This window comes from Sorex fumeus, unplaced genomic scaffold, assembly GCF_029834395.1.
Source record: "Sorex fumeus unplaced genomic scaffold, SorFum_2.1 ptg000063l, whole genome shotgun sequence".
In the NCBI taxonomy this organism is placed as follows: Eukaryota; Metazoa; Chordata; class Mammalia; order Eulipotyphla; family Soricidae; genus Sorex; species Sorex fumeus.
The window spans coordinates 47564676-47708854 of record NW_026606120.1 but is presented as its reverse complement, the minus strand read 5'-3'; the positions used below and the strand labels follow the sequence as shown (position 1 = coordinate 47708854).

At 40.8% G+C, this 144179-nt stretch overlaps 1 protein-coding gene across 1 annotated transcript; it reads left to right on the top strand.

Moving 5' to 3' along the window:
* Positions 1–43515: 43515 nt before the first annotated feature.
* EFCAB5 (EF-hand calcium binding domain 5) lies at positions 43516–138432 on the top strand. The gene is made up of 20 exons (XM_056126507.1): positions 43516–44057; positions 53418–53574; positions 55982–56030; positions 62292–62362; positions 79590–79745; positions 83689–83788; positions 86286–86933; positions 89218–89289; positions 89387–89479; positions 91453–91667; positions 93255–93411; positions 104651–104940; positions 107125–107294; positions 107971–108199; positions 111671–111823; positions 113383–113486; positions 115819–116072; positions 120074–120309; positions 120709–120805; positions 138119–138432. Exons 1-20 carry the CDS (start codon positions 43516–43518, stop codon positions 138430–138432), a joined length of 4107 nt encoding a protein of 1368 aa, XP_055982482.1.
* Positions 138433–144179: the final 5747 nt, after the last annotated feature.

The window sequence follows — 144179 nt, the reverse complement described above, 5'->3', positions numbered from 1 at the left end:
TAATATCTCTGTGGAGAGAGTGTGAGAATTGATTTAACCTTGAGGCAAGATGTGAAGTTACCTTGTTAGCCTTGCCAGGTAAAAGCAATTTGCTTCTGGTGTTCCTTGCAATTATGGAGAAATAGCATTTCCCAGGTCAACAGCTGTACTCCTATTTCAGATACCAATTGCTATGCTTATTTGCTTCAGTAAAGAAACTATATGTGGAAGAACAACTGCAATTGGAGGTATCCCTGACTAATAATCCACAGTCATTCTCCAAGACCTGTGTTCCTTCTTTGTAAGCAAGTTAAATTGGCTTAGTATAGGTTTCATCAACCTCTGCTTCCTTTTAACTTTTTACTGGGGTCATTAATCTTTGCAATCTCACCTTCCACCATCTCAGAAAAGCAACAATTTTGCTTCACCCCCTGTTTTATTTATATGCCAGGGAGGGAAGTTCTCAAAGCTTTATTTTGATTCCCTATGTATAAGTGTTCTTATTCCATGATCAGAGAGCCAATATGTTAGATTCAATTACCAGGTAGCTATCTGTTCTAATTAAACACCTAGAAATAGATGAAGTCAACAAAATGATTCAATGAACCTTCAGATTTCACGTAGATTCAAGTGAGTTAGGACTCCATCTCTCTAGCTCAATGGGCTGGAGCACATAAAGGAGACCCAAGTTTAGTTCCCAAGATTATATGAGCCCTGAGCACCAAGAGTGACTTCTGAGCAATTAGCTGGGAGTATCTCATGAGCGCTGACTGGTGTGGTCTAATAATAAAACAAAAACACCAAAGGGAAAAAAATAGAGTACTCAATCTCTCATCTGTTTACCACAAGCCTCTACTTAAACTGGTGAATTGCAGTGGCATTTTAAGTTCCCAGGAATTAACTTCAATTTAGTTCCATTGTTGGGCTGGAGCGGAGCGATAGCACAGCAGGTAGGGCGTTTGCCTGGCACACAGCTGATCCAGGCAACCCAGATTCGATTCCTCCGCCCCTCTCAGAGAGCCTGGAAAGCTTACCTAGAGTATCTTGCCCGCAGGGCAAACTACCTGTGATGTATTTGATATGCCAAACATAGTAACAAGTCTCACAATGGAGACATTACTGGGCCCACACAAGCAAATCGATGAACAATGGGTGGACAGTGACAGTGACAGTTCCATTGTTTAGAAATCCCCGAGGAACCTGAATTCTTCTTATTCCCTAGAACAGTCTTTTCAAGAAATAAGAAAGGTCTGGAAGACTTAGAGGAGGAAAAATTTCAGTGTACTAATGGTGTACTTCAGAATCCTTAAGGGAGTTAGCCTTTTAATCAAGGAATTTAAGTCTGTAAACTGGACAAGAGATCAAAATTTTGCACGATGGTGACTAAAGTCCTATCTTTGACAACAAAATAGGGATTTTAAAATATTATGTGTAGATGATCAACATTTTAGAAGATTGGCCGTCTATTTTATTCATAGGACCACTAAAATAATTTGTCCATATAGATCCTTCAAAGTTCACTTGATCACTTGATCACTTGATTTCCCGTTAATCGTTGATTTGCTCGAGCAGGTGCCAGTAATGTCTCCATTTGTCCCTGTCATGTGCTAGTGTAGCCCAATGGTGTCTGTTCATTCTAGGAACACGAAGAGCCTCAAACCGATCATTCAGGATCTTGATGAAGAAGTCTCACCATCTGGTAGGTGGCGGCCACGCGGTCTTTTGATGTTCCATGGAATTCAGTTGGTAACGGCTCTAGTCCAGCGGTCATCTCCAAATCTCATTATGTGTCCAGCCCATCTGATTTTTGATGCCTTGGCAAACAAGACAGCGTCCCTGATTCTTGATCGTCAACGGAGGTCGGAACTCTGGATTCTTTCTCTCATTTGAGTGAAACGTGATACTCCAAGCATAGCTCTTTCAATTCCTCTTTGGGAGACCCGAATAGTGTTCTCATCCTTCAAAGTTAAAACAAACAAACATAATATTTCCATAATATCTCCAATTCTTAAAAAAAAAAAGAGGTAAGTGTGAGTAAATTTGAGTTCTTGTCTTTGGTGCTTGGTTATACTGACATTTGGGCTCATGTACTCTGAAATGAATCATAACATTATGTATTACCTAGATTACATCAGAAAGCCACCATAGGGGCCAGAGACATAGCACAGGGATTAAGTACTTATTTTATATACAGCCAACCTTGGCTGGATCCTCAGTACCGCGTATTGGTTCCTTGAGCATCACCAGAAGGGACTCCTGAGCATGGAGTCAGAAAGAGCCCCTCATGAGCAATACTCAGTGTGGTTCAAATAACCTCTCTTAAAAAAAAAAAAGAAGAAATAAAAAGAGGGGCTGGAGTGATAGCACAGCGCGTAGGGCGTTTGCCTTGCACGTGATCCAACCCAGGTTCGATCCCCAGCATCCCATATGGTCCCCTGAGCACAGCCAGGAGTAGTTCCTGAGTTCATGAACCAGGAGTAACCCCTGAGAATCTCCAGGTGTGACCTAAAAAGCAAAAAGAAAAAAAAAAAGAAAAGAAAAGAAAAAAAAAAGAAATAGAAGCAAGCAAGCCAATCACATAGAGCTTTTCAAGGATCTAAGTATTTACACTCATTAATGTGTGGGATAAATATATACATTGGGTCAAATGGAATCCCAAAAAGTCTTTCTTCTTGGAGGAAGGAAGGAAAAGTTACTTTGAGAGTGGAATCATCGAGATAATTCCCACTAAATGGACAATTTTAAACTCTCGTTGAAGTCATTCTGGTAAATAGGCGAGACTAGTTACTACTCAACCCTGGCTTGACTAAACCCTGGCTTGACATTCTTTTAGTATATTTGATGAATATAAATTCTTATCTCAAGGATTATCTTTTGTTCATGCCTAGAATATTTCCTATCTCAGATCTTCAAAACATAAATTCAATCTTTTGAACAGCTGGGATATTGAAAATTTCCAGAAGCTGGCCAAGAGATAAATGCTTTGTTTCTTCTTAACTCACTTCAAAAGTAAATTTTGCCTTTATTGAAGATGTTCTGCTGGTCAAAATGTATATAAACCTGAAGTCTGGGTTTAAGACAGCTGAGCAGTGCAAAATATACTCTGACTTCTATCACGCACACCAAGCCGCAATGCTCACCGGGGATCGCCCACACTGGTGTTATGCACCAGAAATCACACATTTTCTTGTGGTGCCAAGCATAAGAAATGGCAGCACCACTGCAATCCTGCTCAGTGTCTCTCTCAGCTCATGCCTTCAAGGCAGATGCTGTACACTTTGTACATGCCAGTCCCCTGGACTATTTTTTTTAATTGGGGGACCACACACAGCTATGATGAGGGCTTACTCCTGGCTCTGTATTCAGGGCTCACTCCTGTCAGGACTCAAAGGATCATATGGAGTTCCAGGCATCCAACCCAGGGTAGCCACATGCAAGGAAAGCGCTCTTGCCCTCTGCTTTCTCTCCCCGCACCCTCTGAGCTGACTTTCAGTGGGTGGAATCTCCAGTAGGAATATATTTTCTCTCCTGCTACCAGTAGCAGGAGGCCTCTGCTTTCTACCTATGTAGGATATCGACCCAAGCTGTATTCCTGCTTTTTCCTCCCAGTGATGACTTTCATTTTTTACATTTTTTACATATTCCACTGTGCTCTGTTACTAGCTGCTCTTCGCATCACACTGAATAAGGAGGCATAGACCAATATATAGCAAGAGTTTTTACCCATCCCCTAGAAGCAGCTTTCACATGAGAAAACCAGTGAGGTTCTCATGTCTGTGAGCCTCTGAAGAGTGAAGGGTGGGGGGGGGTCTCTATCAAATTTCCCTTTTTGCTCCCATTTTTTCTTGTGAGCCCCCAGTAAAGGCCCATGTGAAATGGGGGTATTCTTGTCTTTTTGGCTTCCAGGATCTCTAAACTATCATACTAGTCTACTCAGGTATTACATAGATTAATACATAGGTAGTTGTCTCTACTCTCCCACTTTATGTTTTTCTTCTCTCTCATTTTCTGCCAAACGTGAAACAGTTCAGTTGTCCTGTCAGTCATTTGAGAGACTTGTTGCCCTTTAAATTCAGTTCACTTGGTTAGAAATTTCTAGTGGTATTTTTATGTTTGTTTTTAGTAAAGCAAAGTAGGTTTTATTGAAACTTGCTTAGAAAGATGTGAGAAGAGAGAAATATGTCTTCAAGAGAGAACACAGTTACTCCAGAGTGGAAAAAACAAGCAAAGAAACAGTGACAAGCCAGCCAGATAGATACTCAAGGGAGAACATGGGCTTGAAGAGCATAACTCTAATGAGTTCTTGAATGCTTTTCTACTCCTCCTTGTTGATATAATTAGGATATTGTTTTATTGTTTATTGTTTTATTGTGATGTCTTCTTGTCTTTACCCCAACTGAAAGCCCAACCAAAAGAGAGAGAATTTCATATTAAGAGTTTTAAAATTAGGGACTAGAGGGACAGTGCTTGACAGATAAGGTGCTTTCCTTACAAGCAGGTGAGCTGGGTTTGAGTCTTGGTATCACATAAGGTCCCCCAAGTCCTGTCAAGAGTACAGAGCCAAGAGTAAATCATGAGTACCACTAAGTGTGGCAGTGAGAGAGAGAAAAATTAATTTAAAACTTAGATATAAAGCTTTTATTTAGGTAAATGAAAGGGTAAAAAGAGAACTCTAAGTCAGAAGTTTACAAACTTTTTCTATAAAAGGGCAAGACAGGTAATATTCTAGAAATTAACTCACATGATCTCTGGGATTATTTAACTTCCTCTTGTGAGCAGCTATAGGAAATATGTAAATAAATGAGTATGTTTTCCAATAAAAGCTTATTTACAGGGCCAGGGAAGTATCTCAAAGTGATATAGTGCATGCTTTGTGTGTAGGATCCCCAGGATCTATAGTCCCCGAACACTGCTAGGTGTGATTACACATGTATGTGTGTGCATGTGTGTGTATGTGTGTATACATATATATATATATATTTCCATGATTGCTGGTGCCAAGGAGATAACAGAGGCAGGAGTGCATGCTTTGGATGCATAAGATGCCAATTCAATCTCCATACACATACCACTTTTCCCCCAGCACTATCAGGTGGAGCCAGAGAAGCACACAACCACCACTGGGGTGTCCCTAATAGTCCCCAGAACTACAGGATCAGAGTGGCACTATATCCTTGGACCTTGATATTGAAGTATTTATGATGGTTGGATGAGAGTTCCTGGGGGTTTTGCTCAGATCTCCTCAGCACTGCTGTGGGTCATCCCCTTTAAAAATTATTCCAGAAAGGTGTTGATTTTTTTAAATATAGATTTACCAAGTCACATAAATTAGTGTCTATGTGGTCTAATAAGCAAATAAGTAAACTAATATTGGGAAGAACTCCTCAAAAATCCTTTTAAAGGTTGTTCAATCATTGTTATTTACAATACTGCTAATAATAATATTTCAAGTGTACAATGTTGCTATGCACACACTGTATGAATGTCTTAAAGTATTCCGCTACTCTTTCATGCTTTGTAAACTTGATTTATAAAGGACAGATAATGCATTTGCTTTTGTTCCTGGTTAGTATTTATGTTTATATATATCTTTATAATAACTATCATGGTAAATGTTTTCGCATCAGCAAAGCGGAGGTGGTGTAGTTGCCAACCATCTATCTTCACTCCCATTCCTTCCCATTCCAGTCGTCGCATGACATTCTCGAGGGTGGCACTGAAGAGTTTCGATGAAGTGGTATCACCCTGCCGAACCCCTCTCTTGACATAAATGATCACCTCCCTATAGAATGGTGAGATCTTGGTAGTGAATCTGCATACAGCTCATGAGGATCCTGATGTATTGACATTGAACGCCCTTATTGGCTAGGGTCTCGATGACCGCTTCAATCTCAACAGAATCAAAGGCCTTCTTTAAATCAATGGACATTAGACAGAGCGGCATCTTGAACTCCCGAGAAACCTCAGTGAGCTTGGTTATTGTGTGGATATGGTCAATTGTGCTAAATCCTTTTCAGAAACTGGCTTGCTTGCATGGTTGTCCTTCATCTAGTGTTCTGCCAATCCTATTCAGGATGACTTGAGTGAACAGCTTGTAGACGACAGACAACAGGCAGATGGGGCGATAGTTGCCAATGTCGTGAATATTCGGGTCTGACCTTGTCTGGGCCAGGTGCTGTTTGCTTCTTTACCGACAAAATGGCGTGTCAGATTTCAGAAGGGAGAACTTGGGGAATGACATATCCATCCTGCGGAATTTGGTATGGGGGCAGGTGGATGTGGCTATCGAAGAGATCCAAGTAGAAGTCATGGATAATCTTCTCCATTGCCCTTCTGGAAGATGTGATAGATCCATCAGGACATCGTAGGGCAGTCATCTTAGTCTTATAGTTGGCGAAGGACAGCCAAGTGGCACAAATGCTGAGTGTGGAAAGATTGGACTATAGCTGAATCTCACAAAGACAATGTTTATGAGAAACGGTCTCGTTCCTGATGTTCCATTCACTCTCAACAGGATGAACATCTCCGAATGCAACAGTTATGTGTACCTAGGTCGAGAAGTCAACATGACAAATGACTGGCACCTGAGTTGCACAGGAGGAAGAGAGCGGCTACATCAAATAGCTAAGAGATTGAAGAACCTCCAGCTCCAGGCATATCTCTTCAATTCCACTGTTCTTCCTGCATTAACATACACCTCAGAGACCTGGGCCCTATGAAAACAGGATGAGAATGCTTTTTGAGTCTCCCAAAGAGAAATTAAAAGAGCTATGCTTGGAGTATCATGCTTCACTCAAATGAGAGAAAGAATCTGGAGTTCTGACCTCCGTCTACAGTCAAGAATCAGGAACAGTGTCTCGTTTGCCAAGATATCGAAAATCAGATGGGCTGGACACATAATGAGATTTGGAGACAACCACTGGACTAGAGCCATTACCGACTGGATTCCACAGGACATCAAAAGATCACATGGCCACCCACCTATGAGATGGTCAGACTTCTTCGTCAAGACCCTGAATGATTGATTTGAAGCTCTTTGTGTTCCCAAAATGAGCAGACGCCATTGGGCTACATTAGCACGCAACAGGGATGAATGGAGACATTACTGGCACCTGCTCAAGCAAATCGATGAGTAATAGATGTCAAGTGATTAAATGATAAATGTTTTCTAATTTGTGAAGTTTTCAAAGACAGCTAAAGACTTACGTATATTTATGTGATTCTGTAAATACCTGATACAATTTTTTTTAATGTAGGAGTACTGCTATTTATCCAGCCATTGATTAAGTTGATTGAATTGGGCATGAACTCCACATTACTTGTTTTATTGAACCACTGTGAAATATTTACAAAACTTTCATGTTCAAGAGTCAGCCGTTCAATGATCAAAAACCCATCCCTCCACCAACGCACTCTTTCCACCACCATGTCCTCAGAATATGGCTCCCCCCCCCTCACCTCCAGTCTAAGTCCTCAACCTGCATCCATGGCAGGTAATTTCCCCAATACTTTCTACTTTGGGGCATTATGTTTTGCTTGAATTTTCCCACCACCATTCAAGCCTGCATGCCAGGGGCAGATGCTGGATCATTTATTGTCTATTGCTCATTTTGAATATCTTGGGTGCCGCAGCCACGTGCTTCTGGAATCCTAGATTGAAAATGGTTGGGTTCCAGAGACATTTTCGTAGGGCAGTAATCCATTTTGGGATTTAATTGGGCATCTCTGGACCAGAGCTGTTGGTGCGCTTTGATGGTTCCTGGAAGCACATTGTGGGCATGACAGCCAGGCTGATGAGCAGGCAGGGAGCCTGGGAGGGATACAGTAACTCTGTAGTCATGCGGCATGGAGATTTAGTCCTGGAACCTGCATACCTGGGCCTTGCTTGTGGAAGCTGTTGGTTGCCAGGATTCCATCTGGAGTAGACGCTGATACCAATTTTTGTTAAGTGAACTGAGAGAATCATAAAAATATTGGGAAAATGTAGAATATTTAAAGGAGTTTTCATGCTAAGTTGATGGTGACACTATTCGTCAAATCTCATAAATAAGTACACAGCATTCCTGTGTTCCAGAAACTTCTTCAAAATATATAGTCTATCCTCCAATCCCCACAATTTAACTTTTCTTTCATTCTTCAACACCTGCCTTCAGCAATCTATTGAATGTTGTAGTTGAAAAAGAATGTCACAAAAAAAAATATGGGGACTGTAACCAGTCATCTGTTCTTGGGCACTCAGGTTTGGAGAATGGGCACCGGTGGAGGGATGGGTACTCGATCATTGTATAACTGAAACCCAAGCACAAAAATTTGTAAGTCTCCAACTGTACCTCATGGTGTTTCACTAATAAAATTTTTTTTTAAAAAAAGGGGGGGGGGACTAACTCACATAGATCCTTTGAGCATATCTAACATCATACACTAGGTGATTTTTCACATGATGTTGTCAAATAAACATCTCATAGCAGTAGTTACTGCTAAAATTTCAAAAAAAAAAAGAAAGAAAAAGAATGTCACAGAAAATTTACCTCAGTTCTAACCAGTTACTAGATGTCTCATGAAGTTAGACAAATTCCTCCAACCTTCCATGTTTTATTGCATTGAAATAGAGTTATTAATACTTTTAATTTAAAAACCTGAGGGGATCTTTGATAAGTCATGCATTTAGTGCTTTGTGCCCTTAAAGATGTTATTGGTGATTTCGCAATAAACTGTTTAAACCGAATCCTCCTAGATTTGCCTTTTCATATATACTACTGACTTTACTTTCTGAACCCTACTCTCTAATAGTTCTATCATTTGTCTATGTGCTTAAATACTTCTTACCTGTATCACAGAAAGGATAGCACATCTATTCAGAGATACAACACTGTTCACAATGGAGCGCATATGGATCACGCTATTTCCCTGGTCTTACAAAGATGTAATAGATTGACAACACTATTAAGTTTAAGGTGTACAGCATGATAACTTTGCAAATTTGTATATTGTTAAATGATTACCACAATAAGATTAGTTAGCAAATCCTTCTCCTCCCTTAATTATCATTTTTGTTATTGCTGTGGTGGTGGTGGAACATTTAAAATTTACTCTCATAGCAACTTTAAAGCATAGAATATAGTATTGCTTTGTACTGCCACATCCTATACCTTGGACTACCTTGGACCCCCAGAATGCAATCATCTTCTACCTGGAGGTCTCTACACTTTGACCAACATTTCCTTCTTTCCCACCCTCAGTATCTGGCATCCATGTATCTGCTCTTATTTCCTTGAATTCAGCTTGTTTAGCAAAAGAGTAAGTGACACACAGTATTTAACTTTCTCTAACTATTTAACTTAGCATAATGCTCTCAAATTCTATCCATATTGTCACAAGTAGGAGGCTTTTTCTCCTCCTCTGTAAAATTGAACAATATCAATTTTCTATGATATTTAAAATTCATTCATCAATTGAAGGGTTATTATCATCTGCTTTGAGAATAATATCACGATGACCATGGGGAAGTTCAGATATCTCTTCAAGATAATGATTTCATTTACTACAAAGCAATAATAATTAAAGCAGCATGGTACTGGAACAGAGCTGCAGACCAATGGAACAGGGTTGAATAAACTGACATATCTCCCCAAGCATATGATCATCTAATCTTTGATAAGGGAGCAAGAAAAGCCTCTTCAACAAATTGTGCTGGAAAAACTGGACAGCTACATGCAAAAAAAATGGGCTCAGATTTCTGCCTAACACTATGTACAAAAGTAAGATCGAAATGGATTAAAGACCTCAACATCAGACCGGAATCCATAAAGTACAATGAAGACAAAGTTGGCAAAACCCTCCATGACATCGAAGCTAATGGTATTTTTAAAGATGTCACACCACTAGCCAAGCAAGTGAAAACAGAGAAAGACAAATGGGAATACCTTAAACTAAGAGTTCTATTTTGTCTACATCCTCATCAACACTTTGTCTCTTGTCTTTGTTTGTTTGTTTGTTTTTGGTTGTGTTTGTTTTTTATTTTATTTTTTATAATTTATAATTTTTTATAATTTTATTTATTGTATCACCATGAGAGCAGTTACAAAGCTTTCAGGTTTAAGTCTCAGTCATACAGTGAAACACCCGTACCTTCACCAGTGCCCATTCTCCACTCCCCAAAACCCCAGTATACCCCCATTTCACACCCTCCCCCTACCTGTGGGGCAGATGATTTCCACATTACTCTCTCTCTACTTTGATTACATTCAATAATTTGACATTAGACCCACCATTATTATTTGGAATTTTACCCCAACACTCAGATCTGCTGAAAAGGCAACAGTAGATTATTTGTTTTCTATTGCTGGTTAAGAATAACATATGATGTCGCATGGTTGCAGTAGTGGCTGTGTATTTTGAAATTCCGAAATTTTAGCACTTAAATCTGGAGGGATTTCTGCCCAAACCTGCTGGGTTCTGAGATTTGTTCCTGAGTCTCTGGGATCATGGCTGTTAAGCAGCTTGATCCAGAGCCAGAAAGGCCGTTCATGGGCAGCAACTCAGGACCTCATTGGGACCGGGAGGAAAGGGCCAGCTCCACCCCCATCCCGTGTCTTGTCACTGAAGGCCGAAACCTGACTGTCCAGTGTCCTCTGGAGGATGGCAGCCACCAAGCCGCCTAGGGGGGAACAGGCAGAGGGACAACACCCTTTCCCCTCTGGGGTGGTCCGGTGACAGTAACCAACTGCGGGTTCCGGACACATTTCTGTCAAAAGCCACTGGGTTCTGAGTCTCTTGGATCATGGCCGTTAAGCAGCTTGATCAGGAATTATAGAGGCCGTTAGTGGGCAGTGACTCGGGGTCTCGTTGGGTTGGGGTGGATAGGGCCAGCTCCACCCCTATCCCGTGAGGCCCTGAGTGTCTCGTCACTGCGGGCCCAAACCTGATTGTCCAGTGGCCTATGGTGGATGGCAGCCACTGGGCTGCCAGTGGGGACAGGCCAAGGCACTAAACCTATTCCCACCTGGGGTGGCCCAGTGCCGGTAACCTACTGCAGGGACCGGACGGATTTCTGCCAAAAGCCACTTGGTTTCAAGATTTGTTTCTGAGTCCCTGGGATCATGGCCATTAAACGGCTTGATCAGGAGTCAGAGAGGCCATTTGTGGGTGGCGACTCGGGGTCTCATTGGGATGGGGAGGAAAGGGCTGGCTCCACCTCCATCCCGTGAGGCCCCGTGTGTGTTTAGTCACTGTGGGCCCAAACCTGACTGTCCAATGGCCTCTGGCGGATGGCATCCACTGAGCCACCAAGGGGGAGCAGGCGGAGGGACAACACCCTTTCCCCCTGGGGTGACCTGGCGACAGTAACCTACTGTGGGGTCCAGACACATTTCTGCCATAAGTCTCTGGGTTTCAAGATTTGTTTCTGAGTCTCTGGGATCATGGCCGTTAAGCAGCTTGATTAGGAGTCAGAGATCCATTCGTGGGCAGCGACTTGGGGTCTCTTTGGGTTGGGGAGGAAAGGGCCAGCTCCACCCCCATCCCATGAGGCCCCACATGTCTCGTCACTGCGGGCCCAAACCTGATTGTCCAGTGGCCTATGGTGGATGGTGGCCACTGGGCTGCCAGGGGGAACAGGCCAAGGCATGAAACCTATTCCCACCTGGAGTGGCCCAGTGCCGGTAACCTACTGCAGGGACCAGACGCATTTCTGCCAATAGCCACTTGGTTTCAAGATTTGTTTCTGAGTCTCTGTAATCATGGCCATTAAGCAGCTTGATCAAGAGCCATAAAGGCTGTTCGTGGGCGACAACTCAGGGTCTTGTTGGGACAGGAAGGAAAGAGCCGGCTCTACCCCCATCCCGTGAGGCCCCGCGTGTCTCATCACTATGGGCCCAAACCTGATTGTTCAATCAGAAACCAGAGAGGCCATGCCTCCAATTATATAGCTGAGCCAAAGGTGGTTTGTGGGTGTGTCTCACACATACCTAACTTTTGGCTGTTTACTTTCTTGGTAAGCGTTGCCCCAAGTTTTTGGGGTCTGGCCAAAGGCAAGCAGCGATTTTGGGGTATCTAGAAGTCTGAAGGTGCCATCAGGCTGCTGATGCATTCGCCTCACAGGTACAGATAGACCTGCTGGCGGCACCATACCCCCTCTTGTCTTTTTTTATAATAGCCATTCTAACAGGTGTACTATATATCATTGCAGTTTGATTTGCATTTACCTGACGATTCATGATGTTAGACAACAAATCAATATGAGTATTAGAGTGTTTTGAGTGAACAATATACTAGCCTTAAGTAGTAGGCTTTTATATATTTTAAAAAGATTTAGAACTGTGTATACATATGTACATATATATATATATTTCTCTTCCCCTTTTTCCCTTCATTATTCCTACTATTCCTGGGGGTCACACACATCCTTGATTGTGGAGCTCACAGTTATGTTCTCCAGAGATCTCATTTTTTTATTTGTGGTGCTTGCACACCTGTTGGTAGTCCTTGGGAGTTACTGCGATGTTTCACATGGATGCTAACCAGGGGTCACACTTCCTGGATTTAGTGCTTCCACATACCTGACTGTGGCATGAAATTGTTTTGGTCACTTTAGATCATGGGCAGAGCTTCCAGGTACAAATAGCAGAGCCACTGGGACCACTCCAACTCTTCAGGGATTAAAAACAGCTATGGATTGAACTCAGCCTTATGCTAGCAGGGCAGGCACACTAAGTTATGGATCCATTCGTTATGTCCTGACAGTTTCCAGCATAGTATATGGTCACACCTGAACCCAGAGCCAGGAATAACACCTGAGCACTGCTGAGTGTGGTCCAAATACTCCCACTCCCCAAAAACAAAATACACAGTGATATCTACCAAAGAAATCTATTTATGAACTGCTTTAAAAATGTTTTAAAATGAAAAACAATCAAAAAACAAAAAAAACCCAGATAAACAAAAATTTCTTCAATGAAATGAACACCTCACCAAGAATATTCTCTTCAATATTTACATGACTGAGACCTAAACCTGAAAGCTCTGTAACTTTTCCCACAGTGATTCAATAAATAAATAAATTATATAAAAAAAGAATATTCTCTTCAGCTAAATCATCATTTCATATTTGAAGTTATCATTGTTTATACCTTCATGGACAAGTAACAAGGAAATTTATAGCCTTGAAACCAGTTTTGCATGAATTAAAGGAGTTTCTTTAGAAGACAAAATAAATAAGCATATCTTTCACAAAATGATGGCAGTAAATTCATTCATCTGATTAATTTCACTGCAATATCAATGGACTGAACCCACCGACCAAGAGACACAGATGGCAGGATAGACCAGAAAACTGGACTCAGCTTTCTGCTCCCTTACAAAAGAATATGAATACTCAGACTAAATCTGAGGCTAGAAAACAATTTTGCAAGCAAACAAGTTCCTTAAAAAGGCTTGGGTGCCAAACTTATATCAGACAACATAGACTTCAGACATTAAAAGGCTTTAAGTGCAGAAATGCCATCTGTCCTTTGTTCATTTCAGCAAAATTCATAGTAACCAGAATCTGGAAACAGCTCAATTGCCCAAGAACAGACAACTGGACAAAGAAACTATGGTACATCTACACTGTGGAATATTATACAGACACCAGAAAAAAATGAAGTCATCAAATTTGCTATAAATGGATGAACATGGAACTATCATGCTGAGTGAAATGAGTTAGAGCGAGAGGGACAGACATTGATCACACTGATTTGTGGGATAAAAAAGAACATAATATGAGACTAATACCCAAGGACAGTAGAAATGAGGGCAAGGAAAACTGGTCCACTGTTGGAAGATTGCCACAAGTGGTCGTGGTGGGGCAGTTAAGATAGAGAAGGGACCAGTATGACAATGAGAGATGGAAATGATCACTCTGGACAAGAACTGAATGCTGAAAGCAGGTATAGGGATATACATGATAATCTTTCAGTACCTGTGTTACAAACCATAATGCCCAAAAGAAGAGAGAGAGAGAGAGAGACAGACAGACAGACAGACAAAGAAAGAAGTGCCTGCCATAGAGGCAGGGTATGGTGGTGGGTGTTGGTATGTTGTGGGGAGGGAAACTGGGGACATTGTTGATGGGAAATGTGTACTAGGATGGTTGTTAGAACATTATATGACTGTAACCAAATCATCATGAACTTTGTAACTGCATCTCTCATGGTGATTCAATAAACAAATATATAAAATAAATAAAAGGTTGTATGAGTAAGAAATGGCCTTTTCTTAGTGATCAAGGAATCAGTACAGATGCTGGAGAGATAGTAAGGCAGATAAGGTGCCTGGCCTTGCACACAAAACCTGACCTGATTTTGATCCCTGGCAACCCATATTGTCATCCAAGGCTTACCAAGCAATAAGCTTGTACTACTTGGTTCTGAGAGCAGAAAACAAGTAGTAAGCCCTCAGAACAGCTGTCCGTGGCCCAAAACCCAAAAAAGAAAGAAAGGAGATCAATATATTAAGAACCACTTGAAATCATAAATATATATGTACTAATGATGATAGACCATCAAAATATTTTTAAAATCTGCTAATAGACACTGAGGAAGATATTGACAGCAACACAGAAGTACTGGGGAGACTTTAACACTTCTCTATCTCAGCTGGATTGGTCAACTATGCAAATACTCAACAATGAAACCCTATCCTTGAAGGATGAAAGAAAAGAGATGACATCAGACATATCTAGGGAATCAATTTCCTCAAAGTTGAGTACATGTTCATCAGTGCACACTAGACATTCTCCAAGATACAACACATGCTGGCTCACAAAACATGTCTACATAAAATCAAGAAGACAGGAGGATATCAACTATCCTCTTGGACCAAACTACTCTGAAATGGAAATTAATCACAAACAAATGGGGTCAAACACTTAACAATTAAACAAAGAAAAAAATAAATGAGGATTTTCTGAGTCAAAACAACCAACACACACATACACACACAACACATAACACAAACAGAGCTTCCAACTAAGACTGACTTTGTAGAAATGATTCTATGCTTAATATATACATACACACATATATGTTAATATGTGTGTATATATATTTTGCAAAGTCACTTTAGTCTATTAGTAGCCTCTGAAAGTCTGAAAAACGGTTTTTAATCACTTTTGTGTCCATCCTGAATCTTAATAATAGTAGATGGTTAATAAATATTTTGGAAGCCTTGAAAAACAAACACTCCTCCAAGGGGAAAGAAGATCATATTAGAGGTGACACAGGGACAGTGGTCAGAGCTGTGCATACTTTGGTACCTTTGGAGGTGGCCGGGAGGGGGTGAGTGTTGCTGGCATAAATTTTATACATTGATACATACTCATTAACACTGTTATAACTACCTAAACTATAATAAATAATTCATTTTAAAGGATAAAAAAATTGTTTGGAACAGTTGTTTTTAAAAGGTTGAAATCTGTTGTCTCCAGAGGCAATAGTTTCGGTTTATTCATTTAGAACATGTTGGTAAAAAAGGAAAATGAAGTTGTTATAAAATGCCACTTCAAACTAGAGAGTTCTTTGGCTGTAATTTTCCCTAACTAGCAGAAGCCATGTTTATAAAATTTACTTTTTACTTATATCTAGCCTAAATATACACAAGCTCTTAAATGATTTTTTTTTTGCATTCCAGTGGCTTTGATGATCTCTGATCCTACCTATAGTCATTTGCAATGAAGTGGTGATCTGGTAATTATTTAATTCCTTAATTTGAATAGATAAATCAGATAAATCACATTCTTCTTAGAATACCTCCTCCATGCAATGTTTGTTAGTGATATTACTCTGTCTTTCTCTCTTTAGTAAATTAGCCATCAAAGTTTCATTCACCTCAACTTGATATTTTGAAATTTAATGAGTTTGTTAATGATGAATGGAAAAATTCAGTTACATTACTCTTGCCAGTTGCCACTAAAACTTACCATATTCATCCTACCAAAATGATGATGATTAATGTGGTAAGTTTTTGTGTGTCTCCTCAGGTCTAGCACTAATCTAGTTTTGGTCAGTAATAACAGTTATAACAGTCATACTGTTTGAAAAGATTAGCAGTTGAGAACTTATTACCATTCAATAGAATGGTAGGATGTAGTGGGGGTGGCAGCGAAAGGAGTTTGTTCTCTTTCAAAGTACTTTTTGTTGTGTACCAGATTTTTTTCTCTTTCTCTTTGTTATTAGTACTTACAATACCTTTTTCTATAGTTTGGTGATATGTTTTATTGGTTCATATGAGTGAATCACCGGCTCAAGAGGCAGCCAAACCTGCTCAGGTACCTGACCTACATCAGTTTTCTACCATTAATGGAAAGACCTGAGATTCTGTAATTTAATAATTTCTCTCTTTAGTTAAGTATTCTGCATCAGGTGTAAACAAAAATGCAGGAAGAACAGGGTCGACAAGTAGTAGGGTCATAGTAGCCTACTTCTAGTTGGTTAACATTCTTTATATAAAATAATTTCTTAGTATGATTTTATTTCATATGATGTTTACTCACTATGTGAAATATTTATAAGTAATAAAAATTTGCTATACTAGTGAAGACAATGTCAGCTTAATCTTAAGTCCCTTTTGGATACCACCTACTAATAAAGTTTTCATTTCAGGAAGATGGAGAAGACAAGGAAGGAAAACCAGAAGCAACTGAAATGGGACAAGCAATTGAGGTAGAGTTGCCATCTATAAGCAGATGCTAATGTTGGAGAGTAAACTTGACAAATTTATTTCCTTATTATGAAGGAAAATAGACCAGAGAGGGCACAGAGGCTAAGACACATGCTTTGCAAGTGGCAACCTTCTTTAGATCCCTATCCATGGCACCACATGGCCCATAACATTGTTAGGCTCTTTGGAGGGATTCCTTGGTCTATTGAGCACTGTTTAGGAGTCCCTCACCATAGAAAAGAAAGGAAAAATGTGGGTATTAAAAAAGAAGAGCGGGTAGGGTGTTTGACTTGCACGCTGCTGACCGGGGTTCAATTCCCAGCACCCCATATGGTTCCCCGAGCACTCCCAGGAGTAATTCCTGAGTGCATGAGCCAGGAATAACCCCTCTGCATCACTGGGTGTAACCCCAAAAAGCAAAAAATAAATAACTAAATGAAATAAAATAAGAAATATGAAATGGCACATGGAAAAGGGCAAATGTATGTTGATTGTTATGTTGACTCATTGATTCTGTTGAAGAAAGTGTCCATTTATATGTAAATTACTTTTAAAGCCCTATTATGAATTATAGACAAATATTGTTTTGAAAATTACAAATGTTATCCTAAATACAATAAGCACTAGGGTTTATTTATTTATTGTTTTTTTCTAGTCCATTATTTTATTTAATTTATTTTTTAAAAAATTTTATTAATGAAACACCATGAGGTACAGTTGTGGATTTACTCATTTTTGTACTTGGGTTTCAATTACACAATAATCAAACACCCATCCCTCCACCAGTGCCCATTCTCCACCACCAGTGATCCCAGTATCCCTCCCACCCCCAATACCCCCCATCCCACCCTACCTCTGTGGCAGGGCATTCCCTTTGGTTCTCTCTCTCCTTTTGGGTGCTGTGGTTTGCAAAAGAGGCATTGAGTGGCAATCATGTTTGATCTATAGTCTACTTTCAGCATTCATCTCCCATCCTGGGTGGATCCTCCCAACACCCTTTATTTGGCGCTCCCTTCTCTATCTGAGCTGTCTTTTCCCCCAGCATGTGTGGCCGGCTTCCAAGCCATGGAGTAAACCTGGTACTTATCTCAGCTATTCTTGGGTGTTAATCTCCTATTTTGTTACTTTATGTTCCCCAGATGTATGCAATCTTTCTATGTCTGTCCCTCTCTTTCTGACTCATTTCTCTTAGCATGATACTTTCCATGTAGTACCACTTGTATGTAAACTTCATGACTTCATCTTTTCTAACAGCTACATAGGACTCCATTGTGTAAATGTACCAAAGTTTCTTTAACCAGTCATCTGTTCTTAGGCACTCAGGTGTTTTCCAGATTCTAGCTATTGTAAACAGTGCTGCAATGAACAAACAAGTGCAGATGTCACATCGACTATACTTTTTTGCCTCTCTGGGATATATTCCCAGGAGTGGTATTGCTGGGTCAAATGGGAGCTCAATTTCTAATTTTTTGAGAATCGTCCATACTGTTTTCCAAAAGGGCTGAACCAGTCGGCATTCCCACCAGCAATGAAGGAGAGTCCCTTTCTCACCACATCAGCGCCAACACTGGTTGCTTTTGGTTTTTAGGATGTGGGCCAGTCTCTGTGGTGTGAAATGATCTCTCATTTTTGTTTTGATATGCATCTCCCCTATGAATAATGATGGAGAGCATTTTCTCATGTGCCTTTTAGCCATTCGAATTTCTTTGGGAAAGTTTCTGTTCATTTCGTCACCCCATTTTTTGATGGGGTTGGATGTTTTCTTCTTGTGGAGCTCAACCAGTACTTTGTATATCCTTGATATCAACCCCCTGTCGGATGTGTATTCGGCGAATATTCTTTTCCATTCTGTAGACTGTCTTTGTATTTTGGTCACTGTTTCTTTTGAGGTGCAGAAGCTTCTTAGTTTAAGAAGTATAATAAACTTCATGGGCTGGAGCGATAGCACAGCTGTAGGGCGTTCGCCTTGCGTGCAGCCAGCCTGATCGAGCCGGGTTCGATTCCTCCGCCCCTCTCGGAGAGCCTGGCAAGCTACCAAGAGTATCTCGTCCGCATGGGAAAGCCTGGCAAGCTACCCGTGACATATTCAATATGCCAAACACAGTAACAACAAGTCTCATGATGGAGATGTTACTGGGCCTGCTCGAGCAATAAACTTCACAGCAAGCAGAATATTCCATAGGAACCTTTCTTGTAAAGTCATTTATATAGTTATGCCTGATCAACATTTTCATGCTGAGGCAAAAATTTAGTGTGGTGTATCAGAAAAGGCAATCTATAACTATTATTTTTGAGAGATAGGGTAACTTCATAACATTTTAAGAGCGCAAATAACTTTACATTTATTTTTAATTTTTCTTTTTAAATGTAGATGAAAGCCACATCGGTTGAAACAATTCTAGAGTTAAAATTGGTTAGATAACAAAGCTCCAAAATTAAAATCAATAAATAGGTGCCTCCCAGGACGGCGTGCCCAAAACACCAACCCAGGGAACTGCAAGACTGCCCTACTCTTGGCCAAGGTGCCTCCTGAGCACCCAGGTCAGAGGGCATCCCCAGCAGGTTTTAGGATTGCATCAAAGTGGGACTTTAATCCTGCTCAGGCACCAACGTGGCTGACTCCCCCACCCACCGGTACAGCAGCGACTTTGGGCGTGGCCTCCAGGGTGGTGGCTGCAGTTATTTTCCCCTTTCCCAGCACTTGAACTCACATCTCAATCTCCATTACCTAATTCTGAGGAGGACAGCCTGGCTGTCACAAACACACTAGGCAAATAGTCCACTAGCCTATTCCAGTCTCACCAAAATAAATGTGAACACACACACACAAAAAAAACTGAACAAGCCTAATTTAAAAGAACACACCCTCTGAAGCTGTACTAGAGGACTCACATAAGTCACAGAGGAGCACCAAAGGGGAAGTTAGTATTCTAGAAGGGGGAAACGGTGATAATCATCAACCGAGCTCATCCAGAATTCTTTTTTGCAGTGAGAGGGGGGCTCTGATAGTGAACTGGAGGTCCCACCTCCATTCGACTACAGCAACATGAAGAAACAGCGCAAATCCCCACAACAAGGAGTAGGTGAAAAAAAGAGCCCAGAAGCCTCAACAGGGAATACCCACAAACGCAATTTTTTTGATAAAGAATTCAGAGATGAAATGTGAAGGATGTTTAATGAACTCAGAGAAACACGGAACAGGCATCCAGTAAGTTAAGGGAGGATATGAAAGAAGTAATGGAACAGACAGCAAATAAAATACAGGAAGAAATGAGAGCAAAAATAAGAAAGATACAAAGAAAAGTGTCACTAATAAAGGATTTGGTAGATGAAATTAAAAACTCAGTGGGCACCCTCAATAGTAGAATGACAATAGCCAAAGAGAAGCAGTGAGCTTGAAGATGAGTACAGAAAGCATACAGGAAACTACATACAATGGGAAAAGACCTCAAAATAACCTTAGGGCGAATCAGAGACCTGGAGGATGAACACAAGAATCATCAGAGTACTAGAAGGACAAGGAGGTTACAATGAAGTAACAACAGTTAAAAGATATCATTGCTGAGAATTTCCCAGAGCTGGAGAATGCAGGCATCCAGATTCAAGAAGACCAAAGGGTACCAACTAAAAGAGACACTAATAAAAAGACTCCAAGACATATCATAATCAGAATGACAAATACCACAAATAGAGATACATTACTGCAAGCAGCAAGATCAAAGGAGGAAATCACATGCAAAGGAGCACCCCTTAGATTTACAGCAGACTTATCAGAGGAAACCGTTTGAGCCCAAAGACAATGGTGGGATATAGTGAAAAAACTCAATGAAATGAACACCTCACCAATGGGAAAAGACCTCAAAATAACTCTAGGCTATTTTATCTGGCTAAACTCTCACTCAAACTTGAAAGAACAATGTACTATTTTCATGGATAAATAGCTCAGAAACTTCATAGACTCAAAACCAACCTTAAAAGAAGGAGTAAAGGAGCTACTGTAAGACAAGACAAGCCCCTACAAATACAGACCTCTACAGAAAAATGGCACAAAACCCCATGACAATAATCTCTGTGAATGTCAATGGTCTAAATGCACTGATTAAGAGATATAGAGTGGCAAAATGAATTTAAAAAATTGAACCCAACATTCTGCTGCCTGCAAGAAACACATCTGAACAGTCAGAATAAACACAGACTCAAAGTCAAAGGATGGAAAACAATACTTCAAGCAAAGGAAGCTCAGATAGAGAAGAGAGCACCAAATAAAGGGTGTTGGGAGGATCCTCCCAGGGTGGGAGAAGCATGCTGAAAGTAGATTATAGACCAAACACGATTGCCACTCAATGCCTCTCTTGCAAATCACAAGACCCAAAAGGAGAGAGAGAGAGAGAACAAAAGGGAATGCTCTTCCACAGAGGCAGGGTGGGTTGGGGGGGTGTATGGGGGGTGGGAGGGATACTGGGACCCATGGTGGTGGAGGATGGGCGCTGGTGGAGGGATGGGTACTTGATCATTGTATAACTGAAACCCAAGCACAAAAATTTGTAAGTCTATAACTGTACCTAATGGTGTTTCACTAATAAAAAAGAAATTTTAAAAAAGCCTCCCTCAAAAAAGCCAGGGTGACCATGCTAGTATCCAACAACATAGATTTCAGGCTGAAAAATATTAGAAGGGACAGCAAAGGCCATTTTTTAATAATCAAGGGATATGTAGAGCAGAAAGAAATCACACTCCTAAACATATATGCATCCAATGAGGGACCAGAAAAATACTTAAAACAACAGCTAATAGACTTCAAATAGGACATTGGTAGCAACACAATAGTAGTTGGAGACTTCAACACTGCCTTATCACCTCTGGATAGATCAACAAGATTAAAACTCAGCAAGAAAGTACTAGCTTCGAAGGAAGAAATTGAAGAGAGAGGGCTAATTGATGTATTCTGGGCTTTTCATGCCCCCAAAACCGAATACACATTTTTTTCCAGTGCACACAGAACATTTTCCAAGATAGACCACGTGCTAGGCCACAACACATACTTCAATAGAATCAGGAAGATTGGAATTGTATCAACTATCTTTTCAGATCACAATGCACTGAAGATAGAAGTTAATCACATGCAGGGAATTAAATAAACACCTGGAAATTAAACAACTCAATGTTGGGTCAGGAAGGAAATCAAGGAAGAAATCCAAAGATACCTGAAAACAAATGAGAATGAAGACACGAGATACCAGAACTTGCCGGACACAGCTAAAGCAGGGGTTAGGGGAAAATTTATAGTTCTGCAAGTATTTCTCAGGTAGAAAGAAAAGGCCCACATAAATAACTTTACTTCACAGCTCAAGATCTTAGAAAAGGACCAGCAAAAAGAGCCCAGGTGAGGCAGGAGGAAAGAAATAAAAGTTTGAGCAGATATTAATGACATGGAAACCCAAAAAACAATCCTAAAGAGCAATGAAACCAAGGGCTGGTTCTTTGAGAAAATAAACAAGATAGATAAACCACTAGCAAGAGTCACAAAGAAAGAGAGAGAACCCTAATAAACCGAATCAGAAATAAAAAGGGGGATATCACAACAGAAACCAAAGAAATTCAAAAGATCATCAGAGATGATCCAGGGTACCCTGGAGTTTTCAGTCACTGAGACTAGTGTTTCCATGAATTTTAGCTGCTTTGCATGCAACTCCTGGGAAATTTAGTTGGGAATTAGTAGAGCAGTGTCAGTGGGTGAGTCGACATGGTGGTGGCTATAGGAAGTGGGCCTGACTTTACAATTAAACATGAATTCAATAAGGAATAACATTTTATAGAAAAAAGGGGAGACAATTTAAAATAGTTACATGAATTTATTTTGTTGTCTAAATGTGAGTTCAGAAGATATTCTATTATCATTATTCACAAAGTACAGCAATGCGAGTCCCCAAGCTATTTGCCATTATTCATAAAACTAACCTTACAGTTTAGGGTTTTATCTATGGAGTAGAGGTGACAAAATATATCTGAATATATGTAAACCATTAGGCCCAACACTACTGAAATCATGGGACCCAATAATTGCATTTTATTTTTTTAATTTTTTTTTAATTTTTATTTTTTTTATTAGTGAGATATATGAGGTACAGTTGTAGACTTACAAATTTTTGTGCTTGGGTTTCAATTATACAATGATCAAATGCCCATCCCTCCACCAGTGCCCATTTCCCACCACCACGGATCCCAGTATTCCTCCCACCCCCCATTACCCCCATCATTGCAGCACTCTTTACAATAGCCAGAATCTGGAAAAAACCTGAGTGCCCGAGAACCGATGACTGGTTAAAGAAACTTTGGTACATCTACACAGGGGAGTACTATGTAGCTGTTAGAAAAGACGAAATCATGAAATTTACATACAAGTGGTACTACATGGAAAGTATCATGTTAGACATAGAAATAATTGCATTTTAAACAAGCTACAATCACTGCATTTTAAAATGTAGTTGTCGGGGATGAAACGTTAGGACAGCCAGTAGAGTGCTTGCCTTGCATGTGGCAGCCAACCCTGGCATGACATATGGTTCCCTGAACCGTTTTAGCAGTAATTCCTGAGTGCAAAGCCATGAGTAACCTCTGAAATATGGCCAGATATGACCAAAAATACAAATAAAAATGTTTTAAAATAATAAATAAAATAAAATGTAGCTGTCAAAGGGCTGGAGCAATAGTACAGCGGGTAGACATTTGCCTTGTACGTGGCCATCCATGATTCAACCCTTGGCACCCTATATGCTCCCCTGAGCTTGGCCAGCGATGGTCCTTGAGCACTGATATGTATGGCACAAACAAAAAAGTAGCTTTCAAGTATTTTGGTTGGGAGGCAGAAGGGAACTTGGGGTCATAGTGGAGAGATGGGGTCACAGGGTGGTGGAATTGGATGTGGCAGCATTATATGCTTGAAACAACTTCGTAAATCATGGTGTCTAAATAAAAAGTACATTTTAAAAAGCTAACCTTAAATTTCTCTAGTTAAAATTACAATTAATGTCTGCCCTTCCTTCCTTCCTTCCTCCCTCCCTCCCTCCCTCCCTTCCTCCCTCCCTCCCTCCCTCCCCCTCCATTCCTCCCTCCCTCCCTCCCTCCCACCCTTCCTTCCTTCCTTCCTTATTTCCTTCCTTCCTTCCTTCCTTCCTTCCTTCCTTCCTTCCTTCCTTCCTTCCTATTGGGCTGCAACTGCCTAGGCTCAGTTCTTTCTTCTAGTGGGTTTGGAGGAACATATGCCAGAGATTGAACCTGGGTTACCAATGTATAAGGCATGCACCCTACCAGCTGTACTATTACTCTGACCCCAAACCTGTTTTTCTTTCCAACCACAAACACAGAAGGTGATTCTAATATAATTCTAATAATAAAAGAGATCAGTACCATTTACAAAGATTTAATTTCACTAAGCTGAAATCTCAAATTAGATTTTGTTAAAGTATTATATAATTTAAGGATTAACATGCACAAGAATGATATTCTTAGCACATTACTGTTAGCAATTAGAATATGTGATGACATGGGAACCCAAAGCACTTGATCTTGAGACTGTTATTACTGCTTTGCACCAAATGCACAGAATTAAATGATAGCAAAATTAAGAAGAAATGTTTGGTTACTTCTATAAGGCACTTATTTGCATTCATTGAGAGAGTACACATAACCTTGAGGAAAGGAAACTCATTTTGAAGTTGATGTTTCTTTTCTCCTTTCAGAGTTCACAGAGAAGTCTAGATATGAATGGTATCACCACTGATGTCGGAAAAAAGGAAAGAAAGGAAACCCTGTCCCAAGGTAAAAAACAAGTCTATTTTTCCACACAAAAAAATTTAGCACTATTATTAAATTTTCATTTGGAATGCATTCTGAAAGATTTTTCTTTCTAAAAATATAACCCTAAGCAGCTAAATACAGAATTAAAATAAATTATAATATCAAGGACAAGTATATATAGCATTTTCTTACCTTTATTATCATCTGCATACTTTCTATGGGTAAATTCAAATGTACCGTGTAATATCTTTTTATAGCCACATAATAAGAAAACAGACAAAGAATATGATTAAATTTATTCAAAAGAATCTACAGGCATCAATTTTTAAAGTTGTCTGTATTCACAAGACTAGTGGGTCTCAGGTTTGGGAACAGGGATATTTTTGTTTGTTTATTTTTGGGCCATACTTGGTGGTGCTTACTCATTGCTCTGCAGTTAGAAATTACTCCTGGAACTGCTTGGAGGACCATATGGGATGCCGGAATCAAACCCAGATTGGCCGTGTGCAAGGTAAATGCCTTACCTGCTGTACTACGGCTCCAACCTTTCAGGATATTTTAAGTATGATTTAAGATTTAGTTTTAAATGTATCCCCTTCAATATTGATTAATACTTTTAAAACTCAATACTTATTAGCATTTCTATTATTGCTACTTAACTTGTACAGAGATAAATTTTAGCTAATAGACCTGACACACAGGGCTTGAAAAAGATATCTTAAAGGGCTTTGATGCAAGAGTCCCAGGTTCTGTCTTGGCACCATATGGTTCCCAGAGCTGTACCCAGTGATGTTTGGGGGAGCATGGGGTGCCAGGGCTCAAATTGAGGTTGGACACCTGCAAGAAATGTGCTTTTATCCCTGTATTATCTCTCTTAATCCTAATCTCCCTTTTTAAATGAGTGTGAATGTGTGTATAAAAGTGTGAGGAAGATCTGTTGCGTTTCAACATGTCAAAGGAAGTGTCTTTATCTCTGTTACAAACCTTTCAAAATTAAATCATGTAACCTTGTATTAAATGTCGTAGGCAGCAACCTGAATGCTCTCACATTTCTTTGCATAGAAAATGTATCCATAGTTAGCGTTGGAAAGGTAGTACAGCAGGTAGGGTGTTTGCCTTGCATGCAGCTGACCTGGGTTTGCCAGGGATCATGTAATCCTAGGGACAGAAGCCAGGCCTTCTGCATACAAAGCATGTCTCAGTTCATATCCTACTACTACCTGCAACCCATATGGTCCCTTGAGTCTGCCAGGATTAATCCCTAAGCACTGCCATGTGGCTCCAAAACAAAAGAGAAAATATTGTGGTTAAAGGAACTATGTGAATGCTTTATTTCTTTATCACTTAATCTACTTCCCTTTTTGAGAAATCTTTGTTTAAACAATTACTTTATTTAGAAAGACAATATGACAGATCTGAAAAGAAATTCCAGGGCTTGGCATAGTGCCCGCAATAAAGTGGACATCAGTAATTATTTAATGAGTACATAAAGAACTGAACTAATCTTTCTACAAAAGATTTAGGAATAGTCAAGCACAGACCTTGAAAACCCAGTACCTGTTTGAACCTCTGAATTAGTTTGCCCTTGAAATTGTGCTATAATTTATGATCCTTAAACACAGAGATCACTTAGTCAAAAAAATGACTTCAGAGTGGCTTGTTCAGAATTTTGATTTATTGACCCTGCCATGGCTCTCTCCTTTTCTTTTCTTGGTTTTATGGCTCCACCAGAGAAGTGTTTGACTGGAGTTGTAATCAAATACATGTCTAGTTCCATTCCGCATTATCAGTGGAGACAGTACAAGCATTAGAATTACTGCTTAGCAACCCACAATAGCCAAGCATATTAGAGAAGTACTAGGAAGCTGAAATAAAGATAGAGAACACCCTTGTTCATGTGCATGTTTATTAATGAGAGGTGGCAGATGGGTAGATATTTAGTTACCAAACAGTTATAGCAGTACCCCTTAAAGCAAGAGGAGTAGTATTGATCCTGGGTTATGCTGGAGAAGTTAAAAATGAGAGAATATCTGCAGGCTTAAGAAAAATATCTCTGACATTTATTTAAAACAAAAGAATTTTATATTAATGAAACCTTGGGGTATTTAGAGTTTAGTTTCCACTCTGTGTTAGGGGCACTGGGTATTGAGCCAGGCCTTTTACACACAAAGCGTGTGCTCAGTCCATATTCTACTACTACTTCTATTGAGCTATTGGTGAGCTTTATAGAAAGTTTATATTATAAGAGTGTTAACTGCCATCTTCCTCCACCACCTTTCCCTACCCCCTGCCCCACTTTATGTAAACATCATGGTTTGCAAAGTTGTTCATAATGATTTGTTAGAGGCATTCAATATTCCTATAACACCACCACCACTGTCACTTTCTCTCCACTATTCTCTCCATTTTTCCAACCACCTTTCAAATCTGCCCCCGAAGCAGGCCCAAAATAATTTATTTTATATTGCTCGTTACCACTGAATGGCTAATGGATTGATCAAAAAAGTATTCAGTAAGAGAAAGTTTGTGGATAAGAGAAGGAACACATGGAGGGTGCGGGATCCCGGAGGAAAAGAAAAAAGAAAAAACAGGTTCCAAAAAGAGCCGAGAGCACCGGGAAGTTCCAGATGGAGTAGGCGCCGCATCCCGCCTCCCCCAGATGGAACCCTGGTGACCAGAAGCCTCTACAAACACAGCTCGAGTATGCGGGAACGAGGACTTTTTCTCAAATCTGCCGGACTACACCTCCCAGGTAACCTCTGATCCCGGAAGTCATGCCCACAGCCCGCCCCCCAGCGCCATCTTTGAAACGTTCAGAATAAGAGAAGGAACACATGGAGGGTGCGGGATCCCGGAGGAAAAGAAAAAAGAAAAAACAGGTTCCAAAAAGAGCCGAGAGCACCGGGAAGTTCCAGATGGAGTAGGCGCCGCATCCCGCCTCCCCCAGATGGAACCCTGGTGACCAGAAGCCTCTACAAACACAGCTCGAGTATGCGGGAACGAGGACTTTTTCTCAAATCTGCCGGACTACACCTCCCAGGTAACCTCTGATCCCGGAAGTCATGCCCACAGCCCGCCCCCCAGCGCCATCTTTGAAACGTTCAGAATAAGAGAAGGAACACATGGAGGGTGCGGGATCCCGGAGGAAAAGAAAAAAGAAAAAACAGGTTCCAAAAAGAGCCGAGAGCACCGGGAAGTTCCAGATGGAGTAGGCGCCGCATCCCGCCTCCCCCAGATGGAACCCTGGTGACCAGAAGCCTCTACAAACACAGCTCGAGTATGCGGGAACGAGGACTTTTTCTCAAATCTGCCGGACTACACCTCCCAGGTAACCTCTGATCCCGGAAGTCATGCCCACAGCCCGCCCCCCAGCGCCATCTTTGAAACGTTCAGAATAAGAGAAGGAACACATGGAGGGTGCGGGATCCCGGAGGAAAAGAAAAAAGAAAAAACAGGTTCCAAAAAGAGCCGAGAGCACCGGGAAGTTCCAGATGGAGTAGGCGCCGCATCCCGCCTCCCCCAGATGGAACCCTGGTGACCAGAAGCCTCTACAAACACAGCTCGAGTATGCGGGAACGAGGACTTTTTCTCAAATCTGCCGGACTACACCTCCCAGGTAACCTCTGATCCCGGAAGTCATGCCCACAGCCCGCCCCCCAGCGCCATCTTTGAAACGTTCAGAATAAGAGAAGGAACACATGGAGGGTGCGGGATCCCGGAGGAAAAGAAAAAAGAAAAAACAGGTTCCAAAAAGAGCCGAGAGCACCGGGAAGTTCCAGATGGAGTAGGCGCCGCATCCCGCCTCCCCCAGATGGAACCCTGGTGACCAGAAGCCTCTACAAACACAGCTCGAGTATGCGGGAACGAGGACTTTTTCTCAAAACCGCGCGGCCGCTTATGCGGCCGCGCGACATCTCTCTATATACAAAGTGATCAATGAGAAGTAAACCACCCAATCTTTCTCCCTGAAAATCAGAGTTAAGTTTGGAGCATGGCCACAGCCCCAGAAACACAAGGACTTAATGCAGAAACCAGCAGCGTGGAGCAGAAAAGTGAACGGACGATGCGTTAACCCAGGCCATCATTTCTGCCCAGAGGGGAAAAGGGTGTTGCCCCATTCGCCCTCTCTTCTCTGGAAAGAAGGATGGCGGCCGCATGGGAGCCTTGTGGACAGCAGGTATGAGCCGGGGGTGTGGGGGCGACTAAAACCTCATGGGAAGGGGGGCGTTCCGGTCCGTCCTTCACGCCCTACCGAGGTCACCAGTTGCCCCCCACGAGCGGCTCTCCAGCACGGCCACAGCCCCAGAAGCACAAGGGCTTAATGCAGAACCCAGCAGCTTGGAGCAGAAAAGTGAAAGGACTATGCGTTAATCCAGGCAATCATTTCTGCCCAGAGGGGAAAGGGTGTTGCTCCCTTCCGCCCTCCTCCCTCTGGAAAGAAAGATGGCGGCCACATGGGAGCCTTGTGGACAGCAGGTATGAGCCGGGGGTGTGGGGGCGACTAAAACCTCATGGGAAGAGGGGCGTTCTGGTCCGTCCTTCACGCCCTACTGAGGTCACCAGTTGCCCCCCACGAGCGGCTCCCCAGCACGGCCACAGTCCCAGAAGCACAAGGACTTAATGCAGAACCCAGCAGCTTGGAGCAGAAAAGTGAAAGGACTATGCGTTAATCCAGGCCATCAAGTCTGCCGGAGGGGAAAGGGTGTTGCCCCATTCGCCCTCTCTTCTCTGGAAAGAAGGATGGCGGCCGCATGGGAGCCTTGTGGACAGCAGGTATGAGCCGGGGGTGTGGGGGCGACTAAAACCTCATGGGAAGGGGGGCGTTCCAGTCCGTCCTTCACGCCCTACCGAGGTCACCAGTCACCCCTCACGAGCGGCTCTCCAGCACGGCCACGGCCCCAGAAGCACAAGGACTTAATGCAGAACCCAGCAGCTTGGAGCAGAAAAGTGAACGGACGATGCGTTGATCCAACCCATCAAGTCTGCTGGAGGGGAAAGGGTGTTGCCCCATTCGCCCTCTCCTCTCTGGAAAGAAAGATGGCGGCCACATGGGAGCCTTGTGGACAGCAGGTATGAGCCAGGAGTGTGGGGGCGACTAAAACCTCATGGGAAGGGGGGCGTTCCGGTCCGTCCTTCACGCCCTACCAAGGTCACCAGTTGCCCCCCACGAACGGCTCTCCAGCACGGCCACAGCCCCAGAAGCACAAGGGCTTAATGCAGAACCCAGCAGCTTGGAGCAGAAAAGTGAAAGGACTATGCGTTAATCCAGGCAATCATTTCTGCCCAGAGGGGAAAGGGTGTTGCTCCCTTCCGCCCTCCTCCCTCTGGAAAGAAAGATGGCGGCCACATGGGGGCCTTGTGGACAGCAGATATGAGCCGGGGGTGTGGGGGCGACTAAAACCTCATGGGAAGAGGGGCGTTCTGGTCCATCCTTCACGCCCTACCGAGGTCACCAGTTGCCCCCCGCGAGCGGCTCTCCGGCACGGCCACGGCCCCAGAAGCACAAGGACTTAATGCAGAACCCAGCAGCTTGGAGCAGAAAAGTGAACGGACTCTGCATTGATCCAGGCCATCAAGTCTGCCGGAGGGGAAAGGGTGTTGCCCCATTCGCCCTCTCCTCTTTGGAAAGAAAGATGGCGGCCACATGGGAGCCTTGTGGACAGCAGGTATGAGCCGGGAGTGTGGGGGCGACTAAAACCTCATGGGAAGGGGGGCGTTTCGGTCCGCCCTTCACGCCCTACCGAGGCCACCGGTTGCCCCCCGCGAGCGGCTCTCCAGCACGGCCAGGACTCCAGAACACAGAAACCAATTTCTTAACTATCTGACTTTCAGTAGAAATACTTCCAGGGTCAATAGGTAAAAGAGCAGAAATCCAAAACCAACATTTAATTCTTGAACCCAGCCGTAGAAAGCAAATCACTTCACAATGCTTTTTCAGCATGTCTGATTTGGGGGGGGGGGGTAAACTCTAAATAATAGTGGTGAATCTTTTATTGAAACAATGAATCTAATCAAAGCAGATAGAGTGTTAACTAGAATTCATCTGCTTCACAGGGACGGGGAGGGGTGGGGGGTGGGGTTTTATTGGGGTTTTTCATGGTAAAAAATAAGTATTGGTAAAGGGAAATGTGTTTGATATTTGCATGACTGAGACATAAACCTGAAAGCTTTGTAACCTTTCCCACAGTGATTCAATAAATAAATTAAAAAAAAAAAAAAAAAAAGAGAAAGTTTGTGAAAACTGTTGTAGCTCACCATGGGGACATCAAGTCCTTGTCAGGAGGGTTGCTAAGCTGTTGTTGCTAGCTGAAACTTCTGTGTTAAATTTGTTAATTGAGCTTAGTTGGCTTTTACATTATATTCACATCCAATCTGGTGTGCTCCTACTGGAATGTTAGTATTGTAGAGCTTAGAGATAGCATGGCTGCATGCTCCAGAAAAATCCACCTTTATGGGCGTAACTGGGTGTAACCGCCACCTTTATGTGAACATATTTCACTTTACAATTCATGACAGTTGCATGTAATTACGATTTAAGTTGGAGGAGAACACATTTCAACTATCTACACATACAATTCAGTTAGCAGTAATGAGGGTGGAGTGGGGTGGAAAACACGTGAAACAGAGATTCCTGAGCAGGACTCTGACAGCAAGCAGGAGGTTTGCATTTCCTCCTCAGCAGTCCATTTGAAGGGAGAGAGGGGCTTCTTCCTTCTCTCCTGAGTTAGGGCCGTGGAAGGTTCTTACTGGAAAAGGCTTCAGGATTGCTGTTGAACCAAGAAGATGTCTCAAATCTAACCCAGTTTTTTTTGCCCAAAGTTATACCCTATTTCAGTGGTGTGTTATCAGGACTACTTATTAACTTTCACATAGATAAGGCTGCCTCCTGCCCACCACCTCCCTGCCCCCCACCACCACTTTTCACGTCTGCATCTATCAGTAACACAAGACACTCTATTGCCTCCACTTATTACATCAGTGGGATAACATTCCATCTCAATGACACCCACTTTTTCATCAGCTGGGACCATTACATTGTCAGTGTACATAAGAATTTGATCTGTCAGGACCATTACAATGCAATGTGAGTGTTTCAACAAAACCAAAATCAATGAAGTGGTTAATATGTCTGAAAATCCACTGAGAGGTGAGGGAGAGCATTATACTAACTCTCTCACTCTCCATATCTGAATAATTATTAGTCAGAAGGAGATCAAAACCTGGTACAAAGGTTTAGATATGTTATTTAATACCAAATTTAAGACATTCTTTAAATTCAGAGTTAGTTTCTTAAATACTTTCTTTACAAACAATTTAATATTTTTACATGGTCAGAAATTTGATTACAGCTAGGTAAGATTTTAAGTTATCTTTACCGTATTCTCAATAAACTTTTGGGAAATTTTTCAAATAAAAATTTTTTTAAACGTTTGTTTGCTTTTGGGCTACCTGCAGCATTGCTCAAGGGGTTACTGCTGGCTCTGTGCTCAGAAATCACTCCTGGTGATGCTCAGGGAACCATATGAAGTCCCTGGGATCGAAGCTGTTTGGCCTCATGCAGGCCAAGCACCTTACCTGCTCTGCTGTCCTATATCTCTGGCCCCCAATAAAAGATATTATGGATACTACCCAATTAACAGTGAAGTATGTGTGTGTATAAAAAATATATATGCATGTGTGTGAATATATGCATCTATATGTATACAAACACATATATATGTATATATATATGTTTTTTCTCCATGGGACACTATAAGGGGTGCTGGGGATTGAACCTGTGTTAGTTGCATGCAAGGCATGCATCTTACCTGCCGTACTATCTCTCCAGCACTGAAAATGGATATATTTTGCTGAATAGTCATATAACAAAATATTGTGAAGCAATGAAAAATAAATGAACTAGAGCCTCATTTATCAATATATATGAGTTTTATAAGTTTTTATTAAATACCAAAAAATCACAGTGTATAAAATATGAATAACTTTTATACATTTTAACACAAGAGCTTAAATATAAGCTCTTTACTTAAATATAAAAATGCAGATTAATGATAAACATATAATTCAGAATAGTGTTTCCATCAACATGAGTGTATGGGAGGCTTTAGTATAGTACATTTTTTCTTAAACTACGAGTTTAGAGCTACTTACATATTCATACTTACAAATCTTGAATGTTTCCCATTGAATAAAATTTTAAAAAACACTATTCTTAGTACAAGGTTTTCATTTTCTCTTTTTAAAATTCTGTATTATTTAAATTTATTTTTAATTAATTTTATTAGAGTTTAGGCTGTTACCATAGTATTAAATATTGTGGTATTGCTCTACAAACTTACTCTCCCTCACCAGCACCGAAGTGCCCACAACCTTTCACCACAGTCTGTTTTGTTTTGTTGCTGGACCCATATGGTGATGCTCAGGACTTACTCCTGGCTCTGAGCTCAGGGATTACTGAGCTGGCGGCCTCAGGAACTGTATACAGGGGATTGAATACGGGTTGGCCGTGTGCAAGACAAGTGCCTTACCTGCTGTACTATCTTTCTGGCCCTTCTACCATAGTCTTTACATCTCTTCTAGTCCTGTTTTCTTTTTCCCTTCCCCTCTCCTCTCTGTTTAGAGTTGACTTTGTTGCTCGGAGGGCCTCACCCACAGATGATCTATTCCTGGACATCTCATACTTTACACCACTGATATACCAAGAATTATATATGGGGTTTCAAGTAGAAGGCAACCAATCTTAGGGGCAAATATATATATATATATGTATATATACACACACACATATATATATGTATATAAGCACACAAGGTTCAACTTCTAACAATATGTTGCTAATCTCTTACATAAAGGATTAATGACTCCTGGGTGAAATATAACAATCCTCATACGCTTTACTCTAAGAAAACTTTTTGGATCATTTTTAGCAGATTATTGCTTGTATAACAAGAATACAAAATGAATTACTCCAGTTCTGCTTTGGAGGTGGGGTTTGGTGTTTGGGATTGAAACATTAGATATATGGTGGTGAGAAGTGTAATGGTGGTGGGATTGATGTTCGAATATTAACTGTTATCAGTTAGTGTGAACAACTTTATAAAACTGAAATAAATTAGAGTTGGTTTTATATTTCAATGTCAAGGATCTGTCATTGTGCTGTAGTGTCTATGTTCTTATTTTGGTTTTTCCACAGGCGAGTGAGATCATTCTGTATTGATCTTTTTTTCTCTGACTTATATTGATATTTGGAGATTATATTTTTTTACCATTTAATTGCACTGATATTGAGAGTTATTAAATCAAGGCATGACTGAATAACTCCTTTCTAGTATGTTAAAAATAATGAGTATAAAATCATTTCAGTATTACTTCTTGTGTGCCCACAAAGTAATAGAAGCATCAACATTCAACCCTGATCCTACTGTTCAATTGGACACTGATAGTCTTTTTCAGTGCACAAAAGCAAATTGACCGATGAAGAGGGAACATTTTTTAATTTATTTTTTTCTGAAGAAATTATAGTACTTTATTGAATAGATATAATACATATACCTGTCACTCCAAAGATATTGACAATTCAATTAACCTTGTAGATTCTGCATACAATTCTGCTGAGCCTATATGACAACCTAAAACTACTTCTCCTTGGCCAAATCAGAACAAAAAATCTTAAGCTTCATGTTGTTTTTCATTCCTATCACCTCAACATTCGTGGGTGTAAAAAAAATCCCATAGCTTATTTTAAGCCTGAGCTAGCTAGCCTGTTCTGTTGGCAAAAGTTATACAATTCTATGTGCCAATAAAAATAGTATTCGGGGATCCAAACAATATTACAGCTGATAATGTGCTTGCCTTGCACACAGCCTACCTGAGTTTAATCCCCAGCTGAACCCTCCCAGAAGTGATCCCTGCGCACAGAGCCAGAACTATGCCCTGAGCACTGCAGGGTGTTGCCCCCAAATAAAGAAAAACAAAACAAAGTCTTTAATGTCCAGGAAGATAGCTCAGTAATCAGGTTTGAACACCACAACTACATAGACATCAACCAGAGCACTGGTGAGGTGACCCTGCAGGCTCCTGGCCCCTCAGCTGTATATCCTCAGGCCCTCATAGTGAAATGTCCAAATGAATTGGCTAAGTATCACTGAGAGTGACCTCTGCTTGGGAGAACAGTCCAAAAAGATTTATTTCAGATGGACTTTGCATATTGCTTAGAACCTCAGTTGGTATCATGCAAGTACCTGCTGAACTATCTCTCTAGCCCTACTTACAACTTTATTTTAGAATACTTTTTGGTTTGGGCCACATCTGCCTGTGTTCAGGGCTTATTTTGTCCTGTCTCTGTATTCATAGATCACTCATGGTGGTTATTGGGAGGTCATATGTGGTACTGGTGTAGAACCCCGGTAAACTAGTTGAGTGCAAAACAAGTTGATTATCTTATCAACTGTACTCTTTCTCCAGGCCTTCTCATTTCTAAAATACAGTCAAATTTGTTGTCCACTCTTACAAGCTCTTTTTATAGGCAACCACACTTCTTGAAATATTGTTCACTTATCCAATTTATCTTTAATTTATCTTTATTTCCATATCCCTCCTTAGCCCCATGCATTCTAGGTTCTATTCTTATCACAGAAATTGCTCATCTTTAAGGTAGCAAAGAAAATAAAAAAAATATTAGCTTTAATGTCCAATGTGTACTGTATACTACTTATGTCACTCGATTTTCTCTGAAGCCTTTTACATTGGATAACTTCCTCTGTAGTGACACGTGTTTTTATTTTTCTAACATCTCATTGGGGAACCAACCTTCTCTCCTTAATCCATTTGATTTAGAAGGGAATAACAGGGCCAGGGAGATAAATTACTTGTGGTACATGCACAGACCCATTTTGATCCTCGGCACCACAGATGGTTTGCCCATACTTGGTCAGGAGTGATCTCTGAGTTTAGAGCCAGGAGTTAGCCTTGAGCACAGCCAGGTATGCCCACCACCCTCCTCCAAAAAAAAAATTAAAAAATTAAAAAAAGAGAGGGAGAATGACCTGAACACTTAATATACAGGAATGAGTGATTATCCAAACCTAACCAACCACAATACTGGCCTCCCCTTCAGTGTTGTGGATGGTTCAGGCATATGGGCAGGTAAATTATGCCAAGTTAATGAAAACCTTTTCCAGATTTTAAAAACTGGAAAATTTTTAGAAAGTCAATGACTTTAAGAATATGTAAATGAATCTCAAGGTAACCATTCTAACCAATACTGAGTACAGCCTTTCTAAAATTAGTATTAATAGGCCAAAGTAGAAACTCAAAGTGGATTTTAACTCTGCCTAAAAATAGGTATATCTCTGGACATTATAGCTATATAGGGTAATATATTTTTTCTTTAATTAGCTATGTAGGGTAATACATTTTTTCTTTATGGGGGTAGGGTTTTACACACAGGGATTACACACAGAAGACCCACCCTACCGGTTCCAGATAAATACCTCACTGACAGACCTCCACTACCTCCACTACCTCCACTACCCAGGTGCTGCCATGCTCCAGGGCGCTTTCTGGACCATGAGGGTTGCTTCAAGTACAATATAAGACACATCATAAGACACTTAATACCCATCTTCCAGGATTGCTGCACCATATTTGATAGGGTTCAAATATGGTTTGAACCATGGGAACACCTGCAAGGGCGATTAGAGTCCACCCTAAAAGCCTCTATCCCTCTTGGAGAGCCTGGCAAGCTACCAAGAGTATCCCATCCACATGGCAGAGCCTGGCAAACTATTCATGGTGTATTTGATATGCCAAAACCAGTAAATACAATGGGTCTCATTCCCGACCCTGAAAGAGCCATCAGTATGTCAGCATTAAGAAGGATTAGGAAGGAGAGACTGATAAAATCTCAAGGCCGAACTAGGCTGCCAAAACAGAGAAATGACTGTCTGTACTTTCAATGCACATACGCTAGAATCGGATGCATCAATCAAGAACCTGATGGTACAAGCGTGAAAGATCAAGCACGACATCACTGGTCTGACTGAGACAAGAAGGCATCAAAAACATCATGCCATTTTCGACACTGGAGAAGAACTGTTCCTCAGAACATACGACAGACTTGGCATCAGAGGTGTCAGTGTCCTTGTCAACATGAACTTGGCCATGAGCATTGATACATTAGAATGCCTAACAATCCGAATTGGATGATTACACTTGAATAGATGTGGCTCAGTTTCTATCTTCGTTGTCTACGCACCAACATCCAATTATGATGAAGGAGAAATTGAGAAGTTCTACGTGGAGCTGGAGAAGTTCTATAAAGAAGACCACACCTTCTACAAGATCATTGTCGGTGATTTAATGCCAAGATAGGACCGAGATCAGCCGAAGAACTCCACATCGGGACCCATGGCCTAGAACAGAACAAACAGGGTGAGAGACTGTCTGAGTTCATCATGTTGACCAAGACCATCCATGGTAACTCACAGTTTCAGAAGACTGAATCTAAATGTTAAAATTGGGAGTCTCCTGGTGGACAGTTCCATAACAAAATTGACCACATCACATTCAATTGATGGTTTTGCCTGACCGATGTTGCTGTTGTTCCAAAATTCCAAACGGGATCAGATCACTGTCTCCTTCGAGCAAAATTCTACTTCACAGAGTGGGGAGAAAGGGCTGCAAAGTTTAAGAAGAGAACTCCCAGAATGACCACAAACTGGGAGCTCTTTGGCACTATTGTGGCAACATGGGAAGATGCCGTCATTGACAACATTGACGAGGAATGTGATCAACTGGTTCAGCACCTCCATGATTGTGCAAGGAATGCCAAGAGAGAGATAGCCACACAAAAAAACGCCTGTCTTCGAAAACTCTTGAGCTTATTTGACAACATGGCTTGGTGCAAGCCTCAGGCAATTGCAAACAAACGTCCAAGCTCGCAAAGCAGTTCCTCAAAGAGAGAAGAGCAGCAGTGCTGGCAGATGAGGCAGAAGCTGGGAAAAACATTTGTAATGCCTGCCTGTCCTTCGCCAACTATAAGACCAAGATGACTGCCCTCTGACATCCTGATGGAACTATTACATCTTGCAGAAGGGCAATGGAGAAAATTATCCATGAATTCTATTCGGATCTCTTCGATAGCCATGGCCACCTGCCCATATACCAAATTCCGCAGGATGGATATGTCATTCCCAACATTCTCCCTTCCGAAATCCAACTTGCCGTTTTGTCGGTAAAGAAGTGAACAACACCTGGCCCAGACAAGGTCAGACCCGAACACCTGAAGAATCTGCCATCAGTATTCATCAATACGCTGGCTCGGCTCTTCACACGCTACCTGTCCGAATGCAAGTTCCGTCCCAATGGAAAACCAGCAGGACTGTACTACTGTACAAAAAGGGACATATCCATGACATTGGCAACTATCGCCAATCTGCCTGTTGTCTGTCATCTACAAGCTGTTCACTCGACTCATCCTGAATAGGATTGGCAGAACACTAGATGAAGGACAACCATGCGAAAAAGCCGAAAAAGATTCAGCATGATCAACAATATCCACACGATAACCAAGCTCATTGGGGTTTCTCAGGAGTTCAAGATGTCGCTCTGTATAACGTTCATTGATTTAAAGAAGGCCTTTGATTCTGTTGAGACTGAAGCAGTCATCGAAGCTCTAGCCAATAAGGGCATTCAATGTCAATACATCAGGATCCTCATGAGCTGTATTACTGATTCACTACCAGGATCTCACCATTCTACAAAGAAGTTATCATCCATGTCAAGAGAAGGGTTCGGCAGGGTGATACCATTTCACTGAAACTCTTCAGTTCCATCCTCGAGAATGTCATGCGACGACTGGAATGGAAAGGAATAGGAGTGAAGATAGACAGTCAGCAACTACACCACCTCCGCTTTGCTGATAACATCGTTCTAATAACACCAAACATTAGCCAAGTGGCACAAATGCTGGCCGACTTCAACTGTGAGTGTGGAAAGGTTGGACTACAGCTGAATCTCACGAAGATAATGTTTATGAGAAACCGTCTTGTTCTTGACATTCCATTCACTCTCAATGGAACGAACATCTCCGAATGCAACAGTCATGTGCACCTAGGTCGAGAAGTCAACATGACAAATGACCTGGCACCTGATTTGTGCAGGAGGAAGAGAGCGACTTAGAACGCCTTCAAGAGCGTCAAAGAAATAGCTAAGAGGATGAAGAACCTCTGGTTCCGGGCACATCTCTTCGATTCCACTGTTGTTCCTTCATTAACATATGCCTCAGAGACCTGGGCTCTACAAAAAACAGGATGAGAACGCTATTCGGGTCTCCCAAAGAGGAATTTCAGGGTGGGATGGGGGGGGAGAAGTGGGGGGAAGGTATACTGGGATTCGTGGTGGTGGGAAATGGGCACTGGTGGAGGGATGGGTATTTGATCACTGTATAATTGAAACCCAAGCACAAAAATTTGTAAGTCTACAACTGTACCCCATGATGTCTCACTAATAAAAATTAAAAAAGAAAGAAAGAAAGGAAGAAGAAAGAAAGAAAGAAAGAAAGAAAGAAAGAAAGAAAGAAAGAGCTATGCTTGGAGTATCACGTTTCACTCAAATGAGAGAAAGAATCCAGAGTTCCAACCTCCATCGATGGTCAAGAATCAGGTACAAGGCCTTGAAAATCAGATGGGCTGGACACATAATGAGATTTAGAGACGACCACTGGACTAGAGCCATTACCGACTGGACTCCACGGGGCGTCAAAAGATCGCAAGGCTGCCCACCTACAATATGGTCAGACTTCTTCGTCAAGACCCTGAAGGATCGGTTTGAGGCTCTTCTTGTTCCTAGAACAAGCAGATTTGGGCTACACTAGTACATGACAAGGACAAATGGAGATGTTACTGGTGCCCGCTCAAGCAAATTGATGAGTAACGGGATGTCAAGTGATCAAGTGATCAAGGGTAATACATTTTTTCTTTATGGGGGAGGGTTAGCACACCCAGTAGTGCTCAGGGATTACTCCTGGCTCTGTGCTCAGGGATCACTCCAAGGTAACGAGGATAGAACCTGGGCTGGTCATATGCAAGACAAATGCCCTTTCCACTGTACTCTCAAACCCAATGCATTTTATTTTCAGTTTTAGGCTCTTTGAGATGATTTTCTATTTATAAATAGTGAAGTTTTCTTTAATAATAATCCTTCTTGACTCCTTTGCTATAACCTTTTAAAATAAAAAATCTAATCTATCCTATTTTTCTTTCACTTCCTGATCATTCTCAGATTCTGGTATAAATTTTCTTTTTCTGCCCATTTCTTAAAAATGTTGCATAATATTCCTCCCTTGACTTTCCTCTTATTGAAGAAACTCTGAATGGGATGATCCAATAATAATAACTGTTAGTTAATAATAAATTAGTAAGTATATAATTTTATCACTAATATATTGAGATTTAAATATATATTAATATTCATATAGCTTATGTATTGATATTAAATGGCAATATATTAAAATATTTTATCATTATGACTATCATGTAAATTAAAATTATTGTTTTTAAAAATAGTATCTCTTACCTGTGGAATATAAAGGGAACAACAAACAGCCAAAAGCATGGAACCAGGAGATTTTGTCCACAGATCTGAGGTTACTCGGGGCAGGGGTATGTCTGGGAGAGGGTACTGGGACACTGGTGGTGAGATGCAGGCTTTCTAGTGATGTGTGATGTTGGAGAGCAAATGTGAAAAGTATAAGTAACAATATTGTAAACGATGGCACCTCAATGAAAATGGCAAAGGAAAAAAATTACTGTTTTCACTTTACAGGAGTAGAAACTTAGTTTGAGATATTGAGCAACTCGTTCTAAGTCATACAGTTAGTGCTGGAACTTGAACCCTAGTATTCTGATCTCAATGTCCAATTCTGCACCCTGCATCCTCTTTTTTTTTTTTTTTGGTTTTGTTTTTTGTTTTTGTCAATTTGGACTTGTCACTGAGCATCCAGTGATGCTCAGGAGTTACTGGCTCTGCACTCAGGAATTACTTCTGGAGTAATTCAGGAGTTGTTCAGGGGATCATATGGTATACAGAGGATCAAACTCAGGTTGACCGTGTACAAGGCAAACACTCTACCCTTTGTACTATTTCTCCAACCCAATCCAATGTCCAGTTTCTTTTGAATAGCAGGGGACAGCTATAACACACACACACACACACACACACACACACACACACACACACACACACCACCTGATTTCAGTTTACTATCTTGGTCTATGGTTTTGTTTTTTTTTTGTGGGAGCTTCTTAGCAGTGCTCGAGGAGTCTGGGAGGATATTTCCAATGACACTTTGCCTAGCTGTTGGACCCGACTACTCAGTGCTGGGGTGACCAGAGATTTGGGGGGTCATGCAGTGATGGTGGTGAAATTTGGACTTGGCACAGACTTGCACTTCAGTCCTTTAGCTATTTTCTACCTCTAATTCCCACTTTTGCCCCAAAAAAACTCCCATTAAAAAAAAGAAAACCTGAAAAAGACTGAAACTATGAGTGGAAAGAAGTGGAACATATTTTTTTAATATGTTAATGTGGTAGACTTTCTTCAACTGCCTATTCAGCAGGTATTTCCCACCTTAATTGTCATCCACCTGGAACCGTAATTTTGTAGCAGATAGAAACCATTTGATTTAATATCAGAGCTTTATCTAAACCTTGGCCTTAAGAATAAATTGTGATTCATGAAAACTATTTAGAGCAATCATTTGTCCCTTTACCAACTATTGATCTGGAGATGGCCATGTACCCTAATTAGGTCCAAGAAAACATAAAGGAAAGCCTTGAATCAAGGCTTCTTTTCTTGGAGGATAACAAACTTAAGACTTTCTCCATTCTTTTCTCATGTGAGAAATGATGTGCTATAACTCTCTTTTGGATGTGATGTGTAAGCACAAAACCTGAATAAATGGGTGGGGCTCCTGGAATGGCTCAATGGCTGCAAGGACTTTCCTTAAAGGCAGGACTTGATTCATGCCCTGGTGCAGCCGAGCATGAACCCTGGGGCTCTGCAGTCTATGACCCCCAGAACCATAATTGAGTATTAGATCTGAGCACAGCCAGATGGCAAGCACAGCAACTCAAGGGTGAAACCCCTGGAAGTACATGAGTTCCCTGCAGAAACCCCAGCAAGCACCACAACTAGCAACATTAGACCTGCAGACAACAGCAACACAGGGAAGGGGAAAGGGAAATGAATAAAAAGCAATAGGAGTACTATGTAGCTGTTAGAAAAGACGAAGTCACGAAATTCACATACAAGTGATACTACATGGAAAATATCATGTTAAGCGAAAAGACTCAGAAAGAAAGAGATAGACATAGAAAGATTGCATTCATCTGGGGAACATAAAGTAACAAAATAGGAAACTAACACCCAAGAATGGCTGAGATTAGTACCAGGAATTCTACTCCTGGTACTAATGTGAAGGCCAACCACACATACTAAGGAAAAGGGAGCTCAGATAAAGAGGGGAACACCAAATAAAGGTGTTGGGAGGACCCTCCCAGGATGGGAGAAGCATGCTGAAAGTAGACTATAGACCAAACATGATTGACACTCAATGTTTCTTTTGCAAACCACAACACCCAAAAGGAGAGAGAGAACAGAGGGGAATGCCCTGCCACAGAGCTAGGGTGGGATGGGGGGGGATGGGGGTGGGAGGGATACTGGGATGCATGGTGGTGGGAAGTGGGCACTGGTGGAGGGATGGTATTTGATCATTATATAATTGAAACCCAAGCACAAAAATGTGTAAGTCTGCAACTGTACCTCATGATGTCTCACTATTAAAAAAAATTTTTAATAAAAAAATAAAGAATAACAGATTATCATGCAAAAAAACAATAAGAACCCATGAGGTAATTAAATGTAAAACAGAGCTACTGAATGACTGCCTACTAAATCAACAGTAAATGTCTTTGCCGTTAAAGTCACTGTGGTGGGGACCCAGGAATGGCTCAGATTAGTACCAGGAATTTTGCTCCATGACTTGAAGGCCAGCCACATGTGCTAGGTGAGAAGGAAGCTCAGATAGAGAAGAGAGCACCAAATAAAGGGTGTTGTGAAGACCCTCCCAGGGTGGGAGAGACATGCTAAAAGTAGTCTATAGACCAAGCATGATTGCCACTCAATGCCTCTCTGGCAAAACACAGTACCCAAAAGAAGAGAGAGAGAAAAAGGGGGAATGCCCTGCCACAGAGGCAGGGTGGGACGGGGGGGGGGGGGGGGGAGGATGGGGGGTGGGAGGGATGCTAGGACCCGTGGTGGGGGAGGATGGGCACTGGTGGAGGGATGGGTACTTGATCATTGTATAACTGAAACCCAAGCACAAAAATTTATAAGTCTATAAGTGTACTTCTGGATTTCATAGTCTCTGAGTCTTGGCCGCTGATGGGATTACACGGCGCCAGGGGGCCAGGTGGTGGGTGTGACCCCCGCCCACTGGAATTTGGAGGATCTGGGTGGAAGATGCTGTTAAGAAGATCTGTTAAGAAGACATCTTAACAGAACTTTTTTTTTATGACATCTTATTGTCTTATTTCTACTTTGGACAAACTTGCAGGCTATTGAATGTAGCCTGCCCACAGGGCAGAGTCTGGCAAACTCCCCGTGGCGTACCAAATATGCCAAATACCAGTAACAATGATGGGTCTCACTCTCCTAAATAGCCTTGAATATAATCTCAGGGCTAGGATGAAAGAGACGTTATTGGGGCCTGCTCGAGGCAATCGACGAATAACAGGATGATGAAATGAAAATGAAAAAAATAAGTATACTTCATGGTGTTTCACTAATAAAAAAAAGATTTAAAAAAAATAAAGTCACTGTGGTCTGGTTTTCTGTAACGCCAGCTGTGTTCCCATACAGGTAAATGAACGTAAATCCCTTTTATTTTTCTAATAGTATTCTAGAGTAACAGTTTGAATCTGCTTCTATCTAATGTTCCTTACATTTTGCTCCCTGCCCTGTCCTGCAGAATCAGATCTGAGGATGTCTGAGTCTTCAATTAGTTCTATAGAGGACTCTTATTATGGCATTAAAAAACCTGCAAAAGTGATTTTTAATTTAGAGGAAAATGCCACGACATCACAGCAGGAGCAACCATGGAAGAAAATTGTTTTCGAAAAAGTGGAGTCACGAGCCCAGGCAATGCAACAGATGAAAATCAAAGAGGACAATCTCAAGAAGGAGCTAGAGCAAAAGAGCACCAAAAATCTCCAGAGGGATGAGTTGGCCAAAGAATGGTTTGATATAGAACACATGACCCTGGATACTCGTACCTATTTGCTTGACAAACTTCTCCCCACCTTAGTTCCTGGAGTGGAAAAAATGTTAATGCAAGTAGAAAAGAAGCAGCTTCAGAAAGAAAGTGATATTCCCATCAAGTTTGATCCAATTACTTATTTGGGGGAATACTTGATGAGAAACAATCCTTATCATGTCAAAGACATGGGGATGTCTGCCTATCAGAGGGTAATGAAAGAAGTCACAGAGAAAATGAAGGTGCATGTTCCTGACACAGTTGGCCACAGGTACAGTTTGTTACTTTTTCAGTTGATGGTCTAGCTCTTTACACTGAAAAACAGGACAATAACATAACCACACAAACAGCACTGAAGTAATTTGATGACTATTTTACAAATATTTCCTGAGTCATGAAATCATTAGAGTCATATATATACATATATATATATATACATATCATATATATCTCAAATATAAACACAGATGCAGATTTGTCAGTCTACATTGAAAGTAAGTAATGTGAGATCAGGGACTTATATATATATATATATATATATATATATATTTAACTTTTCAGATAGATAATGTGTTCACCTAGTTCAAAAGCCAAAATGTACAGTTTTCTATAGTGAACATATTTTCCCTCCTTTTTTACCCTCTATCTACCCTGTACTCGATTTCTGCCATGAAATTATTCTTCTTAGTTTTCAATAGATTCTTTGGGCAATTCTTTACACATACATCAGAAACACAGATACAGATTCATTTTATTCATTTTATACAAAAACATGTGAATAAATCACAAACTAGATGTCCTGTATACAAAGCAATCAAACAGTTGTAGTTGTTTCTCCAACCCGTTTCTTTCCTTCCTTCCTTCCTTCCTTCCTTCCTTCCTTCCTTCCTTCCTTCCTTCCTTCCTTCCTCCTATCTCTCCCTCCCTCCCTCCCTCCCTCCCTCCCTCCCTCCCTCCCTCCCTCCCTCCTTTCTTTCTTTCTTTCTTTCTTTCTTTCTTTCTTTCTTTCTTTCTTTCTTTCATTTTTTGGGCCACACTGGGCAGTTCTCAGGGGCTACTCCTGGCTCTGAACTCAGGAATTACTCCTGGCAGTGTTTGGGGGACCACATGGGGTGCTGGGCATTGAAGCTGGGTTGGCTGCCTGCAAGGCAAATGCCCTTCCAGCTGTACTATTGTTTCTTCCCCAACAGACTTCTTTTAATATCTTTTCCCTCTGACTCCTGATTCCTTCAGTGCTTGGGAATGTTTATTTTATAAATTGCTACTATCTTACCGTGAACTGATAATGACAAAGATTTGCTCTTAAAATAGGATTACAAACTTTCAAAAGTCTGATTATGTGATAGTTACACATTCCAGAAAAAGCAAGATTTATTAATCTATAAATACCTTCTTTTCTCCACAGTCTCATAAATAGTCCCAATATTTGAATGGGGCTTCAAATGAACCATGAAGTAGATTCAAGAGACCCAAAGCAAAACCTCAAGGCCTGTCTTTTTGTGTGTAGCAGTTGTAGTGATGTATATCCAGTTGTGATTTGCCTACATCTGTTGTTCGTTTCTTTTCTTTTTGGTGGGTGGTAGAGCTGATTGCAGAACCATACCCAGAGGTGTTCAAGACATGCAATGCCAGTATCACATCTGGGCCCCTGCATGCAGAACATGGTTCCAATCCTTTGAACCATCTCACTGGCCTATGTTGCTGATTTCTTTAACAGTCTGGCATCTGTGCTGCACCAGAAGATCTCTTTGGTGCATATTATCTGTGATTCCTCTCTATTAGTACTATGGACTCATAATGCAACAACAATTAACCCATTTCTGAAAAAGTATTTTATATTAATATAATTTGAGAACTACTTTACAGTGGTACTCAGCGAGTACCAGGGCTAAACCTGGGGTTACACTAAGGGCCATACAGAACCACAAATCTTTTAAATCTAGGGGCTTGCATGTGCAAGGAATGAGTTATATCTCTTAAATTAAAATCCAAACCCACAGTTATTTTCTTTACCACAGTTATGTACTGAAGAAAAACAAGTCAGTGTAAATACTCAAGCAGTAAGGATGCACAAACCAATTAAAAACTGAAAGGGAAAGACACGCGGGTTTTATATAAAGTCCCTGAAAATTCACTTATTATACAGTTTTCAGGCAGCTTACACCGACATGTATGTTACTCTTTGAATGAGGTATCTATTTGCAAAGGCTTTGAAGATTTACTTCAAAGTACTTTTTGTATTTCAAAAAGGAAAAAAATCAACCTCAAAATGTCTAAACCAACCATCTTTATAAGTTTCCAGTGTGAGGATTTGGCAACATTGAGGGGCTGTTTCCTCCTTGATACTGGTCTTCCTCAGTTGCCTGGAGACAGTGCTTGCTACACAGATGGCTGTCTGCTCCTACCCCACACCGGCTGCCACCTCTTTATGAGCCAAATCCTTGTGCTTATATGACGCTAGGAAGTTCCACAGGTAACTTTCTCAGATAATATTAATGCCAATCTTCCTGTCAATCTGTACTGGACATGTCATTTTATCAATCCAGTAAGAGAGATTATGCCAAAATTGAGTGGAGACAGAGAATGTTTAATAGAAGTTTATGAATGACTGTCATCCCCTTATGATATCTGGTTATCCCCTTATGACTTTATACTAACGCTATGTACTTTTCTTCAAACTTCTGAAGTAAAACAGTAATGTATGTACACTATTTTCTTACCCACCTCTAAATCACACTCTGTTGTTAATCCCTACTAGGTACTTGAAACTTGAATTGCTTATGGATTATCAAATTATGATCTTGCTGGATGTTATTCAAATAGCCTACACATACACCTTGAAAGTTGTTAAATGAGTCTTTGGTTCTGCTTCAGTGGCATATAATACTCTTAATGTTAAAAAGACTTGAGACAAACTCACTTCAGCTAGGGCTGATTAGATGACTAATGCCTGATGGGGATGGTAATTCTGAGTCTAAACACCTTCAACTATCCAGGATGTCTGGAAAATCCTAAAGTCTGACACATAGTCATGTTATTCACTAAATACTCACAATATTTTATTGTCTTTTGTTTGGTTTTTGGAAGGGGCACACCCACAGGACAGTGCTTGAGAGCTTACTCATAACTCTGTGCCCAGGGATCACTCCCGGCAGGGCTCAGGGGATTATATAAGATGCCAGGAATTGAACCTGGGATGGCCACATGCAAGGCAAATGCCTTACCCACTGTACTATCTCTCTGACCCTAACAGCTCTTGTATCTGTAGCCCCCAAACCCTTTTTGAACTGAAGATTTGTTTGTGCAACTATATATTCAAGATAGATTGTTGAGGGGCTGGAGAGATAGCACAGCGGGTAGGGCATTTGCCTTGCACGTGGCCGACCTGGGTTCGATTCTCAGCATCCCATATGGTACCCTGAGCACCGCCAGGAGTAATTTCTTTCTTTTTTTTTTTCATTAATGAAACACCATGAGGTACTGAGTTCAGAGCCAGGAGGAACCCCCGGCCATTGTTGAGTGTGACCCAAAAAGAAAAAAAAAAGATAGGTACTTGAATGTACCTATCTTAAGCACCTGAACTTCAATAAGTCATTCTTCTTTGGTTATCTATCCAGTTTTAATCCAAAACCATGCCATCAGCCTTGACACTTTCTCATTCCTCACTGCTCACTTCCAGTAAATTATTATTCCTATTGATATTATTGCTTCTATCAAGTGTTATTTCTGAGCTTCTCCAACTGCTGCCACCCAATAACCATCAGCTCTCACCTGCACCATTGTAGAATCTCCTAATACATACACATTCAGTTTTTTTCATTTTGGGGCCCTACTTGACAGTGCTTAGGGCATTCCTGATGGGGCTCAGGGGACCATATGTGACTCCAGGACTTGAACCTGGGCTAGCCACATGTAAGGCAAGCATTTTACTGTACTATCTCTCCAACTCCTTTTTTATATCTATTATTTATTTATTTTATTTATGTATTTATTTATTGTTTTTTGGATCACACCTGGCGATGCTCAGGAGTTATTCCTGGTTCTGCACTCAGGAATCACTCCTGGAAGTGCTCAGGTCAGGGAACCATATGGGATACTCGGAATCGAACCCAGGTCGGCCGGGCATGTGCAAGGCAAACGCCCTACCCACACTGCTATTGCTCCAGCCCCTCCATTATTATGATCATTTTTTTTACATTTTTTTGGTTTTTTTGGGGGGTCATATCCAGCAGTGCTCAGGGCTTGCTTATTTCAGGCTTAAACCTAGGTCTGCTGCATGCAAGACAAGAGCCCTACTCTCTGTATCATAACTCTGGCACTTTATATTCATTCATGACCTCTTCTCTCCCTTTTATAATTGCCCTTTTTAATGTGTAACTAAAGGGATTTTTAAAAATATTAATCTTATCATGTTGTTTCCACAGTGTAAGTTTTCAATGATATCCATTTACTCTTAGTATAAAGACCAATTTTTTTTGGGGGGGGGGTTACCCTTGGCAGTGCTCAAGGGTTACTCCTGGCAGAGCTTGGGGGAGGGGAATCATAGGGGACCTTGGGAACTGGGTTGGCCATGTGCAGGGCAGGAACCTTTCCTGCTATACTATCTCTCTGGCCCCTTAAAGATCAATATTCTTTTTTTTTTTTCCCTTTTTGGGTCACACCTGGTGATGCACAAGGGTTATTCCTGAATTTGCACTCAGGAATTACTCCTGGCGATGCTCAGGTGACCATATGAGATGCTGAGATTCCAACCTGGGTTGGCCACATGCAAGGCAGATGCCTTACCTGCTGTGCTATCGCTCCAGCCCCAACGATCAATATTCTTAAATAGGCTCTAAGACCTTCTTCACATGACTTGGTGCTTAATATTCTTTCTAACCTTGCTTTTCCCTCTTTCATTTTTAAGTTTTATTCTGTAGCCACAAGATGATTTGTATAATGATACCATGCCTTTTCCCCTTTGCTATTCTCTCTCTTTGCCATATCCAACCAATCCTTCAGTGCTCAACTCAAATAATACTTCATCATGAAGTTGCGTAGGGACTTGCTTTTATATGTTCTCATTTTTACACCTAGTGTTTCTCCTTATTGTAATTTATAACAATTATAACAGCTATTCTCCTGTCTGTGGTATAAGAAGAAACTATTTCATTCTTACCCTTGAATCTCCTGAATCTACCACAGTCTGTCACATGATTAATGCTCATTAAATATTTGTTAAATATGAAGTCAAGATGAGCAATCTATTTTAATCTGGATTTTGTCTTCATGATGAAATTTTTCTTATGTTTGTCAATTTCTTTTACTTTTTTGTTTTTAATTTAAATTTTAGATTGTTAATAATTTATGTATTACTATGAGATACATCTTGATTTAGGGTAATTGAATAATTTTGAAGTCTCTGAATTAATCATCAATACATAATGGGAAGCTATGAAAAATGTCTGTTTTAATTTTATAAAATTACAAATAGGCCTAATTTATCTGATCAAATATCACTGTTTAGTCAGTTACAGATTTCTCTTAAATCATTTTATCTTGTCAGGAACTTTATTTCACAATAATTACTCCTGGCAGTGCTTGAAGGACCATGCAGGATGCCAGAGATCAGACCTGGGTCAGTCTCATGCAAGGAAAACACCCTATCTGCTGTACTATCTCTCCAGCTTTTATTCTTGAATAGATATATACTATGTCTTTCTTTAAAAGATCTAAAAACATTTGTTAAGATGGGGAAAATTATTGGTTAGCTGTATAACAAAATACCTCAAAATGCAAGGAAGTAAAGTTATAATAATTTTGTGTTAGTAGCTTTGTGCTGGGTCCGTGACTCATCTCTGCTTCAGATGGTATCAATTGAACTCATTCATGCATTACAGTAAGATGGCAATTGATGGCATAACATCTTGTCTACTGTTGGTTGCTTGCAAAAGCAATGAAGAGGTAACTGGATCATCCAACTGACAAACCTAGGTTCATTTCTAAGGTGGTGGGTGGTGAAAGGATTCCTAAGTTCAATAAAAGAGGACAACTGTCAATGTAGAGATACTTTTCTTCATAATCTTATTGTGATATAATTGATACTATCTTTTAACTTTTTTGCAGGCATTATATTTTCCAATGGCCTTTGGCCAAAGCAAATTATGTGTCCATTGTCAGAAATAAGAGATGTATTTGATAAGAGATGCTTGATTTAGGAGCTGCAAAGTTACATTGTATAACAAACAGATATACATATAGGATCAGGAAGAAAATGTGACCAGCTTGGCATGTTACCACACTATATATTTTTCTCCTTTCCAGTCTTCTTAAATGTGAATTTATATTTAGAATCCTATACTACACAAAATTAAGAGTTTTGGCTGCTACAAAATTCTGTTGATACAGATATTTTTAAGATCAAATGCAGCTCATGGAAGAGAAATTTTATTCATTTTCCAAGTGAGTTACATAATCAATCTAAAATCCATTTGAGTTATATTTGGAGTCTCATGTACAGCAGCCCTAGAGCAAAAACTAGGTTTTGTTTCTAAATGTTGGCATTAATAAGGGGCAAGAGATGATGTTTGAGTTGAGAGCTAAAGAAAGTGGAGCATATAGTCATGCAAAGAAAGGATGGAAAGTATTTCAGGCAGATGGAAATAAACTCAATTTTGTGAATCCATTTTTGTGCGTTAGTGATCAATACACATATGAAAATGGAGATACCCAGTTCTTAATATGCATTATTGTTTTTGTGAGCTCATTTTTATGTATCAGTGATTAATAAACATGGGAATCTGGAGACACCCAGTGCTTCACATGCCATATTGTTTGTTTATTTGTTCTGCATTGAACAATAAGGCTGATAGTGAAGAATCCATATAGGCATCCAATAAATGCAGATGCAATGACTAAGGTACTAATGTAGTGAATAAATGGATGAACAAAAGTGAATATATGAATAATGAGAAAGAGCTAGACACAAAAAGGTGCAGACAGAAATTGGGGCGAATGCTGTGTAGGGAAAGGGAGGGAGGGAAAGAGAAAGAATTGAGAGAGGGAGAAGGAGAGGAAGTGGGGGAAGACTGACTAAACAGAAGGGGGGAAAGAGCTGGGGAAGAGCGCAGGAAAGGAAGCAGAGGAAAAAAAGAATTAGAGACAAATGGAAGTGGAGTTTGGTTGCTTAGCAGTTGCATCAGAGAAATTTAGCACTTCCTTTAAATACTAATTACTCTTTTTGCAATTCAGGAACAGGCCCTTCTGCACTATTAACTTGCCTGTTTTATTTTCAAACTTCAAATTTTTATTTTTGGAGGCGTATTTTTCTTTAAAAGAGAAATATGAAAGCCATATATGGACATGCAACTTAGATTTTAGTTGTTTCTTTTGGATTATTAGAGGTATTCTAAATTTATCAATTGTAACTGAAAGTTACTTTGCATTTCAAAATCTGCCAGGTGGTCTTAGTTTTCCTCTTTGAAAAATGAAGACCTGTTTCAAACATTGTTGGGAAATTTTTTTTAGGTGGGGTGAGTGGATGTTCATTCATTGTGCTCGTGGTCACTCCTGGCAGTGTTCAGGGGACCATATGGGGTGCTGGTGTTCAAATCTGGATCAACTCAGTTGAAGGCAAATGCTCTGCACTGTGTTCTCTCTGGTCCTAAGAATAACTGTTTTGCTCAGACATTGTGAAACTATTACTCTGGATGTATGTAGGAAATATATATATTCTGAGACAGAAAGCTAAAGTCTAGTTCAGAACCTGAGGTGCTTATTATGGATGCAGCTTCTAGATTCCCTCTTGAAAGCTGGGATCAAGTTCCTCCTGATGATTTTCTATGTCTAGAGAAGAGAGAGGATCACTACTAAGGCAGTGCATTCTTGCTTTTAGCATATACGTGATAGCTTCTAGACTATGCTTTTTCAGGAAGGAGATTGGACACACCCAGCAGTGTTTAAAGTTACTCCTAGCTCTGTTCTCAGAGATCACCCTGGCTCAGGGTAATATGCAGTTCCAGGGATAAACTGGGGAAGCCACATGCAAGGCAAGAACCTTAACCCTGTACTATTTCTCCAGCCTCATTTTTACTTCTGAAAGTATATTATTTAGTTTGAAAATAAGGTTTATTCAGTAAAAAGTCATATAATAGTTGAGGGCAATCTATGATGAAAATTTAGTTCAATAAGTGCTCAGGTGTGAGGATAAGAAGTTAAATCAAGTAAGATTTCATGGAGAAAAGATAGGTTTAAAGTGAAATAACCTAGGCTATGTCCAATGACCTGGATTATAATGCTGCAGAAATCTGATCAAGAAACAGGAGCAAACACTTGAGAGATTTGAGGGAAAGACAACTTCGAGTTAAGCATTCAGATTAGATCTGGCTAATGCCAAAGTGGGCTAAGCCATGAATACAGTTAACACAGAGTTTATACTTGTTAGATACAGGAAACACTGTTTCTAAGGAAAGGATTTTTCTATTTGACATACAAAAGGATTGCTAACGTATGTAATACTTGGTACAATCAGAGATTAATGCATTCTGCTTTAAGTTCCATATAGACATTTTCTAATTGTTTCTATGGCCCCGTTTCATTTCTGCTCAAGCAAACGGATGCATCTGGCTCTTCTGTGCTCATTTCTGGTCAGAACTTTATGACATAGTTATCTAGAATGGGTCATTCAGAGGTCCTGCATCTAGATTCCTGCTTCTGCTCCGAAATTTTGTGCTACAACAGAACAACCAGGACATAATCATATCAATATCCTACTCTGTTTTATCAGCCCACCTACTTTAAAATTTAAAAATGCTCACTCACCTGCCCATTCGTTAAAATGGGAAAAGATTTCTGCCTTTCTCTGAATCCTTCTTGAAGAGACCCCTCCCATAATCTCAGTTTCCCTGCTTTCTTTTCCCTTCCTTTTTCCTCCTTTAACTAAAATTGCTTATGAGTTTTAAAAGGGCTGGAGCGATAGCACAGCGGTAGGGCATTTGCCTTACAAGCGGCCAACATGGCTGACCCGAGTTCGATTCCTCTGCCCCTCTCGGAGAGCCCGGCAAGCTACCGAGAGTATCTCGCCCGCACAGCAGAGCCTGGCAAGCAACCCGTGACATATTCGATATGCTAAACACAGTAACAACAAGTCTCCACCCGTTACGTACTCGATATGCCAAACACAGTAACAACAAGTCTCATGATGGAGACATTACTGGGCCCGCTTGAGCAAATCGATGAACAAGGGGAGGACCCTGAGCGTGACCGTGAGTTTTAAAAAGAAAATAATAATGTAAAATAAAGACATGACGGTGGAGGAGATGGCTCGAAGGATTAAAGTAATTATGTCTTGCATATGCTCAGTCCCAAATTTAATTCCTGGTAGCCTGAGCACTGTCAATTGTAACCCTTGTGTTCCCCAATATTGCTGAGGACCCCAGCCTGAACAGCACAACATTGTCAGACCAAATACTGAACTATCAGGTCTCCAGAGTATCAGGTCAGGTATTGCTGGGAGCTGCTCAATTACGTCAAATAAATGAAGACATGAAATAAAGTCAAAGTTGAAATGAGGAGCTGAACTCTTGTATTCTGCTGTCTGAAACAAATCTGGATCTAATTCAATGGTCTTAACTTGTCTTTCTGTATTCTTCAGAGTGAAAAAACTGAAGGAGAGTGTTAAAGAGAAACGGGAACAAAGAGAAAGGGTAGACAAAGTTAAATTCAAGGTGATCAGCATACGGAAGCAGGCCCTGGAGGAACAGTTTGAAGAATGGATTGTAGACCCCAATGGAATGATTCCTATATTAGTGGTAATAAAATCATTTAACTGTGAAGGGAAGGTAGGGTGGATAAGAGCGTGACTGCCAGACTAATGAGTCAAATGCTAGAAACTTCCTTGAATTTTCAGTTCTGCTGCGGTAGATTTTTGATCCATGTGTCCATGGAGTCAATTTCTTCATGTTTTTCTTGAGCACTAAAAAAAATGGGCTGGAGAGACAATACAGGACTTAAGGTGCTTGCCTTGCACCCAGTCAAGGCTGATTCAATCCTTGGCACCACATATGGCCCCCCAAGCACTGTCAGGAGTTATCCCTAAGCACAGAGCCTGGAATAAGTCCTGGACATTGCTTGGTGAAGCCCAACAAAACCTGTCAGATCCTGGTTAAACTTCTGAACTATTGACACCGGCTAGTGTTCTAAAAATGTTAATTATAAACAGACACAGATTCCATTTGTTCTTGTGTGAGTCTTTGTGTGTGTGTGAGACAGAGACAGAAACAGAGGAAGGAAAGGAGAGAGGGAGGGAGGGTGAAAGTGGGAGAGAGCGAAACTAATCACTTGTGTGTACTAATAGATCATATCTTTTATTTCCAGAAAACAACTAGATTCCAAGAATTAAATGTTTTCTCTTAGTTATATATAGATATCAGAATACTTATTGGTGAGGTACAAGTCAAGGGAAAGGGAGATGATTCAAATAATAAAGTACAAACCTAGTATGAATGAGGCACTAAGTTCAGACCCTGCTTTGCATAGGTGTAGCCCTATTTAAAAAAGTAATAATGAAAGAGAAACCAAGGACAAGTTCATAGAACAAGTGCAGAGGGCCTGAACTGGAGGGCCTGGGTTCAATCATCTGAGCAATGCCTGGGAGGCCTGCAATCACCAAGCTCCTGAACACTACCAGGCGTGGCTTCAAAACCAGCCAAACAAAAATAATAATAAAAGAAAGAAGATAGATACAAGTCAAGTATAGTTTATGTTTAAAATTAATTATTAAAAGGAGAATAAGGCAGACAGGCCATAGATTGTGAGAAAATATTTGCAAAGACATCTGATAAACAACTATTCTACAAAGTATATTAAGAACTCTTAAACCTCCATAGTAAATGAGCAACTGATTACAAAATGAACAAAAGACCTGAACAACACTTCACCAAATAAGCACATGGAAAACTGCTTCAAGGCACATGTCTGTGGGAAAAGCAGTCCTAGTTTACAAAGCAACCAAGTTAGATCTCTGGAAGTGCTAAGAAGGTTTTGGAAGCGACATTTTCAGCATCCCCTTACACACAGAAAGGCTAGACTATCAAGGACATCTATGGGGAACCCTTTTTTTTTTCCTTTTTTTAATTTTAGTGAGACACCATGAGGCACAGTTATAGACTTAAAATTTTTGTACTTGGATTTCAATTATACAGTGACCAAATACCCATCCCTCCACCAGTGCCCATTTTCCACCACCACAGGTCCCAGTGGTCCCCTCCCACCCTCCATCCACCCATCCCACCCTGCCTCTGTGGCAGGGCATTCGCTTTTGTTCTCTCTCCTTTTGGGTGTTGAGGTTTGCAAAAGAGGCATTGAGTGGCAGTCGTGTTTGGTCTATAGTCTACTTTCAGCATGCTTCTCCCGTCCTGGGAGGATCCTCCCAACACCCTTTATTTGGTGCTCCCTTCTCTATCTGAACTGTCTTTTCCCCCAGCATGTGTGGCTGGCCTCCAAGCCATGGAGCAAACCTCCTGGTACTAATCTCAGCCACTCTTGGGTGTTAGTCTCCTGTTTTGGTACTTTATGTTCCCCAGATGAATGCAATCTTTCTATATCTATCCCTCTCCTTCTGACTCATTTCGCTTAACATGATACTTTCCATGTAGTACCACTTGTATGTAAATTTCATGACTTTATCTTTTCTAACAGCTACATAATACTCCATTGTGTAGATGTACCAAAGTTTCTTTAACCAGTGATCTGTTCTTGAGCACTCAGATTCTGGCTATTGTGAAGAGTGCTGCAATGAACAAACAAGTGCAGATGTCACTTCGACTATACTTTTTTGCCTCTCTGGTATATATGGGAAACCATTTTTTATTCCTTTGAGCACCTTATAAACTAAATGTTAATTATCACTAATTGTTTCAAGGGAGCACACCTGGCAGTGCATAAGGACTATTGCAAGCTCTGTGCTGGGGTTAGCTCCCAGCATGCTGGGGGAACAGCTGGTCCTGGGATTGAACCTGGGCTTCAAGGATGTAAAGCATTCCAGCGCATTGAATTAGGTCTCTAGCCCCTGTTATTACTATTTTTATGCTGGGCTAGATGGATTACCCAGTACCTAAATTGAAATAGGCCTTTAGATCTAAGATATTTTAGATTTTTAGTCTAAAATATTAAATATGTGGTAGTTGATGAGTAATATATAGTTTCTTTGATTTGCAGATTCAAAATGTTCTTCATGACTTTTTTAAAAATCCAGATTTCCAGCTTGGTAAGTCTATTGTTGCAATCTTCCTCCCTCCCTCCCTCCCTCCCTCCCTCCTTCCCTCCCTTCCTTCCTCCCTCTCTCCCTCCCTCTTTCCCTCCCTCCTTCCCTCCCTCCCTCCCTCTTTCCTTCCTTCCTTCCTTCCTTCCTTCCTTCCTCTCCGCCTTCTTCCTTCTCTTCTTCTTTCCTTCCTCCCTTTCTCCCTTCCTCCTTTGCTCCTTCCTTCTTTTCTCTCTTCCTTCCATCCTTCTTTCCTTCCTCCCTCCCTTCCTTCCTTCTTTCCTCCCTCCCTCCCTTCCTTCCTTCTGAATTAAGATGAAAAGTCAATGTTGAGAGAGATGTTACTCAAAGTTCTTGTAGATGTAGGATTTCCTACTCTTTCTAGATGAAGAGTGTGGAAAAGTAGAAGCATAAGTTATTTTTAATCTTTTTAGTCAAATTCCTCATTTAATAATAAATATCCTATAATATCCATTTATTCCCCATCTGTAGAAAATATTACTTAAATATACAAAAATTAAAAAATGAAATTGTCATAACTTGGCTTTAAAGGAGAAATATAAGGAAGAAAAACATGTATCATATTTTAATATATAAAGACTATTGCAACTTCACTAGAAAACAACGGAATGGTCAGACATTTGAATCTACCTATAATGAATGTTTAGAGATAATAAAGGCGCATTTTGGGCAGGAAAGATAGTTCAAGCATAAAGCACTTGCCTTGCATGTGCCCAATCCCAGTTCACTTCCCAGTGATATGTATGGTTTTCTGAGCATCACCAAGCATGTCCTCAAATATTTTTTTAAGTAAATTTGTGTTGAATTGACTGTAAGTTTGAAATTTTGAAATATAATGGCCAATGGATAGATCTGCTTGTATATGTAAAGTTTTCAAGAAAAGAAGAGCTGTGAACATGAGCAGATGCAGGTGTTGTGGATTGGAGCTCAGATTCAATGGGTGGGATCATCTCCCATTAAACAATTTTCTGAAATGGGACAAGTTCTTGGTCAGATTCCACAATGAAGCAAAGCACAATCATCTCACATCTTCATAGTAGCTACATTCTTGGAAGACTCAACAGCAAAATATAGCCTGTGTTTACCTGAAAATAGAGTTAGATTCTAGTGGCAAAATTATCATTCTAAGTGAATTTTTTTTTACCCTCCATATCTGGCTAGAGTAGCAGAGAGTGTTGGGCAGGAGCTCCCCATCATTGCAGCAAGAAAACTCCTCAAACTTCTACCATGCTCCTTGTGGGGAGAGGGAATCTATTTTCACATTTTTGAAAAAAAGAGATCGGAATGGGAAAGAGAGTCTAAGGAGAAGAACAGAGCCCTGAGTTCCATATTCAGCACCTTCTGACCACCACCCACACCCCAACACACATACAAACGCATGTAGTCCTGGCCCTGAAGCACCTCCAGGCCAAGGACAGAATCTACCAGGGCCTCAATGCTGGAGTGAGCATCACTGGGAGTGGCCCCAAGGGCTCCAAACAACACTGGGCCTGGTTCTTATAAAGATACACTAAAAAAAAAAATACATTCCCCATCATCCTTATTACTGGTCCCCAAAGAGTGATTTGTGCCTTTTTGACAACCTTTTAAATTTCTGCCTGTTTTCATACAAACCAAAAATGATTTTTTTCATAGTCAATTCCACCTCAATTTCCTTTTTAGAAAAAAAAATGCAGGGAAGCCTTCTTCATGATGCTTAGGGGCCTCAGATCCACTATTGGCTGCCTTCAAGCAGAGATGTCCTGATGGTTCTGTGCTAGGACCTGGATGAGGCCAGTGGTGCTGGGGACTCCCAAGTTTGGGTGATTGAGGGGTACAAGGGTCATACTCAGCAGTGCCCAGAGGTGAAGGTGGGGTACACAGTCAGTGCTGGGCATCGAACTTATGTCCTCATACCTTCCAGTTTGATCTATAACCCTATAAGAACTGTCCCAGCTTCAGGAAAAAAAAGATTGAAATAACTACTTTTATTCATTTATTCTTTGATAAGCTATAACCAGAGCTAGTTAAGAGAGCTATTAACTAGCTTGGCCATTGTTTGAAATGGTGATTAATTAATTAATTAATTATTTTTTTGGATTTTTATTAGTGAAACACCATGAGGTACAGTTGTAGACTTACAAATTTTTTTAAATTTATTTATTTATTGAATCACTGTGGGAAAAGTTACAGAGCTTTCAGGTTTAGGTCTCAGTCATGTAAATATCAAACACATTTCCCTTTACCAATACTTATTTTTAACCGCGAACCCCAATAGAACCCCACCTCCCACCCCTCCCAATTCCTGTGAGGCAGATGAGTTCTAGTTAACACTCTATCTACTTTGACTAGATTCATTGTTTCGATAAAGGATGCACCATTATTATTTAGAGTTTATGACCCCCACCCCCCAAATCAGACATGCTGAAAAAGCATTGTGAAATGATTTGCTTTCTACAGCTGGGTTTAAGAGTTAAATGATGTTGCGCGGCCGCAATAGCGGCCGTGCAGTTTTGGATTTCTGCTATTTTACTTATTAACCCTGGAAGTATTTCTATTAAAAGTTAGATAGTTAAGAGATTAGTTTCTGTGCTCTGGAGTCGTGGCCGTGCCGGAGAGCCGCTCGTGGGGGGCAACTGGTGACTTCGGCAGGGCGCGAAGGACGGACCGGAATGCCCCCCTTCCCATGAGGTCCCTGCCGCCCCCGACCCCCGGCTCAAACCTGCTGTCCACAAGGCTCCCGTGCGGCCGCCATCTTTCTTTCCAGAGAGGAGAGGGCGAATGGGGCAACACCCTTTCCCCTCCGGGCAGGCATGATGGCGCGGTTCAACACATAGTCCATTCGCTTTTCTGCTCCAAGCGGCTGGTTTTCTGCATTAAGTCCTTGTGCTTCTGGGGCCGTGGCCGTGCCGGAGAGCCGCCTATGGGGGGCAACTGGTGACCTCGGTCCGGCGTGAAGGATGGACCGGAACGCCCCCCTTCCCAAGACTTACAAATTTTTGTGCTTGGATTTCAGTTATACAATGATCAAGTACCCATCCCTCCACCAGTGCCCATTTTCCACTACCACATGTCCCAGTATCCCTCCCTCCCCATCCCCCCCCATCCCACCCTGCCTCTGTGGCAGGGCATTCCCTTTTGTTCTCTCCTTTTGGGTGTTGTGGTGAAATGGTGATTAATTTAGAGCAATTAGTTGGTAATGCCAGTTTCTTCTATTACCTCCAATACTGTATAGTACTTGTTTTCTCTACCAGTATTTCATTCAATAGCCCTTACAAAGTTCTGGATACTGTGTGATATGAGAAGAGGACTAAGCTTCCTGTCCTTAGGTTGCTCAAAGTCAAACCAAAGAGCAGATACTCCTCACTTTTACTGTTAGAAACCAGCTAATATGTGACCCAGGGACCAGTATAAGACTCATGCCTCGCTTTTGGCCAGTCCTAATTTGAACTGATCTGGCCACTCATCCCTCAGCACTGCAGTCCAAGGCCCTTGCATTGCTCTGCCAGCCCTCTTAGCTCAAAATAAAAGTAGCTAATATATAAGTTTATATAATATGAATATAGTTCTCTTGTGACCACAATGACTGATAATAACTTGCAGTTACAAAAAGTCAAAAGTGACCAAAGAATTTTGTTTTGAGGGGCTGGAAGTGATACTTGGCATAAACAGGAGAAGGCTAATCCCAGTGATGCGTAAACACAGGAACTCCACATGTAATCAGTGCTTTGCACTTTCTCCCCAGGCCCCTAAAGAATATTTTAAATACTCACCCTAATAGGCAGGAGATGGTGTTGTAGTAGAAGAAATCACAGTATTGGGTCTTTTGTCATGAGCTTTCGTACAATTTACATATTTGTCTCATGATAAGGTCAAATAAGTTTTAATTTAAAAATTTAAACTAACTGCCTCTTTCATAATTATTCATCATACTGTTAGACATAAACCTTTCATTATTCCAATTTATTATTTTGATTATATTATAATTTTATACACTGTATATATTTCCTGGACTTTTTTATATTTAATGTAGGAGTACTGCTATTTATTAAGTCATTGATTCAACTGATTGAATTGGGCATGAACTCCACATTACGTTTAAAATATTTTTAATTGAATATTCATGAGATAGACCATTACAAAGCTGTTCATAATTGGGTTTCAGTCGTACAATGATCCAGCACCCATCCCTCCACCAGTGTACATTTCCCACCACCAATGTCCCCTGTTTCCCTCCCACCATCCCTCAACACCTCATCCCCCCACCCTCAGCCTCCCTCTATGGGAGACTCTTTCCTTCTTGTTCTCTCTCTTCTTTTCCTTTTGTGCAATATGGCTTGCAATACAGGTGCTAAGAGGTCATGGCGTTTGTTCAGGACATTCAATAATTTTATTGGGATAGTAAAGCTGGAGTAGCTTTTCAATTGGGTGGCCGCTTTGGGGTGTGGGTATGACTGCCGTGGCTTCTAAAAGTGCAGGGAGGTGGGGGGAGGTAGCCCATCCCAACCCTGAGAAATCCTGGAGAGTTCAGTCACAAAATTTGCATATCTGAATTTTCAGCAGATTATACCTTGGTGAGGTCCTGAGATGGTGGAGTGGGCTGGGGTTATGGTGGTGATTTTGGATTGTGGAAGCAAGTGACTGCCAGGGGCTCTGCTTGGGCAGGCACCAGGTCAACCCGCCCCCTGCAATTTACCCCAGTGTGTTCAGCCATGTGCTGGTTCGAGATTAACTGTGGCTTTTGACCTCTTTTTAGATTTATTTATGGGTCTCTGAAATAAGGCATATATATATATATATATATATATATATATATATATGTTGGAGATGGTTTGTGGGCATGGCTCCCACATACCTAACTTTTGACTGTTTAATTTCTTGATAAACTTGGCCCAAGTTGTTGGGGTCTGGTCAAAGGCACAGCGCCAATTTGAGGGTGTCATGAAGCTTGAAGTCACCATCAGGCTGTTGATGCACTCGCCCTGAGGTACAGGTTGACCTATTGGAGGCACCATATTCCCCTTCCTGAACTTTTCTTATTCAAACCTATGAGTATAGTTGCAGATTCTTATCTATACTAACATCTCTGAAACTTCCCCATAAGCTCCAAATCTTATATGAAACTACTATAAGAAGAGTAGTTAAATGGAAAGAGAGAGAGAACAAAAGGGAATGCCCTGCCACAGAGGCAGGGTGGGATGCGGGGATGGGGGGGTGGGAGGGATGCTGGGACCTGTGGTGGTGGAGGATGGGCGCTAGTGGAGGGATAGGTACTTGATCATTGTAGAACTGAAACCCAAGCACAAAAATTTGTAAGTCTATAACTGCACCTCATGGTGTCTCACTAATAAAAAAAATGGAAAAGGCAAGTTACAGGTCAATAGAATTATGTTTGTGTATAGAAAACAAAGGATATATGCACATATATTTATACATGCATTTAGACATGCATAGAAATGTTGGGAGGATGACAGCAAGCTATTGGCAGTAGTGACTTATAGGGCAGGAGGACGTGCTAGCAGGAGGAAAAAAAGGTAGGTTTTCATACTTTACTGCTTATATTTTTGTGTTGAGTCTTTTGCTAAAAGAACATATTCATATACCATTTAATTAAAGGCAAGAGAATTATCCAAGAAGAAAGCTTACAAAGGTGCTACATTTTAGGACTTAGTAGAAAAATTCTAGCCTGAACCAACACAAATGGTTTTTACAGTCTTTTATATTATTGGTGTGCCTATTTCAACTTTATGCTGACCTGGACATTAAAAATGTAAACATGTTGCAGTTGGAGAGATAGTATAAGGGTTTGGATGCATGCACTGAATGAAGCTGATCTTAGTTCTATCTCTGGCACCATGTGGTTCCCAGATCAGCTCCAGATGTAACCCTGGAGACCACTGGACATAGCCAGGGGTGTCCAAGTAATTCCCTCAGGGCTTGAGCAATATTGCACTCTTGAGCCCTTGTAATATCACCAGTCCTGTTGTCCAAGAATTGCTAGTCTTGTCCAAGAATTCTCACTTGGGAGCTACCTCACCCCAGATGCAGGCATGTAGCTTTCAGTATTTTGCTTGGAAATAAGAGTGAAGAAGAATAAAAATTTTGGTAGGAATTAAAATGTAATGCAATTATATGTCAGTTACTTTAATCATAAACATTGGTTGATATTAGCTAAGACATAAAATTCTTTTTGGAATAGCTATTTTATTATATGAATATAAAATATAAATGATTAAAACTAAACTAACAACCCTTTTGCATAAATAGAAGAACAGTACCCGAAAATGACCATTGATTACTCAACGGAACCAAGATTGAACAAAAAGGAATTTGCAGAAGTAAGAATTTATGTTATTCAATATTTGAATCAAATTACTTTGTTATCAGTTATCTTTGGTGAAAATCACATAGATATTACTTAAAATTAAATTAGGTGAACACATAGTAATTTATTTTATTGACTGCAATATGTATACTTTGAAATATCTTAATTCCCCTTGAATTAGGCTTCATTATATATCAAATATTCTTTCAATTTCTTTTTAAATTTAGGTATAATTGATACATAAAATTATATTAGCTTCAAGCGTGTAATTTAGTGATTTGATATTTGTTTATATACAAAATGATTACTACAAATTAATCTAGTTAACATTCACTACCACAGAGAATTATGATTTTTTTCTTGAGATGAATACTTTTTTTTGTTATGGGATCAAAATAGTAGGGGTCAGGTGACCAATATGCAGTGCTGGGGAATCAAACCCAGTCTACCTTCATGCAATCGCTCTTTTTACCTATTGTATTATTTCTTCAGACCCAAGAGATGAGAACTTGTTTGTTTTAGGCCCACATCCAGCTGTTCTCAGGGTTTACTCCAAGCTCTGTACTCACTGATCACTCTAGGCAGTCCTCAGGGCACTATATGGCATTGAACCCTGGTTGATTGTGTGCAAGTCAAGTGCTTTGTCACTGTACTAGCTCTACAGCTTCAAGAGATAAGAAATTTTTTAAATCGACTATCTTAGCAACTTTTAAATATGTAATACAGTAATTATAAATTATAATCACTAGATTTTACATTTTATCCCAGCATTTCTTTCTATACTTAATGTGAAAGTAAGAAAATTTTCCATTGACAGTTTTTGGTAAGAGAAAAACTTAGATTTTTATGTCTAATGAAATGTACTTATAGAAATAATACTGAGATCTATAGCTGACAGAACAATTCTTTAGGATAAGACACTGTCCTATGATTATTGAATAATTGTTTGTCTGGAAATCATCTTTGAACTCTTTTTTCTGGCTTTTACAGATGAAAACAATGAGACTCAGAAAGATAAAATAACTTGAATATGTGCTCATAATTAGTGGAGCTGGGAAATTTGTATTCAGGCAGCTTGTTTTTAAAGTCTCCAGTCACATGTGAAGGGGTATGATTCACTTGCAATGAAATAAGCAAAATAGGCAATGATTTGGTGCCAGAGTCCTGAGTCTTCAGAGCCTGATTTTATATTTTTATATATTTTCCTTAAATCCTATTCGTTTTTTGCAATGAATTTCAGAACCAACACAACTTTCTCCTTTTCTTCTCCTGTCCTTACCTCTGACTCCATTAGTGGTAATGACTACATTATTAAAAGATTATTGGCAATAATTTCTGGAACTGCTTTTGAAATAATGACTAGACAGAAAATAACTAAGCAATATTATTCTTCATTTTCCTAGATCCTATATTTGTCTATTAGTCATAGGGTCAAACTAATGTGGGGGGGTAATTTAAACAACTTTAAATTAGTTTGGCCATTAAATTACTCCCACAATTCATTACTTGAAACATCTTATCTAAATCTTTCTTATGAGGCTAATATTTCCTCTGCTCTAAATCAACCCAAAGGCCAGCTACCACACAATGAGGAACAGTTCCTATGCTCCGGAGACCAGAATAATTCAAACTAGCCAATTTGGAACTGTTTACCCTATCCCGTCTTTTTTTCCTGAGGAAAATGCAATTAAGGCTTTCCCTTTCTGCTTTGCCTCTGTTTCCTCTATGGTTTGATGCAGAGCTGTGTTATCTCCTAAAAACCATGCATACTAAGGATTTCCTTTCAATGGTGTCTTCAAGTTGTCATTCAGTCAACTAAATTAAACACAAAAAAATACAAAAGAAACAAGTTATTCAGGGGATGATATGCAAAAGAACAAGCTATAATATTAAAATAGTTCAAAAAAGTCAAGGCTTACTTTAATATAGTAGCACTGTATGTTCATCAATTAGCTCGAGCGGACACCGGTAATGTCTCACAAAAAATTGTGAAACTTGTTGTTACTGTTTTTGGCATATTGAATATGTCATGGGGTGTAAAATCTTAGCACGCCGAAGGTTGTGTGTTCGCGGACTCTCTGGACGGCTCTATCTCACCGCCCGCATTCAGTGCTCTTGAGCTGCTGTGTGTGGCCTAGATCAGGACGGCTGTTGGCCAAGGGCATACGAAGGAAGAAATGAGGGCCAGGCTGGTCGATATCAATTGTAGCTTATTCCAATCTTCACTCCTGTCTCTCCTCTGCCTCCTTCTCTCCTGGGCCCCAATCTGGAACCCTTTCTCCTGACTCCGATTCTGGATCTCTGGAGCGAGCTCTCTCACTTCTGACTCTCTCCAAGCTTACATTCTTAGTTTACATAGCAGTCATGTAGGGTGGTGACACAAAGGTGGGTTGAACATTAACAAATCAACAAAGAGAGGTAAGACCACTCATCCTGGAGATTAACTCAAGGATAAAATCTCATCTAAAGAGATTACTCCAGATTACTAGGAGATCCGCTCAAGGGTGGGATCCTAATAAGGGTGTATTCTTTCCTCAGCCAGTAATCTACTTAAATAGTTGTAGTAAATCTACTTCTAATATTTCTAGCATGTCATTCTATGTGAGTACAGTAAGAGATATAAACATCTCACTATGCAGTCCTCAGGCCAGGTTAGCCTTCCTAGCCCCAGCAGGGTCCTAGTCCCATCGTTACTTACTTTTGGATCATGACAGCATTTGTCCATGATCATGCCTTCAACTTATAGTTGAGTATTGTGGCGCTTTGGCCTGGCCCATTTCGATGCCAGGGTAGCTCACAGCTTGTCCTGGGTCCATTCAATCCCTCGTCGGGACCCTGCTTTTGGGGTGCTAGGAACTAAGGACAACTGAGTCAAGAAAGCAGATGCCCAGGAGTAAATATTACTCAGAGTCAATCAACTCCCAAGTTACAAAGTATAAAATTAACTGTCTTCCTGTGTCCATACAGAAAGGACATTGCTTACAATACAAGTTCAGTGTCCTTAGAATGATCTGATTTTACAAGCTAACAGAATCTGATTAGGGAGAAAAGGTGATTAACTGGCTGAGGAGGAGAGCACAGAGAAGAGTTTACAGATAAACAGAGGAATGGTAGTGACTCAGGAGCACTGGGTTGGGTGTGACCTAAGCTACCTGAGGAAGGACAAAACAGTGTTATCCTACAATGGGGAGCTTGCCAGGCCTTGCCATGTGGGCAAGATACTCTCGGTAGATTTAATATAGTAATAAACATAATTTATATTTCTTTTACAAGGCCATGATTCTAGGTATCATTTGATTTTTTTAAATTATAGTTAAAGTAATATGTTTACAAGGTCTTGACATTTATGGTCTTGGTGCATGTACTTGATGCTTCTGTCTTACACTAGTTTTCCTAAAATTTGACAATTTAGTAAATTTTCTTATTTTTAAAATATAAAAGTGATACATAAATTTTATTATTTATATACCTAAATAAGAAAGGATTAGATTCACTTTATGAAATTTAAAATAGAAAGTACAAGGCAGAGAAATTTTGGGCCACATCAGGCTGTGCTCAAAATTTGTTAGTTCTGCACTCTGATAATTCCTGGCAGTGCTCAGGGCACCATATGAGGTACTGGGGTTGGAACCCGGGTCAGCCACATGCAAGGTAAGTGCCCTACCATCTGGCATATGACTCTGGCCTCAGGAAGAGACATTTTTTAATTCACAATTAGTTTTAATGACTACATGATATCCTATTACATAATTATAATTTAAAAAATAATTTATTATTGGACTCTTGGTTTCTTATTATTCACCATAAATATAGTATAATATCTACATGTAAATCTTGTTTACAGCTTGATTTGGACTCCATTATATCCCCCATTCACATATTGAGGCTCTTATTTCTAACATGATTTTATTAGGAAATAAGATATACAGGGCCAGAGTGATAGTACAAAAAGTGGGGCACTCATCCTACATGCAGCCAACCCAGATTCTACCCCTATATGGGGGGCCGTATATGGTCCCCCAAGCCCACCAGGAGTGATCTTTGAATACAGAATCAGGAGGAAGCCCTGAATACTGGTGGGTGTGGCCCCCAGACCAAAAACAAACAATTAAACAAACAAATAAGATCTATAGAAGGTAATTAAGGTTAAATGAATTAGTAAATGTAGAGTCCCAAATTTAATTTACCAAAGGGTGTAGGAGAAAATTCCTCTTTCACTTTTGGTTGCTGTTGATATTCTTTGAGCTGCAACACCAGTCTCTGAGTCTGTGATCACTCTGCCCCCTCCTCTTCTGAGAACTTTCTTCTAAGGAATGTGATTACATTTAGATAATCCTGGATAATCTAGGATAATCTCACCTCACCTTAATTTAATCTCTTTTCTCCATATATATCAATATTTACAGGACTGGAGCATAGCACAGCAGGTAAGGTAAGGTGTTTGCCTTGTAGCAGCTGCCTCGGTTGGCCCAGATTCGATTCCTCTGCCCTTCTCGGAGAGCCTGGCAAGCTACCGAGAGTATCTCGCCCGCTCGGCAAAGCCTGGCAAGCTCTCCATAGCGAATTCTATATGCCAAACACAGTAACAACAAGTCTCACAATGGAGATGTTACTGGGCCCGCTCAAGCAAATCGATGAACAGCGGGAGAACAGTGCTACAGTGCTACAGTCAATATGTGCAGGTTCCAATACAGGATGTGGTATTTTTGGAGGGCATTATTTAGCCTCCTACACAAACCTTTCAATTCAATTATTTAAAACGTACAAATTGGGGTGATAGTGTAAAGAGCTGGAACACCTGTTTTGTCTGTAGGAGCCCCAGGTTTGATCACTGGCACTACATGGTCCCCAAAGCACTGCAGTAGGAGCAATGTTTAAGAACCACTGGGTATGTCCCAAAATAAAATAAAAAAAAATAAAATGTACTATTCTGAAAGTTCTACCTAAATAACATTACCAAAAAAATTGAACAAGGAAATAAATGGAAATAACCAGAATACAAGAGCGATAGCACAGCGGTAGGGCGTTTGCCTTGCACGCAGCCAACATGGCCGACCCGAGTTCGATTCCTCCGCCCCTCTCGGAGAGCCCGGCAAGCTACCGAGAGTATCTCGCCCGCACAGCAGAGCCTGGCAAGCTCCCCGTGACGTATTTGATATGCCAGACACAGTAACAACAAAGTCTCCAGTGGAGATGTTACTGGGCCCGCTCGAGCAAATCGACGAACAACGGGAGGGCCTTTACCTTTACCTTTACCTTTACCTTACAAGACAAAATGGTAGCAAACGCTCATGTATCAATAACTACCCTAAATGTAAATGAACTAAACTTACCAATCAAACCACAGAGTAAAAGATAAATAGGGCTGGAGAGATAGTATGGAAGTTAAAGTTGCCTGCTTTGTATCCTGACTACCCCCCATTTGAATACCTGGGACCATTTATGCCCCCAAGTAGTTAGTTACTCCTGAGCATAGAACCAGGATGAGCCTCTGAGCACCACAGAAACTGGTCCATATCCCTGTCCCCCCCCTCAAAAGGCACAAAGTGGCAAATAGATTAAAAACAAAATCGGGGATCAGAGTGCTAGTACAGAAGGTAGGGCCTTGTACCTAGTCAACTATGATTCGGTTTGATCCCTGGCATCCCATATGGTTCCCTGAGCACTGCCAGGAGTGATCCCTGAGCACAGAGTCAGGAGTAAGCTTTGTGCACAGCTAGGTGTGGCACCAAAAATAGAAATCTAACTCTATGCTGCTTACAAGGGACTCAGTTTAGTTATAAGGACACATTGTATTCCAAGCTTGTGAAAATATTTTAAAGAAAGGAACTCTATTATTTTGATATAATAAACTTTTCGTAAGAAAAGGAAGCAAGAAACCTAGGGATAAGGATAGACATCATCTAATGATAAATGGGATCAATACAGAAGGAACACACAATAATTAAGAATAAATATATGACCAGTATAGTAGCATTGAAATCGAGAAATTAAATATTAACACACCTAAAAGGAGACATTGACAGCAGCACAATAATAAGGAACTTTAACGCCCACTCACAGTGTTGGACAGATCAGACAGACAGAAAATCAACATGGAGACAGTGATAAATTAGGTCAATGAACTTGACAGATATTTACAGAGCATTCCATGCACAAACAACAGAATACACATTCTTCTCAAGTGCTTGGCTGATATTCTCAAAGACAGGAAATATGTTAGAATACAGTTTCAATAAAATTACAAAGATTGAAACCATATCAAGCATCTTATCAGCTCATATTATGTGAAACAAAAATCAGTTTAAAGAAGAAAGATTGCAAATTTGCCAAGAATAAACAACATGCTATTTGGGTCAGTGAGGAAAAGTTAAAAAAGAAATTCTTGGGTTTCAGTTAGTACAGCGGGTAGGACACTTGCCTTGCACACATCTATGATCCCCTAAATCCTGCCAGGAGTAATTTCTGAGCTCAGAACCAGTAATAAATCCTGAGCACATGCTGGTGTTTCCCAAAAATCAACATGAAAAGGAAATAAGAAATAGCTTGAGGGCTGGATTTATGGGTCAAATGGTGGAGGCTGTGAATTCAGTCCCTGGCACTGCATGGACCCCCCAAACACTTCTTGGGATTCCTGATAGCCCCCAGCACCATCAGGTCCAGAGCTCAATAGTGTGGGGGCCCAGGCTGTGGACTGTCAGACACTGAGCTGAACCGTTTCCAGGAATGGTCCCTGCCCCTCCCCCCCACACACACACCACCTCAGCATCATTGGGTGTGACCTCGCTTCTAAAAAAAGATGCAAAATGAGAAAGAAAAGTGCCTGCCATAGCTGTTGGCTATGAGGAGGTGAGAAGGAGGGAAACTGGGGGCACTGGTGGTGGTAAATGTACACTGGTGAAGGGACAGGTGGTAGAACATTGTGTGACTGAAACCCAATCATGAACAACTTTGTAACTCTATATATCATGCTGATTAAATTTAAAAAAAAGAAGGAAAACAACATGGAAATAAAAGAAATTGAAGACACAATTTATTAGAACCCCCAAAATCAGTACACTAAGAGGAAAGTTTATAACAATCAAGATCTACTTCAGGGAATTGGGGATGTAATATTGTATGTCAAAAGCTCAACTATGAATAACTTTATAATTCATGGTGTTTTAATAAAATAAAAATCTGAAATTTAAAAAAATATGCTTCAGGAAACAAGAAAAATTACAAATAAAATATATGCCATAGTCTGCATCTAAATAAACCAGAGGGGGGAAAATAGAAAACACCCAAATTGGTAGAAGAAAGGAAATAATAGAAGTCAGCAGAAACAAAGTTAAAAACACAAATTTAAAATGTCAAAAAATAATGGAATAATGAATGTCCAAAGGCAACAGAAACAAAAACTGGCATTCAGTAGGAAGCCTTCCACAGGAGGAGGGGAGAATTAAGATGAGGTGGGGGACACTGGTTAGTACCAGATGAATTCATTAGTAAAGTCTACCCAACTTTGAAAGAAAAATTAATACCAATCCTCAAACTCTTCTGAATAACTAAAAAGGAGGGAAAGTGTTCAAACACACTCTATAAAGCTAATAGTATACTGATACTGAAACCTGATAAAGATGACAGTATCTCTAACTAATCAAGGTGCAAGAATCCTCAACAAAATATTAAATTTCAACAATACATTAAGAGAACCAATTACTGTGATCAAGTTGGATTGATTACAGTGATGTAAGTATGGTTCAATACACACAAATCAATAAACTTGATGCACCAGTATACCACATGGTCACCTGAACACTGCCAGGAGTCATTATTGAGTGCAGAGCTAGGAGTTACCCCTGAGCATCGCCAGGTGTTGGCCTAAGAACAAAAATTAAAACTACAAAGACCAAAAATAATCATATGATTAGACACATTATAATAGACACACTAAAAAGCCTTAGACAAGATTGTCTATTGCAGTATTATGTACAGTTGCCAAGAACTGAAAACAACCTAAACACCCATCTACTGATCGCTGGATACAAAACCATATTATAAACACAGTGGAATGCTAGTCAGTTCTGTACTGTTTTTTAAAGATGAGGTTCTGCTATTTGCTACAACATGAGTAGACATAGAGAGTATTGTGCTTAGTGAAATAACTCAGAGACTGTACAATTTCACTCATGCAGTATATTAAGGAAATGAATGAATAAAAAATACCTTTAGACTATAAAACCAATTAGGGAAGGGGACTCTGGGTAAATAGGCAAAACGAACCAATTATATGGTTATGAAAGAATTACATTTAGAGTGGACTTACACGTGGGTTTATATTTAATGTAATATATCTACATCTTGATTTGTAATGATGCATACCTGAGACATAGAAATATAATGAAAGTTGCTTCAATTTTTATAAAATAAAATGTATAATTCAATGGGCCAGAATGATAGTACAGCATCTAGGGTGCTTGCCTTGCATGTGGTGATCTGGGTTCGGTCCCTGGCATCCCATATGGTCACTCCAGGCACCTCCAGGAGTGATCCTGAGTGCAGAGCTCAGGAGTAACCCCTGAGCATCGTTGGGTGTGACCCCAAAACAAACCATAAAAGAAAATGCAATTCAGCATTTTAGCATATTTGCAAAATGAAGAGAAAGTGAGGGAAAGTATGGAATTATTGAAATTGAATATATCATGAAAGTTATTCTAAAAATCACGCAAAGCTGGATAAAATCGGAATAGGGTCAGGAAGTGGAAGGATTAAAATATATGCAAATTAAGGGCAACACACATCACAAAAAGACAAATAGCAATGAACAAGTGCAAAACATTTTGTACTATATTCATCACCATTGAGGGATAAATAAAGGAAAAGAACATATGGGGGCACATTTCATGGAGGAAACTCATCTGGTGCTCATGAGTTTTTTATTTCTTCCACCTGCCATGCCTTGTGCTGCCTTCCTTTTAAAACAATCTTAATAACAATGCTTCAGACACTTTTATATTAACAGAAACTATTTAAAATGTAGAGTGTACTGGTTTATTTTAGATTATTTTTGTTTTGTAAGCATTTAGACATAGAAAAACGTTTGGGAATATGCCAAGCTCATTTAAAATTTTCAGAATACTATTGTTTTTAAAAGACATCCCAGGAACTATGCATCATTAAAGTTGGGTCCAGAGAGACCCAGCACAACTGGCGAGGTGTTTATATTGCACACAGCCACCTGGGCTTCGATTCCAGGCATCCCATACGGTCCCCTGAGCTCCCACAGGAATAATCCCTGAGCACAGAGAGAAGAATAAGCACTGAGAATTGCTGGGTGTGATTCCTCCACCTCTTCCCAAAAAGACATTTTAACACTGGTGCTAAGAAGTTCAAATAGATACTATGTTTCCCACACAATTATTACTATTTTGGTTTTTGCACCATACCTGGAAGTTTTCAGGGGTTACTCCTGGCTCTGCACTCAGGAATCACTCCTGGTGGTGGTCAGTGATCTGTATATGATGCTGAGGATTGAGCCCAGGTTGACTGCATGCAAGGTAGGTGCCTTATCTGCTGTACTGTATCTCCAACCCTTCACCTCCCACCCACCAGCCCTGCTCTAAAGAAACTTTTAAGACACAGAAGACTTAATCCTTTGACTTAACTGGACTTCCTTTGGCAAAACGAACTCCGTTATCTTGTGTAATTCTTGCAAGGAGTAAACCAGTGCTAATAGGTGTATTGTTACTAAAATCTCCAGGTTTCAGTCTTACAGAGGATCTGTCTTTTTATTTCACTACTTGGTTGGTCAAATTGTCAGCAGAATAAAACCACTTCAGGTATATTCATTTATCTAAACATAATTTAAGGGCTGGAGCACTTGTTCAGGTAGGCTGCTCACCTTGAACCCAGCTGACCGGGGTTCAATCCCCAGCACCCCATATAGTTCCCCAAGCCTGCCAAGAGTAATCCCTGAGCACAGAGCCAAGAGTAAGTATGGAGCACCACTAGGTGTGGTCCAAAATCAAATAAACATCATTTATGTGGTAGTAGAAAATTTAATTGAATTTTTAGATTATAGTCTTTTTAAATTTCCTGGAATTGTCAGTCTCTATAAATTTCCTTAGTTTTGATAAACAACTTCCTAGTAATCTACTTTAAGAGATATTCAAAATAAATATAAACATATCTAAATGATTCGTGGTACAACTTAAGGCAAAGTTTATCTTTAGCTGTTAAAGTGCTGATGACAGTCTCATAAATGGCTGTGTGCTCCTCTCAAAAAAAAAAGTTTCTCTAAGTAGATTGAAACTTGAAACTCATTTTCCAAACAGAAACAATATTTAATATAGTAGCTAGAGTCCTTAGTTTCAACCTATCTAAAAGAGGGTTCTTAATAAGAGAGGTTATTTCTGGGGTGTGGATGAGGCAATGCTCCCTGAGGAAGGTCATAGTGATACACCACAGAAAGAGAAACTTTATGTCCAAATTCTTAGTGATGACTCCATATAAGAAATTTACTGTGAGAGGGAGGGAGTTCAAGGAGTGAGAAGGAAGGGCATCTTGATATAAAGGGGAGGAGAGCCTATCATGGTCTCCCAGAGCTGCAAACTCATGCTCAGATGAGTCAATGGGAATTAGAACTCATGACAATACACTTGCAAGATTGCAATACAAACATTAGCGTACTACACCAATTAAGAGCGTGCGCGCGCGCGCGCGCGCGCGCGTGTGTGTGTGTGTGTGTGTGTGTGTGTGTGTGAGAGAGAGAGAGAGAGAGAGAGAAATAGGCCTCTTACCCTCAAAGTAAAAGTTTAGATTCTACTTCTTTAGAATTGAACTGATACTTTGGAACATACATGTCTATTCATTTTTTTGTATTATTCACTCATACTCCTTAATTATTTAAAAAGGAAAATGCAAACTCTATATTTGAACATTTTGTTTATTTTTTGGCCACACCCAGCAGTGCTCATGGATCACTCCTGGCTCTATACTACCTGGGTGACTCCTAGTAGTGCTTAGGAAACCATGTACATAGTGCCAGGGATTCAACCAGCATTGGCTGTATGCGTGGTAAGTGCCGTAACCCCTGATCTATCTCTCTAGCTCAAACATTTTGTTTTCTTATCTTTTAAAAGAACCACATTAACTTGGTCTTTCACTTAGGTTCCAGCAACCTCTATGACAAACTTCTGACGTGTCCACAGGCCCACATCTACATCCAAACTGCATTCATATCCCTTCCCATCCATATCTCAGTGCTCACTCAACTTTCCAAGAGAGGTTGACCTCCCACCGATATCTCTTGGAATTGGGGGACTCTCAGAACTGAAAGAGGATTCGCCTCTCTTCCACTTAATTCATGGCCACCTCCCAGAGCCTCTGCTTCTTCATTCAACTTTCTAGGCCCACATCCATCCCCTATGCTTATAACTTTGCTTACCACTGCTTGTACCCTGAATCATGGGTCACAGCTCATACTGTGCATACTCATACCTCTTATTACTGGGTGAGGACTAGTAGGGAAGGAAAAGACCTCAGTTCAATCAATCTCTTGCAGGGGAATTCAGGGGAAAATTACAAAAATTCATTCTCAGAACACAGCATACACAACCAGGAAGCCCTAAAGGAGCCTACCAAATTGAGTGAAGATGATATTATGGAAGGCTATTGCTGCTAATAACCAGCTCTGTTACCTCTCAATGACTGTATGACTATACAGACACCATGATGAGGTTATTTAATGAGCTGCAATAACCAATGGGACAGGTAGTCAGGAAAGCACAGAAAAATATGAGACTGGAAATGAGAAACTACAATTAGAAGTGACAGAGAAACAGAAATGAAGAGCATCATAGATGAAATTTAAAAACTCAGTAGACGGCATCAACAACAGAGTAATATCTGCTGAGGGAAAAACCTATGAGCTCCAAAATGAGATTCAGTAACCCTCTAGAAAATAACAAAAAATTGGGGGTGGGGATCTGAAAAAGAAATGAACAGCACACTAGAGACTGTGGATGAATTCAAGGGGAATAATAATAATAATATAATAATAATAATAATAATAATAAGAAGAAGAAGAAGAAGAAGAAGAAGAAGAATCATGAGAGTCCTTGAGGAACAAGAAGTGAATTTGACAAAGGAAAAACACTATTCAAAGAAATCATAGAAAAGAATCCCCAGTATTGAGAAGTGTTCGCAATCAAATCCAAGAGTCCTGAAGGGTTTCAGTGAAAATAGACCATTAATGATGATAATAATAAAAACTCCAAGATACAGTATAGTCATAATGCTGAAAGTCAAAGACAGAGATAGAATATTGAGAGCAGCAAGATCAAATTAAATAACTCTCATACAAAGGAATACCCATATGAATCACAGTAGATTTCCAGCATTAGAACAGGGATTAGGGTGCTTGCCTTGGATGTGTTCAACCCTGGTTTGATCTCCAGCACCACATATGGTTCCGTGAACACAGCCAGGAATGAATCCTGAGGACAGAGCCAGGAGTAAGCTGGGTGCTCATATCAGATCTATTGAATGAGACTCTACAGGCAGAAGAGAATGACAGGATAGAGTAAAAAAAAAAAAGTCAAGGAACTCCGCAACAAGAATACTCTATCCAGCTAGATTGATCACTTGTTCACTTGGCATCCTGTTACTCATCAATTTGCTTGAGCTCGCACCAGTAACGTCTCCATTCATCCCTGCTGCATGCTAGTGTAGCCCAATGGTGTCTCCTTGCTCCAGGAACATAAAGAGCCTCAAATCAATCGTTTAGGGTCTTGACGAAGTCTGACCATCTCATAGGTGGGCAGCCACACGATCTTTTGACGTCCCATGGAATCCAGTTGGTAACAGCTCTAGTCCAGTGTTCGTCTCCAAATCGCATTACGTGTCCAGCCCATCTGATTTTTGACCACTTGGCAAATGAGACAGTGTCCCTGATTCTTGATTGTCGATGGAGGTTGGAACTCTGGATTCTTTCTCTCACTTGAGTGAAGTGTATTACTCCAAGCATAGCTCTTTCAATTCCTCTCTGGGAGACCTGAATAGCATTCTAATCCTGTTTTCGTAGGGCCCAGGTCTCTGAGGCGTATGTTAATGCAGGAAGAGAAGTGGAATCGAAGAGATGTGCCTGGAGCCAGAGGTTCTTCGTCCTTTTAGCTATTTCTTCGACGTTCTTGAAGGCATTCCAAGCCGCTCTCTTCCTCCTGCACAACTCAGGTGCCAGGTCATTCGTCATGTTGACTTCTCGACCTAGGTGCACATAATTGTTGCATTTGGAGATGTTAGTCCCATTGAGAGTGAATGAATATCAGGAATGCGACCGTTTCACATAAACATTGTCTCTGTGAGATTCAGCTGTAGTCCGATCTTTCCACACTCACGGTCGAAGTCGGCCAGCATTTGTGCCACTTGGCTAATGTTTGGTGTTATTAGAACAATGTCATCAGCAAAGCGGAGGTGGTGTAGTTGCTGACCACCTATCTTCACTCCCATTCCTTTCCATTCCAGTTGTCGCATTATGTTCTTGAGGGTGGCACTGAAGAGTTTCGGTGAAATGGTTATCACCCTGCCGAACCCCTCTCTTGACATGGATGATCACTTCCTTGTAGAATGGTGAGATCCTGGTAGTGAATTCGTAATATAGCTCATGGAGGATCCTGATGTATTGAGTTTGAACGCCCAGTTTGGGTAGGGCTTCAATGACTGCTTCAGTCTCAATAGAATCAAAGGCCTTCTTTAAATCAATGAACGTTAGACAGAGCAGCATCTTGAACTCCCGAGAAACCTCAAAGAGCTTGGTTACCGTGTGGATATGGTCAATCGTGCTGAATCCTTTTCAGAACACTGTTTGCTTGCGTGGTTATCCTTCATCTAGTGTTCTGCCAATCCTATTCAGGATGACTTGAGTGAACGGCTTATAGACGACAGACAACAGGGAGATTGGGGAACAGTTGCCAATGTCGTGGATGTCTCCCTTCTTGTACAGTAGTATAGTCCTGCTGGTTTTCCATTGGGACAGAACCTTACATTCAGACAGGTAGCGTGTGAAGAGCCAAGCCAGTGTATTGATGAGTACTGACGGCAGGTTCTTCAGGTGTTCAGGTCTGACCTTGTCTGGGCCGGGTGCTGTTTGTTTCTTTACCGACTAAATGACATGTCAGATTTCATAAGAGAGAACATTGGGAACGACATATCCATCCTGCAGAATCTGGATTGTGGGCAGGTGGACGTGGCTATAGAAGAGATCTGAGTAGAAGTCATGGATAATCTTCTCCATTGCCCTTCTGGTTGGTTTTTTTTGTTTTTGTTTTTTGCGTCACACCCAGCAATGTGCAGCGGTTACTACTGGCTCTTTACTCAGGAATGATTCCTGGCAGTACTCGGAGGACCATATGGGATGCTGGAAATCGAACCCAGGTCGGCCGTGTGCAAGGCAAATGCCCTACCTGCTGTGCTATCTCTCCATACCACTGCCCTTCTGGAAGATGTGATAGATCCATCAAGATGTCGGAGGGCAGTCATCTTGGTCTCTTAGTTGGCGAAGGACAGGCGGGCTTTGTGAATGCTTTTCCCGGCTTCTGCTGCATCTGCCAGCACTGCTGCTCTTCTCTCTTTGAGGTCTTCCTTGATTGCTTCTCTGCACTGTTTTGCAAGCTCAGACGTTCTCTTGCTGTTGCCTGAGGCTTGCACCAAGCCACGTTGGCGAATGAGCTCGAGAGTTTCAAAGAAAGGCATCTTTTTGTGGCTATCTCTCAGCGTTCCTCACACAATCTCGAGAGTTTCAAAGAAAGGCATCTTTTTGTGGCTATCTCTCAGCGTTCCTCACACAATCATGGAGATGCTGAACCAGTCGATTGTATTCTTCGTCAATGTTGTCAATGACAGCATCTTCCCATGTTGACGCAATAGTGCCAAAGAGCTCCCAGTTTGTAGTCGTTCTAGGAGTTCTCTTCTTAAACTTTGCAGTCCTTTCTCCCCACTCTGTGAAGTAGAATTTTGCATGAAGGAGACGGTGGTCAGATCCCGTTTGGAATTTTTGAACAACAGCGACATCGGTCAGGCAAAACTGTCAATTGAATATGTGGTCAATTTCATTGTGGAACTGTCCACCAGGAGACTCCCATGTCCAAAGTTTAGATTCAGCCTTCTGGAACTGTGAGTTACTATGGATGGTCTTGGTCGACATGATGAACTCAGACAGTCTCTCACCCTGTTCGTTCCATTCTAGGCCATGGGTCCCAATGTGGAGTTCTTCGGCTGATCTTCTCGGTCCTATCTTGGCATTAAAATCACCGACAACAATCTTGTAGAAGGTGTGGTCTTCTTTATAGAACTTCTCCAGCTCCATGTAGAACTTCTCAATTTCTCCTTCATCATAATTGGATGTTGGTGCATAGACAATGAAGATAGAAACTGCTGGCAGTGAGCCACATCTATTCAAGTGTAATCGTCCAATTTGGGTTGCTAGGCATTTGAATGAACCAATGCTCATGGCCAAGTTCTTGTTGACAAGGACTCCAACACCACCTATGCCTCTTTTGTTACATGTTCTGAGGAACAGTCTTTCTCCAGTGTCGAAAATGGCGTGATGTGGTTGATGCCTTCTCATCTTGGTCAGACCAATGATGTTGTACTTGATCTTTCGAGCTAGATTATCATTCAAATTTGAAGGAATAATGTAAGGCTTCATGAACAAGCAACAGTTTAGACAGTTCATGGCCTTGAAACCAGTTTTGCAAGAAGATTTAAAGGTACTTTTGAAAAAAAAAAGGACAAACTTCTCAATATTTCTCCATTAAGTTATTTCATTCAAAATTAATGTCCTTCTAATGTCTATTCAGATGATCTTTTACATCTAAAGAAGTTGTTTCTTTTATTTATTATGCAGATACTTAAGTATCTATCATTCTGCTCTTGTTCCCTAGTGGCCTTCCCAGAGAAGGTCACTTTATTATACTTGTCTTTTGTATCAATCACACTGTCTGAGACCATCAAACAGGCCTATGTCTACATTTGCATTTTTAAAAGAGGCTTCAGGGGCTAGAGCAATAGTACAGTGGTAGGGCAACTTGCCTTGCATGTGGGTGACCTAGGTTTAATTTCTGGCATCCCATTTGGTCCCCTGAGCACCACCAAGAGTAATTCCTGAGTCAGGAGTCAGGAGTAACCCGTGAGAATTGCTGGTTGTGGTCCCCAAACCAAAGTAAATACATAAAAAATCTTCATGATCTGGGGATTTGGCTCAACTGCATGTGCCAAGCCCTGAGTTTGAGGCACCCCAGGCCTGTCCAACTAAGCACCACTGGGTTTAGCCCTGGAGAACTGACTGGAGTGAATAAAAACTCCAGTGGTGTTGAGAATTTTTTAAAATTATTGTTTTGGGCATCATACACAGCAGTGCCCAGGGGTTTCTCCTGGCTCTGTATTCAGGGGTCACTACTGGCAATGTTCAGGGGACCATGTGCAGTGTTAGGGATCAAATCAGGGTCTGTTACATTCAAAACAAGCACCTTTAAACTGTCCCTCCAGACTATTATATCACTTCTCTCTGCAGTACACTCTATAGAATAGAATGAACATTAAAACAATGCTCAACTAAATGACAAATGATAGGGGGAGAAATTGCAGCCAAGGACTAGAGTGATAATACTGTTTTGAATCCCTCCCACCATATATGGTCCCCTGGGTACTTTCAGGGATTATTCCTAAGCAGAGCCAAGAGAGTCTCTGAGCATTGCTAGGATCTAAAGCACACTAAAGGAATTCTTGGGAAAATCTTGGGGGGTAGGGTACATCCTGTGGTGCTCAGCGGTGACTCCTGGTTGTGCTCAGGAGAACATGTGGTCCAAGGAATTGAATCTCAGGCTCCCATATGCAAAGCATATGCTCTGCCTTTTAAGCTATTCCTCAGTTTCCAGGATTTAAAAAATATTTTTTAATTTATGATTTTTACATATGTTCCCTGAACACTACCAGGAGTGATTCCTGAGCACAGAGCCAAGAGTAAGTTCAGAGCATCGCCGACTGTGGCTCCCAAACCAAAACAAAGCAAAAATCCAAAATTATGATTTTACGGAACAATAGTGGAGAGAAGCAGAAACTTCAGTGGACAGTGTGGTGCTGGAATATTTTATGCATGAAACCATACTGTGAATAGCATTGTAAATCATAGTGTTTAAAATAAGATACATTTTAAAAATTATGATTTTTAAATGAATCAATGATCCTCTTTTCCTCTGCAGTACGTCTCTTCGCAGACAACAGACCTTGAAAGTGAAATGTTTAAGGAACTGCTGAAGCACTTTTGCCGCTATGCAGATGAGTTCCGGCAGGTCCTAAAAACTAACATACAGAGGCAGATGTTTGCTGAACTCTTTCTATACTGTGAAAATGGGAAGGTAAGAGAAGATTCTCAGAGTAGTATTTCTCAAATTGTGTCTTGTGAAGGACCCATCTGTAAGTGATGGTTGTTGATAATGGTGATCTGTTAACTTTCCGATATGTTATGAACTAAACATGGATTATGTGTCGGGCAAAGGACATTAGTGTATAACTGTATCACTGTTGTCCTGTTGTTCATCGATTTGTTCGAGCAGGCGGGCACCAGTAATGTCTCCATTTGTTCCCGTCCTGAGATTTTAGCAGCCTCTCCTTACTCATCCTACCCAACACTGCCATATTGGAGGCTCTTTCAGGGTCAGGGGAATGAGGCCTTTTTTTTTTCTTTTTGGGTCACACCTGGAGATGCACAGGTGTTACTCCTGGCTCTGCACTCAGGAATTACTCCTGGCAGTACTCAGGGGACAATATGGGCTTCTGGGAATCAAACCCGGATTGGCCATGTGCAAGGCAAATGCCTTCCCTGCTGTGCTATCACTCCAGCCCGTGAGGCCCATTATTGTTACTGTTTTTGGCATATTGATTATGCCACGGGTAGCTTCCCAGCCTCTGCCGTGTGGGGCAAAGGGCATACAAAATATAATCTAGACTGAGGGACTTTGAGACTTGAAACTACATTTGGATAAAGTTAAGACTTTAATCTTTAAACCACTGTCACTGTCCTCCCGTTGCTCATCGATTTGCTCGAGCAGGCCCAGTAATGTCTCCATTGTGAGACTTGTTGTTACTGTGTTTGGCATATCGAATACGTCATGGGTAGCTTGCCAGGCTTTGCTGTGTGGGCAAAATACTCTTGGTAGCTTTCCGGGCTCTCCGAGAGGGACGGAGAAATTGAACCTGGGCCAACCAGGTCGGCCGCGTGCAAGGCAAACACCCTACCCACTGTGCTATCGCTCCAGTCTGATCTTTAAATAAAATATAAAAATATTTTAATTGTTATAAACTATAAAATAGCAATAGTGCAGCAGGTAGGGCATTTGCCTTGCACACCGCCAACCCAGGTTCAATTCCTCCGTCCCTCTCGGAGAGCCCGGCAAGCTACGAGAGTATTCCACACACATGGCAGAGCCTGGCAAGCTACCATGGTGTTTTTATATGCCAAAATCAGTAACAACAACAATTAACTTGGGAGGGATATCTATCTTCCTTCAAGTCCATCTGTATAAAATTCTTTGACCCAAAACTTCAGACACAAAACTGCAATCAGACTTCATCATGCCCTGGAAGACTAGTCAAATCTCACCTGAGAGATAATTTTAGACACTCCGACAGAATAATAATTTTTTAGTTTGTTTTTGATAATTCATAGTAGAAGAAACCTGCAGAATATGTGTGGGTATTGATTTTATGATGTTTGGATTTATGAGGGTAGTTATAAGCTTGGAGTAGGCCAAAGTTATTAATATTATAATGAGATTAATTTGGACACCTAGATGTGGTTTTATTTGGTGGATTAAATGAAAACTTGATATGTCCTGTTTTAAATGAAATTGAGGGCCAGAGATGTGGCTTACCAGTAGAGCACTGGCAAGTGTGAGGTCCTGGGTTTGATCCTTAGCTCCCCAAAGCACTGTAATACTGTCCTCCCATTGTTCATCAAGGTGCTCGAGTGGGCCCAGTAGTGTCTCTTTTGTGAGACTTTTTATTACTGTGTTTGACAAAGAGCTCCCCATAATACAACAGAAAACTATGAGACTCTAGAACCTTCTTGACATGTCATAGAGGAAGATACCCACCAGTTTCTATTGATTACTGAAAATGATTTCTCCATATCCTGACTATTTTACTAAGTGCTACAATGAACATGAGTGTGCCTATATCTTTTGAATTAATGTTTTCTGTGTTTTTCTTTAATTGTATGGAAAAATAAAGCAAAAACAAATACAGCCAAAAACCCAAGTTTAAAAATACCAAGTTGGGTAGAATTTTTGTAAATCTTAAAAATAAATTAATGTTAACAGAATGTTGAATGGATCTAGCATTCAAAACACAAGTAGACAAGAATTTACTATGTGACAGGTAGCAATATACATCAGTGGGAAGGGACAAATCAATAAGTGATACAGAAGCAAGTGGTTTTTCTTATTGAGAAAAAAACACACAGAATCAGATAGTGACCTCATTAGTGGAGAAAAGTAAGCCTCAATATGATCAGAGACTTAGTCAAAATAAAAGACAAAATCGAAAAGTCTTAGAGCTCCCTTGACTATGGAGTGAGGTAGTTTCAATGTGGTGGGGTGACGGGCAGGAGCCCGGTGGTGACTCAGACCTCACCACCCCAAGCAGCCCCGAGAGTGGCCCGTAAAGACTTTGTTCATCAGCTGAAAAAGTTGCCCTTCAGCTAAAAAAGAGCTGCCCTGAAAACGGAAACCAAATCCAGAGGCCCCACTCTGACCCCAGCCGGCTCCAGGTTATGGTAAAAAAGACCAAGAATGTCTGGAGTGTGGCCCTGGGGTCTGGAGGGACCCTTAACTGTAAAATACTAGAATTAATCTAATGTCCATCACAGAAGGAAGTTTTAAATTTTTTCATATGTAGCAATGGAGGAGAATTTAGTGTTTTCCTTCTCTGTGGCTTCATTCTCTGCAGTTTCCTGTGGTCAGCCAAAATTGCAGCAGTAAGATAGTTTGAAAGACAGAGACAGAGACTGAGAGACAGAGAGGGCACATTCAAACAAGTTTTGCTACAGTATATTGTAGCAATTGTTCTATTTTATTATCAGTAGCACTATCAATCCTTGACTTTACCTAATGTATGTATTCCTAAAAATGGGTAGTGGGCATGGGAGTCATACTGGACTGTCCTGGGCATGGGGATGGTGCTGGAAATTGAACCAGGCCCTCGCAATTGTAAGGCATGTGCTCTGTCACCTGAGGCACATTCTCTGCTCCTACATTTTGAATTATCTTGCCTTTGTTTTGTTGCTGTGGAGTCCGCGAGGTTCACACTCTCCTTGCTCACACTTGATTGCTGAGTTCACCAGGATTGCATACTTATGGGTTGGGACATATCACTGGGTTGGGACATATCACATATCACTTGTCAGGGAAAAATCTCTTGCAAGGTAGGTGCTCTACCACCAAGCCACAATCCTAGGCTCTATAAATTAAATTTTTGTTATAGGTTTGTATAGGAAAAAAACAATGTATTCCTGGGTTTGGATGCCTTGCCCAAACATTGCCAGGAGTTATCCCTGAGCACAGAACCAGGAGTAGCCCCTGAGCACTACTGAGTGTGACCCAAAAACCAACAAAACAAACACGACAAAGAAATTTTTTTTCTCAAAATAAAACAATACTTCCCACAAAAGAATAAGGAGCAGTCCATTGTTTTAATGTCAGATCAGATTAGATAAGAATAGAACATTGTGGGACAGGAGAGATAATACAGGGGGATAAAGTGTTTGCCTTGCACAAAACTGACCCAATTCAAATCCTCAGCACCACCACGCCTGATCCCTGAGCACAGAACGCAAACTAAGCCCTGAGCACCATTTGTGTGTGGGCCCCAAACAAACAAAAAAACAAACAAGAATTGAACACTGCATATTGTATTTAGAAATTAAACTGATAACAATAAACATTTGTTAAATGTCTGCTAAGTGCTAGCCATTAGATAAGTTACAGGTAAGATACAGGTTTTACTTCTGTGCTACTGATTGTAGTGGTGGTAATGATAAAACCTTCAATGGGTAATGCTTCAGCTACTTGCTCGAGCGGGCCCAGTAACGTCTCCATTGGAGACTTTGTTATTACTGTGTCTGGCATATCGAATACTCTCGGTAGCTTGCCGGGCTCTCCAAGAGGGGCGGAAGAATCGAACTCGGGTCAGCCATCTTGGCCGCTTGTAAGGTGAACGCCCTACCCGCTGTGCTATCGCTCCAGCCCTTCAGCTACTTAAAAGTCTGAAATTTCCAACAACTAACCACAGTGTTTTGATTAGGTAGGGTTTTTGAATCGGCAGAAGACATTGGCCTTGCTGGAAATATTCTATGATGAAAGTCCAAAACAAGTTAGAGGCTTACTTCGAAACCCAAGACAATGTAAGTGCTGTTCAGTGGCAGGGGCGGGGGGAACCTTCTAGCATGACTGGGTCAGGCAGCGTTTGTGGAACCACACACAGTGTTGGGAACTGAACCAGTGTTGACCACATGCAAGAAAGCGCTTGTACCTGTACTGTCCCTCTAACTCTTTCTTTGGAATTTTGCATCAGGTGTTAAAACCAGTTGTGGAGGAAAGTAATTGAGAAGTAAATAAAGAAAATAGTGAGGAAAGGAGGGTGAGGAAGGGAGACAAATCCTTATTAGAAAAACACAGCCATTGTAAAGAGTGCTGCAATGAACAAACAAGTGCAGATGTCACTTCAACTATACTTTTTTGCCTCTCTGGGATGTATTCCCAGGAGTGGTATTGCTGGGTCAAATGGGAGCTCAATTTCTAATTTTTTGAGAATCGTCCATACTGTTTTCCAAAAGGGTTGAACCAGTCGGCATTCCCACCAGCTGTGAAGGAGGGTCCCTTTCTCACCACATCCGCACCAGCACTGGTTGCTTTTGTTCTTTTTGATGTGGGCCAGTCTCTGTGGTGTGAAATGATATCTCATTGTTGTTTTGGTCTGCACCTCCCTGTTTGCTCCATGACTTGGAGGCCAGCCACACGTGCTAGGGGAAAAGGGAGCTCAGATAGAGAAGAGAGCACCAAATAAAGGGTGTTGGGAGGATCCTCCCAGGATGGGAGAAGCATGCTGAAAGTAGACTATAGACCAAACATGATTGCCACTCAATGCCTCTCCTGCAAACCATAGCTCCCAAAAGGAGAGAGAGAGAATAAAAGGGAATGCCCTGCCACAGAGGCAGGGTGGGATGGGGGGAATGGGGGTGGGAGGGATACTGGGACCTGTGGTTGTGGAAAATGGGCACTGGTGGAGGGATGGGTACTTGATCATTGTATAACTGAAACCCAAGTACAAAAATTTGTAACTCTATAACTGTACCTCATAGTGTTTCACTAATAAAAAAAAAAAAGAAAAAGAAAAACACAGCCAGGGAAAGACTGCCATAGAGAGAGGCCTGCTTTTATTTTGATACTGTAGATATTAAGGTGGAGGACATGTGTCCTCTTCTTCCTCCTATGCTACACTTAATATGGGGACCAAAAGTAAAGAATAAATTCTATTTGTATTTTATATAATTTAAACAGCTCTCCAAAGTTGCAAAGAAAAATTATACAAAATTTACAAAGCTGTATCTTTTAGGATTGATGATATCTGTGCGTGTATGTGTGTGTGTGTGTGTGTGTGTGTGTGTGTGTGTGTGTGCCAATTCTGGTTGTGCTCAGGGTTTACTCCTGGCTCTGCACTCAGGAATCACTCATGATGGGCTTGAAGAACCATATGGGGTGCAGGAGATTGAACCCGGCTTGGCTGCGTGCAAGGCAAATGCCCTGTTTACTGTACTATTTCTCTAGTCCCTTGGACAGATGATTTCTAATTTACAGTCATAGCCATCTTTTATTTTCCTTTGGAAATGTTTCTTGTTTTATTATGTTGCAGAGAAAAGTAACAGTTAGTCTTTAAATTGATCCACCTAGGAGGTCCAGAAGATGGCCCTTTGCTTCAAGGTCATGAGAGCAAACTATGATGCTGTGTGCAGTTATCTGGGTCAGTCCAAACAGTCCTGCTGTCAGCAAGAAGGGATCTGGAGGCCAGCCACACATGTTAGGGGAAAACGGAGTTCAGATAGAGAAGGGAGCACCAAATAAAGGGTGTTGGGAGGATCCTCTCAGGATGGGAGAAGCATGCTGAAAGTAGACTATAGACCAAACATGATCGCCATTCATTGCCTCTTTTGCAAACCACAACACCCAATAAGAGAGAGAGAACAAAAGGGAATGCCCTGACACTGAGGCAGGGTGGGATGGGGGGATGGGGTGGGAGGGATACTGGGGTCCATGGTGATGGAAAATGGGCACTGGTGGAGGGATGGGTACTTGATCATTGTATAACTGAAACCCAAGTACAAAAATTTATAAGTCTATAACTGTACTTCATGGTGTTTCACTAATAAAAATTTAAAAAAATAAACTTGAATATTAAAATTAACATTGTTTAAGTTTAGAATTAAAAAAGTAATAAGTAAAATAGCAAATTAAAAAAGAAAGGATCTGGAGGATGGCACAGTGTTCATGTGCAGCAATTCTGACCATCCCACAGTATTGAGACCTGGAGATGGGGGAAAAAACAATAGGCATATTTTAAAATCACTGTGATAAGTTTTTAGATGAAGTAAAGTAGAAATTTTTTAAGTAGAATAATTTTTTGTGAATAAAAATAAGTGTTCACGAAAAAAACACCAGTTTCTCCAGAAGGTACATAACCAAGGGTACCCCATAAAGTAAAATAAAGAAATGACATCCCCTGTTGCAATATGAATGTGACACCCAGAATGAGGATGAACAAAGTTTTTGCATTTATGACCTACCGCTGATTGTGCATTATAAGATCAATTATTTAGGCTTTTTTTTGGTTTGTTTTCTGCACAGGGCCATTTGTTGAATTTGAAGAGATAAGCTTGTCTGAGTTCTGGGGAGACACGGATAATCAGAAACACATTTATGAAGACTTTAACGAACTACTCTTAGACATGTTACTTCCTCAAAAACATTATAATGAAAGTAAATTTTCAGACTACTTAGAAGATGAACATAAATATAATGAACTAGAACCAGGCAAGCCAGAACAGCAGGAAGAGACAAGTTTAGAACAAGAACCACATGGAAGTTCAAGGAACCAAAAAGAAAATGGCAGCCAGCCTCTAGAAGAAAACCTGAACGAAAAATCACCAATAAAACTAATTCAAGCACAGTCAGGTTCAGTAACAATACCAAGAATAAAGTCAGCAGCTGTAATCAGAGCACCTCCACAGAGTTCAGCAGAAAAAAGAAGATCCATGCCAGAACCGTACATCTTTAGACAATCAGAAGACAGACCTGCCAGAAAATTAAAAACATCCCCCGAACAAATCGAAGTGTTAACAACAGAACCAGAAACACGCAAAGGGTCAAACACCAAACGAGGATCATTGATAGAACAAGAATCACACACAGAGACTATTCCAGACATGGATTCAAAACAGGACATTGCTCCAGAACAGGACATAGATTCAAATTTGCCATTAAGAAGTATCTCAGGTGAGGATAATAAATGCAAGAAAGCTACTCCCTACAAGACCAACAAAATCCCTTCACAGGAAGTGAGAGCAGATAGGTGAAAAAGAGTTAGATGTGAGTTCTGAGCTCAGGATGTTTCAATCACAAGTACAAACGAGCATCATTCAGGTGATAAGGTAGTTCTAAAGCAAAATCTCTTGCTTTGTGCCATGGCTTTTCAAATCTTAACAAAATAATTATTTCAGTCAAGATCTTCTCTGGCACATCAATTCATGGAAACGTCAGATATATTTGGCTTCTGATCTGAGACTAGACCTTAAACAATCAGTTGATGCAAACAAGGATGCTTCCATTGTCAAATTACCTAGAATTTTGGGCATGGAACTATAGTGCAAGTCCATTTGTAAGAAAGTTATTTAAATGATATAACACATTGAAATATTCATTATTCATTCTGAAAATCCAAAGAAGCCTCTTTACTTTAATGTGGGGGTAGCACAGATCTAGAAGTAGCTCCTGAACACCACAGGATGTGGCCCCAAAACTATAAATTTAAAAAAATAAAAAGTAAATAAATTTATTTGTTTTAAGCTGATATTAAAACCACTGTAAATTTCTTCTATTACTTTAACTTTTTAATTGATCCTGCTTTTATACTTATATATGTACCCCAAAAGTTTCTAAAAGTCATTTATTTATGAAATTAATTATTATAAATATTTATATGAATATATACTTACATGTGTGCTCAAAGCTTACTCCTGTGCTCAAGGCTCACTCTTGGTGCTTGGGGGACTATAGGTGCTGCTGGGATTCAAACCAGGGCTAGCCACAGACAACGCAAGCATTTTAAGTCTTGTATAATGGCTCTGAAAGTCATATTTAAAACAGAAATATACTGTATATCAACTAGTTACTTGGTAGCTGATTTCTTGACTGAATTGTTTGTGCTAATTTATGCCCTTTTATTGAAAAATTCTAACTCTTTTGAAAGCAAATTTTAATTCCATTTAAGATCTCTGTTGCACATAATATTTTCTGAAGTTCTGCTCTAAAGCCCACAGTCCCAACAAAAATTCTTATTTAAAATCTCTCAGAGATGGGTAACCTGTATTCTAGATTTGCTCTATGATTAATTAGTTTGAAATATCTCAATATGTTAGCATTATGTTTATTTCTGTGTAGATTATGGTACTAATTTCAGTTCTTTGTCCATAGAAGGAAAGCTTTAAAAATTATAGAAGTGACTCAGACATTATATTAGTAAGGACTTAATTTTGGCTAGGTACAGCTGTGATCCAAAATGACAATGTCTAAAAAGAAAAAACAAACCATAAACAAAACCAAAACAAAATCTGTTTAAACAAGATAGAGTTTTCTTCTTTATTTCTCAAACAAAATCAAAATGTTTTGTGACCGCTTAGCCCCTTGAAATCCTCTGCGATTCAGCTTTTTTCTTTCTTGTGTCTCCTCCAATCACATGGTCCATGCTGGCTCACCATTAAGTTCACATTCTGAATAGCAGGTAGAGAGAAAGAAGGGAGAACCATATCTCCCTCTCCTCTCTTCCTTTCTTTTCTCCCCTCCCTCCCTTCCCCTTGTACTCCCTTTCCTGCTCACCCTAAAAAAAAAAAAAGGAAGAGCTACCATATTACACTTCCTTTCACAACTCATCAATCAGAATCTTAGACAACTAGGGATCCTCCTCTCTTACAATGATCCTCTTCATTGTAAGAGAGAATCATCTTATTTTACGTGGCCAACAGTACAGAGAACAGAGCTGCTCACAACAGATCTATTGATCAAGTGACTTGATTGGGATTGATTATGACAAAACATCTCTAGGAAGGCATCTGAAGAACTCTTTTGGATATTGCAAACCACAATGCCCAAAAGGTGCGAGGATGGGGGGGGGGAGTAGGGAGGAGAGGGAGGAAAGAGGAGAGAGAGGAGAGAGAGAGAGACAAAAATAAGTGCCTGCGAGAGAGAGAGAGAGAGAGAGAGAGAGAGAGAGAGAAGAAAAGTGCCTGCCATAGGTTGGAGGTGGGGGGTGGGGTGTGATGGGAGGGAACCTAGGAACACTGGTGCTGGGAAATGTACACTGGTGGAAGGATGGGTATTGGAATACTGCATGACTGAAATCCAAACATGAACAGCTTTGTAATGGTCTCTCACACTGATTCAATTAAAAAGTTAAAAAAAAAAAAAGAAGAACATTTTTGGAATTCACAATGCCAGGTATTTATTCATCAGCTATATAATGCATATTGTCCAATTCATAGACATTTTATTTTCTACCTTCTAGAAACTGTAAAAGTAACAAAAGACAAATCCTGTGAACTCAAGTACCCCCAAATAGAAGGAAAGCCATGGACAGGTGACTCCTCATTTAATTATCCTTTCATTTATACTCTGGAACAAACAGTGTGAATGTTAAGTTAAATTGGCAATGTTACAAAGCATGTATTTTATAGGAGAACTGTGGACTTGTAACTGGAAGATGAAGTATGCCAAAGACGAAGAGGAGGAACAGGCAAATTTAATCTACAAAAACTCCAACTTCACAGGTATGTTTTAAGAATAAAACTAACAGGGCTGGAGCAATAGAACAGCGGGTAGGGCATTTGCCTTGCACGTGGCCGACCCGGGTTCGAGTCCCAGCATCCCATATAGTCCCCTGAGCACCGCCAGGGGTACTTCCTGAGTGCAGAACCATAACCCCTGTGCTTTGCCGGGTGTGACCCAAAAAGAAAAAAAAAAGAATAAAACTAACAAAGATAGATGGCAATCTGATTAAGTTACACTGATGTACTCCATGCTAAAGACTGGACTTCTATGACATAACGGAAGGCTGATCTTATTTTGTCCCTAAAATGATGGATATAAATATAAGGTGAATGTTTTTGGCTATAGTACACATATAAGAATGTGCTATTTACAAATACTCTTTTTTAAAGAAATATGCATGACTTAATATAATCACTACTACAACCTCTGTCAAATTTATGATCTTTAACCAAGGGAATAGAATATTAGACACTATAAATCAATAGAAATTATTTCAACTGGGGGTTTTTCCTGTTTTTTTTTGGATGGGGGTTTCAGGAGTGGGCACAAAGCAGTACTTAGGGCTTACTTCTGGCTCTGCACTGAGGAATCCCTCTTGGTAGTACTCAGGGGACCACGTGGGGTGGGGGATTGAACCTGGATCAGTTGTGTACCTTCTGCACTATATCTTCAGCTATTCCTCTTGCAGTTTCATATTCAGACATATAAGACAGGTGAGATCTATATTCCTTTTTAAATGTCTATAGAGAAATATCTAGTGACCATCACTTTCTCTATTTTGGACAGATATGTCAATGTGAAATGTGCACTCTCAACTCTCTCCCCTCTGCAAAAGCCCATGTTCTCATTTGAGTACGTAACTCTCTCATACACACTCTCTCACTCTCTCTCTTTCCTCCATATTTCTCTAAATAAAATTTATTTTACAAAGCATCTAACCAAGACAGAGACTAGATAGTAGCTTTTAACTCTCAGAAAACTATGTATTTAATGATTATTCCAAAAGTCAGCATATTTTACTACAATGCTGTTTTATCATTTACTTTTCAGATGAAGATTTTTTCCTTCTCTGTTACTATTTTTCTCATTCAAGTGTATATGAAATAACAGTCTTTCTACTCATAACATGTGTCCTGAGAGCTAGAGAGATAACTCAATGAGCTAAGTGCATGGTCTGCATGCATGAAGCCCAATTCAATCCCCTGCATGTGGTCCCCTGAGCACCACTGGAAGTGACACACCACTCTCCAGCCCAATACAGAGCCTGAGCACCACCAAGTATAGCCCCCAAACAAACTCATCTAGTCTTAGATTTTCTTAATTTTGATTTTTTTGCTTTATCATGTAAAAATTGTGGAACAAGAGAGATGGTACAGAGATTAAGGTGGTTGCCTTGCATGCAGCTTGTCCCATTTAATCCCCTATACTACATAAAGCCCCTTGGGCATTGCTAGCACCAGGATTGACCCATGAGCATGAAGCCAGGAATCAGCCCTGATCACAGCTTGGTGTGGCCTCAAGTACAAGAATAAAAATCACATGAGTCACTACTTCCCCCTCCTCACCTTCCCCCTCTGGGAGGGGCCGTCCCTGGCAGGACTCCGAGCTTACTCCTAACTCTATGCTCAGAGCTCACTCCTGGTAGTTGTCATGGGAACATATATGGTAGCAGGGATTGAATCCAGGGTCAGTTGTGTGTGAAAGAAACACAGGAGTAATTCCTAAGAGCAGAGTAATTTCTGAGCCCGTCAGGAGAGCAAAGTAACTCCCAAGACTGCCAAAAGTGTTTCCTGAATTTAGGGTCAAGAGTAAGCTCTGGGCACCTCACCATGTGCCCACCACCCACCAATAAATAAGAAAAAGCATATTTTTTCTGGAAGGAAAAAAATAGTATTACAATAAGTATCTAAGTACTTTCCCCTTTAATGTCAGACAGCCTCTCTCTTTACAGTGTATGTTTTCTGCTTGACAGATCTATATCCAATTATCAGAAATATTCAGTCTTATAAGAATATAAAAGGTAGGAGTGCCTTCAATCGAGTTTCTTTGAATTTGCTCCAATTTGTGCAACTCCTGGAGACATTTGTTGGTGAAGATGCTCCCTTGAGTATCAGTGAGAATCTCATCTCCTTCTTTATGTTGAACTATGTTGAAAAAGGAGAAGAGAAGATGAGAGACTTAGAAGAGGTAAGTAATATTACCAATAAAGTATATAAGTTTAGTACTTTTAGTAAATCTCTCAGACTGAGTTGTTTCTAGTATGATTTTTCTTAAAACATTTACCAAAAAAGCTTATCATTTTATTTCAATGTACAAGAACAGCACTGTAGCACTGTTCTTCCGTTGTTCATCAATTTGCTCAAGTGGGCACCAGTAATGTCTCCATTGTGAGACTTGTTGTTACTGTTTTTGGCATATCAAATACACTACAGGGAGCTTGCCAGGCTCTGCTGTACAGGCAGGATACTTCTCGGTAGCTTGCCGGGCTCTCCGAGAGAGACGGAGGAATCGAACCTGGGTCGGCTGTGTGCAAGGCAAACTTTCTACCTGCTTTGTTATCACTCCAGCCCTTTTCAATGAGTAAGGCCATTAAAATTTTATGATAGGGAGGGTGCGGAGAGCTACACCCAGCAGTGTTCAAACGCTATCTCTAGCTTTGTGCCCAGGAGTGACTCCTGGTGGTGCTTGGTGGACCTTTTATAGCACTGCAGGCTAAATCAGGGTCAGTCACAAGTAAGGAAGTGCCTTACCTCCTGTACTTTCTCTCTGGTTGTCCATTAAAATTTTATCTTATTGTCAAATATTTTAAGAACATACACCAGAGAATTCCTTCCCCTAATGATTGCTGCTGCAGGTGATGGATTATTGTACATCTTTTTTCATCCCCAGAAACTTAAAGAGAAAATACTGAGTAGTGAATTTCTGGTTTTGCCAAGACTTGTCTATTCACTGGTTGTCTGCAGTATGAGTGCATTTACAAATGCACAAACCAATTTCTCTCAAATATGTATTTTCACTCCTGTGTAGTGCATGCCTCCTAAAAACTTCTATTTACTTGGTGATAAATAAATGCACACATTTAACTAACTGATGTGTTCTTGTATGAAACATAAAAATTAGGTTCACCAGGAACCTTAAATAATCCCACCAGATTTATGAGTGATCTCAACCTCATTCTGGAGTTGCTAACACTTTGTTTCTTGGATTTCTTTTCCCCTCGTTTAACCAAATGGTACCTTTCTTTTCTGGGAGGGGCAATTAAATGTACCTAACTATCAGTTGTTATTGAATTGATTAATTGTGTTATTTAATTGAATGCAGTAAAAAGGTAAATAGAATCAGTGCCAACTAGGTCAACATTCAATATGAAAAAGAATCTTTGAGCTCAGTAACTGAACATTGTCATTCATCCCCGTAGGCTCACCAAGCAGAGTTCTCAAGGTGTCTGTCCTCTCCTGAGGTGCCAATAATTCAGGGAGAGGAAGGGATTAAAATTCTTAAGCATATGTCTTTTCCTTAGTTAATGAGTTAAAGTCCAATTTTTGGTTTAGAGGTGAAACAAAGAAATGGTAGATTGAATAGTTCATTTTCCCATTAATAGAAAGCTTAGTCCCAAAGTAAAGTTGCTCTGTGTGTGTGTGTGTGTGTGTGTGTGTGTGTGTGTGTGTGTGTGTGTGTGTGTGTATTAAAAGCGCTGCACTTTAGGGGAACTAAATAGAGGACAACCGGAAGCACAATGAATCATGTATGTTTTGTCATCCTCTCATATGCTAGGCTCAACGAAAGAATGCCAGAATCCTACGGGAACTTCTTCTCAAAGCCCTCTTTCAGAAATGGGATAGTGATGCTTCAGGCTTCCTGGATCTGAATGAAGTTGATAAGCTCTTGTATACATACAAAGACGGAATGGAAAAAGAATCTATGAAAAGGGGTAAAATTACAACTTTCTTACCTAAGTTACAATAATACTTGGCTTTAAATTTCTCACTAAAGTGACACACAGTTAAAACACTGGTTGTTTGAGGCCAGAGCAATAGTACAGCAGTTGGGGCTCTTGTCTCACATGCGGTCACCTGGATTTGATCCCCGGCATTCCATATGGTCCCTGAGTCAGCCAGGGGTGATCATTGAGCACAGAGTCAGGAGTAAGTCCTGGCAGCTGGGTATGGCCCCCAAACAAATACACACTGGTTCTTTTAAGGCCATGAGATACTACTTTGTAACCTACTAACATGGCTGTGACATTTTTTTCCTTTTGGTTTATTAGGGCTGGAGCAACAGCACAGCAGGTAGGAAGTTTGCCTTGCACACAGCCAACCCAGGTTCGAATCCTCTGTCCCTCTCAGAGAGCCTGGCAAGCTACCGAGAGTATCCCGCCCACATGGCAGAGCCTGGCAAGCTCCCTGTGGTGTATTCGATATGCCAAAAACAGTAAAAACAAGTCTCACAATGGAGACATTACTGGTGCCACTCAAGCAAATCAATGAACAATGGGAGGACAGTGCTACAGTTCTACAGTTGGTTTATTAAGTTGCAGTTAGCATATAATATTGTGTAAGTTTAAAGTATACTATTTGTTGGTGAGGGAAAGGATGTTGGAACACTGTATGATTGAAACCTAATCATGAACAGTTTTGTAAGGGTCTATCTCACAGTGATTCAATAAAAAAAATCTATAAAAAATAATGTACTATTTGATACAGTAAAATACTGCAAAATGATTATCATAGCAATGTTAGTTAACTCCATCACTCCAGATAATTATCATTTCCTTTTTATGCTGAGAACATACATGGTATGCTGTTAATAACTATCAGGTATCTAATAGAGTATCATTGTTTCTAATCACTATGTTGTACATTGCTTTTGTTGTGCTGGGAATCAAACATAATCAAATATGCAACACAATTGCTCTACTACTGAATAATATCCTTGGCCCCCATACTGCAAATAAGATTCATGGAATTTATCTTTTATATATTTACTTATTTGTTAGTTTATTTTATTGAATCACCATGCGATAGAGCATTACAAAGCTGTTCATGATTGGGTTCAGTCATGCAATGTTCCAACACACATCCCTCCACCAGTGTTCATTTTCTAGCTCCAATGTCCTCAGTTTTCCATCCACCCTCCCCCAACGACCCTCCCCCCCACAGCCTGCACCTTTCTGTCTGTCTCTGTCTGTCTCTGTCTCTCTCCCATTTCAGGCATATAATTTGCAATACAGATACTGAAAGATTATCGTGTATATCTCTTTACCTACTTTCAACACTCAACCCTTGTCCAGAATAATCATTCCAACTATTGTTGTCAGGCTGGACCCTCTTCTGTCTTTTTAAAAAAAATTTAAGTAAAACAGATTTTATTTGGAGGATTTTTGAAGGGGAGAAAGAAGAGAAAGCGGGAGAGAGTGAGTAATGCTCTTAAGAAGAGAGTGCAGGTTTTTCCAAGGGCGGAGAGAACCCCTACACACATTCCAGCATTAGATAGGAAAGTACACATTTCATGAGAGGAGATGTGGATGATACATGTGCTCGGATGTCAGATGTGCTCGGCCATGTGGATGCAAGCAGTACATGGACTCAGGCAGCATATGCACCCCCCCCCTCTATTTTAACTACCCTCTGCTCCACACACACTTGTGGTAATTACCAAGCATTGACCAGTCCTCCTGGCCCTTGTTTTCCCTGGTCTTGGATATTAGTCTCATACTAATTTTCAAGTACAAATAGTATGAAACTATAAATAAATAAATAAATAAATAAAAGGAATTCATCTGTCTTAAAGGTACTTTTTGAACAACATCTCCCTGTTCCCTCACCTCTAGTCCCAGGCAACCACAATTCTACTCTATTTTTATGAGTTTGGCTTTTTAAAAATTGTCCACATGTAAGTGATAAGACAGTACCTAGCTTCCACTTATTTTACATAGTAAAGTAACCCTTAAAGCCATCATATTTGTTTTTTCTCATGTTGAGTAATACTCTATTGAGAATATAAAAAGAAAAAGTGGTGCTATTGTGATGCATATATGTGTGAGATATATATCTCACAAATCCTTCAGTCTTGCATTTATCAGTGGACTCTTTGGTTTTCTCCATATCTTCATTAATTATGAATACTTCATCCATACACATGAAGATACAGATTATTTCCTTGACACAGTGACTTCATTTGCTCTGGACATATACCTTATGGTGGAATTGCTGGGTCACACGGAAGTTCCATTTTTATTTGAGGGTGAAGAGGGTTTGGGCAACCCCTGGGGCCATTCTGGTTCTGTACTCAAGGGTCACACCTGGTGGTGCTCAGGCACTACATGTGGTTCCACGGATGAAACAAGGGTCTGCTGCATGTATAGCAAATAACAAGGGTCTGCTGCATGTATAGCAAACACCTTAACCCATATTCTATCTCTCCTGTCCAATAGTTCTATTTTTTGCATTCTGCAGAACCATTTTAACAGATATGTGAAGTAATATCTCACTTGATTTTTATTTTGAGAGGATAAGAACCTAGAGTCCCCTACAAGCAATGCATGCACTCTTACCATTGAGCTATGTCCCAGTGGTTTTGATTTGCATTTCTCTGATGGTTAGCTGTTAAGTCTCTTTTCATTCAGCTTTTGGTTATTTGCATATTTTCTTTGGAAAAACGTTTCTTCAGTTCCTCTGCCTCCCACTTATTTTCTTTATTCAGGGAGGGAATTTGGCTTACATGGGGATGGGGCTGAGGCTTACTTTTGTCGGTGCTCAAGGGCCCAAATGTACTGGGATCAGACAGGGGTCAACCATATGCAAGACAAGTGCCTCTGCCCATATTTTAAAGACTGATTTTTTTTTTTTTTGCTATTGAGTTGTATGTGTTCCTGCTGTTTTGAATAGCTGCCCCTTATCTGGTAAAACCTATGATTTGCAAATATTTTTGCCGCTTGATGGGTCGCCATTCATTTTACTGATTGTTTCTTTTGTTGTGCAGATACTTTTTGGTTTTGTGTAGTTCCACTTGTTTACTTTTTCTTTTGTTTGCTGTGTAACATGGCTATAATTTTTTTTAACGGAAACCAAAGATGTAGGGAAATTAGAACCTTTGTGCTTTGCTAGCAGGATTGTAGAAAATGTCTGGGCCATCAGGAGTAGAATATGTTGTTGAGTGCTTTGTCTGCACCTTGTGTCTCTGTAAGATTATTCTGGTAAGTCTCACTTGGCATTGAAGATTCAATTACCAAGTTCTGCCATCCCCCCACCCATCTTTCCGAGGGGTCCACATCCAGCAGTGCTCAAGGTTTACTCCTGACTGTGTTCAGGGATCACTCCTGATGGGCTTGGTGGACCATATAGGGTGCCAGAGATTGAACCTGGTTCAGCCTTGTGCAAGGCAAATGCTCTACTCTCTGTATCATCACTCTGGACCCTATTAATTCTTTACTAATTGTCAGTCTCTTCATTAACTGTGTTCTGAAAGCTCTACAGTACAGTATACTACACGACTTGTCTTAGGCTGCATACAAAAAAGAGAACTTAATGAAATTTCAAAAGGCATTATAAATTGGTTTTCATTTACAAGGTGGGTAAATTTCATAACATATTGCTGGCCAGGAGAACTGGGTTCTTGTACCATATCTTTCACTAAATGATCATGTGACGAAGCAAGTTGCTGAACCCCTATACATACAGAGCTCCTTATTTGTAAATGAAGGACTTAAGCCTGACAAAATACAGAACTGAATGAACACAACAAAGACAATGATATAAGACGTTTTCAAGATATGAATGGAGTAGAGCAAGGAGGATAGACAGAGAATATAAAATGAGTTAATCTCAGCAATAAGAAAGAGAAAAGCCATGAGGAGACAGACTCTGCTGCAAGAAGAATGTGTCTTCAAGCAGGGAGAACAAATTATTCTCCCGGAGGGTAGGTATACAAAATGAATCTCTCAGAACACATATTGTTAGCCACCTGTCTGTAGAGATGATTGCTGAGCTGATAGCCACAATGAAGAGGAAAGGCAGATTTAGTTTCCTGAAAAAGGATGAACTTGGGTGGGGATCTGACTGACTCAACAGGATAGAACAAATGCTTGGCATGTATGAGAGCCTGCATTCCATCCCCATGCTGCTCCTCCACCTCTAAGCACTACGGATACACCTGGGTCTCACCCCCACCCCTTCTCCAACTCCCCACCTACCACCTCCAGCACCGTTAAGCCTGAGTACCTCAGCACCTGGCACAAGCATTGAGTCATCAGGCCTGTCCCATTGGGCCAAGTCAACCAGAAGTGGTTTCTGGTCCCTGAGAACTACTGAGTATGGTTCATATATTTCTTTTTTCTGTGTTTTGTTTTAGGGCCATACCTGGCAATGCTCAGGAGTTACTCCTGGTTCTGCACTCAGGAATTACTCCTGGCAGTGCTCGAGGTATGATATGGGATGCCCGGGATCAAACCTGGGCTGACCACAAGTAAGGCAAGTGCCTTATCCACTATATTATGGCTTTAGCCCAAAAACCAAGTTTTCTATATGGAAGACACAACTTGACTCTTTTTGCCCTGTAATTATCCTCTTTCATTCCTTTCTAATACAGCCATTTTTTGAGAAGAAATGAAAAACGAGAGCATATGATCAGTCTACAGTGTTGAATTTAAAGTTTGGGTGGAATAGTTTACTTTTATTTTTTTATTCTTGGGTCACCCAACTGGTACTCAGGAACATCTCCTGACAATTCTCAGTCAAGCAGGCCTGTGATTCAATACAAAAACTGCCTGAACATTGAAATTCTGGGGAATAATCTGGATGACACCACCAGTGGTTGAGAATCTCTGGGGATATACCAGCAATGCTCACAGGACGATGTGGTGCAAGAGATCAAACTGGGGCCAGACACATGCAAGTGTCTTGGCCCTTGTACTCTCTGGTACTGAGGTGGAATAAATCACTCTTTCCCCATTACTTCCCATGGAAAAGCTAATAACATTGGTTGATTGTGTCTCTCTCATCTTCTGTTAAGTGTTCAGAGTTGTGTTAATTTATAACTTTCTACTGAACTAGGATATTTAGCTCCCAGTGAAAAGTACTTTGGTGTGATATGTTCTTTCAGTGAATTACAGAAACTGTGAGCCTTAAGAATCACATTTACTTAGAAAGTCTTGATGAGGAACAAAAAAATCACTTGATCACTTGATCACTTGATATCCCGTTACTCATTGATTTGCTCGAGCGGGCACCAGTAAAGTATCCATTCATCCCTGTTGCGTGCTAGTGTAGCCCAATGGCATCTGCTCATTCTAGGATCATGAAGAGCCTCAAACCGATCGTTCAGGGTCTTGACGAAGAAGTCTGACCATCTCATAGGTGGGTGTCCATGCGATCTTTTGACGTTCCATGGAATCCAGTTGGTAACACCTCTAGTCCAGCGGTCGTCTCCAAATCTCATTGCGTGTCCAGCCCATCTGATTTTCGACGCCTTGGCAAACGAGACAGCATCCCTGATTCTTGAGCGTTGACGTAGGTCGGAACTCCGGATTCTATCTCTCATTTGAGTGAAGCGTGATACTCCAAGCATAGCTCTTTCAATTCCTCTTTGAGAGACCCGAATAGCATTCTCATCCTGTTTTCATAGGGCCCAGGTCTCTGAGGTGTATGTTAATGCAGGAAGAACAGTGGAATCGAAGAGATGTGCTCAGAGCTGGAGGTTCTTCATCCTCTTAGTTACTTCTTTGACGCTCTTGAAGGCGTTCCAAGCCACTCTCTTCCTCCTGCACAACTCAGGCTCCAGGTGATTCATCATTTTGACTTCTTGACCTAGGTACACATAACTGTTGCATTCGGAAATGGTCGTTCCGTTGAGAGTGAATGGAACGTCAGGAACAAGACTGTTTCTCATGAACATTGTCTTTGTGAGATTCAGCTATAATCCAACTTTTCCACACTCACAGTTGAAGCTGGTCAGCCTTTGTGCCGCTTGGCTGATGTTTGGTGTTACTAGAACGATATCATCAGCAAAGTGGAGGTGGTATAATTGCCGACTGTCTATCTTCACTCCTATTCCTTCCCATTCCAGTCATCGCATTACGTTCTTGAGGGTGGCACTGAAGAGTTTCGGTGAAATGATATCACCCTGCCGAACCCCTCTCTTGACATGGATGATCGCTTCTTTGTAGAATGGTGAGATCCTGGTAGTGAATCCGTAATACAACTCACGGAAGATCCTGATGTATTGAGTTTGAATGCCCTGATTGGCTAGGGCTTCGATGATTGCCGTCTCGACAGAATCAAAGGCCTTCTTTAAATCAATGAACGTTAGAAAGAGCGGCATCTTGAACTCCCGAGAAACCTCAATGAGCTTGGTTATTGTGTGGATATGGTTGATGGTGCTGAATCCTTTTCGGAACCCAGCTTGCTCTCATGGTTGTCCTTCATCTAGTGTTCTGCCAATCCTATTCAGAATGACTCGAGTGAACAGCTTGTAGATGACAGACAATAGACAGATTGGGCTATAGTTGCCAATGTCGTGGATGTCTCCCTTCTTGTATAGTAGTACAGTCCTGCTGGTTTTCCATTGGGACGGAACCTTGCATTCAGACAGGTAGCGTGTAAAGAGCCGAGCCAGCGTATTGATGAATACTGACGGTAGGTTCTTCAGGTGTTCAGGTCTGACCTTGTCTGGGCCAGGTGCTCTTTGTTTCTTTACCGACAAGATGGAGTGTCAGATTTCAGATGGGAGAACGTTGGGAACGACATATCCATCCTGCGGAATTTGGTATGTGGGCAAGTGGACGTGGCTATTAAAGAGATCTGAGTAGAAGTCATGTATAATCTTCTCCATTGCCCTTGTGGAAGATGTGATAGATCCATCAGGGTGTCGGAGGGCAGTCATCTTGGTCTTGTAGTTGGTGAAGGACAGGCGGGCATTGCGAATGCTTTTCCTGGTTTCTGCTGCATCTACCAGCACTGCTGCTCTTCTGTCTTTGAGATCTTCCTTGATCGCGTCTCTGCACTGTTTTGTGAGTTCAGACGTTCGCTTGCAGTTGCCTGAGGTATGCACCAAGACGCGTTGGCAAATAAGCTCAAGAGTGTTCGAAGACAGGCGTTTTTTTTTTTTTTGTGGTTATCTCTCTCTTGGTGTTCCTCGCACAATCATGGAGGTGCTGAACCAGTCGACCGTATTCCTCGTCAATGTTGTCAATGACGGCATCTTCCCATGTTGCCACAACAGAGTCAAAGAGCTCCCAGTTGGTGGTCGTTCTGGGAGTTCTCTTCTTAAACTTTGCATTCCTTTCTCCCTGCTCTATGAAGTAGAATTTTGCACGAAGGAGATGGTGGTCCGATCCCATTTAGAATTTTGGGATAACAGCAACATCAGTTAGGCAAAACCGTCGATTGAATATGATGTGGTCAATTTCGTTGTGGAACCGTCCACCGGGAGACTCCCATGTCCAACGTTTAGATTTGGCCTTCTGGAACTGTGAGTTACCATGGATGGTCTTGGTCGAGATGATGAACTCAGTCTGTCACCCTGTTCGTTCCATTCTAGGCCACGGGTCCCGATGTGGAATTCTTCTGCTGATCTTCTTGGTCCTATTGTGGCATTAAAATCACTGACAATGATCTTAAACAAAATCACAATGTGTTTTTTAATGAAGCTGTAAATTGGACAAGGAGATAGTTTAAAACAAAAGTTAATTCTCTGTTCATCGAGTATCTTAAAGAAACTACTCAGTCTTTCCTTGATTTCTATGACTAATACTTCTTTTTTTTTCTTTTTTTTTCCTTAAATTTTTATCAGTGAAACACCATGAGGTACAGTTGTAGACTTACAAATTTTTGTGCTTGAATTTCAATTATACAATGATCGAATACCCATCCCTCCACCAGTGCCCATTCTCCACCACCACGGGTCCCAGTATCCCTCCCACCCCCATCCCACCATCCCACCCTACCTCTGTGGCAGGGCATTCCCTTTTGTTATCTCTCTCCTTTTGAGTGCTGTGGTTTGCAAAAGAGACATTGAGTGGCAATCTTGTTCGGTCTATAGTCTACTCTCATCACACATCTACCATCCTGAGAGGAACCTCCCAACACCCTTTATTTGGTGCTCCCTTCTCTATCTGAGCTGCCTTTTCCCCTAGTATGTGCGGCTGGCCTCAAAGCCATGGAGTAATCCTCCTGGTACTTTTCTCGGCTATTCTTGGGTTCTATGACTAATACTTCTGAAGATATAGGCTGGCTATGGCATGTTCATCTTTTGCATTTGTATGTTTTCTCATGATTAAATTTGGGTTTTTAATTGGGGAGTGAGAGGAGCTTGGGGCTGCACTCAGTGATGCTCAGGTGCTACTCCTGACCCTGTGCTCCAGCAGAGATCACTTCTGTGCTGCTCAGGGGACCATAGGCAGTGCTGGGAATCGAACCAGGATCAGTTGCATGCAAGGCAAGTGCCTTAACCAGTGTACTATCTATCCAGCCCAGGTTACTATTCTTTGTTATGACTAACATATAAGCAATATTGTGTTCTTATCAAGTATTATTAGAAACTCCAAGATAACAAGATGATAGCTGGCAGACCCTTCTCTTTTTATTATTTTTCCTTTCATAATATACAAATATTTATGGGTGAGCTTTAATGAATTTTATTAATTTACTATTGGGTTACAATACCATAAAATTTGGGGTATGCAATTTTATAACAATGTACATACATATACACATATATACTGCTGGTATATATGCATATAAGTTTTATCACACTCAACACTGAAGTTCTAATGCCAAAACTATCAAAATGACTGTGCTTGAATTTGTGCTTGAATTTAATGACATACCCATTCCTCCAACCCTCTTTCCATTTCTCTCTGTTAGCCATCATGTTTTTTCACAGAATCTAAGAGTTATTTTTGTTGTATTTGGCCATTCATTTGCTTTAGTTATTTATAGTCTACATATGGGTAAAAATCTGATAACTCTCTTTCACTTCCTTACTTATTTCACTTAGCATAATCGTGTTAGTTCCAGCAATACTGTTATAAAAGGCAAAATTTTAATTTTATTTTTTGTAGTGGTGGTGATATTGTTGAGGTCACATTTGTGGTGCCCTACGACTTATAGAATTGACTGCAGTTAATATGCCAGAGGTCAAACACTCAATTACCCTACCAAGGATTCAGGGATCACATTTCTCAATGTAGAACTATGATGAGGATCAAACTTGTTGCCTTGTGGACACAAGTTAGGCTACATCTGCTGAATAATCCATTAAGCCACATCCCTGCACTCTAACAGCTGAATAGTATTCCATTAGATATGTGTACTATAGCTTCTTTATCCAGTTATCCATAATGCTACCATGAACATAAAGGTAAAGGCCCTCCCGTTGATCATCGATTTGCTCGAGCGGGCCCAGTAACGTCTCCATTGGAGACTTTGTTGTTACTGTGTCTGGCATATCGAATACTCTCGGTAGCTTGCCAGGCTCTCCGAGAGGGGCGGAGGAATAGAACTCGGGTCGGCCATGTTGGCCGCGTGTAAGGCGAACGCCCTACCCGCTGTGCTATCGCTCCAGCCCACCATGAACATAACATGTACAAATATTTTTGAAAGTATTTTTTCATATTTTTCAGATGGCTAGACTTGGTATTAAAAATCATATAGTATTTTTATTTTTTTATTATTTTGGTTTATTTACTCAGGAGGGCAACCTCCTAAGCATGGCACAGGAGATTCAGGGGTTCCACTGGTAATTCTCTGACAATCTGGTGGGTGGTTCAATGCACAGGCTGGAGAAAGTAATACTGCTTAGACCCTGTGATGCCTGGAATACCCCATTCACTCTGGCGGTGCTGGGGGACCATGTGGTGCTCAGAATCAAACTTATGTGCTTTAACCCTTTTACTACCTTCCAGACCTCATTTTTATTTCATTTATTTGGGGATTTTTTTGGGGGGGGGGATGAGAGGGTGCACATCCAACTGTACTTAGGGCTCATTCCTGGCTCTGCACTCAGGGATCACTTGTGGCAGGCTAAGGGGACTCTGAGGTGCTCAGGGTATCACATGTGTTACAGGAGATTAAACCTGGGTCAGCCACATGCAAGATAAGCACCCTACTTCCTGTGATATCTTTCTAACCCTCTCTAAGATATTGATCCCAGAGACAAAAGCAGAAATAAGAAAATGGTACTATATCAAATTAAAAATCTTCTGTAATGTAAAAGAAATGAGGCCAAAAATTAAAAGACTATTGATTGGGAGAAAATATTTGCACACCATACATCAAACAGAAGGCTGACTTCTGAAGTGTATAAAGCCCTGGCAAAGCTCAACAACAGCAAACGCTCAAAGGTTAAAAAAGATGGCCAATAGATATGTGAAAAAATTCATTATCACCAATTTTTAGGACAATTTAAAAAGAACTGTGGACACTGGTGGAGATATGGGTATTTGGTCATTGTATAATTGAAACCCAAGCACAAAATTTGTAAGTCTACAACTGTACCTCATGGTGTCTCACTAATAAAAATTAAAAAATAAAAAAATTTAAAAAATAAAAAGACAAAAAAAATAACTGTGGATGCAGTAGTGTGCAAAGCCACGAGCAGAGTTGAGGACACCAGAGCAAATAGTTTCTATCTATTATTATGGAAAGATATTGGAAAATGAGCTAAATTCAAAGATCAGTGCAACTTTGGACCAGAATTTCATAATGCAACTTATGTTTCAATTTAATATAAATAGGTGTTAGTCTATTGGTAATCTTAGTTGTTTCTGTTTGGGGGACACAGCCCACAGTGCTCAGGGTTTACTCCTGCTTGATGCTCTGTGATCTGTTCTGGTGGTGCCAGAATTCAATATGGGGTGAGCCATGTGTAAGATAAATGTCTTAAGCCCTATACTATCTCTCTGACCCCTGGTAATCCAATTTAAGAATAATTAATAGTAGTTTTGAATTAAGGAAATAGATAAGAAGAGGTGTGATCACATGTTACAATTCTAAAGGCTGACAGGATAGGATTAAGTCAAAAGCAAGGAGTCAAAATTGACTCCCGGGCTTCACCTGACTTTGAGACTTTGAGGTTTTTCCATTGGGTTCTATTTTCAGGGATTCTGTTTGCAATAAGTTTACACATTGAATAAACGTTTCATTAGCTCTTCATTTTATGTTTATGTCTTTTAGCTAAACTATACATTGCATTTCCAAAGCCACACAATGGGCAGGAAGTGAAGTTATCTTCAAAACAGTTTCAGAAATACTTAGAACTGGTTGTATCTGAGCTCAGGGGTAATGAAGATATTGTTCTGGAAAATCTTGTGGAGTTTCTGATGAATGCTTTGCAAAGGACCCATGTTGAAAATCTGAGAAACCAGGTCAGGAGAAAGTGGCTGCACCAAATCCAACTTGCTGCTGAGACAAGTGGGGTATCCCTGGAACCAGTTTACAATCAAACCTTTAGGGCCCTCACCCAGGTATGTTTCCTAACTTGACATGTAAGAGAGAAAGCTTCCTCGTAGTATAGTGGGTAATACATAGTGGTTTCAGAGGAAGTGCACAAGTAAATTCTCTTTGTGAGAGAAGAGTTAAGTAGAAATCATCTGCCTCACAGGCATTGGGAGGGGTGAGAGGGGGGTATATTGGGGTTCTTGGTGGTGAAAAATGAGTACTGGTGAAGGGAAAGGTGTTTGATCATTGTATGACTGAGACTTAAACCTGAAAGCTTAGTAACTTTTCCCACAGTGATTCAATAAATAAATATAAAAAGAAAAAAAGAAAAGAAAAAAATTAAGGTGGAGTTCATGCCCAATTCAATCAGCTAATCAGTGGCTGAATAAATAGCAGTACTCCTACAGAAAAGGCTCGCACAGCAGAGCCTGGCAAGCTCCCCGTGACGTATTCGATATGCCAAACACAGTAACAACAAAGTCTCCAATGGAGACGTTACTGGGCCCGCTCGAGCAAATCGATGATCAATGGGAGGGCCTAGGGCCTACAAAAAAATCATTGTATACTTCTTTTTTTGTTAGCTTGTTTGGGGGTCACCTCCAGTGGTGCTGAGGGCTTACTCCTGGTACTGTGCTCAGGGATCAGTCCTGGTGGGCTCAGGGATCATATGGGGTGCAGGAGACTGAACCCAGATAGACTGTGTACAAGGCCACTATAGGTTCCAGGCCCTCATTGTCTACTTCTATAGCTTTGTTTTATCTAATTAATGTATGGGTTTGGGGCCCTGTTTGGATGTGCTCAGGGCTTACTTCTGGCTCTCTACTCAGGGTTCACTCCTGGCAGTGCTTAGTAGGGAGGGCCTGGAATAAAACTTGGGTCCACCACATTCAAGGCAAGCACCTTACTAAATGTAACCTTCAGGCCCCTATAGATGTTTTATTCATTCCATATGTTACAGTGACCTAGAGCCAGAAAAGATGCAGTTGAAATTATTGTCGATCAGTTAGGTAGAACAGAAAGAAAAGATATAAATAACAAAATTATGTGTTGGGCTTTCTAACTTCCTTTGTACTGAGAGTTACTTAAGCCTAAAATAGACACTCAACTGATAATTGGGAAATACCAATAAGGAAATGCACAAGCAGTTCAACTGTAATTTCCTTGCACGATATTTTGTGATTGAATTTTAAAGGGAACTATTTTAAATCACAAAGTAATTATAAAGTATAATCCAAAAGTTACAGACAGACTTGCATAGAAACAACCTGAGACTATTTCAGTATTCTGTCAGTGAAAACATATGCACTGGTGGACCACTGCCCACAGCTTTGCCTTCACACCAAACACCTAACTTCCTGCTTTCCCCTGGGCGGAAACAGCCTGGTTGTCTTCCACATATATCACAGATTACATTCATCCAGGGAATGAATGACATTCATCTCAGTTAAATAGCAACATTTGATAATTAGAATCATGTCCCTGAATGGCTGAATTTTTCAATATAGTCGAAAATTATGTGTTCAGAAATAGGAAAAACAATCAAGAAAAACTTGCTTCTGAGATTTGCAATGCCCTAAGAGAAATCTAAGTACATTTTTATTGTTGAGATTTTATTTGTTTATTTTGTTGTTGCTGCTGTTATTTTGTTTTGGGGCCATACCCAGCGGTGCTCTTGGCTCTGCACTCCTCGTGGTGCTTGGGGGACTATATGGGATGCTGAGCTGGCCATGTGTAAGGCAAATATCCTACCTCTGTGTTATCTCTCTGGCCCATAAAGAAATGATTTTCACTAGAACCCAGACCATATCACACTGGCTATAGTTCAATGAGATCCAAGTTTTAGGGCTCTAAACTTGGGCAGACTAAGGGGTTTTTTTCCTCCTCCTCCTCTTCCCTCCTGTTCCTCCTCCTCCTCTTATTTTTTCTTCTTCTCCTTTTCCCCTTCTTCCTCTTCTTCTTTTCTATTTTTGAGTAAACAAGTCTAGTTAACACAAAGTGAAACAATTCCACTCACCAAAACTCTGGTTTAGAGACAGTTGTAGTGCCAGTCTTTCCTTACTGTCTGTGAATGCTAATATCTGCCTCCGTTGTTCAGGAAAAGGAAATCACTAGGGGAAGAAGCTCAAATTGACTAATTGGTTAAGAGGGAAATGATAAGAAGGTAGATTTTTGACTACTGTCAAATACTTGGTTCAAACACCTTGCCATAGGATGCTGGAGTCCATGGAAACAAGACAATCAGTGCCCATATTTCCCTCTTGGAAGAAAACAAACTACTGCCAGATCGAGGGACTGTTCTATTGAGGAATGTGGCTTGTACTTTGGATGATGCACCATTTGTCCTGAACAAAGTGCTCTACAGGGATATGAAGGGGATCAGGTAAGAATTTTTGCTGTTATTGTTCTTGGTTTTTTGTTTGGAATAACACCCAGCAATGCTCAGGGGTTACTTTTGGCTCTGCACTCAAGAATTACTCCTGGTGGTGCTTGGGGGCATAGGTGGGGGTGGCGGATCATATTGGATGCCTGGGACTGAACATGGGTTAGCCATATGCAATGCAAATGCCCTACCCACTATACAATCTCTTTCACCCCAAAGTAAGAATTTCTTGAAGCTGGCTTTATCCTTTTAAGAAGTTTTTTTCCCTTTATGAAGTAAATTAACATTGAAATCTTGTTGAGCTTTTCCAGAGAGAAATGTCTCACATTACCAGTGCCTTACCAATTATTTCTCCTGATTGTTTCTAGAGTTTACTTCTAGGCATTGGTGCACAAGGTAAGGATTCTGCTCAGCACTATTTAGTTATTTCTATCTGCTCTGTAATTTGTATGTCTTTTAAACTCAATTTATTTTTTCTGTTTCTAAGTTTGCTTTGTTGTTCATTTTTTTTAGTCCTCCTCTTAAGTCAGACTCTCCAAATTGGTCATTTATTTTAGTCTAATTTGCTAGCATATAATGAAATGATCATGGAGAGGGGACTGATGTAGTTTCCTGCAGGGTTTAATTCAAAGTCCCTCCTGTGCCTTTCTCCTGTGCTCACATACCTACTCCTCAGCTTTACAGTTATTGATGAAGGAAAGCCAATACATGTCCCCCAAGTTCAGCACCATGGAAACATAATGTTTTGGAACAATTCCCGGACGATGAGTGATTGTAATGGGTCCTTCCTGGCTCTGCCTCTCCAAGATGCACATCTAAGAATATTTGGGGTCCTGGCTATTGACACCCTAAGAGATCCTCAGAAAATAAACATCTTTCTACATCATGAGATTAATTTCTATCAGGTAAGTAAAAGAAGAATTCTTTAAGAACAATAATAAGAGAGCTTGGCCTATATTTAAAAAAATTTTTGTCACCATGAAATTATGAAGTTCAGACACATACTGTTTCAGACATATACTATTTCAACATCTGTCACTGTCACTGTCCTCCTGTTGTTCACCGATTTGCTTGAGCAAGCCCAGTAAACGTCTCCATTGTGACACTTGTTACTGTGTTTGGCATATCGTTTTTTTCACAGGTAGCTTGCCAGGCTTGCTCTCCGAGAGGGATGGAGGAATCGAACCTGGGTCGGCCAGGTCGGCCGCATGGAAAGCAAATTCCCCACACACTGTGCCATCGGTCCAACCAGTTTCAACATCAATCCCTTTAAACCAATGCCAACTTCCATCCACCAATTTATCCCTCTCCCCTCCTTGACTTCACCCACCAGTCTGCCTCTGAGAGGCACTTTAAAAAATGTATATGTTTTTGCACTGTGGTTTAATTTACTGTTGCCAATGGGGTTTCATACAAAACACATTACTGCCTCGGGGTGGCAGGGGGGCATATTGGGGTTCTTGGTGGTGAAAAATAAATACTGGTGAAGGGAAAGGTGTTTGATCATTGTATGACCAAGACTTAATCTTGAAAGCTTTGTGACTTTTCCCACAGTGATTCAATAAATAAATATAACAACAACAACAAAAAAAAAAAACACTTCACCACCTTTTAGCACCACCTCCTCTTCCCCTTTGGTCTTCCCTCCACTGTCCTATCCTCCAGTCCCCTCAACCCTCAGGTGGTGTGTTTCCTTCTGACTGCCAGTTCCCATGTTCTTTGTTTCCATTGTCTTTGTACATTCATTATTCCCCCATTATGTTTCCTTACTCTCCACGTATGAGAGAGACTGTTCTGTGTCCATCTCTCTCCCTCTGACTAACTTCACTCAGCATGATATTTTCCAGGCCCTTCCATATAGCAGGAAACTGCATGACACTATCTTTTCTTAGGGATGAGTAATAATCCATTGTGTGTATGTACCATAGTTTCTTTATCCAGTCATCCATTCTTGTACACTTGGGTTGTTTCCAGATTTTGACTACTGTGGATAATGTTGCACTGAATATAGGGGTGCAAATATCTTTTCCCCATTTTGTTTTTGGGCTCTTGGGGTACATTCCTAGAAGTAGAGTTGCTGAATCAAAGCTCAATTCCTAGATTTTTAAAGAATGTTTTTCAAAAAGGCTGGACCAGTTGACATTCCCACCAGCAGTGAATGAGAGTCCCTTTCTCCCTGTATTGATGCAGATTTGAAACTAGATGAGAGCATAGTTATGTCTAATAGTGTGATCACACTTGTCTCTGTTCCCCGTGTGTATGTGTTGGGGATTGTATGTATATATGTATCAGTCTTGTTTCCTTGTTAAACAAGGAAATACTCTCAGTGTCAGTTGTTTAACCACGCACAGCCTTTCTGGAAAGAACATTAATATGTGTCCCATTGCCTTAAACATCACTGTCACTATCACTGTCCTCCCGTTGTTCATCGATTTGCTCGAGTGGGCCCAGTAACACTGTGTTTGGCATATCGAATATGTCATAGGTAGCTTGCCAGGCTTTGCTGTGTAGGCGAGATACTCTTGGTAGTTTGCCGGGCTCTCAGAGATGGGCAGAGGAATCGAACTTGGGTCAGGCAGAACTGAAATTCAAATATTAGAAGAGCTAAGACCCACAAAGTAGGAATTAACTTTCAGAAGGAACATACTTATGTTTTACTAAGAGTGGCACATAAAAATATTTTTGCTCTTTCCACAAATACTACTAAATATGATGTGCCTCTCCACAGTTTTTTTTATTTCAGAGTTATAATTTTTAATATGAATCACAATCACACAATCACAATCACAAATCATCCTGTTATTCGTTGATTGCCTCGAGTAGGCCCCAGTAACGTCTCCTTCATCCAGGCCCTGAGATTATATTCAAGGCTCTTTAGGAGAATGAGACCCATCATTGTTACTGGTATTTGGCATATTGGGTACGCCACGGGGAGTTTGCCAGACTCTGCCGTGTGGGCAGGCTACATTCGGTAGCCTGCCAGTTTGTCCAAAGTAGGAATGAGATAATGAGATGTCATAATAGGATGTCGCGCGGCCGCAAATCCTGGAGGTCTTCGGCTGTCGGAGCCCTGGTGGGGGGGGAGGAAAGCTCAACCCACTCCCCTCCAAGGGGCCCGGCGAGGATAGCCAGGCGCGGGGGCAGGAGACTGCACTGTTCTCTTCCGGGAGCTGGTTTTTATAGTCTCTGAGTCTTGGCCGCTGATGGGATTACACGGTGCCAGGGGGCCAGTTGGTGGGTGTGACCCCCGCCTACTGGAATTTGGAGGATCTGGGTGGAGAATGCTCGGCCCCGATCCGAGTAAGCTTGGAGATCTCGGCCCCGGAACCCGCGTGGCTTTGTCCCTCTGCCAGTACCTTCATGTGTGCAGAGAGTGGTCTCAGCATGGTAGTGGCTGGTCCTGGAGGTCTTCGGCTGTTGGAGCCCTGGTCGGGGCGGGGGTTTAATCTGAAAAATGAATGAAAAAGACTAAATGTCTCTCAAGTAGTAATAATTTCAAGTTAGATCACAGAAAGGAATGGGAATTTATTTTGTTTTGTTAGGGGGTTCCCAGGGCTTACTCCTAGTCTTAAACTAGGATCACTTTTGTCAGTGCTCAGGGGACCATATTTGGTGTCAAGGATTGAACCAGGGTCAGCAGTGTGCCAAGCAAGTGCCTTAATCCCTGCACTAGCTTTCTAGCCTAGATAGGTGCTTTTAAGTTTATAAAATGACTGGTTCATGGGATCGAAGTGATAATATGCCCCAGTGTATGGGGCATTTGCCTTGTACACTGGCCAACCCAATTCAATCCTTGGCATCCCTTATGGTCTGTCAGGTGTGGCCCCAAAGCAACAACAAAATAAACAATAAAATAAAATTGCTGGCTCATTTCTGCAAGTATTTGAATTAAATTCTATGAATAGAAAATTAAATTAAATTAAATTAAATAGAATAAAAAATAAAAATAAAAAAAATAAAAATAAAAAAAATTAAATTAAATAGAAAATTAAATCAAATATGACTGAAAATACAATTATGTGGTCTTACGGTAGAATTCACTTTGGATTTTTTGATGATCCTTCTTTCATAATCAAATCTCAATTCTACCTTTTGAGAACTAATGAATAACTTGTAGGAAAGATTCCTACTACTATTTTTCTATTCCTTCTTATTACAATATTTTTCTTTTTTGACAAAAAAAAACCCACCTCAGCAGTGCTCAGGGTTTTCTACTAGTTCTGTGCTCTGGAATCATTCCTGGCAGTGCTCAGGGGGTCACATGTAGAGCTGGGAGTTGAAGTCTTGTCAACCACATGCAAGGCAAGTGTCTTTCCCACTGTACCATGATTTTGCTATTTTTAAAAACATGTAACTTAAATTTTCTGTCTCTACAGGGAGTCACCAATATCTTTAGTACTGCCTACCACTACGTCCACAGCCGGGAGCATATTCTTCATGTTGTGATCACTGGCATCGGATGGCTCTACAATGTTAAAACCAACATCACCTCCATCACTACATATTTTGTTGAGCCCAGCCCAGAGAAGGTAGGCAAGGTTGGGCAGTGTTGGCCCACCCCAGAGTATTTCTTGGTGTTAATATCTTAAAATCTGCTCAGTGGTTCATTCTCCTAATTTTCATAACTCCACCTCAAGATCCTTGGCGGGAATTGAAAGGAATTCATATCCAGCTGCCCAACGTGCAGGGAAGAATTGATTTGTTCACATGTCCAGAACAAAGAATGGGCAGGAGTCAGACTGGCTTTCAGGATGACCAGATCCAGGCTCTTAAAGCCCTCACAGCTCTCTTGGGTTCTTTCTTCCCAGTTTTCAGGTTTATTTCCCTCTGTATTTCGGCTCAAGATTTTTTTCCCCTACAGGCAAGCCAGGTGCTTAATTAACTAGAAAGGAATGTTTCTTTTCCCTTCCTATTTGGAAACCCCCCAAAGAAAACTGTTTTTAATCTATCTTAACATAAGCCTCCCTGCCTAAGGTGGGGAGGGAGGACTGGACTTGCAGTGACTGGAACTGCCTCGGGTTCCTAGGAATGAAATGGGGAAGAATGAGGTGCTGTTGTTTTAGAAGGACACATCATATCACTCCACTTTTTTTTAAAGTTCCATATCTATCATGTGAAAATATTTTTTGAACCTTCACTTTGCTTCTCTTTTAGGAGGATAGAATCCTCCAAAGTGTGCTCAGGGATACTAGAGGCCACTTCCAGAAATATTTGGTGAATTGGGTGCTGCTCAACCCTGTGATTTTGGAGTTTCCAGAGCTACATCCCGTGGTGCTGGGGACCTCCATGGCTATTATTCAGCAGTGCACAGGGATTGAGAGGGATTGCACCAGGTTGGGGTGCATAACATGCAACTTAGCTCCTAGGACACCCCAGCCTTTTTTTCTTCTTTAAACTCACTTGATTAATTGATTTTTGGTGTTTGGGCTATACCCAGCAGTGTTCAGGGATAACTCTTGGCTCTGTGCTCAGGGATCACTCCTGGAGGTACTTGGGAACCATATACGATATCAGGATCAAACCCAGATTTTTCACACACACAAGGCAAATTCTCTACCTGCTGTACTATCTCTCCAGCTTCTACAATTACTTTTGATGTTAGAATTTTGGGTTTGATGATAATGGATGAAACAGTGTCTTCTTTTCACGAGGCCAACAGCTCTGCATGGTGCCTGTGGGTTAGCTTTATGCCATGGCAGCACCTAGTAGTCTCTGAGTCTTTGACTGCTTCCCCTCAGGTTTTCTTCCTGTCTGCTAAGTCCTGGCATTCCTCTTACAGTGGCTAGACCATACTGACAGTAGAAAGAAAACAGGGTAAAACATATTTTTTCTTCAGGATTCTCTGTGTTTTCCAGATGTTTGACAATGCATTGTTAACATCAGAAAAATTATAGTACATTTTGGTCACCATTTAAAAAATAAACTTGTGGAAACTCTGTTCTTTAATGATTCTAAATAAGTGTAATATGAGCATAAAGCTGGAGGTTTAATAAACTTTTCTGTTTCTCTTTATTTGTGCCCCAAAACCCTACTGGGAGTGTAAGGTTCTATCATTTCCTCTCTGTAATGAAATCTCCTTTTTTTCAAGAATGCAGACTATGTTCTACGCTATATGATGACAACAGGAAACAATGGTCTAACAGATATCTACAAAAATCCTCCTACCATCTTCAGGAAGACATGTGTCTTCAGGTATGAGAAATGGCTTGTGTCTACTTTATTTGACTCCCCAGACCCCAGCCCTCTACTCACTACTCCCCACTTCAGTCCTGGTATGACAGCAGATTTGAGTGACAGTTTCTGCCTTTTATTCATATACAATGACTCTCATTCTGATTGGAAATTTAAGGAAAAAATCCTATCTACATAGGGCTGGAGCGATAGCACAGCGGGTAGGGCGTTCGCCTTACAAGCGGCCAACATGGCCGACCCGAGTTCGATTCCTCCGCCCCTCTCGGAGAGCCCGGCAAGCTACCGAGAGTATTCGATATGCCAGACACAGTAACAACAAAGTCTCCAATGGAGACGTTACTGGGCCCGCTCGAGCAAATCGACGATCAACGGGAGGGCCTTTATCTTTTTACCTACCTTTACATAGGATATATTAACTCCTTTCCCTTCAAGTTCTCTTAAAAATAGTTTTCCTGTTGGAGTGATGGTATAGCAGATAGGATGCTTGCTTTGCATATGGCTAACCTAGGTTTAATCCCTGGCATCCCATTTAGTTCCCCAATCTCTGTCAGAAGTGATTCCTGGGGATGGAGTGATAGCACAGCGGGTAAGACGTTTGCCTTACACACGGCCCACCCGGGTTTGATTCCCAGCATTCCATATGGTCCCCCGAGCATTGCCAGGAGTAATTCCTGAGTTCAGAGCCAGGAGTAACACCTGTGCATCACCAGGTGTGACCCAAAAAGCTAAAAAAAATTAACAATTAAATAAAAGAAAAAAAAGTTATTCCTGTGCACAGAGCACAGCAGGGTATGGTCACCAAACCAAATAAAATAAAATAAACAGCTTCCTTTTATAATTTACATTAAAATTGCATTTTAGCATATTAGTATTCTATTTCCTATGTTTTTCTTATAAACATGGAGTTCAACCACTACCGACTATGATTATGAATAACATGCCCAGGGCTCAAGAGATAGTATAGAAAGGGACAATATGCCTGCAATGCCTGCAACTGACCCAGGCTCAGTCCCTAACATGGTCCCTTGGACTCTGCCAGGAGTGATCTCTGAGCACAGAACCAGGAGAAAGCCCTGGGCACAGCTGAGCATGGCCCAATAACTGAAAAGAAAAATAGAAAATTGCATCCACATCACTTCTCAGAGCTCATTATCTCAATGTTAGTTAGCCTGTAAATACAAATTTTGTATTTATAAAAGGTAGACTGGAACACAGTTGAGGAAGAGGTAGAGCATATTGGTTTTTTTTATTTTATTTATTTTGTGGGGGAAGTTCACATCTTGCTGTACTCAGGGTTTATTCCTGGATCTGTGCTCAGAGATCACTCCTGGCAAGGTGTGGGGGACTATATGTGGTACCAGGGATCAAATCCAGGCTGGCTGCATGCAAGGTAAGCACCCTACCCATTATACTATTGCTCTAGCCCTAAAAATGTTATTTTAAAAAACTTTAAACAAACTTGTTTCTGGGGATCAAAGTAAGGACCTTATAAGTGCTAAACATGTCTTGACTTCTGTTCCTTGCTCCCAGAATGTTGGATAAGCAACTCCATCTCAGGTCGAACTCTTCACACTAGGAAATCCAGCACACTTAACACGTTCAACCATTACTTGCTGGGCGACATAGAATTAAAAGACAGGTACTTTCAAATAAGTGTCAGATCAGATGGAGTCAGGGGTTGCTACTCCGGATTGCTAGCCAGAGAAGCCTCCCTGAGGTGAATGAGCTGGGGGAGAAAGATCTGTGAGATCAAAGGGTGGAGTAGTGCAGGCAAATAAAAAATAAGATGGGCTGGTGTATAAAATAAAGTAAAATATAGTAGGCGCTGAAGAGAGGGATTCAGTATATTTGGGTAGAGTATGATAAACTGACTGATATCTTGTATCTTTTTTTAAGAGTGAAAAATTTATTTTATTTAATTTTATTGAGCGGGCCCAGTAACGTCTCCATTGGAGACTTTGTTGTTACTGTGTCTGGCATATCGAATACTCTCGGTAGCTTGCCGGGCTCTCCGAGAGGGGCGGAAGAATCGAACTCGGGTCGGCCATGTTGGCCGCTTGTAAGGCGAACGCACAGCAGGTAAGGCGTTCGCCTTACACTCGGCCATGTTGGCCGACCCGAGTTCGATTCCTCCGCCCCTCTCGGAGAGCCCGGCAAGCTACCGAGAGTATTCGATATGCCAGACACAGTAACAACAAAGTCTCCAATAGAGACGTTACTAGGCCCACTCGAGCAAATCGACGATCAACGGGAGGGCCTTTACCTTTACCTTTTAATTTTATTGAATCACCGTGAGATAGTTACAAGCTTTCATGTTTGGTATTGATTTCAGAGATTTTCTGTTTAAGTGTGTAGATACTTCAGAAGTTATTTTGACCTCTGCTTGTGGAGAAACCCACATGGCAGTTCCACTACGTGAAACAAGAGGAGAAGCTTTCGGAGTCTTGGATTTTAACTTTGGCAAGAATAAGATGTTGTGCTATCGAGAATTTAAAGATCTACTGAAAATGGTGAAGGTGATCCAAGCTGCCTGCAATGAAATACTGGGCGAATTATCTGGAGAGATAAAGAAAAAGTATATCTTAGGTATTGTAAATGCAGCAACTCTTGGTGCATGGGTTTAATCCATTGGGGGGAATGACAATGCAATGAAGAATACATTTTCTAAAATGAGTGCTTTAAAATTTTCTGTACCAGAGAGATAGTACAGGAAGCAAGGCTCTTATTTTGCATGCAGCCAACCTTGTTTCAATCCTTGGTACCACATATGGTACCCCAAACAAAACAAGTAAATAAAAAATAATCACTTAATCACTTAATCCCCGTTATTCATCGATTTACTTGAGCGGGTGCCAGTAACATCTCCATTCATCCCGGTTGCGTGCTAGCGTAGCCCAATGGTATCTGTTCGTTCTAGGAACATGCAGAGCCTCAAACCGATCATTCAGGGTCTTGACGAAGAAGTCTGACCATCTTGTAGGTGGGCGTCCACGTGATCTTTTGATGTCCCGTGGAATCCAATCAGTAATGGCTCTAGTCCAGCGGTTGTCTGTAAACCTCATTACGTGTCCAGCCCATCTGATTTTTGATGTCTTGGCAAATGAGACAGCATCCCTGATTCTTGAGTGTTGACGAAGATCAGAACTCCGGATTCTATCTCTCATTTGAGTGAATCGTGATATTCCAAGCATATCTCTTTTGATTCCTCTTTGAGAGACCCGAATAGTGTTCTCATCCTGTTTTCGTAGGGTCCAGGTCTCTGAGGCATATGTTAATGCAGGAAGAACAGTGGAATCAAAGAGATGTGCTCGTAGCTGGAGGTTCTTTGTCCTTTTAGTTATTTCTTCAATGTTCTTGAAGGCATTCCAAGCCGCTCTCTTCCTCCTGCGCAACTCAGGTGCCTGGTCATTCATCATGTTGATTTCTCGACCTAGGTATATATAACTGTTGCATTCGGAGATGGTGGTTCTGTTGAGAGAGAATGGAGTGTCAGGAACAAGGCTGTTTCTCATAAACATTGTCTTCTTAAGATTCAGCTGTAGTCTGACCTTTCCACATTCACGGTCAAAGTCGTTCAGCATTTGTGCCACTTGACTGATGTTTGGTGTTATTAGAACGATGCCATCAGCAAAGCGGAGGTGGTGTAGTTGCCGACCATCTATCTTCACTCCCATGCTTTCCCATTCCAGTCGTCGCATGATGTTCTCTAGGGTGGCACTGAAGAGTTTTGGTGAAATGGTATCACCCCGCCGAACCCCTCTCTTGATATGGATGATTACTTCTTTGTAGAATGGTGAGATCTTGGTAGTGAATCCGCAATAGAGCTCACGAAGGATCCTGATGTATTGAGTTTGTACGCCCTGATTGGCTAGGGCTTCCATGACCACTTCCGTCTCAACAGAATCAAAGGCCTTCTTTAAATCAATGAACGTTAGACAGAGTGGCATCTTGAACTCCCGAGAAATCTCAATGAGCTTAGTAATCGTGTGGATATGGTCGATGGTACTGAATCTTTTCGGAATCCGGCTTGTTCACATGGTTGTCCTTCATCTAGTGTTCTGCTAATCCTATTCAGGATGACTCGAGTGAACAGTTTGTAGACGACAGACAATAGGCAGATTGGGCGATAGTTGCCAATGTCGTGGATGTCTCCCTTCTTGTATAGTAGTACAGTCCCGCTGGTTTTCCATTGGGATGGAACCTTGCATTCAGACAGGTAGCGTGTGAAGAGCTGAGTCAATGTATTGATGAGTACTGATGGTAAGTTCTTCAGGTGTTCAGGTCTGATCTTGTCTGGGCCAGGTGCTCTTTGTTTCTTTACCGACAAGATGGCATGTTGGATTTCGGAAGGGAGAACACTGGGAACGACATATCCATCATGTGGTATGTGGTATGTGGGCAAGTGGACGTGGCTATTAAAGAGATCTGAGTAGAAGTCATGAATAATCTTCTCCATTGCCCTTCTGGAAGATGTGATAGATCCATCATGATGTCGGAGGGCAGTCATCTTGGTTTTGTAGTTGGTGAAGGATAGGCGGGCATTATGAATGCTTTTCCCAGCTTCTGCCGCATCTACCAGTACTGCTGCTCTCCTGTTTTTGAGGTCATCCTTGATGGCTTCTCTGCACTATTTTGCCAGTTCGGATGTTCGCTTGTGGTTGCCTGAGGCATGTGCCAAGCCACGTTGGCAAATAAGTTCAAGAGTGTTCGAAGAAAGGCGGTTTTTTGTGGTTATCTCTCTCTTGGCATTCCTCGCACAATCATGGAGGTGCTGAATCATTCGATCGTATTCCTCATCAATGTTGTCAATGACGGCATCTTCCCATGTTGCCGCAACAGAGGCAAAGAGCTCCCAGTTGGTGGTCGTTCTGGGAGTCCTCTTCTTAAACCTTGCATTCTTTTCTCCTCGTTCTGTGAGGTAGAATTTTGCACGAAGAATACGGTGGTCTGATCCCGTTTGGAATTTTGGGACAACAGCAACATCGGTTAGGCAAAACCGCCAATTGAATATGATGTGGTCTATTTCATTGTGGAACCGTTCATCGGGAGACTCCCATGTCCAACGTTTAGATTCAGCCTTTTGGAACTGTGAGTTACCATGGAAGGTTTTGGTTGACATGATGAACTCAGACAGTCTGTCACCCTGTTCGTTCCATTCTAGGCCATGGGTCCCGATGTGGAGTTCATCGACTGATCTTCTTGGTCCTATCTTGGCATTAAAATCACTGACAATGATCTTGTAGAACGTGTGGTCTTCTTTATATAACTTCTCCAGCTCCATGTAGAACTTCTCAGTTTCTCTTTCACCATAACTGGATGTTGGTGCATAGACAGCAAAGATAGAAACTGCCGGTAGTGAGCCACATCTATTCAAGTGTAATCGTCCGATTCGTGTTGTTAGGCATTCGAATGAATCAATGCTTGTGGCTAAGTTTGTGTTGACAAGGATACCGACACCACCGACGCCTCTTTTTTCACATGTTCCAAGGAACAGTTCTTCTCCAGTGTCGAAAATGGCATGATGTGATTGATGTCTTCTCGTTTCGGTCAGACCAATGATGTCGTACTTGATCTTTCGCGCTTGTACCATAAGGTCTTCAATGGATGCAGCAGATGCCAGCATACGAGCATTAAAAGTACAGACAATCATTTTTGTTTTTCTTCGTTTTGGCAGCCTATTTCTGCCTTGGTATTTTATCAGCCTTTCCTTCCATATCCTTCTCGACTCTGCCATATTCAGGGTTAGGGGAATGAGATCCATTTATTACTGGAGTTGGCATATCAATTTGGTCTATTTGGCATAGACCACGGATAGCTTGCCAGGCTCTGCCGTGCGGGTGGGATATTTAAAGGTACCCTGAAAACTTAGAGAAAAGTAAATAAATAGTTGCACGCCGGGAGCTTGCTGTGATAATCTCTGGATCCTGGCCGTTGTTGGGGTTACACGGCAGTTGGAGGGTGTAACTGTCTAGCTACTGACAGGTCCAGTCCCAAACCATGCAGGCTTGGAGATCTCAGCCCGGGTCCCACACACCTGGCTTTCTCTATGCCTGAGGCTTATCCAAGTGTGTGGAGAGTGGCCTCAGTATGGCCTTGGCTGGGGCCTGGAGGTCTTCAGCTGTTGGGCCCTGGTGAGGATAGTCAGGCACAGGGTAGGAGACTCTGCCTTGTGCTCTCCCGGGAGCTTGTTGTGATAATAAAAAATAATAATTAAATTAAAAAATTAAATGATCAATATTATGCATAAGGAATTCTTCAGTCTTGAGGTGATGTGTATGGTATATAAAAGAGTAGTGAATCACAGTTTCTTGGCTAGAATCATATGGTTTTAGAGCTGAAAGGACTCATAAAGGCAATGAAGAATTAGCATTTATTAAATTCCCTGGTATGCATCAACTACTTTAAATATATTCCTCAAAAAAAGTTGAATCACACTACTGGTGTTCTGTACTATCTCTCTCTCCCTAAGAGACGAAGACTGTTTAAAACCTTAAACAGTCTTTGTTCCTGAAGATTTTGACTATAGTACACCCAGAAATTTATTTTTAAAGAAGTAATATATGTGTACTACCATTCTGCTATTCCAGCCATTGAGAAAAAAGGAGAAGTCCAAAGGGCAGGCATTCTCTTCTTCCGCATCATGCTGCAAGAGCTACAGGAAGGCCTCCAGAAGGTTTCCTTTACGGACTTCATGTCCCTGTTTCTTTCTCCTATGTCCCAGGAGGTAGAATCCCAAGCAAAGCTAGTCCATAACATCCTAATGGCAATTCTCTTGCTCTTTCATCCTGATTTGGACATAGAAAGTTGGGAAAAGTGTAAAGCGGTAAGTTCTTGTTTAATGTTCCTTTTATTGAAGAATAACCCATGCAAGTTGACTTATATTTATATTATATATACTTATATTTATATTATAAGTCATAATTGTACAAATCAAAGAGCACAGATGCAAAACTTTTACAGAATAAACATTAAAAATCAGCAATTCATATTGAGAAATATCACTAGTATGCCCCCCAGACTCCCTTATTGTACCCTCTTCCATTTCTCCCCCTCACCAACGTACCCAAATTCTAACCCCAACCATAACCAAAATCCTGCCTTCTACACAGAGATAGATTTTGCCTATTTTAGAATGTATGTAAATAGAATTTTGTAAATGGGTGAACTGGGCCCCTTCCTTAAACTTGCTAATAATCATCTGATTTTTATTCTTTGTTCACAGCATGTTAACAAATATTTAGTTGAGAAAATTTGTGTCTTTGATCCTACTGCTGAGTATCAGGAAGTTAATTTACAGCTCATTGATGAATATATCAGAGGTAAATATCCACTTAATCATGATCTAAATCTGTACCAGCAAAAACAAACAAGAAAACAAAAAGCAAAAAACACCCAGTTGCATTTCAGAATTTTTTATTAGAATAAAGCATGTGGGCTAGAGAGGTAGAACAGCAGGTAGGGCTCTTGCCTTGCATGCAGCTGACCCAGGTTCAATCCATTCATTCTATATGGTCCCCCAAGCACTGCCAGGAGTGATTCCTGAGTGCAGGGCCAGGAGTAACCCTTGAGCATTACCAAGTGTGACCCAAAATCTAAGGAAAAAGAATTAAACATGTGGTATGTAAATTCAATGTTTGGACAAAAATAATTTTGATTTTAAGTTTTCTAAAAGACACTGTCTCTAATTGATTGCATTCTCCTAGTGATTATCTGAGCCACAAGTATAATTCAAAAGCATATCCAGTTCCCACTCACGGATTACATGTGCTTCATTAAAAAACAAAAGCAGGGACCAGAGAAATAATAGAGGGCAGGTTACTTGCCTTGCATGTGGCTGACCTGGGTTTGATCCCCAGCACAGCACTCCATATGGTCTCCCAAACACCCTCCACCCCATGCTAGGGGTGATCTCTGAATGCAGAGCCAGGTAAAAGCCCTGAGGACACTGGATGTGTCCCCCAAACAAACTAAAACAATACGAAAAGCAAATGGGAGCTGTTGTGAGGAGAGGAAAGAAGCATATTGAGTCAAAAGGCTACAGTTTTAGAATCAAAGAAAATAAAAGACTGTGAACCTGGGCCTGGAGCAATAGCACAGAGGGTAGGGCGTTTGCCTTGCACTCAACCTACCGAGGTTCTATTCCCAGCATCCCATATAGTTCCCCGAGCACCGCCAGGAGTAATTCCTGAGAGCATGAGCCAGGAATAACCTCTGTGCATCGCTGGGTGTGACCCAAAAAGGAAAAGAAAATGATTGTGAACCTTTGTAAACTAGTAATTGTAGTGTTTTTGGCTGCGAAGAATAAGCAATAGTCTAGATCAGACTTCTAGTTTGTATGAGCTCTTTGACCACAGAAAATTGACCACATGTGCAGCCAGACAGTACAGTGGGTAAAGTGCTTGCCTTGCAACTGGCTGACCCTGGTTGAACACCTGGTACTACATATGGTCCGTTAAGCACCTCCAGGTTTCACTCCTGAGCATAGAATCACGAATGGCTCCTGAGCACTTTAGTACATAACCCTAAATCTGTCCTCTACATCCAAAAACAAAAAGAGTGCCTAAAATATAATTTTTAAAAATCTGAGATAGTGAGGAAACCAGTATGATAATGACAGCTGGAAATAATCACTCTGGTAAAGAACTACATGCTGAGAGTAGGTAAAGAACTGCATGCTGAAAAAAGGAACACACAGTATAAACCTCTCAGTACCTGTATTGCAAACCATAATGCCCAAAAGGAGATAGAGGGAAAGAAGAAAAGTGCCTGCCATAGAGGCAGACTGGTGGGGGATGAAGGAGGTGGAGGGAAAGTGGGGATATTGGTGATGGAAAATGTAAATTGGTGGAGAGATGGGTGTTGTATGACTGATACCCAGCCATGAACAATTTGTAACTGTGTATCTCATGGTGATTCAACTTAAAAAACAAAACAAACCAAAAAACCCAACTAGCACGGTGTTGGAATGTGTACCCAGTCAAAAATAAATAAATTAATAAAAATTTTAAAAAATTTTGCACATAAGACTAGCCATACACTTTGCAGTTAGTTCTGTGAACATGAGGAGGTATTAGTTTAGCAAAACCGAGCAGTAGGAAAATCAGGAAAGTGTGACAGTGCTGAGAATGACGGGGCCTGGCCTATCTGCCCCAGTAGAAGCCCAGGAGTGGCCCCAAAGAATTCAGACCTGGTCCATTGTCCAGGACTCTAGTGACCCAGAAGTTTGGGGGTGGGGAGTCAGGCTAAGATGACAGGACAGATAAGACTGTCAGAGGGGGGGAAAAGTGCAGAAGCCACCCGGTGGGCAAGTTTGTTTCTATTTATTCACTTATTTATTTTGTTTTGTTTTGTGGCTACACCTGGCAGTGCTTAGGGATTACTACTGGCTGTGCACTCAGGGATCACAACTGGGGGACAGAGGTCCCATAATAGGGTGCAGGGTATTGTAACGAGTTCAGCAGCGTGCAAGACAAGCATCCTACTTGCTATACTATCTCTCAGGCCCTGGGATAGGTTTGTTTCTAAACATAACATGCACCGTAGCATTCTCCTCCCGTTGTTCATCGATTTGCCTGAGGGGCACCAGTACCGTCTCCATTGTGAGACTTGTTGTTACTGTTTTTGGCATATTGAATATGCCACAGGGAGCTTGCCAGGCTCTGCGGTGCGGGCGGGATACTCTCAGTAGCTTTCCAGGATCTCCAAGAGGGATGGAGAAATCAAACCGGGGTCGGCAGCGTGCAAGGCAAACGCCCTGGCTGCTGTGCTATCGCTCCAGCACATACTTGTATTACTAAACCAGAGAAAAATTAGCTGCCACTTTATTTGGCCTTTTTGGGTTTGATTAAAGTCCACCAATGGCCACCCCCCAAAAAATGCTTTGTTTTGTTTTTAATTAAAATAATTGGTCACATTTGAGCCAATTTACACATTTGTGTAAATACACAAGCACACTGTGCTTCTTGGTATTGGGTAGGAAAGTGAGGGTGGCGTCTAATGCTTCACTAGAGACCTCTGGTGGTTTATGTGAGTGTTGAAGGTATGAATTTTAATTGTTCCTTTTTGTCGATTTATTTTTAAAAATCATTGACTGGGGAAAATGGCTCTGTAGAACCTCTCTATGACTATCCCGATCTTCCTCTTTTCAATCTCGTACTCTCTCTGAAGAGCAACTCTGGCCACACCAAGGGTTCCTGGACTTTGTTGTTTCTGTTTATATGGCTGCTCCACGGGCATTCATCGGTGTCACTGACTTAACTACGGCAAAGGTGCCATTGAAAGGAAACAATAACATTAGCAACAGCAAAAACAAATGTTTATTATACCTGTGTATGTACTAGTCTACACTGCTTATATTCTTGCATACTTATACACTTGCTTACTAGTGACTGAGGATTTAAAAATCCAGAAAGGACTGGGGAGATAGTTCAAAGAACTGGAGCATAAGTTCTGCATGCAGAAGGCTCAGGTTCCATTATAGGGCCCCATAAGCACTGCCAAATGAAGTTGGGAGTAGCCCAAAATGAATAGTGATGATGTTGATAATAATAATAATAACAATAATAATATTAATAATAATGCAAAAGTAAAAACAAAATATCCAGAAGAAATCCTTCCTATGTCAGTGTCTGACTGCTGCTCCTTTGGAGGGAAGGGGGGAGAATGTTTCCTGCCAAGAGCCCCAACATGTCTGCTCATTGTGTGATCCGTTCATCTAACCAACCTTCTCCCTGAGCCCTGCTCCATTTTTGTCCCCACACATATTGCCAACCCCTTGATCTAGGGCTAGATCCTGTAGACAGAGTCACTTACGTCCTCTCAGACGGGTGCTCCTCTTCTTGAACGGGGATCCTGGCATGTACCGGTGTCCAATCCCATTTCTGAGGCAGAGGGGAGCCGGAAATAAGGAGCATGCCCCTCCATTCTCCTCTTTGGGAGGTGTGTTCAAGATTTGGAGGGGCACACCAAACTGTGATTAGGAGACCATACATGCCAGAGTTGAGCTGGGGCTCCCACATGAAAAAAATATGCTCCGGGCCTTTGAGCCATCTCCCTGGCCCAACTTTCAAATATACTGTATTGTCTGATGCACTCATGGTGCTATATACATTACAGCTCCAGAACTAATTTAAGTTATAACTGTATCTTGTACCTTTCAACACTTTTGCTCATTCTCCCCATTCCTGTTTCCCATCTCTGGCAACTATCTTAATGCCCATCATTTCTGAGACATCTTTTAAGACTCCATTTAAGTAGTCATATGGTATAGAGTATAAGATTCTTGCCTTATCTGCCATCTTGGTTCAATCTCTAGTGCTCCATGTGGTCTTCTGAGCACCTGAGCAATGCCAGGTATGAATTCCAAACCAGAAAACAAAACAAAACAAAAACTTCATATAAGTTAAATAACAAAGTATTTGTCTTTCTCTGTCCTGACCTATTTCACCTATCATAATCCCTTGGAGATCCATCATATTGCTACAAATGACAGAATTTCTTCTTTTATATGGCTGAATAATTTTCTATTGCATTAATCATAAATTGTTCAATGACAGGGAGACATTCCAAGAAATATTGTGGGACCATCACAGAAGGTAATTTACAAAGCCTACAGGTGTACTCTATTATACACAGGACCATATAGCCCATTGGGACTACCAACCCAAGCATGGAACCCACGTCACAAGCATACCACACTTCAAGCACATTCGCCCATTGCTGGACATAAATTATTCCTATATCTTAGCTATTGTGAAAAATTCTGCAGTGAACATGGGGTGGTTAATACCTTTTAGAAATGGTAACTTAATTTTCTTTAGATACTTATACCCCAGAGTATAATTAGTGATCATATAGTAGCTCTATTTCTCTGGGTTTTGATGTTTGGGTGATGCCCACTGGTGCTCAGGACTTACTCCAGGCTCTATAATCAAGGACCACTCCAGGAGGGTTTGAGGGACCATATGTGGTGTTGGAGATTGACCCAGGAAAAACACCTTACCTGCTGTACTATATCTCTAGCCCCCACTCTCTATTTTTAACTTTTAAAAAGAACCTTGGGGCTAGAGCGATAGCACAGCGGTAGGGCGTTTGCCTTGCACGCAGCCAACATGGCCGACCTGAGTTCAATTCCTCCGCTCCTCTCGGAGAGCCCGGCAAGCTAATGAGAGTATCTCGCCTGCACAGCAGAGCCTGGCAAGCTACCCATGATGTATTCGATATGCTAAGCACAGTAACAACAAAGTCTCCAATGGAGACGTTACTGGGCCTGCTCGAGCAAATCGATGAACAACGGGAGAACAGTGACAGTGACAGTGAAAAAGAACCTTCCTACTGTTTCCAAGGTACATTCCCATTAGGAGTGCTCACAAATTCTCTGTCCAACACTTGTGATTTTTTTTTATCTTTTTGGTAATAACTCTTCTAACAAGTGAGAGCTCACTGTGCCTTTGATTTACATTTTTAGAAAGAAGCACTTATATTATGGTGGAACTACTGAGAACCATACCACCTTTAGATTGAGGTGCCCTCCATGAAGTAGTACTGGTTAGCTTTGTTCAGCTGTCTTAAGTACCAGGTCTATATCATTGTATGTGAATCTTACTGATATATTACCCTCAGGCCTTCCGCATACTGTAGCATCAATCATCTGCTTGCCCACTGTCACTTATCCTAAAATAGCCTGCTTAGAGCCATTCTGCCCAGAGTTTGACCTCTTCTGTCTGAAGACCATGCCCTGATCATCTTCTCAAATATCCCTTCTCTCCGTTCCACTTTGGGCTCCTACTGCCAAACATACCTGGTCTCTCTCTCTCTCTCTCTCTCTCTCTCTCTCTCTCTCTCTCTCTCTCTCTCTCTCTCTCTCTTTTGTCCTCCTCCCCCAAACTTGCCCCATGTCTCCCTTCCAGGGAGTTTTCACAGATTGTCTCCAGGAAATGTTCTCAGATTGAAAGGTAAGAAGAGTGTCTTCCAAGTGTGACCAGAATCACGGTGCAGACTAAAATCTGTATTTCTGCCCAGTGATCATACTTCCTCCCCACACATAAATCCATGCCCACTCAGTCGACAGACGCCAGTCTTAGCATGAGTTCACAGACCTTCAACTTTTTATGCAAGAGCCCCAGAGCTCTTTACCAAATTAGTAGAGCCTTAGTGTTTTCACCATCTATAAAGAAAATCAGCAGCATACTCAAAGCACCTATATGAAACTGGAGAACTGAAGAAAAGGACTGGAGCACTTTCTTGGCATGCACAAAGCATTAAATCTCATCCCTGGCACTGCATGACCTCCCTTTGCACCTCTGGAAGTTAGTGTAACCTGCACTGCTATAGAGCCCTCTCCGCCTTCCCCTCCCCACCATGACCTGCACATGCCCCAAAGCAAAACACAAAACAGGTCTGGGGATACGTAGATCAGCAGAATAGCCCTGGCCTTGCATGTGAGAGGTCCTGGTTTTGATCCCAGACACCACAAAACCAGTCAACAGAACTCACCACCATGCTCTTCCATGGATGACATGTAGGGAGCTGCCCCACCACCAGGGCAAGGACACTAGATTCACAGTGCTGATCAACTACCAAGATTCCCCTTCCCAAGGGAATCTGCTGCCAGCACAGTGATGACGCTAGCAAGTGCTGCTCTCTGTCCCCTTCCCTTCCAAATATGGCATAAGACTTCACTCCCCACAGAACAGATGAAGATGACATTAGAACCTTTCAGAGACTTCTACCAGTCATCCAGAAATATCAAATATGAATATAGCACATAACTGAATTGACAACTGTGAGACTGTGTTGGGTTATTTTTAGTGAATCAGAGTGAAATGGGCAACAAGATTCTAAGAACATTATTTCATCTGATTAATTTAGATCCTCTGTATATTCTCCATCAACGTACCTCCCCCAATCTGTGTTGCAGGGACTCTAACCCAGGACCATAGCCCTTACCCAACATCACTACCTTTCGATTAATGGATTTAAAACCTTGTTAATTGACTTCAAAGAGATAGTCCCAATAGCTGGAGCACATGCTTTGCAGGTGAATGCCCAGGTTTAAACCCTGGCACCACATGGTTGGCCAAACACTGAACACCACTATGTGTAAATCCCGAAACAAACAAACCCTGCCTGTTAAATTATTTTCTCCAACATAGATGAAAGTTCTATTCTACCACTGTTCTCTTACCTACATTCCTATTATACCACAACTTGGGGTTAACTAAAAACAACACATACATGAGTTTACCTATAATATAAGTATTAGCCACAGCTGAGCTTCGCCACTTACGAGGTTGCTCCTTTTTCACTTTATACTTGCTTTCTATTTTTATTTTATTTTTTATTGAATCACTGTGAGATCCTTAGAAACTGTTCATGATTTTCAGTCATACAGTGTTCCAACACCCATCCCTCCCCCATTGTATGTTTCCCAGCACCAGTGTCTCCAGGTTCCCTCCCATCACCACAAATCAATACCCCAAAGTCCATGGTTTTCCTACATGCAAATAATGAAAGAGAAGAACATGATATGCAAAAAACAATTCCATTCATTCACAATCATGCCTCAGAAAATTAAGTACCTCAGAATCAGCTTAACTAGGGAAGTAAAGAACCTGCACAAAGAAAACTACAAAATGCTACTTCAAGAAATAAAAGAGGACACAAGGAAATAGAAACCCATACCCTGCTAATGTGTTGGGAGAATTAACATTTTCAAAATGGCAATACTCCCCCAAAGCATTATACAGACAGATTCAATGCAATCCCTGTAAGAATACCGATGACAATTTATAAGGTAAAGGTAAAGGCCCTCCCATTTATCGTCGATTTGCTCGAGCGGGCCCAGTAACGTCTCCATTGGAGACTTTGTTGTTACTGTGTCTGGCATATCGAATACTCTCGGTAGCTTGCCGGGCTCTCCGAGAGGGGCGGAGGAATCGAACTCGGGTCGGCCATGTTGGCCGCTTGTAAGGCGAACACCCTACCACTGCGCTATCGCTCCAGCCCTCCCCCATTTATATAGAACAATAAACTTCTATGAATAGCTAACACAATTATTGAGGAAAAAAAGATGGGAGGCATCACCTTCCTCAACTTCAAACTGTACTACAAAGCAGTAATAATTAAAACAGCATGATATTGGAATAAATACAGACCCACAAACCAATGAAATAGGGTTAAATATCCTGACACACACCCTCAAATATGTGATCATTTAATCTTTTATAAGGGAGCAAGAAACATGAAGTGGAGCAAGAAAAGCCTCTTTAACAAGTGGTGCTGGAAAAACTAGACAACTACATGCAAAAAAAATGGGTTCAGGGGCTGGAGCAATAGCACAGCAGGTAGGGCGTTTGCCTTGCACGCAGCTGGCCCGGGTTTGATTCCCAGTGTCCCATATGGTCCCCTGAGCGCCACCATGAGTGGTTCCTAAGTGCAGAGCCAGGAGTGACCCTTATGCATTGCTGGGTGTGACCCAAAAAGAAAAAAAAATGGGTTCAGACCTCTATCTAATACCATGCACATAAGCCAGATCAAAATGGATTAAAGACCTAAAAATCAGACCTGAATCCATAATGTACATTGAAGAAAAGGTAGGCAAAACCCTCCACGATATTGAAGCTAAGGATATCTTCATTAACATTAACAAAGTTTCCTTTTGTTAATGTTTTGAAAATGTTAATTCAGAGCTACCTCCTGACCCTTAGCTGCCTGTGGAGATTTTCCTATTGGGATTTAGCCTGTGGACACTGATCTTTTTCACTTTTTGCTTGATGAACCTTTTACTAGCATGTTTCTATATATCATTCCTTTTTATGGCTTATTGATTATGGTTATACCACATTTTATTCATTTGTTAGTTTCCACTTTTTGGTCATATAAATAATACTCCTTTGAGCATTTGCTTATAATTTTTGTGTAAGTATATGTTTTCAGTCTTTGAGTGAAACTTCTGGGCCCTGTGGAAACTCTGTTTGACATTTTTTTTTTTTTTTGAGGTGGAATTTGTGGCCACAGTGGCAGTGTTCAGGCTGGCTCTGCATTCAGGGATCACTCCTGGAAATGCTTGGAGGACCACATGCAGTGTTTAGGATTAAACCTAGATTAGCCACAATCAAGTTAAGCACTCTACTCTTGGGGCACTGAGCTAGGGTACTTTGGGGTGTGGGCATGACTATTAGGCTTGTGGAAATAAAGGAGCTGGGGGGAGGGAGGTAGCCTATCCTGACCCCAAGAAGACAAGAAGATCTCAGTCACAAAGACCCATACTCAGATTTTCAGCAGGTTTATTTCTGGGTGAGACTTGATATAAGACAACAGAGTCCCACCAGAAGAGCAAGTGTCAGCTGGGGCAGGCACTGGGATGAACTGCCTTTCTCCGGGGTGCCCCAGATGTCTCAGCCTGAGTAAGCATCTAGGAAGATTTTTTGTGGCAAGTTGATCTCTTATAAGATTTCTTTATGAGTCTCTGGAGTAAGGCTAGTAGATGAGCTTACATGGCGCTGGAGGTGGTTCATGGGCATGGCTGCCAGGGCTTTCAGAAGTACAAGGAGCTGGGGGATTATAGCCCATCCCAACCCTGAGAAAGTCTGAAGATTTCAGTCAAAAAGACCCACAATCCTAAATTTTCAGTAGGTTAATTTCTGGGTGAGGCTCAGTCCTGCATCCAGCAATTTTTGATGTGATTACCTACTAATCATACTAATTTTTGTTCTGCATGTTTTAGGATTTAGAACTTTTATTATTATTCTCTAATTATTTACTTTCTACAACACCTTGTTCATGTTTCATGAATGCAATGCCTTTTCTCTCTGAGAACATTCATTATAATTGATAGCAAGAGTTTGAACACATTTAGCTCAGTGCTTCGGGGACTCCTAGGGGCTATCAAGGAACCATGTGGTGCCTGGAGTTCCTGTATGCACTCCAGTCCTTGAGTCATCTCCCTGGCCCATGATAAGTTTTTGAAAGTTTTTTCTCCCTGTTGCTTCTCTTTCTATTTTACTGTTTCTGTCTCTGTATTTCATCTTTTCTACATCATACCACTAGTAGATTTCCTTCCTTGCCCTGGAAATTAATTCCTTGAGACATAAAGTTTCTGAACTGGGGGAGATCAGATATGGTTGAGGGGAAGTGTCATGATAGCACTGTCCTCTCATTGTTCATTGATTTGCTCAAGCGGGCACCAGTAATGTCTCCTTTGTGAGACTTGTTGTTTTTGGCATATCGAATACACCATGGGGAGCTTGCCAGGCTCTGCCATGTGGGCAGGATATTCTTAGTAGCTTGCCAGGCTCTCCAAGAAGGACAGAGGAATCGAACCCGGGTTGGTCACATGCAAGGCAAACGCCCTACCCATCATGGTACAAACAAATAACATAAGTACATATACTTATGACTGGAATCGCTATAAACTTCCCCTTTCAAGCTCCAAAAGAAAAAAAGAAAGCAAAGGAGCTAATAACTGATACACATACAGTTTTGGAGTATATACAAAATATCAACGAGTTTTATTTTTAATGATTTATTCTCTCATTATTTAATTTCTACCTTCTGTTTAGATTTTTAAAAATAAATTATAAATTAATAGACTTATATTGGGGCCCTGCTCTTCTTTTGTTATCAATATAGGTGTGTGATCAAAAAATGCCACTGTATTAAAATGAATTTTTTTTTCTCTTTGGTTCATATCCAGCATTACACAGGGGTTACTCCTGGCTCTGCACTCAGGAATTACCCCTGGCGGTGCTCGGGAGACCATATGGGATGCTGGGAATCGAACCTGGGTTGGTCGAGTGCAAGGCAAATGCCCTACCCACTGTGCTATTGCTCCAGCCCCTAAACTGAATTTTTATAAAATAAATTGTATTGTACTTTCTATAACTTGGAAGTTCTCCACCATCTCAATGTGAGATATATACTCTCAGCTCTCACCACTCTGGATAATGTTCTCTCTTGAGCGTGTATCTCTCTCTCTTTCTCTGTCTTTCATATTTCTCTAAAGCTATAATAATAAATGAAAAATAAGATATGAATTATACTTATTTCAATCTATACATAATTTGATTTATAGCTACATCATGAAAAAGGCCAATAATATGATAGATTTTCCCTGCAATATGAATGAAATAAATGTACCTGAAGAATTCAGTGTTCAACCTGGAACTCTGTGATTTGTTTGATTTGGTGAAGGGAGAGGTTAAACCACACCCTGTGGTACTTGGGGACTATTACTGGCTTTTTACTCAGGAGTGACTCCTGGTGGTGCTCAGGGATAAAACTGGAGGTTGATAGGATGCAAAACTAACAGCTTCACTATTCTCCAATGAAGAAAAATTGCCTTTTTTCAGGGTCAAAGAGATTAAGACTCTTACCTTTTTAGAGACCAACCCCAGTTTGATCCTGGCGCGGTATATTTTCCCCAAGCACAGTGAGGAGTGACCCATAATCATAGTCAGGTATAAGCCCTTAAGTACCACTGGGTGTAGCCCCACAACAAACAAACAAACAAAATTTGCCTTTTTAACCTCCCTTATTAAATACGGATTCCTGACAAACTGCATTCTGCAATGCCTTTGGGAGCACCTTAAATTAACAGTAACTTAAATGTCCACCTGTTATGGCAAATATGAGTTCCCCTGCCTAATTTTGGGGGGTACTCAGGGATTATTGCTGCTTCTGTATTCAGAGAGCACTCCTGGTGATGTTATATGGGTCAGGAATTGAACTGAGGTCAGCTGCAGATAGGGACCCTACCTGCTGTTCTGTCTCTCTGGTTCCTCCTGGCTACTTAAAAATAGATTGAAATCTGCATACAAGCCTGCTTCGGTGAATAATGTTGCATGTTCAATTCTTTGCTCATTGCAGTAAGGTTATGGAATAAGATGTATGCAAAACAATAGAAATGAGACCTAAAACTACAAGAGCTATTGATAAAGGAGCGAGGCAGTCAAAAAATACTGCTAGCTGGGCCAGAGAGATAGTACAGTTGGTAAGGCTCTTTGCTATGCAAGTGGCTGACCCAAGTTTGATACCAGTATCATCTATGTTCCCCTACCCCAGACCTGCCAGGAGTCATCCCTGAGCACAGAGCCATTAGTAAGTCCTGAACACAGCCAGGTGTGACCCTCTGAAAAAAAATTACCGGACCAGAGCTTATTGCATTAAAGCATGAACGTGAGGTTTGTGATTCCCTTCATGGCCCACATGGTCCCCATTAGCAGGTCTGATTCTGGAGCCATGCATCCAAGTGTGCAGGACTCCTGGTGAGCACTACCACTGGAATCTGTGGGGGAAAGATACTAAAACATGCAAAACCCACAAGCAACACAACAAGCGAGACAACCCATACAACACAACCAATGTGTGTGACCTTTAGTCTTTGCAGCAACAACACTAAAACAACAAAAGGAAGGGAGGGTTGTGGGGAAATACTCCTGATCATAATTTAGTTCTTAGTTAAAAGAAGCTCACTTTCTTTCTTCCTTCTTTCCTTCCTTCCTTCCTTCCTTCCTTCTTCCTTCCTTCCTTCCTTCCTTCCTTTTCCCTTCCTTCCTTCCTTCCTTCCTTCCATCCTTTTCCCTTCCTTCCTTCCTTCCTTCCTTCCTTCCTTCCTTCCTTCCTTCCTTCTCCTCCTCTTCTTTCTTTCTTTCTTTCTTTCTCTTCAGTCTCTCCTCTCCTTTCTTTCTCTCTTTCTTTTTTTTTCTTTCTCTAGTGGTGTTCAGTCAGGAATTATTCCTAATTCTGTGCTCAGGGATCACCCTGGCAGTCACTCAGTCACTGCAAGGCTAGCACCTTACATAACTATTTTTCCAGCCCCACTTTAACTTTTGTACTTGAAGCTTGGGCTGGAATGATAGCACAGTGGGTAGGGCGTTTGCCTTGCACGGGACTGACCCGGATGACCCGAGTTTGATTCATCCACCCCTCCCGGAGAGCTCAACAAGCTTTTTTGTTTTATTTTTGCCATTTTTCTATTTACTTATAACTCCCAAATGACTTAACTAAATCAGTGCTAAAGCAGGGATCTATAAATGGAATTTCACTTTAGAAATACTATATGAAACCCCATGTTTTCAGCATAGTACTGTCACCAGAGGGGCGGAGGAATTGAACTCGGGTCGGTCATGTTGGCCACTTGCAAGGCAAATGCCCTACCCGCTGTGCTATCACTCCAGCCCTTCAGCATAGTAAGTTTGATTAAACCAGAACCTAGAAAAACACTTCGAAAGCCCTCTAAATAAATAACTTTGCAAATATTCAAAGCCTGACTTATCCTTCTTGGGGTGGGGGGAGGAGTGCAAGGAGTCATAGAGAAAAGTGTTCAGGGATTGAACTCAGGGCCTCAAACACAAGGAGTATGTTTACTCTACCAGAGTGACATTCCTGACTTGACCTAATTCTTTAGAGCTCAGATAAATGATCATTTACTATAAACTTTACAAAGTCAAAGCCCCCCCCCAGAAAGCATAATTTCTTGTGGTGAGGAAGAAAATAAAGATATTATATCTGCTTGAGAGAATTCTGAAATATCTGTGCAAACTCTTGCTATGGTCGGCTGCCAAGCTGCAAAGATCTGAGCTCACTCCACCACAAGAGAGCAGCAGAACTCAACCATTGTTAACACAAACCCAAGGGAGGGAGAGAGGCTTCATCAGAGGAATCATTAAAGCCACTTGCCAAAGCATCCATCACTGGAAAGAGCTAGCAAATAAGAACCACCGTGCACACAGGTTCAGAGTTTCTACCTCCAGTAACAATAAGACAGGAAACAAGCAAGAGGGCTTGTAAAAGAGAGTGACCTTGCTCCCATCCTCCTGTCCTTGAATTACCATGGAAACACTATGGCTAATGCAGCTTAATAACGACTGCAGATAGTGGTCTGTTCATTTGGTTGTTCAGATAAGAACACTGTGGCAGTTATTGAAGAAACTGAGTTCTTAATGGGGATCTGGGAAAGGCAGAATAAAAGCTGTGAGGGGCAGCTGAGTTGTTATACTTCAGAAAATTGGTTAGAAATTATTTTGGGAGTGTTCTAGGGTGAACGCTACTTTAGTATAGATTTATAATGCTGGGACATTAAGATAAGCACAATAATTTTTGCAACTGATTGAATTAACTTCAAACCATTGCAGGAAGTTAATGAATACAAGAAAGAATCAGAATGGTAACAAAAGAAATTCAATATTTTAAATATATATTATTGGTCCATAAATATAACATGAGTCATATTTTTGACATAACACATATTTTTTAATGTGTTCTCACAACCAAACATCTATTTTTGGTTTTAATTAATAATTGTTATTAATATTGCTAAAGTATATCTAAAAAACAATTTAGTATTTGAAAAACCCAACTTAAACTTCAACAATTTATTTCTTTCAATTCCACATTTATTGAACACTTACAATTGAGAGTAGACTGTACCACTGTGGGTATTGAAATAGAGAATTCTAGAAAATTGTCCCCAAATGTTATAAGACCTCAAATTAATATTGAGAACTCTGAACATTTTCCACATGTTTAATGACTTTCCTTTCCCATAATTGTACCTTTTGATGTAGTGATATGCCTCTCTAATTCAAGGAAACCTGTTCCTTCATGTTGATTGATTATAGGGAAGTCAAACATTCTGTTTTGGGGCTAGAGCAATAATGAAGTCGATAAGGTGTTTGCCTTGCTGGTGTCTGACCCAGGTTCAATCTCCAGCATCCTGTATACTCCCCTGCACCAGCCAGGAAGGAGCCCAGAGCCAGGAGTTAGACTAAACACCACCACTTAATCACTTAATCACTTAACTTCCCGTTAGTCGTCGATTTGCTTGAGCGGACGCCAGTAACGTCTCCATTTGTCCCTGTCGCGTGCTAGTGTAGCCCAATGGCATCTCTTCGCTCCGGGAACATGGAGGGCCTCAAACCGATCGTTCATGATCTTGACAAAGAAGTCTGACCATCTGGTAGGTGGGCGGCCACGCGGTCTCTTGACATCCCGTGGAATCCAATCAGTAACAGCTCTAGTCCAACGGTCGTCTTTAAATCTCATTACGTGACCAGCCCATCTGATTTTCGACACCTTGGCATATGAGACAGCGTCCCTGATCCTTGATCGTCGACGGATGTCAGAACTCCGGATTCGTTCTCTCATTTGAGTGAAACGTGATATTCCAAGCATAGCTCTTTCTATTCTTCTTTGGGAGACCTGAATGGCGTTCTCATCTTGTTTGCGTAGGGCCCAGGTCTCTGAGGCATATGTTAATGCAGGAAGAACAGTGGAATCACCACCACATATGACCCAAACACCACCACATATGACCCAAAGTGCCCCCACCACCACCAAATTTAAAAAACAATTTTAAGTTCTGATTCGTTATTCAATACATATTTGTGATTAACATAATTATCATTGCTGTTAATAAATCTGAATAGAATATTTGAAATGTAAGACCTTTTGTTAATGGACAGGGATAATATATTCGTAGATCAAAGGGCTGAAGTTCATGCTTTATATGTGGGAATCTGGGTTCCATCCCCAGTACCACATGTTTCCTGAGCATCATCACAGGCAATCTACACACGCTGAGCTGGCTGTGGTTACCCCTGAGAAACAAACAACAAAAAAAAAAACCACAAGAAAAACTCATTAAATTTTAAGTATCAGAGTTGGGGTTGATAGTACAAAGGGCAAAGCACTTGTCTTGCACACAGACAACCTCGAGTTGATACCTGGAATCACATATGGTCCTCCAAACCCTGCCAGGAGTGATCCCTGAGCTTAGAGCCAGGAGTAATCCTGAGCACTGCCAGGTATAGCAAAATAATAATAATAGATTATAGGTGTCATTGAATAATTTGTCAACTCAATTCACCAAAAATGTATTGTATTATGCGAGAAACTAGAGTTAGCATAAATGTATAAAAAACAGACCTGAAGGTGAAAGAGAAAGAAAGTATTTTTCTGAGTTACTATTCTGTGGCATATTTTTTCATATCTTTTCTCATCAACCCACATACAATTTTGAGATGTTATCTATATTTTAGGGAAAAAGAAACAGACTGAGCTATTAGATGACCTGCTCAAGGTCACAAAACTGGTCTGACAGTCAAGATTGTAACCCCAGTCAATTAAGCTTTAAAGTGTATTTTCTTTCCATTGGACCATCCTATCTGAATATTAGATTTTGCCTATGTGAAAAAATGCTTATGAAGGTCAGTTTAATAGTTTGAAATTTAACCAAACATTCATAATGGTGTAGAATGGTGGAAATTTTTGTCATATATTTTTTTGTTTAGAAGCCATACTCAATAGTTCTCAGGGACGACTACTGGTTATATTTCAGGTGTCATTTATGGTGGTGCTCAGGGGACCACGTAGTGTGGGAGATCAAATTATACATTATTGAAATACAATTGAGATTATGTACCACTCTTGGACTCCATTCTCTTTTCTTCCTTTCTAAAGAGAATACTATTATGAATTTGGTGTTGATTTGTGCATAATTCATTTCCTTACTACATATGTACAAATTCAGGACAGTGTTTGGAGGGGGTGGCAGTGCCAGGAATCAATTTCAAGATGTCACATACATAAGACAAGTGCACTTCCCTTGAGCCACATCCTTGACCCACAATATAAAGTTATTTTATAGATTCAATTTTTTTAAATAGGAGCTATCTCCAGTGGTATTCAGGGGACATTGAGCTAATCTTTATGATGCTTAGGGGTTATCAGGGTCACAATAATCAGTGCTTAGGGAGGCCAAGGAGTATCAGAAACTAAATTCAGGGCCTCGTACTTATTAGACATGTGCTCTACTACTTGAGCTGTCTCCCTGGGCCCCTCAACTGCTTTTTAATTGTATCCAAAAGTAGAGAGTATTCTAAAAAATTACTTTTGGGACTCCACCTGTTTAGAGATTTACCCATAAAAATATCTATATATCTATATACATGTATATGTATATATAATGCTAGATAGTATTTTGTGATGTGAATATACCAAAATTAATTTGATATTTTCCTGAAATCACAATTTATTTTTGTTTATGTCTTGAGGTCATACCCTATGATGCTCAAGGTTTACTCCTGGCTCTGTATTTAATAATCACTCATGGCATTGCTTCTTGGGAGATTGTATGGGATACCAAAGATTGAACCTAGGTTGGCCTCCATGCAAGGCAGTCACACTACCTGCTGTACTATCTCTCTAGGCCCTATTGTTGATTTGGGTTTTTTGATGAATCACATCCAGTGGGTCCTGGGGGGTAGGGGGTTGCTTCCAGCTGTGCTCAAGGGACTGTGAATTACCAGGGATTGAACCCAGGCCTGCCACATGCCCTACATGCCTAGCATGCACTCAGCCTATTGAACTATCTCTGTGGCTCCAATATTCTTTAAAATATTCCTTTTAATTGAATTTTTAAGAAATTATTTATTTTTCCATGCTGGGAATCAAATCCAGGACCTCACACACACTCGCACTGAGCCATATTCCCGGCCCTGTAACAACAAATTTAAAGAACTCTCTGCTCTACTTCTGACTCAGATGGAACTAATGAACATTTGTCTTAACTTATATTTTAGTTACAGAATGTCAAACAACCCACAGTCACTTTTTTGTTGTTATTATTGCAGGTCATTCTCGATATGAAGTCTGGGAATTTAACAATATTATCATTGAGTACCTCTACCACTGGATACATATCTGTGTAGCTCTCATCGTGCTAAGTGAAAAGCTAAATGATGCTATTGTACCCCCATTGCCTTCCAAGACTGATGCCTCTATGTATGCCAAAATGCCAGGAATATGCTGGATACAGAAAGCAGGGGAAAAGGAACCTGGTGACACCATTGTGGACTCTGACATCAGTGAGACCTCTATCAAGAGTGAGATACCTGACCCCAATTGGAAGCCTAATGCCTCACATGAGTCCCTGAGCCTGGAGTGATTCTGAGCACTACTGGATGAATCCTCCCACCCTACCCCCAATTAAAATTCAGTAACATGTTAATGGAACTGGAACTATATTTAGAATACTTTTGTCATGCTTGGTTTTGTTTAACTATAAAATATTTTCAACTATAAAGAAGTGCCACATAAACAGATTTTGCTCCCAGACTTTTACCTCAGCACTTTCTAAAATGAAAAGTGTTACCTACGAAGAAATTTGATCTGAAAAAATATCCAATTTAGGTAGCCATAACCACATGACTGTTATAGAATATATTTTTAAAGTTTCCTTTAGTTTTAGCTTCATATCTGCCATAAGACTTGTTACAGTTGATTGGGTGAGTAACTTTCACTCTTTTAAAGTAAAATTAAAGACAAGGCTAGGAGTTGGGACAATTTTTACATCAAAAAGAGACCATGTAATAATAAAGATTTTAAGGAAGGACTGGGAATTATTTTGTCTATTTTTTTCAACAACTTAAATGAATACCTCTTCTTCTCTTTCCTGTCTATCACCTCCACTTACCTGAACAACTTAAAAGTCAACTCAATGAATAAAAATTTATGTGAGAAAATGTCCATACTCCTAGAGGATGTGTAGTTGTGGGGTGGGGGAAAAACACCCTTTTTGTATGACAAAAGTCTCTTAAGTTCAAGAACTGCAGAAAAGAAATTATAGTTGTTTAAAGCTTGTTATTACAGAAAACTTTACTGCTCTTTTCTGAGATTTCATCTTTGCAATAAGATATCTGATGACAGAGCCCATTTTTAATAAAATTTTGGGAAATTAAACTTCATTTTCTTTATTTGGTTGACAAAATGTGATGTGTTCCAAACAGCTTATAATTTGAGACTGGAGGTCCCTTTTAACCTTTTCTGATAAGACGGCAGTATTATTAACAGTCCTCATTTCTCGGATAACCGGATGCCCAATTGTAACCTATAAGCCAGTTTCATATTTGGAAGGGAACTTTCCAGAGCATTTGCAGTCACATTTCTAGTAAAAATGTTCTTGAAGATATTAAACTGATAGCTACACATCCTGACGGCTTCAGAACAAGACTATAAAGAGTTCACTTGTGAATACAAATGGCATGTTAGGCAGCAAGGAGGAGAAAACTTTTCAGAATGCTACCTTTTCATACATGCTTAAAGTGGGAAATAAGTTAACTAATATCATTCATTTGCAATGGTGATTTAATTTGAAGTGTTTTTCACATACTATCTCATTTGATCCTCCCAATAAGCTGATAAGGTAGACAGTCTCAATACTATTATCTTCATCTTATAAATAAAGAAACAAACTTTGAGAGTCAGAGACTTACCCATGTCACAAGAGCTAGTAAGAGTCAAGGGGCTCCTAGCACCCAGGTGTCCTAATTTCTGATTTAGTGTCCTTGCCAGCACCCCAAACATTTCACTTTCCAAGAAGACAAGCAATAGCTATACTATTGGTCTCTTGAAAATGACTTTCAAATGATCAACTAAGGGGTCAGAGAGATAGTATACACGAGATAGTATAGATATATAAGATGCTTGCCTTGTATGTGGCTACATCAGAGGCAATCCTGGTTTAAATTTCCTGGTTTCTCAAGGAACTCTCAGGAGTCACGCTTGAATACAGAGCCAAAGACAGCCCCTAACCACCATTGAGTGGAACTCACCCTCAAATTAGCAACCAACAAGGCAGATTGATTAAATTTGTTTAACCACCTTTAAACTAAAATACTCACCCTTAGTTTCCAGAGCCTGCTCTTTTAGTAGAGAATGTTATTTACACTTTACAAAAATTTAGATAATGATCTCTATTTATTTGTGTACTCGTTCGTTTGCTTTAATTATATATTTATATATATATATATTTGCTTCTTGAGTCAACTACTTTCTATTCTATTAGCTCTGGTGTTAATAAATAGCTAAATAGTTAATAAATAGCTCTTTTCTTGCTATGATAAAGTTTTATAGGGAAAAACCATATCCATTAATGTACATGACTGCTTTCATACCACGAAGGCAGTAATTGTAACGAACACCCAAGATCAACAAAGTCTGATTCCTCATCTTTGAAAAAAAATCATGGGTTGGAGAGATAGTACAGTAGATAAAGGCACTTGCCTTGCATATGACCAACCCAGGTTTAAGTCCCAGCACCATTAATGGTCCCCTGAGACTGCCTGCCAGGAGTGATCCCTGAGCATAGAGTGCAGAGTAAGCCCTGAGCACAGCCAGGTGTGGCCCAAAAGTCAGAATAAATTAAGTTTTAAAATTATTTTAAATTGTGGGGTCCACACATAAATAACTTGATTTCACAGCTCAAGATCTTAAAAAGGTTCGACAAAATGAACCCAAACCAGGCAGAAGGAAAGAAATAATAAAACTTAGAGCAGAAATTAATGACATGGAAACCCCAAAAACAATTTGAAAGAAGAGAGAACCCTAATAAACTGAATCAGAAATAAAAAGAGGGACATCACAACAGAAACCAAAGAAATTCAAAAGATCATCAGAGATTACTTTTGAAGCCTGTATGGCACGAAACAAGAGTATCTAGAAGAAATGGATAAATTCCTGGATTCCTATAATCTCCCGAGGCTGAACGAAGAAGATTTGGAATACCTGAGTAGACCTATTACTATCAAGTATATTGAAACTGTAATCAAAAGTATTCCAAAAAACATAAGCCCAGGTTCAGATGGATTCACTAGAGAATTCTTCCAAACATTTATGAGGACCTATTGCCACTTCAAGCTTTTCTAGAAAACTGAAGAAATAGAAACTCTCCCAGTTTCTATGAGGCACGTATCTGCCTAACACCAAAAGCAAACAGATACCACACAAAAAAAAGAAAACTACAGGCCGATATCCATGATGAACATGGATGCGTAGATCCTCAACAAAGCATTAGCAAATAGAATCCAACAACTCATCAAAAAGATCATACACCATGGCCAAGTGGGATTCATCCCAGGGATGCAAGGTTGGTTTAACATTCGGAAATCAATCAACACAATCCATCATATCAACAACAGAAAAGATAAAAACAATATGTTCACATCAGTAGATGCAGAGAAAGCATTTAACAAGATCCAGCACCCGTTTACCATGAAAACTTTCACTAGAGAGAGTATTGAAGGAACTTTCCTCAATATAGTCAAAGCCATCTACCACAAGCCTTTGTCAAGTATTACTCTCAATGAGGAAAAACTAAGAGCCTTCCCTCTAAGATCAGGGACAAGACAAGGATGCCCACTCTTACCACTTCTGTTCAATATAATACTGGAAGTACTTGCAATAGCAGTTAGGCAAGAAAAAGATATTAAGGATATCCAGATAGGAAAGGAAGAAAACAATCTCTCACTATTTGCAGATGATATGATACTATATTTAGAGAACCCTAATGCCTCTACCAAGAAACTCCTAAAAACGATTGACTTATACAGTAAAGTCACAGGCTATAAAATCAATATCCAAAAGTTCATGGCTTTCCTATATGCAAATAATGAAAGAGAAGAGAGTGACATGAAAAAAATCAATCCCGTTCACAATCATGCTTCAGAAAATCAAGTACCTTGGAATCAGCTTAACTAAGGAGGTAAAGGACCTGTCCAAAGAAAACTACAAAACACTACTTCAAGAAATAAAAGAGGAAACATATCCCCCGCTCATGGATTGGGAGAATTAACATTGTTAAAATGGCAATACTTTCCAAAGCATTATACAGATTCAATGCGATCCCTATAAGGATACCCATGAAATTCTTCAAAGAAATGGATCAAAGACTCCTGAAATTCATATGGAACAACAAATTCCCACGAATATCTAAAGCAATTATTGGGAAAAAGAAGACGGGAGGCATTACCTTCCCCAACCTCAAACTACTACAAAGCAGTAATAATTAAAACAGCGTGGTATTGGAAGAAAGATAGAGCCTCATACCAATTGAACACGGTTGAATATCCTTACAAATACCTTCAAATTATATGATCATCTAATCTTTGATAAGGGAGCAGGAAATGTGAAGGGGAGCAAGGAAAGCCTCTTTAACAAATGGTACTGGCAAAACTGGACAGCTACATTAAAAAACAATGGGCTCAGAACTTTACCTAACACCATTCACAAAAGTCAGATAAAAATGGATTATGATCTCAACATCATACCAGAATCCATAAGGTACACTGAAGAAAAGCTCGGTAGAACCCTCCACGACATTGAAGCTACGAGTATCTTCAAAGATGACGCGCTACTGACCAAGCAAGTGGAAACAGAGATAAACAAATGGGACTATATTAAACTAAGAAGCTTCTGTACCTCATAAGAAACAGTGACCAGAATACAAAAGACAGACTACAGAAAGGGAAAGGATATTCGCCCAATACTCATGATAAAGGATTGATATCAAGGATATACAAGGCACTGGTTGAACTCTACAAGAAGAAAACATCCAACCTCATTCAAAAAATGGGGTGACAAAATGAACAGAAACTTTCTCAAAGAAGAAATCTGAATGGCCAAAGGCACATGAAAAAAATGCTCTTCATCCCTAATCATCAGGGAGATGGAGATCAAAACAACAATGAGATAACATCTTATACCATGGAGACTGGCACACATCCAAAAGAACAAAAGCAACGAGTGTTGGCGTAGCTGTGGGGAGACAAGGACTCTCCTTCACTGCTGGTGGGAATGCTGACTGGTTCAGCCCTTTTGGAAAACAGTATGGACGTTTCTCAAAAATTAGAAATTTAGCTCCCATTTGACCCAGCAATACCACTTCTGGGAATATCTCCCAGAGATTCAAAAAAGTATAATAGAAATGACATCTGCATTTTTAGATTCACTGCAGCACTGTTCACAATAGCCAGAATCTGGAAAAAACCCGTGTGCCCAAGAACAGATGACTGGTTAGAGAAATTTTGGTACATATACACAACAGAATACTATGCAGTTGTTATAAAAGATGAAATCATGAAATTTGCTTATAAGTGGATCAACATGGAGAGTATCATGCTAAGTGAAATGAGTCAGAAAGAAAGGGATAGACATAGAAGGACTGCACTCATTTGTGGAATATAAAGTAACAGAATGGGCGACTAACACTTTAGGATAGTAGAGATAAGGACCAAGAGTATTGCTCACAGCTTGGAAGCCAGCCTCACATGCTGGGGGAAGCTGTGTTAGTGAAGAGACCACCAAGTAAAGAATGCTTGGAGTACCTGCTCAGGATGGGAGATGTGTGCTGAAAGTAGACTATAGATTGAGCATGATGGCCACTTAATACCTGTATTGCATACCACAACACCCAAAAGGAGAGCGAGAGTAAAAGGGAAATTGCCTGCCACAGAGGCTGGGGGAAGAGGGGAATGGGGTGAGGGTGGTGGGAGGGATACTGCGAACATTGGTGGTGGAGAATGGGCACTGGTGGAGGAGGGATGGGTACTGGATCATTATATGACTGAAACATAAACATGAAAGCTTGTAAGTCTGTAACTGAACCTCACAGTGATTCACTAAAAAATTAAAAAAAAATAAATAGTGGGGTCCATTCAGAGAACCCGGCAAGCTACCGAGAGTATTCGATATGCCAGACACAGTAACAACAAAGTCTCCAATGGAGACGTTACTGGGCCCGCTCGAGCAAATCGATGATCAACGGGAGGGCCTTTACCTTTAACTTTTAGTGGGGTCCATACTCAGAGGTGATCAGAAGTCACCAGACCATACCTGGTGCTGCCATAGTGGAGCCTG

Coding starts and splice junctions, on each gene's coding strand:
- EFCAB5 (XM_056126507.1), top strand. CDS start 43,516: ATGTCTGAGTCTTCAATTAGTTCTATAGAGGACTCTTATTATGGCATT. Junction 79,746..83,688: donor TATACTGTGAAAATGGGAAG/GTAAGAGAAGAT, acceptor TGTTTTGATTAG/GTAGGGTTTTTGAATCGGCA. Junction 86,934..89,217: donor GCCATTAAGAAGTATCTCAG/GTGAGGATAATA, acceptor TCTACCTTCTAG/AAACTGTAAAAGTAACAAAA.